General features: G+C 39.5%; 12 protein-coding genes and 4 long non-coding RNA genes across 37 annotated transcripts; 7 read left to right on the plus strand and 9 right to left on the minus strand.

Moving 5' to 3' along the window:
* Window positions 1–9322: 9322 nt before the first annotated feature.
* LOC149270348 (uncharacterized) lies at window positions 9323–13394 on the minus strand. Its single transcript, XR_016270808.1, has 2 exons — window positions 10648–13394; window positions 9323–10309 (listed from the first exon to the last, which is right to left on the minus strand). It is a non-coding gene; the product is annotated as an uncharacterized LOC149270348 (long non-coding RNA).
* A 1764-nt stretch (window positions 13395–15158) lies between these two features.
* On the plus strand, window positions 15159–16083 carry mtSSB (mitochondrial single stranded DNA-binding protein). Its single transcript, XM_089463242.1, has 4 exons — window positions 15159–15317; window positions 15388–15475; window positions 15547–15655; window positions 15727–16083. The coding sequence occupies exons 1-4, from the start codon at window positions 15294–15296 to the stop codon at window positions 15944–15946; spliced, it is 441 nt and encodes a 146-aa protein (XP_089319368.1). The 5' UTR covers window positions 15159–15293; the 3' UTR covers window positions 15947–16083.
* Window positions 15974–16972, minus strand: LOC149270350 (uncharacterized). 2 transcript variants are annotated; one of them, XM_089463239.1, is made up of 3 exons: window positions 16671–16972; window positions 16314–16577; window positions 15974–16259 (listed from the first exon to the last, which is right to left on the minus strand). In XM_089463239.1, exons 1-3 carry the CDS (start codon window positions 16827–16829, stop codon window positions 16071–16073), a joined length of 612 nt encoding a protein of 203 aa, XP_089319365.1. In that variant the 5' UTR covers window positions 16830–16972; the 3' UTR covers window positions 15974–16070. The 2 variants fall into 2 exon arrangements, with proteins under 2 accessions (XP_089319365.1, XP_089319364.1); XM_089463238.1 differs by having other exon boundaries at window positions 16314–16613; window positions 16671–16969.
* Window positions 16973–17947: 975 nt separating this feature from the next.
* On the plus strand, window positions 17948–24238 carry LOC108620768 (organic cation transporter protein). Its single transcript, XM_089463235.1, has 3 exons — window positions 17948–18088; window positions 22120–22751; window positions 23044–24238. The coding sequence occupies exons 1-3, from the start codon at window positions 18046–18048 to the stop codon at window positions 24034–24036; spliced, it is 1668 nt and encodes a 555-aa protein (XP_089319361.1). The 5' UTR covers window positions 17948–18045; the 3' UTR covers window positions 24037–24238.
* A 644-nt stretch (window positions 24239–24882) lies between these two features.
* sra (RRM_RCAN_like domain containing protein Sra) lies at window positions 24883–37271 on the minus strand. 2 transcript variants are annotated; one of them, XM_089463237.1, is made up of 3 exons: window positions 36975–37271; window positions 34441–34511; window positions 24883–26516 (listed from the first exon to the last, which is right to left on the minus strand). In XM_089463237.1, the coding sequence occupies exon 3, from the start codon at window positions 26507–26509 to the stop codon at window positions 25661–25663; it is 849 nt and encodes a 282-aa protein (XP_089319363.1). In that variant the 5' UTR covers window positions 26510–26516; window positions 34441–34511; window positions 36975–37271; the 3' UTR covers window positions 24883–25660. The 2 variants fall into 2 exon arrangements, with proteins under 2 accessions (XP_089319363.1, XP_089319362.1); XM_089463236.1 differs by lacking the exon at window positions 34441–34511.
* Window positions 37272–37359: 88 nt separating this feature from the next.
* On the plus strand, window positions 37360–38309 carry Bin1 (histone deacetylase complex subunit SAP18). 3 transcript variants are annotated; one of them, XM_089463241.1, is made up of 3 exons: window positions 37360–37505; window positions 37667–37747; window positions 37828–38309. In XM_089463241.1, exons 2-3 carry the CDS (start codon window positions 37682–37684, stop codon window positions 38209–38211), a joined length of 450 nt encoding a protein of 149 aa, XP_089319367.1. In that variant the 5' UTR covers window positions 37360–37505; window positions 37667–37681; the 3' UTR covers window positions 38212–38309. The 3 variants fall into 3 exon arrangements, with proteins under 3 accessions (XP_089319367.1, XP_089319366.1, XP_017855635.1); XM_089463240.1 differs by having other exon boundaries at window positions 37388–37604; XM_018000146.2 differs by lacking the exon at window positions 37360–37505 and having other exon boundaries at window positions 37548–37747.
* On the minus strand, window positions 38221–43221 carry LOC108608661 (uncharacterized). Its single transcript, XM_018000143.2, has 3 exons — window positions 43054–43221; window positions 38654–39495; window positions 38221–38597 (listed from the first exon to the last, which is right to left on the minus strand). Exons 1-3 carry the CDS (start codon window positions 43072–43074, stop codon window positions 38372–38374), a joined length of 1089 nt encoding a protein of 362 aa, XP_017855632.1. The 5' UTR covers window positions 43075–43221; the 3' UTR covers window positions 38221–38371.
* A 575-nt stretch (window positions 43222–43796) lies between these two features.
* LOC108609208 (organic cation transporter protein) lies at window positions 43797–56025 on the minus strand. 2 transcript variants are annotated; one of them, XM_018000942.2, is made up of 6 exons: window positions 55445–56025; window positions 49192–49591; window positions 48589–48856; window positions 44697–45259; window positions 44479–44624; window positions 43797–44412 (listed from the first exon to the last, which is right to left on the minus strand). In XM_018000942.2, exons 1-6 carry the CDS (start codon window positions 55799–55801, stop codon window positions 44320–44322), a joined length of 1827 nt encoding a protein of 608 aa, XP_017856431.2. In that variant the 5' UTR covers window positions 55802–56025; the 3' UTR covers window positions 43797–44319. The 2 variants fall into 2 exon arrangements, with proteins under 2 accessions (XP_017856431.2, XP_017856432.2); XM_018000943.2 differs by lacking the exon at window positions 55445–56025 and adding an exon at window positions 52966–55411.
* Window positions 56026–56925: 900 nt separating this feature from the next.
* LOC108620776 (organic cation transporter protein) lies at window positions 56926–76206 on the minus strand. Of its 7 annotated transcripts, none has more exons than XM_089462073.1 (8): window positions 72476–72793; window positions 71293–71761; window positions 62497–62888; window positions 62151–62412; window positions 60330–60597; window positions 59703–59994; window positions 58258–58584; window positions 56926–58193 (listed from the first exon to the last, which is right to left on the minus strand). In XM_089462073.1, exons 3-8 carry the CDS (start codon window positions 62872–62874, stop codon window positions 58047–58049), a joined length of 1674 nt encoding a protein of 557 aa, XP_089318199.1. In that variant the 5' UTR covers window positions 62875–62888; window positions 71293–71761; window positions 72476–72793; the 3' UTR covers window positions 56926–58046. The 7 variants fall into 7 exon arrangements, with proteins under 7 accessions (XP_089318199.1, XP_089318192.1, XP_089318195.1 ...); XM_089462066.1 differs by having other exon boundaries at window positions 72446–72793; XM_089462069.1 differs by having other exon boundaries at window positions 71293–71796; window positions 72446–72793.
* LOC149270351 (uncharacterized) lies at window positions 59039–60679 on the plus strand. Its single transcript, XR_016268554.1, has 2 exons — window positions 59039–59322; window positions 60287–60679. It is a non-coding gene; the product is annotated as an uncharacterized LOC149270351 (long non-coding RNA).
* Window positions 76207–79521: 3315 nt separating the features above from the next.
* On the minus strand, window positions 79522–80347 carry LOC149270352 (uncharacterized). Its single transcript, XR_016268870.1, has 2 exons — window positions 80206–80347; window positions 79522–80078 (listed from the first exon to the last, which is right to left on the minus strand). It is a non-coding gene; the product is annotated as an uncharacterized LOC149270352 (long non-coding RNA).
* On the plus strand, window positions 79929–81864 carry Fer2 (basic helix-loop-helix domain-containing Fer2). Of its 3 annotated transcripts, none has more exons than XM_089463326.1 (4): window positions 79929–80070; window positions 80198–80370; window positions 80874–81171; window positions 81303–81864. In XM_089463326.1, exons 1-4 carry the CDS (start codon window positions 80024–80026, stop codon window positions 81640–81642), a joined length of 858 nt encoding a protein of 285 aa, XP_089319452.1. In that variant the 5' UTR covers window positions 79929–80023; the 3' UTR covers window positions 81643–81864. The 3 variants fall into 3 exon arrangements, with proteins under 3 accessions (XP_089319452.1, XP_089319458.1, XP_089319467.1); XM_089463332.1 differs by having other exon boundaries at window positions 80874–81159; XM_089463341.1 differs by having other exon boundaries at window positions 80874–81144.
* Window positions 81865–81938: 74 nt separating this feature from the next.
* On the minus strand, window positions 81939–84931 carry LOC108609192 (growth hormone-regulated TBC protein 1-A). 4 transcript variants are annotated; one of them, XM_089463318.1, is made up of 6 exons: window positions 84759–84931; window positions 84377–84654; window positions 84039–84301; window positions 83325–83956; window positions 83141–83253; window positions 81939–83084 (listed from the first exon to the last, which is right to left on the minus strand). In XM_089463318.1, the coding sequence occupies exons 3-6, from the start codon at window positions 84065–84067 to the stop codon at window positions 82866–82868; spliced, it is 993 nt and encodes a 330-aa protein (XP_089319444.1). In that variant the 5' UTR covers window positions 84068–84301; window positions 84377–84654; window positions 84759–84931; the 3' UTR covers window positions 81939–82865. The 4 variants fall into 4 exon arrangements, with proteins under 4 accessions (XP_089319444.1, XP_089319440.1, XP_089319437.1 ...); XM_089463314.1 differs by having other exon boundaries at window positions 84377–84657; XM_089463311.1 differs by having other exon boundaries at window positions 84377–84660.
* Window positions 84932–85131: 200 nt separating this feature from the next.
* On the plus strand, window positions 85132–86302 carry Mic26-27 (MICOS complex subunit 26/27). Its single transcript, XM_018000971.2, has 3 exons — window positions 85132–85274; window positions 85339–85513; window positions 85577–86302. Exons 2-3 carry the CDS (start codon window positions 85383–85385, stop codon window positions 86115–86117), a joined length of 672 nt encoding a protein of 223 aa, XP_017856460.1. The 5' UTR covers window positions 85132–85274; window positions 85339–85382; the 3' UTR covers window positions 86118–86302.
* On the minus strand, window positions 85971–115527 carry Sb (serine proteinase stubble). Of its 6 annotated transcripts, none has more exons than XM_089463281.1 (11): window positions 115215–115527; window positions 99037–99758; window positions 92303–92365; window positions 90947–91531; window positions 90129–90283; window positions 89715–90034; window positions 88511–88889; window positions 88218–88407; window positions 87803–88100; window positions 87598–87747; window positions 85971–87529 (listed from the first exon to the last, which is right to left on the minus strand). In XM_089463281.1, exons 3-11 carry the CDS (start codon window positions 92341–92343, stop codon window positions 87395–87397), a joined length of 2253 nt encoding a protein of 750 aa, XP_089319407.1. In that variant the 5' UTR covers window positions 92344–92365; window positions 99037–99758; window positions 115215–115527; the 3' UTR covers window positions 85971–87394. The 6 variants fall into 6 exon arrangements, with proteins under 6 accessions (XP_089319407.1, XP_017856479.2, XP_017856478.2 ...); XM_018000990.2 differs by lacking the exon at window positions 115215–115527 and adding an exon at window positions 102628–102854 and having other exon boundaries at window positions 90947–91528; XM_018000989.2 differs by lacking the exon at window positions 115215–115527 and adding an exon at window positions 102628–102854.
* LOC149270353 (uncharacterized) lies at window positions 95074–97248 on the plus strand. The gene is made up of 3 exons (XR_016268872.1): window positions 95074–95301; window positions 96597–96832; window positions 96937–97248. It is a non-coding gene; the product is annotated as an uncharacterized LOC149270353 (long non-coding RNA).
* Window positions 115528–126689: the final 11162 nt, after the last annotated feature.

The raw sequence follows: 126689 nt of genomic DNA on the forward strand, positions 1-126689 counted from the left end.
ATGCCATGTGTTGTGTAGTTTATCCACTGGTCAACAGTGAAAGGGGGCAAGTGCAGCAGGATTTCGTTGCTAGTTGGGGCCAGTTAGTGCGAGGCGTGCGGGATGAGCGGGCTGCAGGGTTAAGTCCAAACGAATGGGGGACAACAATCGTTGTGGCGTCTCTCGATGAAACTAAATAGTTGCATGTTACGTATACGTAGCGTAGTACTACGATGGCTAGCACTAACGTGTGTTGACGCAAATGCAAATACATATGCCCGCACACACACACATGGCCACTCACTCACACACACCGACTCCCATAAACAGATCTAGCTATAAACAGGCGCATGTACATGTGCATATGAAATATTGACCGCTGCATGGCGTTGCATTGGAGAATTCGGAGCCCAGTTTGTGGTGTCGGTCTCAACTAAGCTGACTTTGGGGGACTTACGCATATAACTAGATATGGTTAGATGGCTGTCAATCTTTCAGTGGTCTGAGAGCAAGGCATGTAACTGCAAAGCCACCAAGCTTAGTCTACAACAAAGTGAATATTTGCTTGAATGTTTCTGAATGCTGTGGCAACTGACGAAAATATATAATATTTGTTTCTGATTGACATGTACATACATGTTGTTAATAATAATACAAAATTATTTATATTAATAAAATAAATTTAAAATTACGAAAGGATATTTAGCTAATCTATATTCACTTTTTTTTTGTTCATTCACTATTGTAATATTGTAAGGAATAAAATAAATGAAATAAAAGTAAAATGAAAAGCGATAAAAATCTAGAAGCCTTTACACATTCTAAGCTAATACATTTTACATTTGGTAAGAGTAGGTCAATAAAATTTATTTTAACTATATTTATAAATAATTATTGAGCCTAGCATGGAATAAATTAAAATTTGTATACTATTTTCCTTGTTATATGAAGACTGCTGATTGGTCATTTCTGTAACAGAAGACAGTTCTAAAAATATAATTTTGGCGAATGCATATAAGCTTAGATCCAATTACAGTATTCCAATTACGTTTACATTATTTTCTTCTGTTTTAAGTGTATACATAATACAAATTTAAATATACGACTTAATATAGATGCAATAATATCAGTTAACAATTTTAAATTTATTATTATATCATAAAGCGATGGTTTTGCACATATAAGTAAATAGTTGTAAGTAGATTTAAATTGTGTTGGCTTTAAATATTTATTATTCATTCAAAATTTTCGTTTGCTCATTTTGAATAAATGAAAGCATTAAAATATGCCTTTTTGATTTACGAATAAGTTAGAGCATTGAATATTATTTATAACAAACTTTAAACATGATAAGAAAGTACATTTTTAAAATAATAACATAATGTATAAAAAATAATAATGGTAAAAAATAACATAATACATTCAATCGATAAAAATGGTAATAGTAATGATAATGATAGCACGATGTACAACATTCTGAAAGCCTCATATATTGAGATGCTGCATCCAATTAGGTGAGTGTACCAGCTTACAATCCCAATACCAAGGCACAGCAAATTTAGCGAAGGACGTCGCCACTCACAACTGTCGACTAACCGTTGACAGTCGGGCTTAAGATACGCTCTCGAAGCAGCACTCATTCAACAAGTTGCTGGCTATAAAGCTGTCCGCGATGTTGCTGCTCCTGCTCGTGCTCCCGCTCCTGCTCCCGGTGATTTAGTCTTTCGTTTCTCCAGCACATTAAACTGACCTTCGCTGTCCTCTCACTCATTAGCGTATCTACTCATAACTTCATTCAGTTTCATTCACATATACACACACACACGCACACGCGCACACCTACAACAATCACTTGGGGCGGCAGCAACGTTCATTGAGAGTTTTTCACGCCTAATTAAAAGAACAGCCCAACAACGGCAATAAAAACGACAGTTCCCAAACAGCTGTGAGCTGATTTTTTTCTTTCCTCCTTTTTCTTTTCATTTTGCTTTTGTTGGCATTGTTGTAATGTATAAACAGATTAACCGCAAGCCAATGGGCATAGGGTTGGGTAATGAGGTTGCGGCGGTAGGGGAGTCAGGATCGGGCTTTCCAAAAAGAGGGAGAACCACTTGTTACCAAGCGGCGACTCTTTTGGGATAGCGCCAACGCCAAAACGACGTCGCGACGGGAGCATTGAACGTAACACTTTCGCTGGCGACTGCGGGCGACGACGACGGCGACGCCAACGACGACGTCGATGACGAGGAGGAGGAGAGTAGCATTGACTAATGATAGATGGATTGCTGTATTGGTGTATTGGTGTGCGGCTGACTGACTGCCTTTCGGTGGATGCTTCATGTTGTTGATGGCTTTGAATGGCAGGTTGCCGGCGCTCTGCCTGTCCGTCTGTCTGCCTGCCTGGCATGCATATATTACAAGGGTCCACAAGCGCCACTGCCAGCACCAACAGCAAAATACCATAAATAAATAAAAAGCAGTTAACAACAACAGCAACAGCAACAACAACGGCAAAGGCAACAACAATAAATTGTTCAAGGTCGCCGCTTGTCTGCTGCCTTTGCTGGCAGCATGAAAAATGCAAAACAAACGTCGACTGTGACTGCGACGGCGACGGCGACGTCTGCGTGAGCGTCAGCGTCAGCGTCAGCATTCGCGGTTGCTGTGGCCCCAACAAAGTTCTGTCATAATTCACATGCGATGCGAATTCACAGCGCACAGATGCGAGCCGGGAGCTGTGTGTGTGGGGGGCGTCTAGTCGGGGGCGCAGCTGTGGAAATTTAAGTTTAGCAGCTGGCGAAAATGTATTAAAAGCAAACGCACGAAGCAACAGACGACGCAACAGCAGCAGCAACAGCCGCAGTAGCAGCAACAGCCACCAGACATCTAGTCACTCAGCCAGCACAGGCTTTCAACCCCTCCCACGCCTGACTGCCACCCCTGTGCAGCTGCATGCTCCGCATCCCTCTAAACACAATCCACAACGGGGTGCATTGGCATTGGGCTCTGTCTACGACTCCTGCTATGACTATGCGGCACCGGCTCTGGCTCTGGCTCCGGCTCCGGCTCCGGCTCCTGCTCCATGTGTGTGCCACGTCTCTTGCTCTGTGCATACAAAACCATAAATTGAAAATACGAAGCCGATGCCAACGACGACGCTAACGCTGACAGTGAACGCGACGTCAGCGTCGACGTTGCGCCACTGCCGACGTTGACAGCGATGCCATCAGCGCTGTTTGCGTCGCAGTCGAAGGGGTTGCAAAGTTTTTCACTTTTCACGGAGAGCAAAAAAAAAAACCTCGCACACACACACACACAGAACATAAAATCAAATTTGCTGGCAAAGAAAAACTTTCGCTGCGCGGCAACAACGCTCCGACGTCCTGAAGGATTCACGCCTTGCTGCCCAGTTGCCTTTGCGCTTATTAAGCGTCCCCACCAGCAGTTGCCACACACACACACGCACCCATAGTCTGTGTGTTGCATTGCTGAGTGCGGTTTCATTGTCAGACGCGACACCCCAGACAACAATAGCAACAGCAGCACAGGCAGCACTGGCAGCAACAGCAACAATAACAAGAACACCTATCCTGTTGCCCACGCCTGTTAGTTCTCCGACAGCTCTCACATTTGCATAACTCCTGCACGCACTTTGACATGTGGCTGTTGATATTTGGAGCCGAGTGTTTTGGTTTGTCTGAATGAACAGAGCCATTCGATGTGTGTGTGTATTTGGGTCACACACGCACTCGCTTTGCGCCAGACTCCGACATCTACAAGTCCCGCATCTCCAACTTCATCTCAATCTCCACCTCCATCTCCAACTGCGATTTCACATCCTCATAGCGGTCGTTCACCAAAATTGGCGCACACGGCCTGCGGTTAGCCGAGCTGACCTTACACAGCGGGCAGCGCCCATGGGGCATGGCGCTGCATGGGCTCGGCTTATAAGGCTGAGGTGTCGCCCCGTCGCTGTGCAATGCATAACCAATTAGTGGGTCATGTTACGTACTCCAGCAAGAATGCGCAAGGCAGGCATTGATAACGAGCATTGCGAATGGGCGGGAAGGACACTCATTAGAGTAGGGCTTATCCTCAAAAATTGGCTATTGCATTACACATTTATTTTTGATTAGTGTATAATGATGATGGCAAACGATGCTCAGGTTATTCACTAATATACACTTGAAAATAAAACGTTAAATATAATTAGCCCTTATATTAATATCCATGCTAAAATCCATAAAATGTATCTCTAAGGACCAAGCATTAAATTTAATTTTAAATTAAAGCTTCATAGTCAAAGACTATCCAGACTTGGGGAAATCATATTAATGTTTATACTGATGAAATGATTCATTATTTTATGATTAATAAATGTTTAGACTATGTGATATTCATTAAACAATATCAATAGAATGTGTAATATATAAATTAATTACACTAAATCATGTTTTACTTATGTAATGATGGTATTAAATATTCCTACAATTCACAGATCGAGTTTTAAATTGTTAATGTTAAATAATGTCTGCACAACCAGCTTGCGCCAACCTGATTGCTATTTATTCTTTTCGAACTCAATCGTGTATGAATGTGTTTTATTATTGTAGAATATTTTCATAAATTCCATTGAAACAACTTCTAATCAGACGACAAGTTATGGATCTACCTAGCTATCAAGCAACTGATGCAAATGCATTTCAGTCGAACACAATAGCCCGACCATGCTTGGGCCATAACGAATTTTCTTTGTTTTAATTGCAGCTCAAAGATTACAAGACATGATTTAAATTTGAGCTAGCTCAAAAGACATTAGCCTGCCAGGCGTTTTGTCATAACAGTTCGAAGGCATTCAATAATTAATGCCGAAGCATCTTTAATTGTGAAACATCTTTCAGTTGGAATCCTTTGTTTTTGGTCTAGTCGATTTCTAATTTGAGCTCAACACATCACAAGGCTTAAATGCAAGAAATTTAATAAACATTTCTAGTGGAATATATTTTCGGGTTCTTTGGTTCTGCGTTAGCCCGCAATTCGCCCTCCCAATTCCATTCAGTCTAATGTCGCACCGAAGCCAACCCAGTCCGGCCCACATCCACAAGCCGAGCCAATGCTCAAGCAGACCTTTCAGCTACTCGTGCACAGAGACTTGACTAGGAGCCGCTGATGCTGATGCTGCTCTGCTGTTCTGGTGGTCCTTCATTGCTGTTTGTAGAAAAACAAGGCGGAGAGGCGGCGCTTGGTAGGGCGAATCACATTACAACAGCAAGAGCAACAGCAATAGCAAGAGGAAGAGCAAGAGCTAAAGCAAGAGCAAAAGCAATGGCAACAACAATAGCAACGGCAGTGGCAATAGCAACAAGAACAACGTTGTACATTCTTGGCGTGTTAGACTTTTTACAACAACAAGAACAATAATAATAACAACAACAATTGCAACAACAACGCCAACAACAAAAACATGGCATTTTCATATGGAAAGGAACGAAGCAAGCAAACGCTTTTTGCTCGATTCGCATTCGCCTGTTTGGATAGCTCTAGCTGCCTGACTTCAGCTTCTATCTGCGCATCTCTGTAATCATCATCAACACCACGAGTCAGCCAGGCAGCCATCCTGTCCTCGTGCGCAATATCCTTGTCGGAGACGGTCCTTTCAGCCCCAAACAGCATACTGCCTTCGTCCCTGCTGCTGATGCTGCCTGTCCCGCCTGTTATCCTGCCCATCCACAGCCAAACACATTTTCCATTTTCGTTTTCATTTTGGCTCAGAGACCGAGCCAGAGCCAGAGCCAGAGCCAAGCTAAAGCCAAAGCCAAGTCGACTGGCTGCCTGGCTGCCTGCCTGCCAAGGCTTGCCAGCTTTCCTGGCTGCCTTGCTCGACTCGAGTCGAGTAGAGTCCTTGCTGCTTCATTATTTCAGCATGCTGCTCGATGCCTTTTCTATCTGATGGATACGTATACGTACCGTGTGCTCCGTTGTCGTTGTTGTTTTTGTTATATCTGTTGTTGCCGTCGCTCTTGTCGTTGTTGTTGTTTTTATTGTTGTTGCCGTGAATTTGCAGCATTTTATCCTTCGCTCGAGCATGGAGGCAACATTGAGCGTGTGTGTGTACGTGTGCGTGTGTCTGTTTGTGCTGACAATAAAAGTTTCCTACATACACACAAACACATGCGCATGAAAGCTTAATGCTTTCAGTGTATATATATGTATGTGTATGTATGTATATAGATATACCTATATATGTATGTATATGCATATGGTTGAATGTGTGTTTGTGTGTATTATAGCTGTATGTATAGTCCATCGTATTTCAGAGCAAGTTTTAATACCCTATAACAATGAAACGAGTAAAACAGCCATAAACGAATTATCAATTCGTTTGCTGCGTTTGGCATGAAATACAAATTGAATAGTAATAATAATAGAAAAGTAAATTAGTGAATTCTGTTTATGGTAAAATGTAATATATAACGAATTTCTTCAATTACGAATAAATTGTTTAATAAAAAATATATCTAAGGCAGACCATATAATCAATTATTTCACATATTATTTATTTCTTAAAAATGTAATGTACTGTATACACATTTATATTTAAATAAATAATCTGCTATATATGTATATGTCGGGTCTTCGTTATCATGTTCGTAGTTAACTATTTCTTCTTAACGCTGGAGCTACGTGAATTCCGTGGACGTGTGTTCATATCTTCAAAATACAAGTCATCTGCCCCGAGTCGTCTCTTAACAATCTGGCCATACTATATGTTGGTTTAGTAATCCTGATTGCCACTCACAGCATATAGCTATCCATATTACCAATCGATATCTACAGTCATTCTCCGACATATATATATATATTTTTTTAAATATATAGATCCTCAGTATATAAGAGTCCTTTAAAAATCAAGCAGCAGTTTTAAGGATATTTGTTCATTAATTTTTTATCATCGGAAAATTTGATTTACTTAATTATTGTGTTGTCGTTCACTGAAAAATTCTCCCATTCACATTAAATAATTCATAATTATTTACAGCGATTGATTTTCAACTCAAATATTTCTTATTTTTGTCATTACAGAAAAGCAAGAAATAATGTGGGATGGGACCTAATCATACAGGTATATCAGAAAATTAATTTTGATTTAATGGTAAAAAGTGAAGTTTTAGCTGTAAGCTTATTCTCAATAGATTTTAGAGTATCCGTATGTCTGCTGTTTTCTACTGCAGCAGTCTGTTTTTTGCTGTGTTTGGTTGTCGCTGTGCCGATGCGGACAACGTTGCTGGCTGACTGGTTGGCTGGTTGGCAGGCAGATCGTGTGGTGGGTGGCTGGGTGGTTGGCAGACATTTGGGTTCCACGTTGAGCTGGGGCGGTGGTGTCTGTGGGTCGCATAACGGTTACTGTGAAACTTTTGCCCTATTGTGACAAACAAACGACAACGACAACGCCAGCGACGCCGAGGACGAGGACGAACGACTGGGTGGGTGGATGGGTGGATGGGTTGCTGCCCGAGTGGGTGGTTGCTGGCTGACAGGCAAACGGGCAAACGAGCGGGCGGGTGGTCGTCCGTACAAGCGGTTGGGAGTGCGGCATTCACCCTAAACGAATGTAACCCGCGCCAGCGTTCGCGCCGTGCTTCACGTTGGGCTCGTTGAATAGCAAAGTGAGCGACCGTCCGACCAAGGGACCGGCTGACAGGCGAGCACGGCCTGAAATGTGTGCCTTTATAGAGGGTGTTCCGTTGCAGCGCCAGCATGGTGGACAGCTCCAAGCTGACTGGGACACCCTTTATGCGGCTGTCGCTTCCCTTGGATTTTTATGCATTGGGCCATGAGTTGAGGCTGCCTAACAGCCAGGACAGCCGGTAAAGAGCTCCCCCCAACTCTTGAAACAAACTATTGTTGCTGTCGCTCTGCGAAAACTAAATGAATGAGGTTTTTAGCATGTGTGGGTGTGCGCCGGTGTGTGTGTGTGTGTGTGAGTGCGACCGTGTGTGCAATCCTCTGCGTCGTATTGCCAAACCTAGCTGCAGGCGCGAATGGCTAGAAATCATGCCCAGCTGTTCGCTCTGACTCTAGCTGAAGGATAGCTGCGGCGCATGGGTTCTGCTAGAGTTCGCCAGGCGAGACGTAAATAGCTAACCCGTTACGAACGGTATCCTTGAAATGTGGCGGTGCTTTCAAAACGAGCTGCTGGCAGCGTTGCTTTGAGCGCCATCGATAACTTTTTGCCCACGCCATTATTCGCAAAAAAAAAAAAACAAAAAAAAAAACAACAAACATAAATGCAAAACACAATCAGCACAAGTTCAGTTTTTGGGGGCGCATGACGCATTCGGTTTTCAGGTTTTATCAGTTGTTTCTTACTCGCCGCTGCTGCTTGTTTTGATGACACACAGCGAATAAAGCTGAGGCTAAAGTCGCTGGAAGGTCCCAAATTGCTGTGCGCCATTGACTTGGCATTATTTCAACAGAAATCGAGAGAGCCCCATTTAACCCAACTGCTTAATGGGACGCACGTACGCCTGAAGAGTTTTCAAAACTGTGGGAATCAAATTGACTAGAAGCGGAATTAAATTTCCAAAGGCAATATGGTTAAATAGTTAGATCTATCAAATACAGCAGGAATCTCTACTTGATATGGGCTTGATCAGTTGGTGTCTTTTGTTAACTCTATACTAATTTTGAATGACTTTTTTATACGCATATTTTCATTAGGGCGAAGTCCTCGGCTTTACTCTGTAAGCCGGGCTTAATTTGAAGTAAATATGTTTTTATGACAATCGATAATTTTAAAACTTACCATGTCAAAATATTGCACGAATGGCAAACGTTAATTTGATTTAAGTTAAGATTTCCTTATATTTTTATGATAGGTCACTATCTACCAGAATTTTAGGCCACATAGCAAATTCTAAGAATTTACGAAAACCAGAGCTAAGGGAGGATGCTCTTATAGGACACGTGCAGAATCTGAATTATATAACACATGATTAAAAAAAACAGGTAAAACATATTTTCTTTTAAATCAAAGTCTTTTTATTTAGTTTAACAAAATTATTTTCTACATGGTTTTGTTTTATTAGTTAATGCTATGGCTAAATTAAGTTGTCCTTTATCTGATCAACCGCTAACTATATTATTTATAGCTAATACATTCGTCTGAACTTCCAATAATATAATATATTTGTACTTATACCCTTCATGTGCTCTAGATATACATATATATTTACCCCAAATATGCTAATTATTACCACCTACCCATATAAGAGTAAGGCTCCCTCTATTTTTATACACATACATCGATCGATGTTGCTGTTGGGTTTTCTTTTCTTTTCGATTTTTATTATTCTTTTTTTTTTTTTTTTTTTTTGCGTTGCGCAAGTGGCAACTGGTCGTCGCCGTCGTCGTCGTCAACGTCGCTTTTGTTGCTGTTAGCCATGTGCTTGCTTGAGAACCAGAACCTACAAACCAGCCAGCAGCAGACGGCACTGGTCGTAGCTCGACTGCTCGAGCCAAAGACAGAGTCAGAGTCAGAACTAAAGTCCCAAGCCCTACGTTTCAGAGCTGACGCTGTAAATGGGAATAAGGCAGAGGCAACGGCAACGGCAACGGCAGCGGCAACAAAATTCAAGCAGTAGAGCCAGAGCCCAGAGTCGTTGGCGGTGACGGTGCCGGCGGTGCTGATGTAGCCTGTGCTGGAGCCAGTGTTGGCTCGGCACTAAAGCACATGAAGCAGCAATCGTATAAGAGCGGACCGACATTCGACATTGTTGTTGTTGTTGCTGTTGTCGACTGCAGGTTCTGACTCAGGGCTCGAGCAGAGTGCGCTCCGCTCTGTGGTATGCGGCCATGTGCGTCGCTTAGAACGAAAACAACAACTACAACGACAACGACAACGACAGCGGCAGCGGCAGCGACAACCAAGGCGACGACGTCGATGAGGACCGAGCACCGAGCACCGAGGACGACTATTCAGGCTACGGTATGCCCTGGCTTTGGGGGCCAGCTCTAGCAAATGTATTGTCACAGTGGTGTGGCATTTCCTTTATCGTACTGAAATGTGGTGTGAGGCGCTCTGGGGAAAGCTGGCGGGAATATTTTAGGCCTCGCACTCAGCTCTTGGTAGCCAAAACCAGCACTAGCGTTCCAACGCTTGGGCTGCCGCCCACTCCTTGGTGTTTTCATCGTCGCCGCCGTCGTCGTCGTCGTCATTGTTGTTGTTGTTGCCGACAGAACTGCGTTCGTTGGGTTCGCTCGTTCGTCTTGACATTTGCGTTTTGCCCTGCCGCTTGGTAAGGTTGAATGATTGGAGTGAACAGTGGATCTACGTGATTAGAATGGAGCAAATGATAGAAATATATATGTATAATAAAATTATATTAGGAATAGCAACAATATACCCTCTAAACTTTTGGCATAAGCCAACTCTGTACTATAGTACTTTCATATTAAAATATTAATTTATATTAAGTCTCATTATTTTGGAAAACAAAACTTAGAAGAAATTTCCTTAAATTTATCTAAGTGTAATATGAGGTAGATAACTAATTCTAAACTCATTTTCTACATTGCTCAGCATGCAACATTAATTTTGCAAAAAAAAAAACCTATCGTAATATTTCTTGTATAATCTATAATTTTTAAAAACAAAAATGCTCGTACAGTTAATAATTTATGACTGAATCGAAAGTGTTAAGGTGTTAAGTGTTCTAGTCATTCGTTAATCCAGATCTTTCTTTGCAATTGTACTTTGCACCAATGTGCAGAGCTTAAGCGAATATTCGTTTATTCTGATTACAAAAGGCGGGCATGGGAGGCTATGGCAGAACGGGGGGCCCAGGCACAAATTCCAACTTTACTTCAACTTTAATGTTCGGTCACTGTCGGTGCTCTGTTCTCAGCTCAGCTCAGCTCAGAGCCCGCAGTGACGAAGACGGCGACGACGAAGACGACGATGAATTCGAGAACGAACACGACGACTTTAACTCTAACGATGTTCGCTCTTTCATTTGGTATACTCTTGTGGCAGAGTCGATTCAATAGATCAATTAAGATGACTTCAAGACAGTAACTAGTATTTAAAACTTACATAAAACAATAAATCATTTGCTTCATAATATTTTAATGTCTAAAAGTATCTCAACCTAAAAATTTATAAGTAGTAGATTGAAAATAAGATCTCGAGATATCAGCTATATAGAGTACAAAACGAACGAAATAATCTAGAATTTAAATTCAAGAGAAAGCAATCAATGAAATGCTTATAAACGATAAATGTTTGCAATATTTGGAATCTTTTAATAATAATTTAATTAATTAATTTTTAATAATAAATTATTATTCATTTAAATAAATTCTTGTTTCTCTAGCTCTAATTTAGGTTTTATCAGATCAAGCTCAATTAAATACATATTTAAATAATGATGTTTACGGAATTTCTATAAACTTCTTTAACTAAGATGCAGGGTATATCTCTCTTCTCTTCTCGTTTCTTTGGAGAGGCAGCTAAAGCTGTGCTGCTCGTTGGATAGTTGACGGGCTGGTTGGCCTGGCACTGTTCAGAGTTGCAAGCAACGCCATCGTTGTTGCCTTCAACGTTTGCCGCTGTCGTTGTCGTTGTTGTTGCTGTTGTTGTTGCTGCTGCTGCTGCTTTTATTATAAATTTTTGCTGGCACTGTTGGTTCGTTCGGTGCTGGGTTTTTTCATCGCTGTCGTCGTTTTCGCCTCAGTCTTGCTTGACGTTATAGCAGCCAACGCCATCGCATGCTTCACCTTCGCCCCACCGCACACACACACACACACATACACATACTCACACACAGAGGCACTCAAACAGTCACACACTTTGTGCGGCTGCTTTCCCCTGTCCCACTCTTCCCGCTTCTACATCCCTACCTAGTTCTCACTGTCTCTCTCTCGCTCTCTCTGCCATGTGGACGCCCTGCTCCCCACATTCGTTGCTGCTGCGACGAAGTTTCTTGTTTTCTTTCAACGTTGCTGCCGCTGCCCTCGCTGCTGCCGTCACTGCTGCCTCTTTGCTTGTCGTAATTTTACTTGATTTTTTCTCTTTTTTTTTTTTTTTTATTATTGTTGTTGCTGTGTGCTGCTTTCTGTGCGCTCGTTCGTTGTTCGTTGGCGTTTTTCATTTGCGTTGCTGTTGGGGCTTTTTTTGCTGCCACTGCTGCTGCTGGCTCTGTTGCCGTTGCTGTTGCTGTTGCTGCTGCTGTTGCCAGTGAGTTGGTTTCGAAATAAACTTTAATGCGAACATTCGTTTGGTTAAGTTTCAGTTTCTGTTTCTGTTGCTCTGTTAAATTTTGGTAAAATTGTGCGCAGTCAGCTTCAGATGCAAATGCAGACACAAGTGTTTATGATTTTAAATGGAATATATGGAATATAAATGAAAAAGTATATAGAATATAGACTCTAAGGCTCCATATTAGTAGATTAGGACTAGGAAGTATGGATAGGTGAAGAGGGTATTTCTCATTCGCAACTAAATTACTTCTTAAGTTCTATTATATTGAGAGTTTAGCAGGCGAGCAAATACTGATTTGCTTTAAATGGGTTCCTGAGGCTAATGTTACCCAATTGCTGTAACAGCTGCGCGCGTTTTTCAAAAACCTTCGCGCAGGCGAAGGCAGCCAACCAACGAACAAACCAAGCCGTAACAGCAACAACATTTAAGCTGCCAGTTGGAATGTTGCTGCGGCTGCTGCTGCTGCTGCTACTGCTGTACATTAAGCTTAAGCTGCGTTGAGTTGAGTTTCACTATAAAATGAATATGAGTTTTCGTTGCTTTTGCACGCAAACGCACAAACGAACCATCAGACGAAACGAAACGCTACGAAACGATACGAAATGAACGAACGGACGTCCTCGAGAAGCCCAGCCAACAGCAACCACTTCAGCAACAGCAACAGCAACCAGCCGGCTCCCTCCTCAAGCGTCGTACCATGCCATTCGCTATACAAACTGAAAATATACAAAAAGCAACAACAGCAACAGCAAAAGCAACGGCAACGGCAACGGCAACGTCGACATTTGGGACGTTCGTTCGTTAGTATCGCAACAGCGAACAGCCGGAGTCACAGCCATAGCCTCATATACACAGCAGATACAGATACAGATACACAGCCCACACACACACAGATACACACACATATATGTATACACACATTCACACATATGCCCAGCTACACGCGCGCTGGAAACAACGCCAGCAGACGATAGCGAAGAGAGACGAAACGAAATATAGCGAAGAGATGAGTGGAGAGGTGAGGCGAAGCGACCGACCGACCGACGACGACGACGATGGCAGCACTCGAAAACGACAGCATGAATAATGCCTTAGATTGGGGCTACACTGGGGATAGCTATGCGCTACAATATATAGGAAGAAGTGGAAAAAACTTTTCTTATATAATGAAAAATATAATTTTAAATGAATATAAAAGTCGGTTCTATAAACTAAATATTGGCTAAAGATCATTCAGTTAGTTGTATTAAAAAACTGATAAGTTTATTAACTATACACGATGGATATAGTTAAGTTATTCAAGGGGCTTTACTACATTGAATTAAATATCTATTGAAAATATTTTATACTTAATTTATCTTTAGCTATACTGATACATATATTTATATTTAATGATGAATATGGAATCATTTTACGGTTTTCTATATTTATATAATTGCAAATAATTCTATTTAAAAGATGATCATATTTTAATTTTTAATCATAATTTTACTTGAAGAATAGAATTCGAAGCATTTCCAACACTGAAACCCATCTGGGACGGACTATCTACAGCTGTCGTAGTACCCTACGAAGCGGCTGTTCTGACGCACAAATCAAATAACGCCAAGACTCATGCTGCGGCTTGGCTTGGCAATATTCTTTGGGCAGCAGCCCGGCACCAAACCCAAGAGTAACGCCGACGCCGACGCCGATATCGACATCGACATCAACTTTGCCGCCTGCCCATCTGCACGCCCGCCCGACCGTTCGTCTTTGTCGGTTGGCTGTCGTCATCGCCTGAATTTGAATGCAAAGTCGAAGAGTTGTTGGTTTTGTTGTTGTCGCTTAGGTTGTTGTTATTGCCATTGCTCTTGCTGCGAATAGCAGGCTGAAGCTGCAGCAGCAGACAACAAACAAACGAAACGAAAATATATGAAATAGCGAATTCGCTCTTCCGTTTTGTTTCACATTCACCTCAGCTGGATGCAATGCCTTGAATTGCTCAGTGGAAATCAATGACGGCCTCCCGTGGGCCTTGGCTGCTAATCGGCTGTTCCAAAAACAAAATGGATCCACAAAATGGCGACTCGTAAATGACGCTTCGGCAGTAAAACGAAGACAATCGGCGATCGCACATCCTGTTCAGCAATGCTTCGCTACGATTTTATGCATGTCTATAAATGGACGCAAGAAATTCCATTTTTATACTTATTTTTTAACCTATAATATGCACTATGCTTTAAGCAAAAAATATGTTTTTGTATATTAACATATTTATTATATTCCTCTATTATTGATTGTTTGTGCTATATGTACATACATACATATGTACAAAAAATAGATAACATACTTGCTAAGTAGTAAGTAGTAAGTTTAAATTTAAAGGCAGGCTATCATAGCTATGCACTTTAGCTTAAGCGCTCATGTCAAGTGTTAAAAAAAGATCTATTTGCCTCTGGTGTCTATTATTTGAGGCAGAAAGCCCAATACCTAATCAAGTTTGTAAAAAATATAATAATTAGGGCGCCACTGTCGGCTGTTTTTTGTACTATAGCTAGTTTCAAAAAATTGTCCAACAGAGCGCGCCTTAGTATCGTTTACTGGGTGTTGGAGCAATGAGCTATATACAGCGAGCATGTAGTGGTGCCCATAATAACCGATAGAGTGAACCTATGATCCAATCAGTATAAAAAATTAGCCAATTAGAATACTGGCGGCAAAAATGTTTGGATATGCTAAAAAATTAACGAAAAACATTGTCGTTTTTAACTAGAGTAGGTTTATTTATTGCATACTATCACTTGAGATGATATTCTTTATTCATAAGTTTCACTATAATAATTTTTCAGTTAACATTTTTATACCAACATTTAAATTATATTTAAAGCTCGAAAGATATTGCGCCCATTCCTTGGTTCTTTAAAACACTTTTCGACTTCGATATGTTGCAGAAATTTCCAACAGAGTGCGCCACAAGCGGTAACAATTTGAGTTAAGTTGGCTGCGTCTGTGTTAAACAGCTGTTTGCAAAAATTAAAACGCATTGCCGGTTAATAAAGCACGCATAAAAATGATGCAACAAGCTAGACACATTGTAAGTTAAATGTTTTACTACTTTGAACAATGATATGTGAATATAATGGCACGTATTTCTGAATTTACAGCTTAAGCCAGTGCTAAATGGATTTTGGACTCTGCCGGCACGAGGTGCCGCAAGCACGACGGCCACAGCGCCCGCCAAAATTGAAAAAAGTGTGTGGAAAATCATTTCTAGATCTATATTAATCTGTTAACAAGTCCTATTATAAATTTCAAATATATAGCTGTCAACACGGTAACTATATTGGGGCGTGTGGGTGCGGATCCACAACTCCGAGGTTCGGTGGAGCATCCGGTGGTCACCTTCTCAGTAGCTACGCACACCAATTACAAGTGAGTAGAAACATAACATCCATATATACATACATATAATGTAACTGTAACACAAATATTTCTCTCGCCAGATATGAGAATGGGGATTGGGCGCAGCGCACCGATTGGCATCGAGTCGTAGTCTTCAAGCCCAATTTGCGTGAAACTGTGCTGGAGTACCTTAAGAAAGGGCAACGCACCATGGTGCAGGGCAAGATAACATACGGCGAGATAACCGACCAACAGGGCAACCAAAAGACAAGCACCAGCATTATAGCCGACGATGTGCTCTTCTTCCGGGAGTCGAATTAAGGACTAACAATTAACAAGCCAAATATCTTCGTAATGTTAAGAACAAAGTTGAACTTGAATGCATTTAATTGCCTACTTATTCATACATATGTATCATATAAACCGTTATACTGAATATAAATTTTCAAAATTTATAACGAGCTGTAGTTGGGCGGGGTTTCTTGTGGCGTTTGTCTTTCCTTATCTTGCCTGTTACTTTTCTGCATATTTTATTATAGCTTATAATAACCTTGTTGGCCAATTTGTGTAGCTTATCCAGTTTCTTTTCCAGTCCAGTTATTGCTGATAAATGATAGTCCATTATCCTAGTCACCTATGGAAATACCTTAAACCATGTGTCGTAGATATGGTTTTTCTATATTCTCACCAAATTTGGGGACTCTAAACGCTTGATGGCTTCTTCGTTATAAGCATTAAGTTCCTCTTTCAGATTGTTGCATTGTGCAGTCGATTGGTCCGCCGATATTAGTAGCTTCAGGAACGTGCGATAGCTGCTAGGTCTTAGGGGTATCCACTCTGGGCCCTTTGAGAAATCTATGTAGTTGGCTTGATATCGTGAAAGAAGCTTATCGATTTCATCCAACTGAACTTCGTTCTCCTGTAATTCAAGCTCCGTTTGAAAGATACACTCCTGCATTTTGTTAATAAGCATATCCACGGTAATAAGCTAAAGACGATCGAATAGTGGCGAAAATCTGAACATTACTTCGATTCAATATCTTACTTGTTTCCCATTCTCCAAGCAATTGCTTTCCTGTTCACGTATGAAATTCATTTTAAGATCGAATTCTTTTGCCGCCTCTTCAGCTTCTTCTAATAAAACTCTGGATAGCATGTCCAAATATAAAAAGGACATTGGGTCCGATATCGATGGGTCACTCATTGCTAAAATTTAACACTTAAAAAAATTTTAAAAACAAAGATTAAATTTAGTAAGGCTATAAAAAGATATAATACATATGTATGTTTGAAAATAAATAGAGATGTAGCTTGCTGGGAATTGTTATAAAAAGGTTACTGAGAAAGAAATAAGAAGTATGCTTAAACAAAAATGTTATTTGAACAAAATAAAAAATATATGACTTAAAATTAGATTCCATGCTAAGGAGCTTCATGAGGTTCTTTGCAATAGGATTTTTTAATATTAATAAAAATAATGGGTGTGTGAAAACAGTTTAAATAAAACCTAAGATTAAATATATTCTTTACGATTCAAATACGTTTCTTTTTATTTTGTAAATATATATTATATTTATTGGAATTTATTCTGACAGAGCAAAAAATAGGAAATGAAATTATATAATTTTTTTTATTTTTTATTTTTTTTTTTTTTACTATTTTCTCCGTCAGAATGAATACCTGTAAAACAGTTGCGTGAAATGATAATCAATGTAACTTAATCCATATCTAATACTCATTTAGACGAGCCTTCAAGCTTTAATAATGTAAAATTTGGCTCTGAGCGACTTGGCAACTAGCAATTACATCTAATCTTGCGATCCACACGCTGCTTGGAAACACATGATGCTGATTTATAACACACACACACGCACACACTGTCCCTCTCTTTCTGTTGATTTGTAAGCTTATCGATCTAGAATTATGTCACAGAATTGAAAAGCAACAACAATGAGGGCCACAACAAATTTAGCAAACACAAACACCGCGATCCACTCTCAATCGTGGAGCTCTTCCACACATATCGGCGGGAGCGTTTCGTTATCTGTGTGAGTGCGAGTATTTGTTGGGTTTATATGATATGTTCATGTATATGTATGTGAGTGTTATTCAGTCACGACTCGAAACTCATTTCGCGTACTCAAAGCCCATTCAGTTCGCATTTAGCTTTTTGCCAGCACGGCGGCGCTTGCCAATCTCCAGCGCACGTTACAAACGGCTTGGGGTCTCAGTCCCGCCTCTCGTGGCTCTGATAATCCAAATCCCAACTTATTTACATCAAGTGTATTGCGATCAAGTATAAGCCATCAGAAGATGCAAATTGTTAACACTTGATTTATTGAGTTGAATCAAGAGGGAAGGTATTTCTCACCTGGAACAATATTTTTTGTTGAACAATTACGCTATTTATCTAAGTGAAAATGGCTGTGGATTACGTTTTAGAGGACTTAATGGGCAAACTGGGTAAGTAGATAGGTCAATCACTCCGCTAACGTTACAAAGTGTGTGGCTGTCCTTATCACTGTCGCATATCAGCAATGCGTTCGCTTATCATGTGCCCGGCATGGCGACTGCGTTGTTTCCGTTTATCCAAGTCGAAAATGCATTAACTACATGTTAGATTCAGTTATCCGGCTGTCACTTTTAATTATCAGATGCGAGATATTGTTATCTCTTTGATATATGTCCGCATTTTGCTCGTCCCTTTGATTTCGTATATGTATGCGCTTGTGTACATACATATACATATAATCTTTCATATTTTTTATTATCATCGTCGGCCAGTCAAGTTTAATACAATTTTAATTGCCCCTGTTTGCTAATTTAATAATCATCTCAAGGTTAAGAGTCGTGTATGACTGACTGACATTTAGCTACGATTTCCTATATAGAGGAAGCAATTCAGTCAAAATCGTCGATCGTCAGCCATCGATCGTTTCCAGTCGGACATATATGAGGTTAACTTTTACAAATGTATCTTTGAGAATGTACTCAGACCGCATTGTCACGCGGTTGCAGATGAGCTGCTTATTAAGTTTTAGAATGGGATTGCGGTTTACTCAGGTAATTCACACGTTTATAGCTAAATGCGAGCAGTTGAAAAACCTATATAAAAATTGCATTGTGAGCTAATGCAAATTTATAATTTTTTTTTATAAATACGCGCGAACTACGCTCTAAATTTACGTTAAACTTACATAACCTTTAATTAACATTGTGTAAGCCTTAAAACCATAAATGGCAACGCTTATCAACGACAGAATTCAATCAGTTTTATTTTGTTATTGATGAATTTATTGGTTAATTGGATAGCAAGAGTTCGTAAACTGCATTTGGCAAACTCTTCAAATCGAAACATATGAATTTTGAGGCGGCCCACGCCGGTCTGTAGAAAACAAGTTTTTGTCATTCGATGCCAACCAGTAAGAGACTAATGACCGCATTAGCCACTTTTTCCTCGCGTCAGAGTATATGTTAATATCTTGTATCTACATACATATATCGCAAGTACATATGAAGGCAAAAGATTTGAAAGTCCAAAAACAGGTTATACAATTTATGTTCTTCTAATATTTATACTTTTCATTGTTTACTTATTGTTTTATTTATTTTGTTTTGCTCTGCTCTTTTTCTTAGTGAAGGTGAGATCTGAATTGTTTCAATATTCCGTGACTTTCTAGTTCTTTTAGCGCTGTCATTCAAAACATGACTCAAGCATAGTGAAATGTATATACAACAATTATATTTACCAAATGTGTTGGGCAATTCTGAAAGACCTTCACTTTTACTACAAAAAAAAAAAAAAAAAAAAAAAAAAAAACTATTATATATAAATAAACATACTTGTGCTGATAAGAGCTCTGTTGGACTCTGAGGGGCAAAGGTCTCAATGTTCTGTATAGAATTTATTTATATTTAACCTATATGCCCATATATACATATTTTAAGAAAGCGTGCTGTATCAGTTATAAAGGTGTGTAAATTATATTTATATGAGTGTTAGTCGAACTATTCTATAATCAAAATGAATAGTAAAGGGTTTTGTTATGATAATGCAGTGCAACCTGTGGCGATTTACATGTTCCTCATGTCCAAATAGAATCAGGGCGTAGTCTAGGTCAAGTTTACATACATTGGCTCCATATGTATTGAATTTTTGTATATATAGAATATTCCTTTGTTTACATTTACATTTATTTTGAATCGCTTGCTCGATAATGTGGCTACTGACCTATAGCAAATATGTACAACAACACACAGATTATACCAATTACTTGCTGTAACACACTCGCAATTATTAAACAAACTTTTAAATATGCATATGATTGAGGAAGAATCTATCAGCAAACTAAAAACCATATATACAATCCATACAACCGCACAATGTAGTGGGGCCAACCACAGTGGATGCACTCGATTCGTTTGTGCAACATTTGGCATTGTTCATTTTGTGGCTCACAGTTGTGCAATGGCTTAGTTATATAGCGTGTGTAATTAAAAGCAAACATAAGTTCTAAATCAATGTCAAAAAATTGGAAATGTTAACGAAGAGAACGGAGAACGAAATCAAAATGAAATTTAAATTCAAAGGGGGATTTTAATTATTTGTTTTTTATTTAAATAATACGAGCGAGCACTAGGAATATAATTGATCTTTAAATGATACATAATAGAATATTACTACAAACTTTTATAGTAAGATATAATTTTTTCACACAGCATAGCTCGCATCAATGTAGAGCCGTGTAAAGTATTAATACGCCAATCACTTTATGATTGATGGGTGTTCGTATTTGATAAGCTTTTAATTCGTTTAATCTGTTGATTGTTTTTGTTTGTTTTTTCATTGAGAGTCAAAGAGCAAAATAATATTGCTCTTTTATCTATTCAATAATAACAATTTCCGTGCTGTACATACAATATGCTGCATTTATGATGACAGTATATTTCAAATACATGGCTTATGTCATGTTTGATTACCAAAATAAACAATTCGTGTTCGTTATTGTGCTTAAGGGCTGTGTTCCACTAAACTGGGCCAAATACCCCACAATGCGGCCATAAACTGATGAAGTACTCTATGGACTGATTTTCTGATAATCCGATATGATTTCGCATTCGTCCGTTTGATTTCATATTCATTTTCAATATCATTACGTATCGATCGGTCGGTCGGCTGTATTTCTGATTATGCAATTGAATTTAATTAAAGATCGCCGAGTGTGGAATTGGTATTAATTAAAAACTACATTTTTGTGCCCGAGATCTGTGACATAATTTCACACTTATGGTGCGATCAGTTGAGCAGTTTTACAAATTCTTAGACAATGGTATCACGTCTGGGAATTGTCTGTAACTTTTCTGGCATTCGTTCGTTGTTTCTCTTTTTGTCCACTCAACTGGTTGAACACATCAATATTGATATTGCTAGAGTAGTTGGTACCGCAAATCAATTGTAATTGTCGATTGAACATTGGACCGATCAAGTGACAAATATCTAGGCTACGTCCAAAGAAATTTACAAAGTGCCTGACCTCGAGAAGCCAGATCACAGCACAGCACAGCACAGCACAGTACAGTACAGTACATGCAAAAAATATATCAACGCCAATAGTTCCCATAAAACATAAAAGAGAAGAGTAAACAGAGAAAAGCAAAACCAACTGTTGGCAAACAGTTTACCGCGCATTTGTATGCCATTCAATTGAAATCGAATTGAATAAATTCCACTTGATTTAATTGCAAAGTCTGCCGAGTGACGACAATTCTATCGGCGCCGTTAAACGCGTTGAGTTACGCCCAACGAAAAATATCTGATAAACCAATTTGACAACAAACAGAACTCTGTTGTCATAGCCGATTATATCATATCATGCACGACATGTGAAAGTGGATAATCCAATCACTTTAAAAGCATTAATCTGAAAAAATATATGGCATGCCAATTATATATTCATTTGCAATTGTAATCCATGTTCAATCAGCGTTCAATAAAACAAATACTTACCAAATACCCAAGTAGCATGCGCTTTCCTTGCTTATCTTAGCTCATTCATTTCGTATTTATTTGCAATATTGTTGAAGTCTGTTTAATTAAATAAAGCAAGCACAAGTGCTTTCTATTATGAGTCTAACAGACAGTAGCCAATATAAATATGTAGATATTCGAAATATTCAATATTAAGATCCTCCGAGTTTTATAAAAGAAGTTAGAAAGTATTGACTGATTCTTGGCTACTTTTTCCTAGTATCTTTGGTTTCATTATTATCATACGATAAGAAACGAATTCCATGGTGGCCAAATCAGTACGTCGATAATCTAGTTTAAGTCCCAACAATTCGCTCAAATCTATTTATTTTTCCTCTGATAAATAAAATTCTGATAAGCCATTCGGAAGAATGGTATCGCATTATCAACTTCCGTCCTAGACAGCATTTAATATTTTATTTAATTAAGATTTGCATATTGATTGATTAAATTTTTGTTCTTTAAGGTGAATTCGGCAAATACCAATTCGCCCAATTTTTCCTGCAAGTGTTGTCCGCATTGACAGCGGGCATGCACATGCTGTCCCTGGTGACTGTTGCATCAGTGCCCGAGCATCGCTGTTTTATAGCCGGCGTGGATAACAGCAGCCTGTCCCAGCTGCCATGGAACTCCAGCGCCATCCTAGAAGCCATTCCATTAAAGCCTTCCGGCGAGCTGGACTCCTGCCATATGTACAATGCGAGCGCTGGGGATCAGAGCCAGATACCCTGTGAGAAGTATGTGTACGATACAACGTACTATAAGACATCCCGCACCATCGACTGGGACTTTGTTTGCGATCGTCGTTGGATGGGTGCCATCATTCAAACGGTCTTCATGTTGGGTACATTCACGGGCGCTGTAACATTAGGTGGCTTGGCAGATAAGGTCGGCCGCAAGACCGTCTTCTGCTGGTCGGCGCTACTGCAGCTATTTGTCGGCGTAGGCGTGGCTTTCATTCCGGAATACTTTTCGGTCATGGTGGCGCGTTTTATCCTAGGTATAGTGGGCTCGGCTGGTGCCTATATATGCGGCTTTGTACTGACAATGGAGCTGGTGGGCGCCACCAAACGGACAGTATGCGGCATTACCTTCCAGGTGAGCACAAAATTTTGATTATCACATTGTAAAACAGAGATTTTGCCATATCAATCTTCAATAGATAGATATTCTGAATCTAAAAACCCATTTGCTCAATCAATTCACAGCTTTGAGAAAATATAGGTCAAGGCTTTAAAATTTATAGATAAGAAAAAAACAACAATTAATACGTTCCGAAAACTTCTAATTAAATTAAAGCTTAGATCATGAAATTTACCCACAACGCCAATTGAATAGATTCGGACTCTATAGAGAAGATATTTTTCAAATTATTTCTTTCTTTTTGCAGGCTGTCTTTGCTGGGGGCATAATGCTCGTTGCCGGCTGGGGTGCCATTATCAAGGATCGTCAAATGCTGCAAGTGGTGTATGGCTTGCACGGTTGCCTGTTTCTGGCCCATTGGTGGCTGATGGATGAGTCGCCGCGCTGGCTCTGGATGCAGGGACGCGCCGCCGAGGCAGTGGACATTGTGGCAAAGGGACTACGCATCAATGGCTCTGGCATACCCATAGACAAGGACTACTATGTGCAGAAGGCCAAGCAACAGGCTGCTGTTGAGGAGAAGTCGAGTGCTGGTCTCGGCGATCTCTTCCGCACGCCCAACTTGCGGATGAAGACCCTGAACGTGTGCCTCTGTTGGTTCGCTAACTCAATTGTCTACTATGGCCTATCGCTGAGTGCTGGCAAGCTTTATGGTAATCCCTATCTGATACTGTTCCTTATGGGTCTGGTGGAGTTCCCCAGCTATATAACCATTGTTTTTGTCCTGGATCGCCTGGGACGTCGCTCCATAACCTCCACTCTGATGCTTGGTGGCGGCCTCTGTTGCATTGTGGCTGCCTTCATAGCTCAGGGTACCACATTATCCACGAGTATTGTGATGCTGGGCAAGCTGCTCATCGCTGGATCCTTTGCTGTCATCTACAACTACTCGGCGGAGCTGTTTCCCACTGTGGTGCGCAACTCAGCCATGGGATTGGGCTCAATGTGTGCCCGTCTCTCTGGCGCACTGACACCCCTGATTACTCTGCTTGGTGATTCATTTGATCCCAAGATTCCGGCTGTGTTGTTCGGTGTGGTTGCCTTAGTGTCCGGCTTCTGGGTTATGTTCCTGCCGGAAACAATGAACAAGCCCATGCCAGAGTCCATTGAGGATGGCGAGAACTTTGGCAAGGGTGACACCTGGTTCAGCCAATGTGCTGGCCGGAAGCCACGCCAGGATAGTATTTATCCCGACGATCCTGAGCAAATGGTGCCGCTCAAGACCATCGAAAGTAAATAAGATATGCCAAAGTTTTGTTTTTTGTTTTGTTTTGTTAAGTCTAAGATACATCTATACCGACACATTTCCACACACACACATAGATACACACTACCAGCTGCTTTTGCGGTGTTTAGTTAGCTTTCATCATGTTAATAAATTACATAAAGTACATATTTTTGGAGCTATGGACCAAAGACATGGAATCAAATGATGTACTGAAGTCGTCGTGTCTCACTGTTATTTCAAATATGTGCTTTAGCTGATTTCATTTTACATTTTAAGCGAAACGTAGCACTAAAGAAGCTTGTAAGAATGTCACATGGAGCATATATTCGATGAGAGCTATAGTTCTGAGAAATGGAGTTGATCCAAAATATCTGGTTAGCAAATTCATTAACCACTACGACAAGCTTAAAAGTATGCTGTTGCATATTTCTCTATTTATATTTCGGGCCGATATTTATTTGTCTCTATGTTAAATTTACTAATAATTAGAATTATATCTGAGAGTGATTAAATCATTTGGTTATCGTCGTCTTCAGAAGCAGTTCGGGACAAAGGTCCGTTAACAACAAATAATTTGATTCGAGCAGTAACAGGTGGACTTTAAGTCAAATTCTATTTTGGTTTCTGTAACAAATTAAATGTAATTGAGCTGAATTTATATTTAGTAACAGCCTTGTTGAAAATGCACAATAAGTATATGAGAGCCTGGGATGGGATTCACAAATCACTGCAAAACTGGCAAACATATGGCAACCACATTGCAAGCAATTCACATTTTCTCACGTCAATTAAAGGACTTTGTATTGTTTTTTGTTTAAAATGGTTTTTGATTTTGGTTTTTAGGTACAATTGAGAACATTCATTTTGAATTTGAATATAATTTCATTTTTCATTTACTTGTTTTTGAATTGTAGCTAATGTGTATACATATATACGTATTTCAATATCAGATATAGATATCCGAATTCTCTCTGGCTTACAATTAGATTAACATTTACATATACACATATATATATAAGTGAACATATACATAGATTTATATCTGGATTTCCGTTTGCGATTTCTTCGTCATCTTGTGTGCAAAAATTCGTTTTTTGCAGCTACTTGCAAACATATTTTGTTATATTTCTTTTTAGCATGAAGGTACATTTAGATATTGTGGATAGCCACATCGATTCAAATAGAAACAGACACCAAGAGAGAGACAACGCGATTTCGTATGCAAACAACAAACACATCTAGAATCAATTGTGGTTAACAGCTCCACTTGGCGTACATTAAGATAAGCTAATGTTTGTAAATGCTCGACGGCAACGCTCGCAGCAAATCATAAGGAGACGGGAAACCGAAACTTGAAACGCTCCAAACGTGAGAGTACAAGTACTTAATATAAAACATAGCTACGTGTAAATTAATCACAATCGAATTTTGTTTTTTAAGAAATTATTTACAAAAAATTCTCTCAACCGCCAGGCTGCCCACAGTGCTGCCCATTCACCATGGCCAAATGTCCAGTCATCTGGCTTGCCATAGCTCTCATTCGTTCTCTATAGATGCTCAGTATTGGTTGTGGTACGCTGGCGCCGGCTGTTGCATATGCCGCCAAACATTCCGTGTTAAGCTCTTAGTTTGGCGCTTATGCGCGCTCCGGACATTTGGTTTGTACAATTGGTGCTTTGGGCTGGAGTGCAGTGCCTACGCTCCCGGCCTCGGGCAGCACAGCGGTGTGCACAATAATCGCTGGCTGATCCTCGCTCTGTGGGTGCAGCTCGTGGGATTCGCCGGGCGTCAAGCTGGCCAATGCAGCAAGCAGATCGTGGTTTACCAACGGCTCACCTTCCTCGCGCGGCTCCCAGCCGGCTGGTGGTGAGGCGGGCGGAGAGATAAGGAACTGTTTGACCGGCGCCGGTGGCTGTAGATTCTTGTTGTTAACAGGTGTCACCGGCTGAGCAAAGTAGCAGGTGATCACCGTCTTTTTGTTAAACTCGTATTGGTGCAGTTTAATGCGCGCGTTGGCCGCTGCAACGGCATTGTCATAGTTCACCCGCAGCCGGCGAAAGCTGCGCAGCCACTGGAAAGTGGCAGATTCGCTGAAGGTACGGAACAGCTCCTCCATGTCGTGTTTAAGCTCGGGATTAGCAAACACCTCCGAATGTATGTTGGTCACTATGATCGATGTGGGCAGATCGTCAAACGAATCGGGATCCACCTCCGGCTCCGTATCGGTGTCCACGTCAGCTTCAGGCGGCAGCGTCGGGTGCTGACTGGGCAGACCGTCGGCTGCGTTTATATAAATATCCTGATCCGGTGACAGTTTGTCTATGCTTCCGCCGCCGCTGCTGTTCTGCGTTGACTTTAATTTGCTGCTGTTATTGTTATTATGGTTGCTGCGTGGTAGTGTCGTCGTTGGTGTGACATTGCCGGCATCCCCATCTGCGCTCGCCGCGCTGGCTGCGTTGTTATTCGACTTGGACGTGTCGGACATGGCTGGGCTGTAACAGAGACCGAGAAAGAACTTTAAGTCAGTGTGAGTATTTCAACTATCTACAAAGCTTGTCCGCATACGAGTTGTAAAGTGAGGAGCAAGATGTTTCGACAAACTATTTCCAACTATGTGTGCGAAGAGAAAGGCATCTCCGTTGCTCAAGGTCAGAGTAAAGCGGAAGTCTGTATGTTAAGGCAAGTTGAAAAATCTATAGCTCACTCCACACTACGCTGCTCACTTGTGGAAGGAAGCTCTGCCTTTTGCTAAAACAATTATATATATTCTGCTTTCAAAGGAAAATAGACAAGTTAACCAAGAAACGAACCTGACTTTTTTTTTCAGCCTGACAGTCAAATTAAGGACTGCAATCATCCTTTCATTATTGTCTAACCAAAATAAAGGTTTCTGTGGGCTATGGCCAACAGAGATCATTAGCACCTTTATTTTATAATTGCAAATTAATGTTAATTTATCTAATGATACTCTTTCGTTAAGCGTGGCCACACAGAAAAAATGCGCTTAAAGAAATGAAACAAATCCTTTAAACCAACGTGTTAATAGCCACATTTGCCTAATTGCTAACTACTAAACCTCATTGATGTAACACCGTTGGAGCAAGTGCTCCAAAATATTTACGACCAAAAAACTACAGACGTGTCTTCAGATATTTAGAATACAAGAAAAGTAGTAAAAAAGGAAAAAAAAAAGAAAAACTAAAAGACGAGAAATGTGGATTGGGGTGGTGAAGTAAACTTAAGTATCGCCACGTGAAGGCAATCAATAGCGACTGCTGTGAGCTCGCTTTGGTGACGCACTGTTGATTCACAACTGCTCTTGATTTTATTGTTATATATATATATATATCCTATATATGCTATATACCCTAAATATAGGTTAAATGAGGGGCTGGGTGATTAATAGCATTGGCGAATTTTTGTGAATGAATGAAAATGAGCGAAGTTGGCGCGACAAAGCTACGGCATGGGGACAATGACGTCCTCGTTGTCGTCGCCTTTGACGTCGTCCCTGCCATAGGCGCTGATGTTATTAGGTTCGTTGTTGTTCTTTACGGCAGCACCTGTGACTGGGTTCAATTTGCCGACACGAAGCCAAGAAACTTTTACCCACTTTTATTATGATTATTACTATTTTGGGCCAAGCATAGTTTTAGATTAGCGCTCAATTGTATGCTATAAAATGCTTACTTCCTTGCAGACTGAGCGCCCGTCTATTTATATAGCGTCTAGCAACAGTGAACAAATATCCAGGCGTCTACACAGTGGCTTGATTAAATATTTGGTTAATATTAGCTTACAACAGATGACTGCTATTTTATTGTTTTCTTCACAGCTAGGTAGTCAATGTGGTTTCCCATATTGTGATATTCAGTAATAATTATTATTAAACGGCACAATAAAATTCTCATATAGATTTTTACAAAACCATTAAAACCATTTTTCCCATTTTTAATGGGCTCAGGGTTTGAAAATGATACAATATCAGTCAGGACAAAATATAGTCTTACTTGAATTTAAAAAGAAATGGGGTAACAACTTCTATTGCTTTACATTTTTATTTTATTTAATTGCAATTATGAAGGAAAACCTCTTCACTTTCAGACACACTTCAAACAATTTAAAATTTAAAGGTTAACAAAAATAAAATATCGAATCGCAAGCCAGCATCTACTATGGCTCATCGCCTAACTTTAGTTACATAAATATGTATAACTGTATAACTCGCTCGTTTGTGCGTCATCAATCAATCACTCGGGAAACACAAAACGAAAAGAAAAGAATTATACCTGCATTCGCTGATAATTGGATTTCAATCACTGTTTTTTTTTTTTTTTTTATAAATAATTTCAACTTTTATTTCTACTGAGCCAAATGTAGTATAGGAATCGCGTAATTTTTTAAGGCTCCCATTAACATATCTAAGCTGCCATTAACTCATTCTCTGCAATTGCAAATGGATAATTTAATTGAAAATGTGCTGGCGATTGGCACTTTTGTGGTTTGTTTTTCATTAAATTTAAATGCAATTACGAACATGGGCAATGTGCTATCTAGCTATTGACAGGGCTATTATGCCAAATTGACACATTCCCGTGGTTGAGGGCGAAGGCAACTGTCAAGCGCAGACTTTAAAGTGCGCGACTCGGGGCTCTAGGACGCTCAGCGGACTAATATCCTTGTCACTGGACAAGACACGGTGACCGCCCGTAGTGAAAAGCTTTGGTTGTTGTTTTCGCGTTTTGTTTTGTTTTGTATTGTTTTTTTTTTTTTTTATTGTTGCCACGTTTCGTTGGCTTAGCGTGGCGCACAGATGCAAAGTACGAGCGCGATAGGAAGTACAATAAAAACAATGGCTAAATTCAAACAGTAGCCCCAAATGACGACAGCGACGCAGCAGACCTGAACGTGTCCACAAGAACGAGGACAACGTCGATGGCACTGGCGACTACGACGAGTTGATCTATTTCTGGATGATTGATTTGCTTAAAAAACATATACAAACACACATTGAAACATATACACACACATACACCCATAAAGTTCTTGCTCGTGCGGAAGTTAAGCTCTCTCTGTGTTCGCATGACGTATGCATTATTATGCTGAGTTTCGTTCAGTGAGCCTTTTACTGAATGGGTCTGCTGGAAATACGTTTCAATTGTAGTCTGAAGGTGAGCGTACTGCTAGGTAAATGGAAACCAAAAAATGCAAGTAACTGAGGGAGGTGATGGGCGGACTCTCTAGTAAACGAGCGGCTTGCATGCAAATTGTGTGGCTGCCTGGAGGACGTCATCATTTGTTTGCATGCCAAAATAATAGCAAATTTCTCTTAGGAAAGGCGCCATAGCTATAAAAAGCAAATGCGGGAAGCCTGGCTTAAAATATATAAACGAATAAAGACAAAACAACGTCCAGCGCGGCTCAACATGATGATGAATTGGCCGACGCTCGTTATCCTGCGACCTTCACTCATTCATAATTGCTGTCATTATTATATCAAGTGGGTCCCTAGCAAATTATAAGAAGCCTCCGCCTAGTTTGCATAGTGGGCGTCAACCTGGCAGAGCTTGGTATGCTAAAATGTTGGCACACAAGTACGGAGAATTTCTGTAAAATAAAAAAAATAAAAGTATTCTGATTGCCATAAATAGATCAAACGTGGTAGTGCAGACAATGCAACAGCCGGTGAGAGTTGAAGCAGCTCGGTCAAGCTTGACCTTTGAATTTTACCAAAGCTAAACACATTCATTTCAACGTTTGAAGCATAACTTTATTGCTATTTTTGTCTTTGGCTTATAAGTTCTTGTAACTATGGCAAATTCATAGAGCTTTAAATAAGACTTAGAACTAACTTAATTGGATTCCACTTGAAAATACAATCAAGTCCTGATGAGAGCGTGTCTGCTAATAGTTAATCAGAGAGAGTGCAATTGCAACTGAAAGTTCACTGTAGTCTGTCATTTCCGTCGCCCTTCGCCTGACCTTCAGGAGAAAAACAGAACATGTTTCATTGCCAATGCGTGGGATAATCTAATTTGATTTCAACCAACCAATTCGAAACTGAACCTGCACACGGTATTCATATGTGCCACGTATGCTCGTATGCTTGCCACGCACATTTATTCGATACATGATTCATGTGTGGGCTTGTTTTTGCAATTGAAGCATGCACAGTTCAATATTTAATTAAAAGTTTCTGAATGTTGATTAGGTCGCATTCAATGCGTCTGACCCATGTTCCGATTTCCATCTGTCCAACCCAATGCAAAAAATTTACGAATTACGCAGTTCTTAGTTTTACTTATTTTATTTATTTTAGACTCAAAATTGTTGCAGTTTTATGCTTTTAAATAAAATGCGATTTACTCCTTCTATACTGTAATGTATCAAGACAGCAGATTATTTTTATTAACAGCATTCCCTTTCTACGGTTGCATGAATAATGTAAAGCCTTAAGCTTTTCAAGAAACAGCAAAAGCAAAAGCGAAAGCGAGCAACACCCACAGCTCGAGCTATTTATGTATCTAGTATGCGAAACGCCCACCTAAAAGTCTGCAATGCTTTTTATAACACTCTATATATAATTTAATTGAGCATCATATGACGCGTGCAGCTTGCCAGGCTGCCACCCAGCTGGTTGCAAGTGTCGGCGGCAGCCGGTTCGGTAATTGTTTATAAAGGTGAACCGAACACTGTGTCATAATGCACCAATACATGTAACCACACAATACATGTAAGTGGATATGTGCCTGCACATAGTCATGCGTGTGTACACACTGCGTATGCACAATTTTCTGTATGTACTAAGGAGCTTCAATAGGGTGGAAGGCTTCCGCTTGTGTGTGATTGGCGTGTGGGCATGTCACATGCTACAAATGCCACGGATTTCTTATCAATGGAAGGCTTTCACTGCATTCAAACATTCAGCTGAATTTGCAAACACAGTTTTAACCCTATCCTGTTGTCAATTCATTGAAGTATATTATTGTTGTTGTTGCTTTTTTTTTTTTAACACTTTTTCGCATTTGGTTGACTAATTAAAGGTAATCCCTTAATCCATTTGACAGTTGCCTCCCGCATCGTCAGTTATCGCGGGTTCGGCCCCACGCTGCCCACTCATCACGAAGTGCACACACACACATAATTCACCAAGTATCAATATATATATGTTCATATATTACACGTATGTAACGTTAACAGTCATCCCTACGAAACTATATTTGTATCTATGCCCGATGCCCGCATGCGATTAAATCGAGCGTGTGTGGTTGGCTGGGTGGCTCTGGGTGTACTAGAATAGCCTCCGCAGCATGGATTGTTGCGGCATTGTGACCTTTAACATTGATGGCGTATTGCTGCTAGCCTGTCGCTGGCTGCTTCAAAGCTGCCTCAGAATCGCACAGCTTCAATTTCTGCTGGCTCAATGCTTTCGCCCGTCATGACAATGGCAGCTTTTGTAATTACCCGACACATTCAGGCACAAGCTGTTAATAAAATCGTTTACACGCCGATAAGCAGGCAATCCAACAAAATTGCTGCATTCCATGTATTCAAATAGATGAACAATATTGAAATTAATTACCTAATAATAGAAGCTCAGTGTGTAATTACGATTCCACAATCATAAGATCAACTATTGTTAGTTACAGGCAAAAACATGATGTTTTAAAATTTTTTAGTTTTCGCATTGAAGTCTTTATAAATTTATAATTTGATATATGGGAATTTTTAATTTGATGTATGGGGATTTTATATAAATTTGATTAAATCGATTGGATTCATATAATTTGATTTGTTATATGATCAATTTTTTTGCTGGCAAGAATATGTTAGCGCACAGCTTTAATAGACACAACCTGTGGGGTTAAAGCGCCAAGCAACCTTTCAGTTGAGTATGTGACATTTGACAGTTATGAGAGCTTACTCTGGTGCTCTCAGCAGCAGTCCGGGTTTCAGATTGTTGGTAAATAGAAGGCAACTACGTTACACACATTTTTAGCATCTGAGCGGTGGCATATAGGAGAATAATTAATTGAAAATTGCGGCATATCAAAAGCAGCAACTGCTGGCGGCCATAAATGACGTATGGTTAAAGAATTCTTATAAACATATTTATTCAATTTGAAAGTAAGTCTTAAATGAGCTCAAAAACATCAGTTCGTTTAAAATTATAAAGCACCGATCAAACCGCAACACATTTAAATGCATATTCAGAGTTGGCTTTGCGCTTTTTATTTAAATTTTGTTAAAAGCCCAACGTAGATTTTCTTTGGGTAACAAGAGAAGTTTCAATTCTCGAATGTAAAGCGTAAGCCATATACAGTTACTCCGAAAGTCCTTTTAAGGTTGATTTCGGGAAATGAATAATTAAATAGATTAATTCTGAAGAAGCTTTAACAATTTATTAATAGCTTGTAAATACGTCATTTCTTCATTCAACATCTTTAACATGAAACTCCTGACATTGAGCGCTGGCTTCGGGGGAATATTTCGGGACCCACACAAATGACAGCCACCCATCACCCCATCTAACAACTAGATATGCTCACAACTTTCGATGGTTATCGAGCATAGCCTTGGGTTTCTGACACATTTTTGCAGACAGGCCCTTTTGTTGCTGGCTGTCAGTAACAACTGATGGCATGCCAAAGCTGCCGCTAAAATAGTTTCATCAACTTATGCAAAATGTAGCCGAATGCGACATGTGTTGCCAAATCCGAATAGGGAGTTAGCTGCTAAATGAATTATAAATATGGAGTAGAAGGAATTTAATATAAAATAATCCTGCGTACAAAGCACGATAGCAAAAATGTAATTAATCATCAGCCCCTTTAAATAATAATTTTAATACATAGTGAATGAATTAATATATATCAAATGATAATAATAACCCGAAAATCAAAAATTATTTAAAATATGAAAACATAAATCATAGATGATTATGGATGGTATACATAAACTGATACTTTAGGTAGAGTGTAGGCTCCTACTTAAGTCGCTGTTTTCATAATTTGAGGTTCACATTGTCATACAGTCTTTCATTCAATTTTCAGACGATTGCTATAATTGATATAATAGAAATTTTGAGTATGGTTGACTTTCGTAAACTTGATTTAGCATATATGTGGAAATTGCCTTAAGTTCAATATATAGACTTAAATATCCTCTAATAACTATTTGTATATCAATTTTGTATTTATAGGTGCCTATTATTATTGAAAAGCATAATTTTAGCCATCTGCAAGGGTATTAGTGCAGGGGTTAATTTGGGGATAGCTTGTTAAGCACGTTCTGTTCAGCTAAATCGTAATTCATTGCCGTGGTGGTCGTCATTGCCCGGCGCTTATCATTGATAGCCCGGCGTTGACGCACCAAATGAACCCGGTTGCAGCTGATGTCGACAAGTTGTCCCCAGTTACCGACTAAACTGATAACAATTAACAGTTGTTATTATCGTTAATTGAGACGTACACACATAAAGAGGCATTGTGTTGCCAGTATTTATGCCCCAACTAGGTATGCTTCAACTCAAGTCAAGGCGTCGACAATGCCAATCAGCACACTGATTCCATTGTGCTCAGCGAGCTATTCCACTCGCGCGCTCTGACGTCTGTTCAATTGCAACGCAGTCACCCAGTCTTAGTCTCGAAACTAACCGATTGACGAAAGAGCAGGCCCATGTTCAATTCGTCAAGTGCCAAGAGCAGTGTATGGCGAAAGACTCGAGTTGTGAGTGAGTGACTGCTAGATACTCTGTATGGATCATTCAAAATGTTAATTAAACTGGGATAAATGTATCTAACATATTTTTGTAGAATTCACTTTAAATTTTCCATAGAGTTAGCTGCCTAATAATAATGTATTATAATTTAATCAACTATACCTCTATCTCTAAAAGTTAATATTTACAGGGTATGCATAAATAGCGAAAGAGAAAAGTGAACGCAATTTAAAAATAGCCAAAGACGCGTTCAAATGGCCAACTGATATGAAAACAAGAACAATGAGTTGATTTATTTTAAAACTCTTCATATTTTTTGCGTCAGCATCGACGCAAACTATGAAAATACTACGTATACTCTGTGTACCCACATATGTACGAATACATATGCAGACATAGAGACACGCCCATTGGCCGCCTTTATCAAAATACCAAAGACTTTCGATTTCCCCTTATGTTATCGAAATGGTATTACAAAAAGAAAAAAAAAAGAAAGATATTATCTGTGTCATTCGGATCGAATCGTGGCCAATTTAATGACAAAATATATATATGTAAGTAAATCGTAGCGAGTGGAAAATTAAGTCTATAATAAATATAAATAGCATTTGAAAAAAAAAAACTCTGAATCTGCATTTGTTAAGCTAAATTGCAAATCAAACGCCAGTGTAAGCTGTTAATGTACTTAAACTAACCTCTTTCTTTAAGTTTTCAGCTGCGCTCAAATACTATTGCACGGGTTTTTCATCCTACTTAACATTAAGTCCTAAAAGTTGAAAATGAAATTATGACGTGATTAAAATATTTGTATAATTTTGATAGCAAATGAGTTAATAAATGAAGGAAGGCGTAATTGCAAAGATTTTAGCAAATACCAATAACTGGATTTAAAGTAATTAAGTAAAAGTATTTACGTAAGGGCTGTTTGGCCAGAGCATTCTTTTTATATTTAGCTAATTTTTATGATAGCCAAGACAAGTTGTTAAGGCGATGTCTGGGAGCCAAATTGGTGACAGTCAAAGGCTTCCAAGCGGCCACTGTCCCGTGGCCAGACAAAGGTCGCTATAGAAACCAAGGTCGAGCTTGGCAAGATGCGCTGTTACAGTGCGTGTGTGATATAGGTGTGTGTGTGTGTGTCTGCTTGGAGGCAATGTCTACGGCAACGCCCATAGCAATCGCGAAGGAGACTAAGAGAGAGACACAGAAAGAGAGAAAGGCAACAAAATATATAAAAATATTTGCACAAGAGCCGATTTTTATTTGCATTTGAGAATTTATTGCTTTTGCCTTCTCTGCTTTCACTCGGTTTCGACTCAGCAATTTTCATTTTCTGATTCTTGTGCTGCTAAGGGAATTTGTTACAGCGAGGACGGAACGGCAATGGACGCTGTATGCGCTGCCCAAAGCAATTAAAATTTTCAAGCAACCAGTAGCAGTAGCACCAACTGCTAGAACAACAACTACAACTATAGCTGAACCACATCTCCAGACAAGGACGCCTTTGTGTGTAGAATTCACGAGGCAGCACAGAGGGCGGCAATTGTGATAGGTGTTTGGGGTTACAGGCTGCCAGTCACGGTCATGGCTGAAGGAACCCCTTCCTCAACATAAAGATGCGATATGCAAGATGGACACGCCAGCTGATGGCCAACAGACATGGGCAGGAAATTCAATAAAGCAAACAAATTTACATATGGGCACAAACAACTAGCAAAAAATTTACAGTGCTTTGATCTAAACTACAAAATACCCTATTATGAATTATAATAATATTTTTATATGTAAAATACATTAAAAATATTTATACAATTTTTACTGATTTATATAGTTTAATCATGAGATGGAATTCGACGGAAATAAATAATATCGGAGCTCGCTTGATTAGGATTACAAAATATTATGTTGCTAGAATTCTAAGGCGCATCGCCGTTGTGCGTCGCTGCAAATTAATGACTATAGAGACATAATACCTCTCAATACTGTTATGTGTAGGGTATTAATGTATTCGCACCCACGCAAATAAGAGTGTCATGGAAAAGGCAGATTTGGAGTGTGAAATGTCGAACTTCCCATACACTTTTTATAATAACAACAATTATACAGAAATATGTAAATAAAAGCGAATGGGCAATCTTAAATATATATTTTCAATGTATTATTATACGTATTGTAGTCAAATGACGTACAAGCTATAATATAGGATGTAAATATAATGTTTATTCCTGAATTATATATATAGATATATATATTTAACAAAATATATTATCAGGCAATACGAGTAATCTCATAATACAGATGGCTAAATCAAATGAATAATAATATAGTTGCAAATCAGTATGGTTACTATCACTACTACGAGATTCCCTGCACTTGTTGAAGAACTGATATTTCAATAATTTTTCGTTTATTTTCTGCACATAGAAGAAGCAACACACTCATACTCATACACACATTCGCACGCGCTCCGCTAACTGCGCAGTTTAGGCAGCGATTGCGCTTGGACTGCAATTTAGGACATCTTATAGAATTCATTGTAGATGGACTGTCCGGATCCGACATTTAGAATGTGGTGAAAACATTCGAGTATCTGTACTTGTCAAACCAGAACTCTTTAGTACTTTAAACCCTTGGGACCGGCACCAAAAATATAACAAATATCAAAGTTGTATAAGTCGGGCTAAATCGACCCATTCCATCCTCTGATCATATATGCCTGTTACATACATTTTACCAAAACCATTATACCTTGATATCACAATTTAAATGGTTTCAGGGTATAAACGCGCAATTTATCAGAAGCGTCACAACAAATTTCCTCTGCCCTTCGAAATGTGCCAGTTTTAATAGGGGCGAGAATTTGTGGCAAGTGGCATATAGCGAAAATGTGGCAAAGGGGAAGGCTGCTCCGGTTTTAATTACGTTGCAGTGAAAATGCTACGCGTATGCTGTAATACGAATAAATTGAATTTGCAGCAGTGCGGCAATGGCCGACAGTTTCAATGTTTATAAACAAAACGTGAGCAAACAAAAGCGAAAGCAAAACATTTTTATACAAACACATACACTTATACGTATACACATTTATGCACACCCATACATATCCGAACATAAAAAACTTGCATCTATAGACGCCGCCTTGGTATATGCATTACATAAGCAAATTGGAATTGCGATTCTCACGAATTGTGTTCGTCAGCATTAAAAATAAATAAATAATCCACTTACTTACCGTTTGTAAACTACTTCAGAAAACTGACGCCAAAAACGCCGACAAATTTTGTTTATGTTGTTATCTATTCAGCGAAATTTGAGAACGATCCGAAACAGTCAATGGTGTGTTTTAATGTTAATTCTGGCGGATATCGTGGCCGAGATTATTTAGTGTATAATGCAAAAGCAAATCAGTTTTGCTTTTAGGCATCTGCTTAACACAATTTGACTTTCCGACAGTCAGAACGCGACACAACCGCTCCCCACAATTTTCGCTTCAATAATATTTGTGTTAATTCCAGTGTAGCCAGAAGGTCGGCTTCTTCAAATATACTAATAATGCACTTCAAATACGGTATTACTTTTCAAAAATACCAAATTGGTTTAACAGCTGACACAGTGCAGCCAACTTCATTGCATAGCGTATGCTACTTGATTAATTGCTGAAAGATATACATAATTCATAAAATCTACTTAAATTATTTACTAGATTTTAATTTAATTTTAAAATTGTTACCTATGCGAAAGTTGAAATTCGTGCATAAATCAGGTATAAATATTTATTTGGAGTATTTAGTGATGTGTCACGTAACCGTTACTTGCTAGCAGTTACATAGAGTGCCCCACCACTAGTTGTTATTATTTGGTGGTGCGTTTAATTCATATTTGTTTTCAACAGTAGCGTTTATAAATAATTCAATTAAAAAATAGATACAATACAACAACATGGCCAATGTTGAATCAATGATTGTGGAGGAAAAGACGCAGGTCAAGCAAATCGATCGCGAGAAGGTTTGTCACAACTACCATATGGCGAACGCGAATGCCGGCTATTTCGGTTAATATGCTTCCTCTTCTTGCTGTCATTGCAGACCTGCCCGCTGCTGCTGCGGGTATTCTGTTCCACGGGCCGGCATCATTCTGTCTCGGAGTACATGTACGGCAACGTTCCCACCAACGAGCTGCAAATCTACACCTGGCAGGATGCGACGCTGCATGAGCTCACCTCGCTTGTGCGAGACGTGAATCCAGATACGCGGAAAAAGGGCACCTACTTTGACTTTGCTATTGTGTTTCCCAATTATCGCAATAATCACTTTCAAATGCGCGAAATTGGTGTAACCTGTACAGGCCAGAAGGGCATCGATGACAACAAGACGCTTGCTCAGGCAAAGTTCAGCATTGGTGATTTCCTGGATATATCCATAACGCCTCCAAATCGCATGCCGCCAACGCGACGTCAGCGCCCGTATTAAGTTGACGAATTTTACAGGCTATTCATATAATTTCTCACTTTAAACTTTACACACGATAATAATAAAGTACAGACGTAATTACAGATTAGTACAATTAAGGCGACGACTTAAGAGCTCATTGACTTAAACAGCTAATTGGAGTTTGGAATCGTGCGTGCGCTTAGTTCCTGTAGATACTGTTGGGACGCTTGGACTTCTTCTTTCCTAGCTGTGACATATCGATTTCCAAGCCGTTGGGCAACACAGCGCGATTTTCTTCGTAATTGATGAAGCCGTTCTCCTGTAGATCCTCCTCATTATTGCGCGCATTGGGATCGCATTTGATTCCCGTCTCATAGTTGTACTCCCGTTTGTTGCCATCGGGATCAATGTAGCCATAGGTACCCCTGCATAGACATATTGATATATATTTGATTTCATTAATTTCTGATTCACCACTCACTTGGTTATGCAGTCGGTGCCAATGAGTTCCTCCTTAAAGGAGCCGTCGTCGTTCTCATAGCCCCATGTGATGGACCCATCCTCGTTCTCATCGCGCCACTTGCGTATGGTTTGGGCGACGGGACGTTGGCGACGCTGCTGTTGCGCGTTCTGTTCATCCTGTAGCTGATTCTGATCGATAAGAGGGCGTGGCTGAATAGGCTTTGGTCTTGGACGCTGTACAGAGACAGGTGCTGGCTCGGGACGCACTGCAGCCGCAGGTCTCGTGCGTATGACTGCGACACGTTGGGGTGGAGGTGGTGCCGCCGTAGCAGTGGGTGTTGGACGCGACAAATCGAAGCGCTGAGAGTTTTCGAAGCGTCCAATGCCAAAGTCATTGAAAGATGGCCGGTTGATGGGCGTGGCTGCAGCAGGACGTTCCGAAAAGCGTGGCGCTGGCAATATTGCAGTCGGCTGCGTGTCCTCATGCTGGAGCAGCTGCTGCACAGGAGTGGATGTCTCCACGGGTTGCTGGCCACTCAGAAAGGCTGCGGCAGCCTGCTGGAACTGCGATTGCTGTGCCTGGGCTAGCTGCTGTTCGCGCAGCAGATTGGGCAGGAATGCGTCCGGCTGCTCATCCTCAGCGGGCTCTGTAACGGGTCGCTCCTCCAGTAGAATGCGCTGCGTAACAGCGGGCAAGTGCTGTTGCTGCTGCTGTTGTTGACGCAGCGTCACGCCAGGTCGACGCACTCGCAGCACTTGTTGGCGCTGAGGTATTGGCGCTGGCACGGGGATTGCGCCCGGAATGCTCAGCCGTGGTGGATAGTTTTGGGCTTGTGCCAAGACAACGACGCTGCACAACAGCTGCAAATCGTAAGAGTTTATTAGTGGAATTGAGGCAGGGCTATAAAAGGCGTGGTCTGTTGAAACTGTTGCGGTTGCTTCAACTTTTGATTTCTTTTGGCCACGCTTCTAATTAGCTGTGCGTACTTAATCAGCAACGGGTATTTTTACGAAACGTATGCTCCACATATGCTCCACATACGTTCCACAAATGTACGAGGCATAACGTTTGACTTTGTGCTTGTCGTGCACTTCTTAAGCCGCTGTCGCCATAAACAAACTGGTTTACATTTATATGCCGCTTAAGTGTTACAACAACAATTTGTAATTGTAACGCTGTGACGGCAACAACAACAACAACAGGAGTAAGTAACTGCAATAGCAACAAATGTGGAACATAAAGCAAATCGCAGAAATTGCTCGCCCGCCTCGCTGGTTCGATCGATCATAACAACAACCACCATCGCCAGTACCACCAACCACCGTCACCTACAACAACAACAACAGAAAATATTGGTTGCCGCTGTTGTTGTTATCGGCGTCTCTGGCCGGATTGCGTAATTTGCATGCCTCAGCAGTTGGCGGCAGCCTAAAGTGGCACAAACTGGCAAAAGAAAAAACTCCACAGAGTTAGTTATGCGAATTTTTCCGTGGCATGTGGAAACCATTTGAGCTCAAGCACGCCGAGTTTCCGGTACACAGACAAATAAAAAGAAGTCAGTGTCTAGGACAAGTGGCCGCCAAATCAATGGAAGTCGTCCATTGCGAACTCGAATACTTTCCAAAATACCAGTCGTTGAGTCAATGTTTTGAGTTAATTTTTAATTAGGTGCCGCTTTAATTGCGATCGAGATCAGTGACACGGGTTATGGTCCGCGCGCTAGGTTAACAAAGCCCACAGCAGCTACACCACTTTTGCTTTCGATTGGAATTTTTGTGCCACATTTCACATGGGTAGACACAACGTTAAATAGATCTATCAAGCGACTGAAAGATTCGATTTTATACGAACTGTGCTTTAAGAACATTTCGCTGTATATAGTACAAAATCGTTATGAACTAAAAATTTTTAATATATTTTTATGTATTTGACTTTGAATAAAATCTGTAACACGGCCTTTGAAAACTGGTTTAGTTTAGGCTTGTTATCAAATCAAAATGCGTTAGACCAATTACATTGATTATTTGCCTTTGGATATATGAAGTAATATTTTATGAAATATATACATATCCTTGATATCACTACAAACTAATAGTTTAGTATTATCTACATTGGTACATTTGTTTGTTGTAGATGGCTAACTTGGGTTACAGGTTGTCGTAAATAAATTCGACTAATATTTAAGTATTTTTATAACATCAGATCAATTTAGTTTGAATTTGATTTGCTGTTCTCAATTTAGTATTTTCCCTATTATCCATTTGTATTAGTAGTTTATACAAATTGTAAACTATGTTCATTCATATATAGGTATAGTTATTGTACTTTACGCTTTGCTACTTAATTAAAGGCATAGTGACTTCAGCTTATGCAAATTTGTATTATGCATTCAGTCTACAAATATTGTTGTATAAATAAGTGAGTAGTTATTTTTTGTTGGTTTTGATTTTGGTTTTCTTAGCTCGATTTGCTTAGCTTTCTTGGCCAGCGGGGTGCTGCTTGGCGTTGTTTTGTGGGCATTCAAGCTAAACATTCCAATGACCAACTGCAGCTTGGCTGGCTGCCCAACTCTACCTGGTCAAGTGAACTATTTGGCAAGCCGTTATAATATGAACAAAAGTAAATGAGAGTGAGGGAGAGAAATAGAAAATCGAGCTCGCTTTACACGCTTTTGCAAATACTTGCAACTATGCGAGTATTTTTTGCTGCTTGGGAACTTGATTTAATTTAATTAGTTTTTATGGCTGCACCTTAACGAGGTGGTTCAAGGAAACCGAAAACAAAATATTTCTTGATTTTCTTCTTATTTTTTAATTTTGAGCCAAACCCTAGCTAAAGTCATGTGGGCGTAGTCTGCGCTCTCATTCGAGTGCGATGACAGAGGAAGACGATGTTGATTGGATGATGGCTCATTAGCAATAATAAGCAGGTAAAGGACTCTTGGCCTTGGTTACAACTGAGCGGGTTATTGACCGAAAGGGAACGAAAACACCGAAAAACTTTACTGCATTCAACAGAGATTTCTTGAACGTATCTCTCACTCGACTGGAAATAGTTGTCAGTGCACTTTCAGAGCTCAGATATATAACGCTTTATTTATGCTTATACATATATACTTGTATACAAATATATGCTTATACATATATAAATATATGTATGCAGCTATGAGTGTGCAGCGTACTCGTGTATTACGTAACACACTACGCCCAATTGTGTTATGGAGCAGACTATCCGAAAAGCATTTCAAGTTGTGTTGGAGTAGCTGCATCTACAAAATGTGTGTGTGTATGCGTATGGGTGTATGCGTGCCAAAAATTTGCATTAAATGTGTGCAACTTGCGACTTGAGTGCGTTGAGCTGAATCTCAAATAACTTGGTCAGTGGCTCGCGGACTATGCCAATGCAAGTGAGCCGGGCCAAAGCGACCTTGAGATACATAATCCAAGCCACCGTAAAATATGCCGTGATCAATTTTCTGTTGAATCATATAAAACTGCTCTTAAAATGCCCAAACAATTTGCCGAAAACTATTGCTCTGATTTTTACTGTTATTAAGTTGTTTTTATATTTGAAAACTCATTAGTCCAAGCTATGGCCAAATTTTTTGACAAGCCCCACAAGTCAAGCAATCAATCAGTAACATTAAAATCCTATTAGAAATGGTTATTTAAGGCTTTAAAAAAGTTTCGCAATCTATGATAATTGGTAATATTTGTATATATCTGATTTGGTATTTGTATGTTAATATATCTCAAAATCTCACTAATTTTTTGTTACTTTCCCCAACAGGATTCATGGTAATATTTATAAATAAACCAATAAATATTTATTACTAAGCACTTTATCTATGCAGACTCTGAGGCAAATTGCAAAGATAATGCTGACTGCGCTTATAGCCACTGAACATTATTGGGTTGCTTTAAAAAATGTTGGCACACTGCCGTCATTCAATGGGGCGGAGACAAAGCCGAAAAAAACTCGTTTAATCTGTGACCTGAGGGCTTGGTTAACCAATTTTTTCAATTGAAATTCTTCGGTACCCATAAAAATAGACAATTGTTAATGATTGAATCGCATATTTATGATATCGGGGATTTGTGTTGCGTTTGCTGTTTGACTTTTTATGATCGGCGAACGAAATGCCAATTGGTCATATTTAATTGCGAACTGCATTGCATTGAGCTACAAGTACACTCATAGACTTTCTATTAAATGCAAATAAAAACGCCAATGTCTCAATCGGTGCTCAGAGATGGAGATCGAGATCTTAAGCCTCAAACCAAACGACCTTGGGTGTTCCCCTGCACACATGCAACCGGACTATTGCAGTTTTGAGTAAGTGAGTGAGTTTTCCAAAGTGAACACTTGTATTTAATCCTGCACTCAATGTGTTTTATGTTGATATTTTTCGAACTTACCGCGACTAGTTGCAGTTTCATTTTGTGGCCGTTTGTATAACACTTCCGCAATGCTCCGACTCTACTTCTGATATAGAAAAACTTAAACAGTTTTATTTATTTTGAGACCGTCGTCGCTTAGGTAGATACTTTTGGCCAGCCGATAAACGTTAAAATGCTGGGCGCCCGAGTTGCCGAGTCGGTTTTATAGCCCCGTCGCAGCTTTTCGTCTCTCATGTCCAGCACACACACCTGGAAATTTATGTGAGGCGTGTTGTGGCTACCATGTGAACGTTTAAGCAGTTAAAGCCGTTAACGCATCTTGAAATGAAAGTGAACGCAATAATTTTTTCAAATCTGCGATGGTTTTCGGATACATATTGCTTGTGTTGAGAATTGTATGTGTGCTCTTGGAACGTGCTTCAATTTTTAAACTATTTTTACCGCGACTCTCAGCCAAAAATAAATACATGTGGCAACGCTGTACGTTCAGCTTTTCCAGCTTTTGAAAGCGTTGCGCTTTTAAAATACAAAGCCCAATTTGTGCTTGAACCACTACAGGGCGTATGTGTGATTTTACAGTGGGACGCACTGGGTTGTAGTATTGGCTAAGTAGCTACGAATATGTTGCAGTAGCCTCACACATTTAATTCAACTGATAAATGAAAGATATTGGGGAACTATGTTATGATTTCATATAGCTTTCGATTAATAAAGTAATTGAGGAAATGTATTCATATTAAATAAAATGAATTTATGCTCGATCAGTTTTAATATTATTATTTATTCTGTTTTATATTATTCTTTTAAATCAAAGAACTTAATTTAAGACAAACACTACTCGCAAATTCGATTTAGTGTAATGCTTATTTATTAAATGATTATACAATCTTAAGCAAAAGCCAAGAGGAGCATGAGCAACATGTAGGTAGACAGACAAAGGCATATGTGTCAATAATTAGCTATGTAGATGATAATGATTAAGACATTTTCTCTTAATTGATAAATATAACTTTAACTAACTTAGTATCACGAACGAAGTACGTCCGGTTAATGTCAATAAATCTAAAATATCAGAGTCTACAGAAATATTAACAATTTAAAAAAACTTTTAGAAAACTTTTAAAATTTAAATGATTTATAAATATATGTACGTGTACTAAAAAAGCATAAAATGATAGACAAACGCTGAGAAAAATGATTTTGTGAAGGCCCATTGGCCGATATTGCCAATATATCACAGTTAGAAATGTACATAAAATAAATACAAATACGAAGAGATAAAAACTATTCGACGTCCTTCATCAACATGATGGCAACAGCGCCAATCAAACCGCAAACTCCCATTATATTCAGAGGAAGCAAAGCATCATAATGCTCCTAGAAGTTTGAGAAAAATAAATTATTCATTGGAAGGGTAACAATAGTTGGACCTCAGTAACTTACCAGCTGCCACAAGGAGGGGACCAGAATGAGAGCTATGCCTGATGCCAAGTTACCCATGCCGACGCCAAAGTTGCGAACAATAGTGGGATACTGCATAGCCGTGTAGGTGGGTATAATGGCATTATTGGCGCCTATTAAACACTTGGCTGGAAGACAAAATTCAGGTTACATACAAGTACAAATACAAATATGTATATTAGTTTCTATCGGACACTCACCTATAGTGGCGAGAGCAATGACGCCTGACTGGTTGTGTTCGTTTTGGGGCACCAGGTTGGTGGCCAGACAGCAGAGGCCAGGCAGCAACATGTAGCCCAGCAGGCTGCGCCTGATACCGGCTTTGATGACTACGAAGATGCTGATGCATATCGAAATGGACTCCACACTGCCGGCTACTGCGCTATTTACGTAGACGTTGCCACCCAAGTTGCTCAAGTGCAGCGTCAGGCCAAAGTAGATTATAATTAGGGTGAACCAAATAATCAGAGTGAGCAGAGTGGTACGCCAGTATTTGCTGCCAAAGACCACAAACAGCGGATTTACATGCACATTCAAGTGAGGTACATCAGATGGTATCTTGTTCTCCTCAACGACTGTGGTGACAGCTTCCGTCTGGGAGGTGTCCTGCCGCAATTCAATGGGTACGGCGGCTTCCAGCATCTTTTGGTAGTTGTTGGGCAGCACGGTGCCGTTCATCTTGGCGGCGCCCTCAATTAGACGATTCAGCTCCTCGAGGCGTCCCTGTGCCAGAAGCCACCGTGGAGATTCCGGCAGCCAGTACCTGTTGAAGCAAATAGAGAATCAATGTCATCTCTTTGTATTTATTGCCTGACCAATGACACTTTGGAATTTTTCATTTTCTTTCGATTTCGAGCAAGTCAAACAATGCCAATGCATAGCTACTGCAAAGGCGGCTAATCTGAGCGAATCGCCACGAGCAACTGGGATAAATATTGAGGAATGTGTGGAACGTTGCCTTTGTCCGTTCGAAATCTAATTGATCCCACGCAACAAATGCTGTCAATCCTTGGTCAGTGGCTGTCAGGAATTTGTTACACATTTCGTTTTCACTTTGAAGTTAAAAGCGAACGTGAAAATAACAATGAAATGGTTACCTAAACTTTTTGCTTCTATTTTTTTTATTTGACGCACTAAATGCGGTTTCAAGTCACATACTCGTAAACAATTCTGAAAGCTCGAACTTAAAACGATAAATTCAACAAATACAGACTTAAGCACAAAAGCAAGATGCAGAAGTCTAGTCGGAAGTAGACGACTAGGAGATATCCGGCAGCATTATAGTTGCCCAATTTACATATTCAAATAATTCAAATAACTATTTGCAAAATTTACCTACATTATTTTGAATTAAGTTCTAAATGCTGCCCATTTTTAATACAAATTTCGAATTCGGATTTATTTCTATCTGTTACATATTCTACAGAAAGCTTTGGAAGCTCATTTACAATATATTTTTTGTACACGTGCTACACGTAGCTACAAAATACGTTAATTTAATAGGTTGCTAGTAGTTCGTGTCACTCGTAGCAATAGCCCATAGATAATTTGGATATTTATGTATTTAACATTACTTTAATATAGGCACATGACTAAGTGACAAGTTAATCCAGAGAACTCATAGCCATATATGTAGATTTATATACATATATATATATATATATATATATATATATTGGGTAGTCTAAAAAGTCTTTTCGTATTTGTAATGAAACTTCAAATCATATTTTTAAATATTTATAATAAACTTTATTAAATCAAATATGCACCATTTTGGTCGACCACCTTTTGCCATTTTTCCACTAGAGACATAATTCCATTCGTGTAAAACTTTCGTGGTTTCTCTTTGAAAAACTGCTTCAAGTGATTTTCACAGGCTTCTCTTGAAGCCAACTTTACTCCGTTAAGGGAGTTCTGCATTGACCGAAATAAATGGTAGTCCGAAGTTGCAAGGTCAGGGCTATATGGTGGATGCATTAAAACTTCCCAGCCAAGCTCTCTCAGTGTTTGCCGGGTCATCAAAGATGTGTGTGGTCTGGCGTTGTCCTGATGGAATACGATGCCCTTTCTGTTGATCAGTTCTGGCCGTTTTTTTTCGATTGCTTGCTTCAATCTCATCAGTTGTCCACAGTAAAGTGTCGAATCAATCGTTTGACCAGGCTGAAGCAGCTCATAGTGGATTATTCCTTTCCAATCCCACCAAACACACAGCATTACCTTTCGAGCCGTCAATCCTGGCTTTGCGACCATTTGTTGAGCTTCACCACTCTTGCACCATGATCTTTTTCGCACATTATTGTCGTATTTGATCCATTTTTCGTCTCCTGTTACCATTCTCTTCAGAAATGGTTCGATTTCATTTCGTTTCAGCAAAGAATCGCAAATGTTAATTCTGTCCAATAAATTTTTCACAGACAATTCATGTGGTATCCATACATCGAGCTTTTTTTTGTAGCCAGCCTTTTCTAAATGGTTCAGAACCGTTTGATGATGAATGTTTAGTTCATTTGCGATGTCATGGCTGCTTATGTGACGGTCTTGGTCAATCCTTTCCATAATTTCATCGACTTTTTCAAAGATTGGTCGACCAGAGCGAGGTGCATCTTTCACATCGAAATTTCCTGAACGGAAGCGTGCGAACCATTGTTGTGCTACACGAACTGATAGAGCATCGTCACCGTAAACATCACAAATTTCATTAGTGGCTTGCGTGGCATTCTTCCCTTTTTTATACAAAAATTTCAAAATATAGCGAATTTCTTCTTTATTTTCACTCATTTTTGAACAGCTGTAACTTTTTTCAAATTCTTTGAATTACATTTTTTTTTTTTGGCAATCGAAGCTTAAAGTGCTACCAATCGAACACCACAATGTGTACACAATGTGATTGGTAGCACTGGAGATATACGACGCCAACGACATCTATTGGCAAAATACGAAAAGACTTTTTAGACTACCCAATATATATATATATATATATATATATATATATATATATATATATATATATATATATATATATATATATATATATATATATATATATATGCATTTTTTGTAGTTGTCATATTAATAACTAGAAAACTTTTATATTTTATGTTTATATTAACACTAATTTGAATTAAATGGCAAAGTTCGTTTAATAATAATAATAATAATTATATATACAGTGGTAAGTACAAAAGAAAGAAATATTTAATATTTAACGATATGACTTATCTAACACTTTTTTAAGAATTGCTTGAAATGAAAATAAATAAAATAATATATTTTAAATAGATCGTAGATAGTAAAAAGTAGTCAAGTACACATGAAACATCAATATCACTTGAAACCGGAAAGATTTTTCAGCTGATTGAATTCTTATGAAATTGCGCTATAGAGTTAATTGCGTTGTGTTAAGGATTTATTAATAGACTAACAGCTCAAAGCAGAAGCGAAAATTTGTTTAGCTCTGACATTCGAAATGAACATGAATAAACCTTAAAATGAATTTGCTTGACTGAGAAATCCTGTTACGTGTACTTTAAAAGAATTATAAACAAATATTTCATTCGGAATCAAAAATGATATTATCTTCGCATACAAATGTATAATTTAATCGTTATCATAAATAACGCAAGTTGTAAACACAGCTTTGAATCGAGATTAGAACGTTTAAGATTTTAGCAAGATTTACTAATTACTCATTTAATAATTAGTCAAAACAGCAAACAATGTAATTAACACAATACTGAAATCAAATGATTTATGTAATTTTGTATGAAAACAGTTGTATTGTGTTTAAGTAATTGAGTTTTAGACATTACGCGTGTGCAAATATACAGTGGTATACAAAATATATGTACATTATATATATTAATATATTCGATGAGACAGAAAACTTTAATATAATTTGTCGCTCCTTCAATGTTGGATAACTATAAAATACCTTGCTTAAATTTTTTAATGATAAAGAAATACATAAATTTAGCACTCATTGGATGCTGGATGAATCTGAATCTTATTAAAATTAGTAAACTTTCTGGATTCTTTAACTTAATAGATCTATGGAAAATTTTAATATTTAAAAAAATCATTATAGTTACTTACCAAATCGATAACATGACTAGCCATGGCCAGGATATGACCAGCTGCAGTGTGCGCCAGTCCCGGATCAGATAGGCAATGCCAGAGGACAGGACATAGGAGACGGCCACTGGCAAAATGTTTAATATGCCGATTATTGTGCGCCATTTGCCGGATACCAGCTCGACGACTAGCACGAAGCTAACAACAGTCACGGTCATTGATGCGAATCCAATTATAACACGTAGCGACATGAACATGGCCACCGATGTCGAGAAGGCCAAAATACCACCTGTGCACCAGTGTGATAGAAAGAGAGCAAAAACACGTGAAGCAGACAGTGAGAGAGGGCATGAGAGTGTCAGGCGGGAATGCCAGGTGCAAGGCCAGGCACGTAAATAAGAATGTAAACTCAATTAAAATCTGTACTGCGGACAAATGCAAATGCATGTGCTGCGAGCCCATACCGCACACTACAGACACCCACACCCACACCAAGACCCATACCGACACGTGGTCTGAAAAGTTTAATTTAAATGACATTTAGAAGATAGACGCCATGGCTGGACTGGACCAGCACATGCAATTTGCTCAGTGATTGCCCTATAAACTATTTAATGGACTCACCGAAAACGGTTTGTATAAGCACAAAGCTCATCAATGTGTGTCGCCGACCAAAACGGTCTGAGATCCAGCCGGACAGCACTGCTCCAGCTGCTGCGCCTATCAGAAAACACATTTCCACATAGTTTGTAATGTTGTTGCCACAAACTAAGCCGAAATCTTGCACCAGGGTCTTGGCATCGCCATCGACATCGGAGAACTCAAATTGCTGACACTTTCTGTAGCCCACTGCAGAGGTATTGCTCGGCCAATTGATTAGTTGTCCATTGTCTAAAATAACCTGACTATAGTCAATGTCTAGCAGTTGGCAGCCATTAGGGGTTTGACTGAGATTCCGCCATTCCGTGATGCTCAGGTTCTGAAGGTTTGCTGGCCTGGCACACCAAAAATCCTTTGGCGCGGTCTAGAATGTAGAATTAAATGAAATAAAATAAATGGTACTATGAATAACAAAATTAATTGATTATAAAAATGTTAGGTTTTAAATAAACTCTAAACGGGTTTAATTTGGTTTGATTTTATTTATTTCGATTTCTGTTAGGTATCATCGAGATTGGTTTTTGGATAATTAAGTAGATTATGCATTCAAAAACAAACAAAAGATTATTTATTTATTTTCATTTAATGATTTCATTCTAATGTTGATTAAATGAATGAATTTGACTAGAAGAAGTTCTTAACTTTATATATAATTTGCTTAAAATTAGTATTTCGAATAATGATTAGAGATATTCGACAATAAGCTTCTGTGTATCAGTAGACTCAAGTGAAACGATTCATACCCAATTATATTGTTTCACTCTCCCTTATACTATATTATTTAATGATTAATTAAAATTATACATGTTTTATATGTATGTATTTATATATGTATATTTTTATTCATTTAACAACTATTTTTAATGATTTTACTTTCACCTGAATTTTTTCTCTTTAGAACTTCATTCCATTAGTAAAATCGCTTTAGTGCAGTTGAATTCGTTGATTCCGGTAACACTTTTTTTTTTTTACTATTAATTAATCTTGATAGTTATAGTCGTTAAAGCATTTAAAATTTTACAATTTTCTCAAATTGGCTTTAGCTGTCTATTTTCATTTTCAAACAATTGACTTTCCTAGTGCAAAGCATTTCGAATGTGTGAGCTATGTAACAAGGTATTTAAGTAGTACTTAGAAAGCACATGGATTTAGTTTCATTGAATTAGGTGGAAGTAATTATAAAAAATTAATTTAAGAAACTATTGCAACCAAAACTATTCTAAATTGCAATAAAGTTGAATTGCCTGAGTAAAGCGTGCTTTTTATTATTTATACGTATATCAGAGTATATATGTTTGATTTGTATTCAATCGATAAGTCGATGTTAGGCTATACAATTAACTAATGGCAACTGGCGCTTACGATGGCACTTGGAAATTGATTAATTAACGCTGCATGCATTTGTATTTCGCTTTGGTCAATGGCGAAGTTTATGTAGATGTTGGCTGTAAAAAAACGATTGCATGTAAAAATAATAAAATGCAGGCCAATGACTTCTCATGAGTATTGAACATGGCTGTTACAGCAGGCGGGAAATTGGAAAACATACGCCTGCCTGGTTGGTTGGGATTGCCAGCGAGGCTGTTTGATGTTGATGTGGTGACTTTAATATGGAACAGACAGTCATCAATATCATGACATAGGAGAGTGGAGAAACAGGGGTAGATGGGAGGTCATTCACCGGACATGAGTACTCGGGCTTGAGCTACGGCGCATGGAGCGTATACGCTATGCAATTGTTCAACAGGTTGATTCGATTCCGCTTCGTACGTGCTTCCATTAGGAGTTGGTGTTGTTGTTATTGTGAGTGAGCAAATGGTTTCAAGTTCAAGTTGAAGTTCGTACTAAAACAACACAAAAACATTAACAACAGCAACGACACCAATGTCGACGCACGTGGAAAGTAAATTAGTCGATTTAATGAGAGCACAAGTAAAAGCTAATGCTCTGCGAAACTGCCGGCTGGTCTCGTTCCTTGATTAACGAGTTATATATGTGGACATATAACATTGCTGTTATCTATCCGTCTATGCCGTGCTCTCACGCCATAAACTGTGAGTCCGTGTAGCCGTTGTTTGTGGTTTCAACTGTTGCGGCGCATACTTGTCACGTTTCAGGCATTTGCATACAAAACCAACATAGAATTTTATAGCGTGGGCTCAGCCGCATGATCCCCACCAGGCTGCAACCATCAAGCCACACCACCCCACTGCACCACCGCTTATAAGTTGTGTCGTTTTGATGAATGAGTTTGCAGATACATTTGCACGAGCTCGAGCCGATTGTTGTCAGCGAGTATGTGTGTGCTTTTGTCTTATTTAATATTTGTTTTCTATTTTTATTTTTTCCACCTGATTGCAATTTAATATAATGACGACATCGGGCACACTGGTCAGCAGTCAGGCAATGTTGGATTGAAGATTACTTAACTGTTTAGAGCCTTTCTTAGAAATAAACAATTAATTGATTCCAATTAGGCTTGAAACTCAAGCCGACAATGCCTCTTTATATGAATAGCAAAGTGAAAAGTGTGGAGAGCCTTGTTATGTATTTAAAGTTTCCAACTCTTATTTATGTGCTGATCATATCTAAGGTAATTTTAAAATGAAAGTAATTATTTATATTATTTTATGTAATCCATACACAATTTGTTATTAGAATATGACGGTTTTGATGTAGACATATAAATACATTTTTAAGGGCGAATACTGAAAGATGACTGATTACAAATACCCCAGCAACACACAATAGATCTTGCAAACCTGTTGCCTTTTGCATTTGATAGCCTATTATTAATTGTGCTTGTGTGGGGTCATTGTATGATTACTAACCTACTGCAGTGGTATATACTTATAGATCAAATATATTCTGATATATTGGAGAACGCTTGGCATTTATATAAGTGTAAATTTCCAAAGAGAAGTGTAACCAGTGTACCTCTCTCGCAGGCAAACAAACTGGCCCAGCAATATTTGCGTATTTTTATTATTCTTAGTTAATTGATATATTTAGACACATTTAGCGGTCGCCATTGGCTCGGGGCGCCGGAGTAACCTTTCAAAGTTAACCTTGGTTAGCGCAACCTCTGGCCAGCACCTGATATAGATCAGTGGGTGTGGAAATTAATTGAAAACTTTTGCAGTCGCAACAACTCACATCCAAGTTTAAGGTGCTCGAAAATCGAGCATTTCAGGTAAGGTGAGTTAGTTATCAATATATGTTATATATCAGGCATTTAAGAACTCTGTCAGTTCACCGGAGTTCGATTGAGCCAGCTGGTCTAACCAGAATTGAATAAAATTGCTGAGATTTGTGAAGTATTTAAACAAACGCGTTTCTTAATAAAAGATGAATAACAAATTAAATAATTATATCTCTATTTAAAAGCGCTTTAGATTATATTTAGAAAATTACTCATTATGATCAGTTATGCTGTTTTAAACAACATTTCGTTTACTACATTCACACAATTCTTATCTACGACTTCTTATTCTACGACTACTTATTATCACAAAACACGGGCAATTCAAACAGAATGCTATGTGATTTGTGTGTGTTTTTATGTGATTGCTCGCAGAACATCAAAGCAGGTTACAAGTTGTTGGGGCTTGTTCGTGTCGCTATTGAGGCGTTGAAGTGCAACGACGCTCGCAGCGACTGCGATTGCGACTGCGAGTGTAACTGCAGTTAAGTAACTTATATGGCCAGGGTAAGGTCTTGGTTCTGGGGATCACTCACCTGAAACACATAGACGAATATGTGGAACGTACAAATGGCCTGGTGGATCGATAGCAGAGCGCACCACATGCGCTGCCAGCGGCTCACGGAGCCCAAAAGTCGTTGCAACGTCTTCATTTGGAGAAGTTCCAACTGCTCGGTGCCGACCATGGGCGTGGCTAGCAACATGGGCGACGACTCGCCAGCTGTATTTATTTCGACCGTTTGCATATTTTGAGCGCCCGATTTGAATCGAATTAGAGAGCAAAGTCAACCGACTACCACTTGCGACACAATTAAACTGATTTAGAATGTTTGCGAATTTATATATTTTCAGTTAAGAAACGCACTCAAAGCAGCAGCAAATGAGTGGACAATGAGCATATAGGCATATGCAAAGTTCGATTTTTATGCGTAACTAATGATTTCGTGTGTGACTGCTGAGAGCCTCGGCCATATAGTGGACCACAAGCGTGCTCTTTACTCTTACAACTGAGTTGTTAGACGGGCAGGTGTTGAAATCGAAGTGGAAGTCACTGTTGCACAGGTGCGCCATCATACAAGATTTTTAAAGGGGTATTCAGATAAAATTGAACAAAGCCGAAATGACGCTCAAAAGAGCTGCGCTTAACTGATGAACCGAGCTTTAGCATAAATTAACCCAGTTGAGCGTTGAATTTAGTTAAGCTCAAGCCATAAATCTCAGAGCCTCTTTACAAAAAAAAATAGGGATTGGAGCAAAAGAGTGAAGCCATTTGACCGCTTTCTGAGTGTTTCCAGACTGACATTTCTAATTTTAATTTATTTTTTTTTTTAAATATTTATTTATATGAGAATAATAATATATGTTTTTAAATTCTTAGACAACATTTATTTTTATTTGTATAAAATAATTAGAATATTTGTAAGATTTTAACATTTAATTTTAACATTCACGTGTGAGCAGTGTCAGCTCAGCTTTGCACATGCCTAAAATATTGCGATTTTTCATATTTTATCTCAGTTAAATTTTAAAGCTCAGTAGCATTTTCAGTGGGTAGGGTTAGGTAACTGAATCAGAATGAACAATATCAAAAATTATGCCGATCCCAAAATTGTGTTAACATACAAAGTCGGACATTTGCGTAAGCTAGTGGCTAAATGGACATAACAATTGTACTAATATGCAAATATATCAAATATATTTAAAAGCCTAAATTTTGTAACCCGCTTTTAATTATACGCCCTATGTACCATTACATAAAAATTGCATTATAGTAATACGTATATGGAGTTTCATATGATTGCAATTTTTATAATATTACATCATATGCAACCGATCAATTAGTTAAGCTTAGGTAATATTAGCTGCTCGTTAGTTAGCCAATTTTATTTCCGTGCATATAAGATTGGCCCCTTGATTGGGGGTTATGAACATGAAATTATTGACTGGTTAGTAGTCGTACTAAGGTACATATATCTTAAGTTCTTGACTTCTTGATGCTGCAATATTCTTTCGTATTTAGTAAGCTCTATTGTACACCGTACATGTCAAGGTACACTGTGGTTTGTTTCTTTTTTCTATATATTTGTTTTGGTTTACCTTTTCAAATGCACATTAGCACGCTAGTCGATTATCGTTATTATCGTGCCCCGAATCAAACAATCGAAGTGCCTAAATCGGTGTTCGCAATTGACTTGCACGCAAATTTATCTAAGTTTCTGACAGATATTCGCTGTGACAAACGATGGCAGATTGCAAACTTGAGAAGCCCATTGGGTGCGTATAAAATAAGTATGAACGCTGGCAATGCAAATTTCTCGAAGGTCAATCATGAGCGGATTTCATGGCACACGCGACATCGACAATGCCTTAAAGGCATGAAATTTTAACAAATTTCAGATAATTTATGTATGTATGTAGATTATACCACATATGTATTGCAAATAGGTATTATTATTCGCACTCCCATAGCCATTTATTAATTTCGTCGTATTGCTGTGTAAGAACCAGAACATTATCAAGTGGTGGCGGGCCGCATACTTATGATGCCCGGGGCTTTTATGTTATCACACGTTTTCTATTTCAGCAAGATAACAGACTACCAGCGAGTGTCGAATGTGAGATTTGATATTACTTATTTTTCTTTTTGCACTTACTCATTAAAAAACTACTGAAGTGTCCACTGCTGAGGATCAATACGGTTGTAGTATTTTAATTGAACCCATTTACGTCTTACGAAGTAAGCTTTTGGCACACATTTCTTGGTATATTTTGATAATGGAAGGGATCAAACGAAATTCAACCAATCAATCGATTGATCAGCTCAAGTATAACTTTCTCTTCCCATCACCGAACCAAATCAATTATTAAAACCGTTGCAATGCATAATTGCCTTCGATATGTCTTACCACACAAAACACTAAACAACAAAACACCGCAGGCAATTTATAATTTGGCTATGAGTGAGCGACGCAATCAACTGTGCAAATATTTGTCAGTCCACAAACAGAAACTTACCTGAAATACAAACATAAACAAATGAAATGTGGTGGGCAACTGGAAGAGGCAGAGCAGAAAGGTCCACATAAAGCTCCATTTGCGATAATGGCCCAGAAAATTGGATAGAACATCGCTATCAACATCCTGGCTAAGGTCCTTGACAGGGCTAGCGACTGGCACGCCGACAGCCATGAGGCCGACCTTCTTTAGGTCATCGGAGTGGCGACGAAAATCCATTGCAATTACTTTTATTTCCGGTGTGCCTGGAGCTGGCTTTGTCTCTCGGTAGCCGCCATAAAGGTTGGAATCAAGGCTGCCCCGTGAGCTGCCAACGCAATCAAAATTCAGGGAACCGCGACGCAAGACACCACTCATAGCGCAATCGAGGAAATACAAAATGTTGAATAGTCTAAGTGTAACACTTCTTCAAATTATTTCCGCTTCTGTACATATATTATTGCTTTTCTTTGCTGATCAATTGTACTGTTCGAAGTCGCGCCGTCGATTGTTTGCTTTGCATTTCGCGACGATCTAAATCCGTTAAAAGTTCAGTCAAGCTATTATAAATGATGAAAAGCTCAAAAGCTCTAAATGGCGGCATTGCCAGCTGCGTCAAATCTAATTGCAAAACTTCGCCTAAGTCAACGACTCGAAAGTTGTCGTAGGTTGAAAGCTTTCCGCCTAGAGCCATATGTTGCTTGCAGTAAACGTTTCCACATATGTATTACATATACATGTATTTATTTATTTATTTATTTTTTGTATTATTTTAAGCATATTTGTTTTGACACTAATTCATTTACGTTGCTGTGGTAATTTTGATTTACAACAAATTCATATATGTGTATGTCATAATTAACATTTTTATTTTGTTCTTTTCTAAAATCCAGTTGAGCATTGAGCATAGAACATCAGCTTTAAAGACGATTTAAGATGTAATATCGAAAAGTTAACATAGATTCTTACATTCTTTTCATTAACATTGAAAAACGTAACTTGATAGCTCTCGCATTATCCATACTTTAACATTACAAATTCATCTGTCATATATATTTTGTTTTTGCTTTTTTTTTTTAATCTTAAACTTACATGTGATTTTTTACTTGTATTATTATTTTTAAATATAAATTTTGCATTTTTAGATAAGCAGAATATGCTATAAATAAGCATAATATAAGGTTCTACTTAGCTCGTAAGTACAATTCAAAATAATTCATAAGCAAACAAAAAAGCCTACAGATAAGAACAATAATATTATAATATCTTTTGTAAGTACAACAAGCATTTTGACGGTTTCATATAGCAACAAATTTATAATTCTTAATATTTCTAGCCAATTGCTTACGCGATTAATTTATTATATTATATTCAACTACATACATTCATAAATTTAAATGCATTATTGTGGGAAATTTGTAAATTATTGTTGATGATATTCCGTTAGAAAGAAATTTGCAATATGAGGTGTGCGAACAATCAACAAGCAGCATTACCTGCTCTCCATATGCATGTACGTGTCTATATACAAATACATATACGTCTAAATATATTTATAAATATGTATACATAATTAATATTTATGTAATATGCATAATTGACCGATATTTAGTAAGCGAATAATTGACTACATTTACCAGAGATAACACTTCTCACTTCAATTAATTAATTACTTTAATTTGTTTTGCATGTTCTATATATGTATATTAATTTGGTAATAGGCGAGCACATCGAAGACGGCAACAACAACGAGATTATGTATACGTTGACATATTGACAAGACATATTGACAAGAATTTTTTGACTTAAATATATTGTGGCTGTTGATTCCGTTGCTGATAGAGTAAATAATTGAGCAATACTTTTCAAATATATTCTTTTTTAGTTATTCGGACACCCGACGATAATCTCACCAAAATATGAACAGGATACGAGTCAAAGAATTTAAATACATTTTTGTTAAACTATTTTTATAAGATCCTTAAAAACTTGAATAGAGAGAGCGGAAATAGACAAAATCTTAAATACAATTTTTTATTAAATAAAAGGTCCTAAAAATTAAAAAAAAAAAAATTAAATTTAAGAATTTATAAATCAGGAAAATAATTATTGCAATAATTTATTCATTAAAGTTCCTGTTGTATTATATTTATGTGAAATTTGTACATCTTCGATGATACCGAAGAGATTGACCTACTCCGAATTGTGACATCGTTAACAAGATTTATTTATTTACTCTTAGACTATTATAAGCTAAAAGCCATTATTACATTACGAATAACATTTTTGTTTTAATATATTATTTCAATTTTAAATACTCACTACTTGCTACGCAAATAAGGTCCTGCCTGACTTTTAGACTTATGGCATTCCGTGGACATTCGATTAATTGCGCTATTTTATTTACTTGAGTTCTTGGTTAGTAGAAGGTGGCGGTGGCTGAGGCGGTGGATATGTCAAATCGGGGCTGGGCAGCGATTCAAGTGGGTACTGCTTGATATTAAGTAGTTCTCTGGTAGCCTGTGTGCTCATTTACATACTTTGGACCAGCCAAAATATTTCTTAGGTGACAGGAGTATTGGGAGTACGGTGTGACGTATTAGAGCAACGTCTCTATAATTTATTACACCTGCTTAGCTGCATTCTGGCGATTTGTTGCGGACGGTGCATTTTTTCGCACCGCTGTCTCCGGCAGAAAGAGCACCACAAAGCCGCCAAAAATGCTCCAAGCGGTGAGCAGCGTCATTAGCAGGTGGCCTTCGATTTTGTTCTGTGCAAAAGAGAATACAAATTTAATATATGTTGGTCATTTAGTGTCCAATTTTATTTCATACCAGTAGCGATAAGTAGGGCGTTAATATGAGCGCCAATCCAGCAGCAATGTTGCAAGCGCCCACTCCCACATTGCGTATGGGCGTGGGATACAGTTCAGCGGTGTAAACCGGCATGATGGTATTGCCAGCGCTGATCGTAAACTTGCCCATCATCAGGAATGTGATCTTCAGCCAGAGCATGTCCTCGCGTCCCTCAGTGATCGCAGCACAGCAACAAGCGACGCCGGCACAGAACAGGGTGGCACAAAAGAGCCATTTTTTGCCCACCTTGGTGATAATGTACATGGCCACCGCAATGGCAGGTATTTCGACTAGGCCAGCTAGCGCCTGCAAAAAAAATCGCGGGCAGACAGAAAGACAGAGACATCAGATCAGTAAAACAGATCTACTCGAATGTCGGCGGACCACACTAAATCAAAGCAGCATCAAAGGTGCGCTATGCCATGTCAAAATAAATTATCTAATAAATTTTCTACGGAAAAAATACTTTGGATATTATGTTGTAGCAAGTGCTGCTCACTTAGCGTGATATTAGCTAGATTATATGTTTCTTCAAAATTACAGTTATTCTAGTATTCCACTCTTGTCAGGCAAACTGTTTAACATTTTGTAATTTTAAAATCTTGGTTTTTGCTTTAGAAATTCGATAATCATATTTTTAACGCATACAAAATATATCATAGTTTATAGAGCTGTCAACAAGATTCAGTTATAAAAGTTGGAATGTTTAGAATTTAGTAATAATATCATTTAATGTTTTTTTTTTTTTTTTTTTTTTTTTTTCATTTGGTATAAAATAATGATTTTGAAATATTTAAATTTATTACATTTTATAGAATATTCGAAATTATAATTTATTAAATTCACAAACAGCAGACAGCTTAAAAAGTTTTGTTTAAGTTTTTCAAAAATCTTTTTCATGCAACATTTGCCTTTGGCACCTCGCCAAATTCCGCACATGATTCTTAAAAGTTTGAATGAGAGGATAGAGGGGGTGATTTGGGCAGACGCGGCAGCAGCAGCAGCAGCAGCAACACCCCAAACCATCATTTATTGGAAGCTCTTGTAAGCAACATCATAATTTGATAGTAAACACATTTGCCTGTCCTTTTGACCGACTGTCTGCCTTGGACGTGGCACGCTGACACGACATTCAAATACGCACATACACACATAGCCATAGTAAATAGACTGACAGATCCAATTAGCGGACCGATCTGGACTGGCCGGGCACTTAGCACTTGTTAGATGTTAAATGTGTTCGCAACGCACTTGTCACTAGAAAATTGAGACTTGATGTTTGATGGAAACAATTTGAATTAAGTTACATAGGAAATTTCGGGCCTGGAACAGAATTTCTTAATGCGCTTAAATCAAGTGAAATCAAGCGATGCCTCGATGCCCTAAATGTTACTTAGCGTTCATGTAAAATGTTGACAACTTACCGAATTCAAGTAGACATTGCCTCCGAACGAGCTCATATTCAAGATAATGCCGTAGTAGACCAGGTTCATGGTGAACCAAATGCACAGAAAACAAATGGAGATGCGCCTCAAGTAGCTGGACCGGAACAGATACGTGACGTCTTGTGAGCTGCTCTCCTGCGTAGGTGGCGTCAGCTGATAGTCCGGGGGCAGCTGGCGTCCATTGAAAACGGCCGCAGCTTCAATGATGCGTTTCACTTCCTCAATGCGACCCTTGACCAGCAGCCAACGCGGTGATTCCGGCACCACAAACCTGCCAAAGAGAACCACACCCGACATAGTTTCAGTCTCACACTCATAAATTAGACACCTCCTCGTCTGGTCAGAGAAGCCTCGACTGTATAAATGTGTGTGCATGTTTATAATTGGGACACCCACGCGCAGTTTTTTCTTTATTTGCCATTTATTGCTCAGCCGACTCAATGATCAATGCGGTACACATACATAGGCAGGCATAATAGTTTACTTATTGTTTATGTGTACACGATATTTTATTGGCAATTTACACCTTTCACGCGCCATGTTTTGTTTATCTTTGCGAACAGCTTTTGCTTCAGCTGGAAATATGATGAAATTAATCGACCTTACCAGAGAAAACAGAGGAAAATGCCTGGGAGACCAATGCACAGCTGCAAACGTTGATAGTCTTGCGTCAAATAGGCCAATCCAGATATTATCATATACGATATTGGCAGTGGGAATAGGTTGTACATGCCGGCTATTGTCCGCCACTTGCCATCCACATATTCGATTGCCAGAATGAGGCCCGAATAGGTCACAGAGACGGAGACAAGCCCCAACAGGGCACGCAGCGTCAAATATAGCTCAAAGGAACTGCAAAAGTACAGCCAAAGACCTAAAGGGATGAAAAAGGCAAAATATTAATAATAATATGATTGAATTTTAATTTACATACATATGTGCATTGAAAATGAGAATCAGGGTGTGTTAAATGTATGTGATAGGCAGAAGGAGGCGTGGTAATGTCTGTCTCTCTGTCCGTAAGCAGAAAAAGGTAGGTATTACGTATTTCCTCTAATGATTTCCTCCAAGTATTTTTTATAAGTGCTTCTTATTCGTGTTTTCTCTAAGAATTTCTCTTCGAAGTGGTTTCTCTTAGTATTTCCTCTAAGTATTTCTTCGAAGTATTTCCTCTAAGTCTTTAATGCTTAGCTGCACGATCACACACTTCGCTTCACTTGGCCTGGGCGACTGAAGAAATGCTGCAACTGCTGCCCTATATATAGGGCGACTCTCACTCAAACTCTAAGTCGCACTCAAATGTTGAGCCCGAAGCCAGGTAGGTTTCGTTGCAGTCGAGCTTCAAATGACCAATGGAAACACCCTCTGCTACGTCAGGCATTCTAGCTTCGTTAGTTTCGTAGGGATCGTTGCAGTCGAGCTTTAACTAACCAATGGGAGTGCTCTCTGCTACGCCAGGCATTCTAGCTTCGTTAGCTTGTGACCTCTCTCTGCTGAAGGTACTCTCTAGCTGCATTTTACTTAAATATAAGTACCAAATGAATACTGCTGCATACATATAGACAACTTAATTGATCTTCTGTAGTTTTTCTTCGTTCCTTGCTTTTGTTAGACAGACAGAGGCACAGACGGAGAGACAGATTGTGAGACAGACAGTGAGGCAGGCAGAGAGACAAATGTATATACAGGCAGACATACAAACAGATATGTAGGCAAACATACACTCATAGTTAGAACGGATTACCTCGTTACATATATGATTGATAAGACTAAATGTTGATATGCCAAATATGTACAATATATACATTATTATTAATAATAATTATTATTAGATGACATAGAGAGTACTTTCTTCTGTTCTATAGCTCTCTTTACGGCGAGGACTTCTACATAGTCTGCCTCAATATCTGGCTATTCGGTTTAGCACTGCCCGTCTGTCTTTGTGACCGTATGTGCTTATTGCCCTAACTAAACCAATTTTCAATAAATTTAAGGCATGTACCTCATAAATGGATAGCTAAAGTACACACAATACATTGTAAGACTGCACGCTGTTGGCCAATTCATGCCTATAGCTTATTAGGAATGTCCTTTTGTATGCAAATTCCAATTACATTGAACGTGATTTAATCAACAAGGTCGACACAAGCAGGCAAATGCCGCAGATGCTGCAGTTGCAGCTGTAGTAACCACCTAACGTTGACCCCGTCGCCAATGCCAAGTTCAAAGTCAAAAGGGGACACTGGCGGCATTTGCCAATGTCACTTCCGTGTGTATGTCTCTGAGTGAGTGTAGGTGTATTGAGAGCTGGCAGTAAAGGTCACTGCGGCAGGATAATTATGTGTCAGCCAATGATGATAATGATGATGATGATGATGATGGTGGTGATGATAGTATAGGGTTGTGGATGTTATTTGGCCCACTTACCGAATATGGTCTGCAGCACGGCCGATATGAAGAGCATTGTTTTGCGACCAAACTTGTCGGAGAGGTAGCCGGAAATAATGCCACCTGTTGCAACGCCCAGCAGAAAGAACATCTCGGCCACATTTTTCAAATGCTCCTTGTCGCACACCAGATCCCACTGCGAGGTCCAAGTGTTACCGACATTGTCGTTTGTCGCATACTCCCAGCTGTTGCAGGCAATCAGCTTCCCGTCGTTGGCAGTCGTAGCCGCTGCTGCTTGTTGCTGCAAGCGGCGATAAACACGTTAGTTACCCGTGGCTGGTTGTGGATTTAAATGGGATTTCATGCATGAACACCCGTTACTTACCTCCATTTGTGAGGGCAGCGTTTCATTGCTCAGCTGGCTCCAATCGATGCCAGCGCGCATATGACAATTGTCCTGTGAGCTGCTCAGATTTCGCCAAGCATCCACGGGCAATTGCTGCAGATGTGGTGGACGCTGGCACCAGAAGTCCTTGTTGGCCGCCTGGTAGACGGATGAGGATATGTGAAACGTGTTTGGCACCTGGAAAAGCGACAGCAGCACTGTCATCAGCAGCTGCCATTTGCCGTAGTGACCCATTAGATCGCCAATCACATCGGTCTCATCCTCATCCTCAGCTGGCCCAGTTCCGGGCTCCGTCGCTGCCATCGGCGACTGTGTGGGCGTGGTTATGGGGGACGGTTTGCCGGCTGTGTCGTGCATGACGCACAAAGGAACTGCAAGGTTGGCAAAAGAGAAAATATTGACTTGAGCTGGATGTGCACATAATTTTTATATATCGCTGGGAGCTCTTTTAACTAAATCTTAAACTCCCATCAGGCCAAAATTATGATATACTAAATATACTTGTTAGTATACTGTAAATCTGCTAAGCCGAAATATTTTCTATAATTTATGTATTAAATTTGCACTCCAGATGGGACAATTTTGTTCAGTTATTCGCGTTCGGGCATTTTTTGTTATTTTAATTACTAAACTAAAACATTTTTCTATAATCTTCTACTACTTCATTCACTCATTAAGATGTTTGATCTCTGTTAGATCATAAATATTCATGATTTTGATGTTTACCTTAGGGCTTGGCAAGCTGCACGCATATTTCGATTATGCTTAATGGAAAAGAGCATTCATATTAATTTTATGGCGCGTGTCAGGAGCACACAAAGACGCAATTAGTTAAGTGGCCAGTGACCAGTGGCCAGTGGCCGGTGACTAGCAATGGCTATAAACCAAGTCAGCCTCTCAGAAACAGGCAAGCGGGCAGGCTGAAGCCGAATGCAGCCAAGTCAAGCAGCAAAGAAGACTCTATTTCATTTATTACGCGAGCCCGAAGCCGTCTCCCCCCGGTTGGCCGCAGCTGCCACCCCTTGCCCGCTGCTCGTAACCTGCGTTCGATGGAATTCAATCACATCGTGGGCGATTAACCACAGCCGGGCAAAGCCCGATCTGAGCCACCAGCAAAAGTTGTGTGGGCACACACAAATACAAAGTAAAAGAACAAGAATAATAGCTAAGATTTAATGTAATTGCATTGGATGGGGTTCGAAGGGCTGGCCGGTCGTCATGTTCGTGTCCTTTTCTCAGTTGGCTAGTTCAACAATGTTTTTTTTTTTTTCTGTTAGTGGCTCTTTCTTTCAATGCGGTCAGCGCAATGGCTTTGTTAGGGATTTGCCAGCTCAGCCAGTGACTGACTAGCAGTATAAAGTTAGAGGTAACAATATCCATGCCAACAACTAACTAATTCAATACAAAGAAATAAAGTTTGACTTAAATCCCATTGAGCCGCCCTCTCTTAGCCACACTAATCCTTTGCAAACTTCTCATGGAGCCTGTCTGCCTCCCTGACTGCCCTATTGCGTGGCTGTTAATTAAACACTTTGCTACACGTCAAATGAAGTCAATTTCACATTTCCTCAATATCATTAAGTATTTACTACGCCCATGCGTGGATATTGAAATAGGAAATAGGAGAGCAAAGTAACCAAATGCTTGCACAGGCATATTCAATCTTATGGATATGTTAATGAAAGCAATTAGAGCAGTAGCAATTAGATTAGGTCAATAATCTCTGATTTAGATTTCTGCTTGGTGTAGCTAAATAGTCACATATTACGATTGAAGTTTGCTTACTAATGGGGATCCAGACACAAAGTAATGTTTGTGATTGTATAATTATCTTAGCTGAAGGTCAAAGTAAGTTAACAAACATCAAATCAAGTCTCATATATACCCAATGTACAGAGTGCGCGGCAAAATGTTGTATCCATACATTATATTATAGCTCATTTATATATTTATGAGAACATCAGCTTTAAAATTACAATCAAAATTAAATTAACTATCCAGATGCTCATTTCTGAAATGATTCTCTACATATTACCGCATAATTCAAGCGAAAATGCACATTCCTTTTCCTGCTGCATTCAACACGGCTTAAATTAGCATTTTGCAAATGTATGCCCCAGCTTTGTGGGTGTTTATCTCTCTCTCTCTCGCTCTCACTCTTTCGCTCTCTCAGTCTCTGTCTCTGTTTTTCCATATGTGGCCAGTGGCCATATGCCGCATACCACATGCCGCATGCCGCACGTGATAGGCAGTAAAGCGCAAATTTTCACGCACTTGTAAACACAATAAGCGAAGCGTATACGCGAAAAGCCGCAAGCCAGGGCTGCCTGGTAGGGATTGAGGTTGGTCCGGCGACTGGATAGGGCTGCAAAAACAAGGCACAATGGGAAGAAGCAGGCTGGCCGGATAATTAATTATCAATTTCATAAACGCCATGCGCTGCAGCTGTGACTTACACATGCACACAAATATGTCATAGCTGTCTGTGTCTGCAGTGCGCTGCCTTTTCGGTCAGTGGAGTCGCGTGGGGAAGAAGAGGACCTGCAGCATACCTACAGCAAGTAGTAAATGTTTGTTGGCTGGCATAGCCGTTGACAACATAGTTAGCACCCATGGACAGGCACTGCCTGAAGGTCGTCTCACGCAGCAGGCTATCTGGGATGATGATAGAGGGCTGCTGAACGGGGTGCGGAAGGGGGCTGCAGAGCCAATGTGTGTCGGCGACTCAGTCTCAATGCTATAAACTACGTCGTCGCCATTACAATTTCACCTTCAACTCATTCGCATCAGGCGGGCACACATGGCGTATACACAATCTTACGCCACGCTGAAAATAACACTAATTGCATTTTGCACCTGTCGCTCGACTAACTAGCCAAGCCACCTAATATATCAGCCCACCCAGTGCCAGGCCCGCCTCCATTTTTATCAACACAATACCCATGTTTATGCAAAATAAAATCTACAGGTTGCGCTTAATACTTCGCATATTCCAATAAATATATTATGGCAAAAAATTCAATGGACTGAAGTGCATCATTGCAGCTGAAATACTCTATGTAAATATTCTATAAAATATTTATATATATAACCGTATTGGATCAGCTAGATGTACTTTTCAATTGCATTATTTCAATCAATTTCAATTGCCATTAGCAAACGGTCTAAGGCATTACATTAACATATCTCAGAAATTTTACAAGACTGTTTGCTAAACATGGAATAGAATGGATTCCGGTTGTGTGCTGCTATTATTCTATTATTCACAGACCAATTGTAGATTTACTGTTGCCATTCACCGTTTATAAATATTTGCAGCATTTATTTATTCGAAAGTCATAAGTATTTGAAATATTCAATGAACTTTTAGTGAATAGCAAACTATATTTAGCGTTGGCGCTCTGACGTAGTTTGCATTAATCGGACGATCTGGTTTTTGTTGCCAATTTGTTAGCCGATCCTAAAGATTTTGTATACAAACTGGGCATAAATTTTCGTGTACAAGTCGCAGCATACGCCACTCTATGCAAATGCGGCTGCAATGGACCATGTCAGTTTTCTAATTACTATCACATAGTAAAACTAATCTATGCATATTTCGATCGTACAATATATACATATTTATTGAAAGCATTGAGAGTCAGTTCACTCGCTGGCTGGCTCACTGATAGGTTTATGATATCTGATACGGATGCATTTGAGTGCGATCTTTTGACACGCTCCAGCAGCTAGCTTTGGCTGACTTTGCTCATCGCTCATCGCTCGGTCAATTGAAAAAGATATATACGATGCTCAAATAATGATTTGTTTCAATTGAAAAGTCAATGCCAGCACTCGAAGCCCTGGTCCAAGCGGATCCACCAACGGCGCCGTCCCCAACAACAACATCATCGTCTAGGTTTATTCATATGTATAATTAATTAAAAGCTGAAACAACGCCCGTCTCTAATTAATTGGGCGCTGAGAAAGCTCTCACAGTAAATAATATTCAAAACTCTGCTCAAATTTACATAGTTCAATTTTGAATTATCTTTGAGCATACATTGCGAAATGCGCAATTCCGTAATTAAACATATCTTTCGATTTATTATATATTTTTTAAAGCTCATTACTAATGACAATCAGCTTAGTAGTTAAATTGTTTAATTATATTTATTAGTAATTAATAAAATAAAATAAATAAATAAATCACTCATTAAAATATTAGACACTTTCCTAAAAATTCACCAAATGTGCACCAATTTTACCTAAATTAAGCGATTTAATGCTAACCCAAATTTGCATAGCTCTTTTCCAAACAGCCGCAATTAGCTGCAATTATATGCACTGCCGCAACCAAAAGTGACACAAACAGCGAGTGTAAATTATAAAAAAAAAAAAAATAATAATAGAGATTATAAGCGCCACAAAACGCGAGAAATGTGCTAAATAATTTTATACAAAAGAAATCGTTTAGCTCTGGGGAAACGCGGCGATAATCGCAGCAGGGGAGGCTGCCTGAAAGACTGAGAGATAGACAAGCTGTCGCTGTAATTAGCAGCCATGCATATAAAAGTGCATTCACTTTCATCCTATGACTATGAGATGTTGATGATAATGATAATGGCTATGTTAATGATGACGTTGACAATGTGCAATGCTGACGATGCTGATGATGATGACGTTAAAGAGAGGACGCTTATGACGTGCCAGGCAATTTTCACATTTAAAGGATTTATTTATTATGCATTGCCATTGCAGAAGCCCCCAGCGTGCATGCCAGGCACTTGCATTTGGATTATAGAATACTGCCAAGTGGGTAATACTATATAGTAGAAATCATTATCTGTCCACACACGTGCATATGCGACTATATGTTAGTCGTATAACAAGCTCTTCAGCGTGAGCAGCTTCCGCTGCGTCCATGGCACGAATAAGATGCCGACATTTAGCCGGATGACAGCTCATCTCTGGGCAGTGGTCGATCTGTCGTCTGGGCTGTCTGGCTCGTCACTTCGCTGCCAAATTGCAGCAACAACGAAATCCGCAAGTGTCGCGACGTGACAGGTCGGATAAAAAAATGAATCTTTGCGGCTTATGAGTAATATACGGGTATTCATTCAACAAATGCGCTGCACGGTGCTGGCTCCGGTATTGGCATCGTCTCGTTGGACGCATTTGCAAATGCTATAAATTCATTTGCAATTCTTTTTCATATTATTTGCATAATTTACGGTCTTTGCCAAATGCATTTATATAGGCTAATGCCTTTATGCGCTATAAATTAAAACAATTAACCTTTTATCCAAGCGATGTACGTGCTGGATTTAAAATTTCACGCCTTGCAATTATCGTTATTGATTTTGGCATGTGGACACACAATCACACATACATAAAAACTCACAAATAAAACGAACATACCATACCCCCAACATACAGTAGCTGTGATGTGCTATATGGGCTTCCTATAAATCACCAAAGATTTATGGCAAACTATTGCGACTAATCGTTCAGTAAACCTAGCTGTGAATGATTCAGTTTTACATAGCGCAGAAAATAAACTGTGAGCCTTTTGCTTTTAATGAATGTGTATATAAATTCACGCAGTTCAAAAGAGAAATAGAACAAAGAGAAATTTAATTACTCGCAGAAATTCCGATCAGAGAAAGAATATTCAAAGTTTGTTTTGTTTGGCGTGATATACAAAAATTCAACAAGTTTAATATACCATTTGCAAGCAATTAATAAAAATACCCAAACTTACACCAACTCTGCATCAACTATAATTAAATAAAAAAATGTAATTTGTAAAAAAATATTTAATCATAATAACCAATTTATGAACAGATTCATAGGTAACGTATAAAATAGATTTCTAAGAATTTATTCGATTGAGGCTTACATTTTCACAATTTCACCCATGTTTCTTAGAAAATTGTATGTAATTTGGTATATCCTCCTTGTATGCATAGTTCGCACGCATACTTAATGTAGAGAAAACGCAAATATCAAATTTCCAGCGGCCCATTTGCAATTGAGATGTAACTGATTTTATGGGCCACACATTTAATGGAGGGACTCAGTTCCGTCTTTGATAGCCACAAATTGAAATCGGCTTAACAATTTCGTCAACAACTCTCATAAAATAAGTACGAGAGATATTTACAATGCCAAATGATTGAATAGAAAGGCACACACACCCACACACACACACGCACACACTCGAAAATCAAATGGAATCAAATCAATTGCGAGGCATTTACCAAGATTTACATTTTCGCAGAATTAATGAGGTGGGCGTATTTGTGTTTGTGTGTGTAACCTTTTGGCAGTAAACTGCAAAATATGTTGATATATTATGCAAATGTTTCCATTGTGTATCTTTACCTGCTGGCAATGTTTGCAAAAAAAAAAAAAAAAAAAAAAAAAAAAAAAAAAAATCATATACATTTGCCACAATAGCAACAAAAAGGAAAATGTATCTCCGTGTACATTGCAATATTGGCAGATCCGTTTTGGCCGCAGCTCGGACTAGTTCGCTGCCATTGTCAGGCCGCATTGAAGAGTCCTTACAGACTGCCTTCCATCGTCTGCTAGCTGGCCAGCTGCCTGGCGGACTGGCTTCATGATATTCGCATTTGTTGTAAACAGACCAACAGATACACCGGTCCCTAAAGGCTGGCATGAATTTATACATATTCTATTTTATTTTAGCTGCGCTAACAAAATGTAGGTCATCAGTACCGTGGCTATCCATGAGCATCCACCAACATCCTTATTTTCGTATTTTTATTCTTTTTTTTTTTTTTTTTTTTTTTTAATATATGTATGAACGTCCATTGTTATGAACATGAATTCGCAAATCTATTTCCATTTCGATTTATTTGGGTGGTTGTTAATGCCTCTATGGAGCTACAGAAATGCCCTTGCAGCCGTTCTCTTCTTAATCGAATAGCAAATCGTTTAGCCATTTCAAATTTAGCCAACTAAGCAGCGATAGTCCACCAACATACAAGCACAGATATCCCCATGTCCCCATTACTTTGCCTTTGCCTTTTGCCCCTGGGCTTGCCCCTGCCCGTGCCCCTTGTCTTTCCCCTGCCACACTGTGAGCGCCTTTTGATTACAATTTCAATTTCAAAGTGCGCACTGATTTGCTACTTTCATGTGCTTCCAATCAGTCGTTGTCGAGGCACAGCTTCCGCCATTAGCATAACCCAACATCGATGACTGAATGACTGGATGGATGGATGACTCGTGGAGGCGGCGGCAACCGGCGCCAGGTGATTGCCAGCAATGTTTGTATCTCTGTTTGATTCATTTTTCTATTTTCCTTTTCGTTTTTTTTTTCTTGCATGCATTGTTAAGATTCGGATTCCAATTCCAATTGGCTGCATGCACATGAGAGGACTTCGGCATGTATTCAGTTGCCCTTGGCGCTTTGTGGCTGGCAAGTAAGCCTTTAATATTTGCTGACTAGTAGATAAAATTTTATGACATGTTGGTTACTCTAGAGTATATTAGGAGTAACTTTTACTAGTAGGAGACATAAACTAGCTAAATCTCCTAACACTAGCTGTTAATAGCAGATTTTCTTGTATATATCCATTAAGGATTTTTTTTGCTTCACAAAAAGACTAAAAGATATTAGATATTGATGTTAGGTTTGTATTTGAATTCCCAAAAAATTTTTATTGTTACGTGCTGAATCAAATGTGTTTTCCAAGAAGCATTAAAAACATATTTTCTTTCGAAAGGTTCATTTATGTTGCAAAGCCTTTGAAGAAGGTACTTCTATTCTAAAAAACATAAGTAACTTGGCCCTTTAATCGTTATTATAGCATAAATGGTTGTGCCAAACTAAAGTAAAATAACATATGTAAAATAATTAAAGTGTAATAAATATTCCCTCTACATTATTTTTGAACTGTTTACTTAACGAAATTCTTATTTTAAAAAGTTCACCTTGGAGCAATTGCTTGAAAAAGTTGACAGCAACTATGGCTGCGAAGTTTATATATTATAATTTTTATGATTTTTTTATGCAAAGGCATTAACAAAAAATATTTCAGATTTTTAACAATTATATCTTTAAACAATGGGATGTGCAGACATATTTTTGGAAGAGATCTCATACAAAATAATAAAAAGATGACTCTGTGTTAACGACACGACATAATTTTTTTTTTAATTCTTTTATATGTACCTGCCATTGTAACAACAAAGGTTAATAAGCCAAATAGTTCTATAAGTCGTATACAAGCATATTTAAGAGCAAGCACTGAGTTGAAAAACTTGCTATTGCAAGTAACCGAAGCATTTTTTTATATTTATATGCCATTCAAAGGGTATATATGATATGTCCGGAAAATACATAATACATACATAACATAAATGTTCGTATACACGTGGACACAAAGTTCAGGCAGCTGCTCTGCAATCTGTCAAGATAAAGTCATTGTTGTTGTTTGTAGTCGTTGTTATCCTTATTGTTGTTCCTGTTGTTATTTTTGCTGGCGCTATTTGCTCTAATGCACACACAACACACCCACACACACACACACGCCATCTCGCACATACACACAAAGACACCAAATAAAATAGAAAAACAGACGGACAGACAAACAGGCAAATAAATAAACAAAAGCAAAGCAAACACCGCTGGCGGCATATCCGCGAGCCATGCAAGCATCAGGAGCTGCTCTAAGCATAAGGACAGCCGGGACACAATGTGTATGCTGTTGCTGTTGCTGCTGTCAACATGGCGATGTTGGCAGTGCCTCGTAATGAGCTTACCTTATTGCTCTTGCTGTTGCTGTTGCTGTCGCTGCTGCTGCTGCTGCTGCTAGACTCGGGCTAATCCAGAAACGCGTTCTGCTGCACAATTGGCAGCAAAGCGATGCTGTGCTACTGCTGTTGCCTGCCTGCCTGCCTGACTTCCTTACCCCACTTTCGGGTGCTGTTGTTTCGATGCCTTGGCGCGGAAATCCGTTACCCGCCTTGTCGCGTTTCACTGCTCGTTGCGTTGATCAATTTTTAAAAGCGCACCAAACGGAAGCAGACACATAGAACCAACTGTCCCGTATCTTTGTTGCTTCTCTCGTATGATGAACCTTTGACGAGTTAAGCGTTTTGCATTGTTTATGACATTACGCATACGAGGCGTAAGCCAAGACAAAATTGTTTTTAATTTATTTATTATTGTCTACTATGTTTGCGGCGAGCTGCGTGTTGCACTCGCAGTGCTCTCGAATCGTAAATGCAACTGTAATTTGCAATTGCGGATTTCGTTAATGAATGCTAGTGAGCGGGCGCGAGAGAATCAATTTCGCATTTGTTACTCATACGCCGCGTGGTGAGACAAACGAAATATTTTCGCGCGCTTCGCTTAAACGACAGCGAATTGCAGTTTGGAAAACAAATGCAAGCGAGAAAACAATATAATAAAACTATCAACAACTACAACTACAAGCAATTTTAGACGAAAACAATTTGTTTTAGCTAATAGTCAAGTTAATGGGGGAAACTAAGCATATATATATAAAAAAAATTATTAGCTTATGGCTCTTGACCAAAAACCAAGTGATGCAAGAAATCTTCGCTTCTATTATTATTTTTGTTGTTGTTGTATATGTATGTGTGTGTGTCTATGTGTGGATGTCTACTATGCTCTATTTAACAGCAAATCTCGTCATAGTTGTCCAAACATTACCGGGTCGCCTTCAGTCTATTACTTATAACAAAAACAACTATAAGTATAAGTATTTCTATAATGGCACATATTTGTATGTATATATGTATGTATATATATTTATGTGCTTGTATGTGTATATGGATATAATAATATTGTTGCCGAGCTCGCATTTGTTGTTGTTGTTATTGTCACTACTGCTGCTGCCGCTGTTGTTTAATTTATTTATTTAATTTTATACTATGCGCACTCACGCACCCACAAAACGTTTTGTCTTTGGCTGCTCACACGAAAAAACTCTTCCTGCTGTTGCTTCTTATGATTCTGATTCTCTATGCGATGTCGATGTCGATGGCGACAACGATGGCGACAATGTCGTCTCTGTCCGCTGATGTTGTTCTTGTCGTTGTCGTTGCTGTTGCTGCTGTTGCTGCTGTTGCTGCTGCTGATGATGCTGCGGCACAAGTTCACACAACCACAACGAATGACCGAGAGCAACTGAGCGCTCGTGCGAATTGCGAAGAACTTTTATAACTTTTGCTCCTGCACGCAACGACCAAGTACTGTGGTTTCTCGGCCAATTCTCGCAGATGAAATCGAATTTCCCTTTTTGCTTGAGTCAGTCAAACCCATTTAATGTTATAATTTTAGCTCAGAATATTTGACAAAAAAACAAAATGTTTACAGCACTTAATGGATTTTACGTGAAAACTCATATTTTATCCATAATTACTTTTATTAATAATTTATGGGTAAGAAAATGTGTACATTTTAACACAATACGTCTTAACCATAATATAAAAATATTAATCAATATATTTACTAAGCAAACTGTATTATGCCATTAGCTTTTTAGCCTATGCAACTTTAGTAGTGCAAATATGAATCTGACCCACTGTGCAACGCTAGCAGCGCTGGTGGCTACGTTAACGCCGTCGATAGCGAAAGCGGCAATTGCTGTGGGGGCTGCTGTGGGGTCGCTGATGCTGCGCTAAGACCATTCTTTGGCAGTCGACGTCGACGTCGACGTTCTAACTAACAGCTGCTGCTGCTGCTGTTACTGCACCAGCTGCGCGCTCTCTCTTCGCATTTCGTGCTCTTCGAGTGTGCTCTCTCTTAGTTCGCCTCGCTTGGCGCGAAAAACTGTTGCTGTTGTTACTTAATCGCCGGCATTGTTTTACTCAACAAACCGATACACTACAATTGTCTCACAGCTTGTGAGCTATTCCACTTAATTTGATGAATCAAAATATTGAACTTATTTTTGTTTTATAAAAAGAATATGTAGGCATTATTATTCTGTCAACTATTCGTTAACTATTCAGAATTTGGGAAGGACATAGTTACTAGCGAGTATGATTTATTTCATTTATTATTGTTGGTTGTAGTTTGGTCTTCAACAAAAAGAGTATGTGCTCTTCTGTCAAAAACAATTGCTGTCGTGTGATATATTATGCACTAAAAATAAATCAATATGCATATGAGAAATGCGTTTCGCGTCAAAGTTACATTTAGTGCTTAGCGGCTATTCCAGCGGCTCTACAACAGATGTAGCCCCAGATGTACATATATAGTTCAATTCTACAATAGTCAATGTTCTCTCTCTCTCTCTCTCTCTCTCTCTCTCTCTCGCTCCCCCTCTCTCTCTATAATTATAGTAACAGTCTATTTGGCATTAGCCGGCACGTGGCCAGCACCGATCGTTGGGCGATGACACTCAGTGACAATTTGCTTGATAAAGATCATAAAAAAAAATGCTGATAATTTGTTGACATTTTTGTATAGTTATTTGTTTCGGGGTATTCTGTATTTTTCTGTTTTCTTTTTTTATTGTTGTGGTGAGTGATCTTGTTGATGAGTATGACGATTGTTTAATGGAAATATTCATTTACTATGATAAAACTGTGACAAAAGGCGGAAACGCCGATATATAAATGTGATTAAACATATGAAATTGTATTACATTGAGCTGAGTAATAGGCCCATTGTTTATATATGTTATTTAGCATTTTACTCGCACAAAGTAGAAAATCTTAAAAATAAAATTATTATAAAATATGTTGACAATAAATTTGCATTTAACAAAATATACCATTAATGATACAAAATAATGATATGATATCATATAATCATTTTCTAAGTGCAGAAGCAGCGTTTGTTTCATATAGCCTGTATTTTATTGATTGCAACTTCTGAACTAATATTTACACGAAAACAACTTTATAAGAAGGGCTATTATTTATTTATCATTTTCACACAATCCATGAACAAAGGGCTAACACTGTTTAACTGCTTTAGGTGTCGCTAATTGAGTAAAACATCTCCGAAGCGAATATTCTATTGTGATAATAAACAGGTTTTAAAAGCTAATAGTATTTATTGGCCATACTCTAAGTGATTATCTATATAGATGTACCACATACTTGTAAATTCACAATAAATTCTATTATTTGTGAACTTCCAAAAAAGGCATAGTACGCTGATAGGTAAACAATTGTTAGTCATAGAACATCCTGTTGTTCGCACGGAAATTATTTATTAAGATACCAAAAATATATACTTTTCTGGGCGAATGAATCAATAAATATATTTTTTAATCAATGAGTAAACTTAAAAAAATTAGCCTAATATTGGTATCATTCATATTGGTTCCTAGGCTTATCCAAAATATTTCTCGCATGCGATAAAAGTTGCATGCGATAAAATTTGCCTTTTCACTTTTTGCTTTTAGTGCGTTTTTATAAAAATGTATAATAAACTTTGATATTGTTTTTGCAGATCAAATGAGAAGCGCATTTTGCTTATTAATGATTAACACTTAAATAAATAACAATTCGTTTGTTGATTTTATATGTTGTTGTTTTTATTCAATGAAAAGAATGCGCAGCTGGAGATGAGGCATTGATTAAGATTCTGCACGGCGCGATATCAGTTCTGCTATATGTATATATGGACGTGTGAGTATGTATTAGTGTGCTTGTGCATATTCTAATTAGATTTCTGGCCGCTACTCGATTTTCATAAATTAAGTGACAAATATTTCGTATTCGCATCTGATTAGAACAAAAAGCGAGCCGCCTGCAGCGCAGTAAAGCTTCATAAACGGGCAGCACTTGCAGTGTGCAAATGTCACTGATTTATGGCTAAGACCGGTGTATGTGTGTGTGTGTGTGTGTGTTTGTATGTATTTGGGTGTGTGCCAGTTGGTTTTGTTTGACCAACTTAACTGGTTTAATAGCCCGGTGCCTAGGTAATGGCGCGTGTGTGGTACTCACTTTTGGCCTGCTCCTTCGACGACAGCAGCGGCCGCTGCAGCTCCAGTTCCAATTCTAGTTCAAGTTCCCGTTCCATACCAGCTGCGATGTCATGGGCCAAGCAAGCGTCGCTCTGACGTCTTGGCATTTTGTGTGGGCTTTGTTATTGCTTTTGGTCGGTGCGTTGTTTATAAATCATGTATATGATCAGTAACTAATTATTATTATTTATATTATGGTCAGAATGCTTAGTTTGAGCTTTGATTTCAGTTTATTTTTACGACTTGGCGCCCCCGTCTTATCAGCAACGTGTGCGCTTATCACCGGCACTTGACCATGCGACCAGCTTGCTACTGGCAAGTAGGCGACTAGTGAATTGCTCTATATCTGAGGCCCTCCACTTATGCATACGTCACGATACTTAATCGGAAGCACTTTGCTAAAAGTTACCGTAGTTAGGATTGCGCACTTGTCCCACATATATCACGTTTCAATAGCCCGCACTGCATATTCCAAATTGGGCAAACGTGTTGGCATTTGTTGGGATTTACTTTATTAGCTTTTGCAAAAATGAATCGATTGGGGCGTTGCTTGTATTGTAACTATTTTTTGTATTATTTTTTGGTCTGCCACTGCTTGAATATTTTTAGCCATTTATTTACGAGAATTGTCGCCGTTTTTGTTTATACATGTATGTACGTATATTTTTTTTTTGCGCAACGTGCGAACTGTGCAACGGACAGCGGCCAACTGACTTACTAAACGCTGCTCTGACCAGCCTTAAAGTCGCTTCACTTCTCTTCACCTCCGTTCAGTTCCGTCTCTGGCCATTGAGCCGCACAGTTGAATCGAGTAGCCCAAAAAGAGAAAAAAGTCGCTAAAAAAAATATAATGATAAATTCGCTGTGTTGCTGCCGGTTTTTGTTGTGTTTGTTTTGGTCTGATATTATAATTGCGAGTGGGTAGCGGTAAGAGCTCTTCGATTCGAAATCGGATGGAATCGAAATGGGATTGACTGGGATGGGAGCTGCTGTTGTGGGATTGGCGCATTAAAATGTATTTACACGTTCATTGAATATATTTAAAGCGACTCACATTTGTTTATCACAAAAAATCAAAACAAAGCACTTGCTATGAAACACGGTCACGAATTTAATTGACAGCTGAATGACATCGCCAGACGTCGCGGTGAACTGAAATAACCCCGAGGTTATGGATGGCATAATATACTACTTGCAAATGTTTAGTACGTAGGAGCTAACCCTTATTCAAATAAGTGATGAGTTGTTTGCGAATATCAAACAAAAGATGACCAATGTTTGAGATGAAGTAATTTTTTACGCAATTAATTTTACGTAATATTGAGATAAAGTAATTTTTACGTTTAATTTTACTATTAATATGTTAGCTCTTAAATAAAAATAAAATAAAAATAAAAAAAATAAAAAAAATTTTACGCAGTAAAGTAAAGTAAAGTAAAATAAAATTTTACGTAAAATTAAATAATATTATTTACGAAACAATTTTAAGTTCAACTTAAGTTCAACTACTCTTTAAATAAGAAAATTAATAATTTAATTAAATTTAAAGAGAACAAATTAATTATTAGTGTCTACTTTCATCATATATGTAGATTAGACTGATTTCAAGAAAAACCAATACAAAGATAAAACGATGTCATGATGTTCATTGTCAGCTTGTTGTCCATTGAATATATCAGCCGATATCAACATTATTAAATACGATATACGTGTGTTTGTAGTTGGTGTGTATATTTTTGAAAAACTGGAGATTAGATTTCAAATAAGCTCTTAAAGTTCTGCTGCGCCAAACTTTACCCCAAGCGAAAGTTAGATGGGTTTCAAACCGAAAAGCACGAATGTGAAAGCTTTCATAATATCCTCGTTGGAATTCACCTCGCATCGACGCTGTTTACTTTTCCCAGGATGTTGCTCGACCATAGCCGCATATTAGGGCAGAGATTTAGCACGCATTAAACAACATCAAAATAAACAAACAATTTCGCAGACAATTGCTTCAAGCAGTTCAAGCAGCCACAACGAATTGCGGTCGACGGTTGAGGGAGGGGTTAGTCCTTAGTCCTTAGTACTGGAGGTGGGGTGGGATTATCCTGTGGAAAAGTATTCGCGCTTTGCTGGTCGTGTGTCAGCGTACAAATTCACAGACAAATTTTCCCTGGCCTTGTTCTGGTATGGATGCAGTGCACTAATCGATATGTTCCAGACGCAAGTCCTTCATCCACATAGTCAGTCGAAGGCCAGGATAACAGTTAGGGATGCTATGGAGTGTGTGCGAATGAGAGTGCGTTTGATGGCTGCTGCTCCAGTTGAGTACACCATAAAAACGTTTGACACTATCAATCTGTTTTTTGTTGTTGTTATTTTTAGTTGGCTACGAGTCAACCCTTGAATTGAATTATGCGAACATGACTTGAAGCAATTGGATTGAATAACAGTTATAAAGTGCCTTAGGAATAAAAAACATTTATTTTATTTATCACGGGAAAATAAGGGGAAATAGAAAGGAAAATGAGTTAAAGAAATATTTCTTTAGTGAGGGAAATTCACAAAAAGGTGATTTCAAAATCCATATCTATATAATCATTGTAAAATATTTAAAATAAAAATGTATTACTCTAACATCAGCCGATTAATTTTATATTTAATTATTTTTTTTAACATAAATTTAAATATTATGTTTATTGGAACTCTACTTTTACTCGAACTTGGCCGAATGAAATAGAAATCCTCTTTTAATCCTTTTCTAAATAAATAAATATCTGTATATGGCCAATTATTTGGTGTGACAGGCGACAAGTACGATAATATGCAAATCAAATGAGAGTACATTTTATTTCCGTTCTTTCCCACAGTCGGATCAAGTCCAAGTGGATGTGTGCATTGGCGATAATCGCGTCGCTCGGGCGCACTCGTTTGAAATGCGATAATTTAATTGTGGTCCAATGACATATCCGCCGCATGGAAACAACAACAACAACACTGCTTCCACTACAACAACAACCACAATGGAAACAACAACAATAATAGTAGGTGAACGATATTCAGACGAGGGTAGCTAGAGCAATTGCCAAAGTTAAATTAACAATCGTGTTTACATTGGTTTGTAACAAGATTTCACTTAAGGATGTCAGCTTTGGGCCTGTACCGGTATCCTGGACACTTACCCTGCATCAAAACTGATTACTGTCATCAGGTCTTTGTGACGCGGAGTGTGCGCCGGCGCGTGTGTGCCAAACCAATTTGACTGGTAATGAAAAGGTTTGCGCATCCGCATCCGCCCTGACATATTGTTTGTTCATTGTTCGACTTTGCCTCGAGCTGGTTTTTCGCGCCTCGGGGTTAACGCACGTGACCTGGTCGCCCGCCGGGGCGGGGCGAGAGCTCTGACGTAGCTAATTTGTGCGTAAACCAAAACATCAAATAAACATAATTCAATTTCAACAATTGCTTTGACTGTCTGCGGTTTCAAGTGGTGCTCTGTCCGATACAGATACAGATAGATACATGAATGGATATGTCTCCCTATATATATACTGAGATAGTGCGGCATTCGTTTAATGAGCTGTAAACTGTAACGGTTTGCTCTCCGATGTGATCTAATTGTTGTAAGCTCTCACACAATTTGTCATCTCGTGGGAATCTCACTGTTTCGAGTAACCCTCCTACTCGACGCCTGAAATGTCAACAGGTTGCGCTCCGATCAACTTTCAAAACGAGGCGCCATCATGTTGATCTCACATTACTAACAGCCCAGCAAAGAGCTTTACCTCGCATATGGCAGCAAGTCCATATTGTTGCTGGGGTAAATTTAGAGAGAGAGATACCTCCATCGACGGCTGTCTACTTTTTGGGGTTCACCTCCCACTCTGTTTTCAGAAAAACATGGCGGCTGCCTGCTGTGAGCAATATAATGGCAAAATGTCAAAAACAGGTGAGGTATACAAAGAAGAAGAAATAACAACTTATGATAAGGGTGCTTCCGGTTATGAAGACCGGAATGCGCACTACATAAAACAGGAACAAAATTTGCATATTCTAGTTTAGTTAATAGCACATATTGTTAAAATACAATTTTATGGATATTCAGTTTACATAGTCTTATTTTGCTTAAATATCAATATAAATTTAGCAATTACATAATATATAATCTTCAATGAGCTCTGAAAATATCAAATTTAGTCAGTCATAGCTTTTATTGAACAAATAGGCCTTATTATTTTCTCACAGCTTCCGACAAGCATTTGCCTTGTGCGAAAACACCCTGTAGTACTTGACAAGCTCCGCCCCTCAGAACGCACGGCGAATAGTTGCAAGGACATTTAGGGGTTGATAAGTACACACATGCAAACAGGCACACAGAGCTGCGGCATTTCCAATTGGATCGACGATGCTATAAAAGGCTCTGAATTCCCTGGAGATGCTCTCATTACACATTTAAACTTATTGGACATCGGCCGCGCGAATATTAGGTTTAAGTTTAAGGTGTAACAAATTAATTAGATTTTACAAAATCATCAAATTGAATAAAGAAGTTAACCAAAATGTCACGGAATCAATTACCAGATTCATCCTCATCGCCACCCATAAGGTGAGAAGCTGTCAAAACATAAAAAGTGAAAGAATAATATTGTTATTGATTATTGCAATGTGTAATGAAAAATGTGTTTCCCGACGGCGCTTGAAACTGATTTTAAAATCATAAATTTTACCAACAGCCATTTACCATATCACAATTTTGACGATGATTTAATCAATGAGCTGCCATCCTGCATATATGCGGGTCAACATCAAAGTGGGGTCGGTGCAGCTAGCGGCGGAAGCTCCGGTTTGCGTCTTAATTCCAGCAATTTGAGACATATTCAACAGCATTATTTGCATCAGGGCAATGGTATGTAAAATTAAATATTTTATATAATTATTTATATAGTTTTTTGAGGCCACTAAAAACCTAAACCTAAAAAACGCAGCAAATACGCTATACAATTTTTAATCATATTATATATTCGAAAAAAACGAACCTTTTTCTTGTTGAAAAAATGAAGTAATTTGAAAAGGATATTTTTAATTGATATCGAATATAGAACAAGATTTCTCAAGTCGGGATGAAATAATAGAAAGTATATTAAGAGAAGAAAATACAATTATGGCTTATTATTATAAGTCTGAATTCAAGTAGTGGAAGCTCTTCCTAAGACATGGTTAAAGTTGCATATTGATTCACATGGCTCATTAATTATAAGTTTAGAATATTTTATACATGTAATTTCTTTCACACTGAATATGAACAGATAAATCCTTTCGGAATCAAATCCGTAGATATTTATGGCATACTTGTTCTTGCATAGTTTAGTCAACAACATAGTGTAATAATTCATTATTATTTCATTTCAGAAAACATGCTCGATTCTTCTACAAATTCTAATAATCTGGTGTCTCTGAACTCAAATAATGCCACACCAATGATGTGCAATAGTCCAGCGGCGACCAGTAGCGGCGGCGGAGGTGGTGGAGGCGCAAGCGGTGGCGGTGGCGGAGGCGGAGGTGGTCCAGGACCTAGCACAGCAGGAGGAGCCTCGAGTGGAAGCTATGGTGCAGCCGCTGCATCCAGTTACAAAATCCAACGGCAACAAGCAAATGTGCGGGAAAGGAAACGCATCCAGAGGTCCGCACCAACTGGGTACACTAAATGGTCTTTTCCATTGCACACTTAGCTATGCCCTGCACTGCCTACAACAAGAGCTAATGAGCATTTCTTTCTCTCTCTCCCTCTCTTTCTCTTCCTCTTTCCTTCTTTATTTATTTTTTTTTTGCGCTCTGCAGTAGTATAAATTCCGCATTTGATGAGTTAAGGGTCCATGTGCCCACATTTCCCTATGAGAAGCGTCTGAGCAAAATCGATACCTTGCGCTTGGCCATTGCCTACATATCACTACTACGTGAGGTGCTCCAAACTGATTACGATCCACTGACCTATGTGGAGAAATGTCTACGCGGTGAAATCAAAGCCGACCGAGCCAATTGGAATACAAGTGATCTAACGGCACGTCTCTCCTGGATCAATTGGGAGAATCTGGGCGTCCATCCAGGACGACGCACTCTCCTCACATCGTTAGCATTGTCTTCGGAGCCAATGTGTGGTGCACATTGCGGTATGCCATAAGCTTATTGCGATTCGTTAAAATAAGCAATTTGTTTTATGCCAACAAATGTTTGTTATTCAAGGAATATTGAAAATATTCCAATTGGATCACGAACAGAAAGTTAGTGATTCTTGACTTACTTAAAAATATAAGCAAAAAAATAATTTTCCAATATTTCCGGCATAAAATTCCAATGAGACTTTATACCTGGATACTTAACTCCGAAAAGTATGCTATTCATATTGTAGTAGTATTGCGTAGTAAATTATGTATCAAAAATATGTCTTCCCTGAAATACTAATAAAAGACGATCTCATTATCTAACAAATAGCAGTAATATTTATTTAAAAAGCATATTAGTTGCACTAATCAAACGACACTTTATATCATTTAGAGTTTACATTTGTTCGCTGGTTCGTAGAGTTCGGCCTAAAAGGCATGTGTTAACAAATCAATTCCTCAAATTATATTTCAGGATATACATATAAATATATATATATGTATAGTATCAGTGTAGACTGTGAGTATTGCAACGTGCTCATTGGCAAACTATAAATACAAACGTCATAGTAAATAGCTATAGTGAGGTCTTCGTATTTGTCTGTTTGTACATAGCAATCAACTAACAGGCTTTCGCAAGTATTTAATAATTGAAAAGCTTTTTATAAAATAGATTCATATATAATCTAGAAATTTTCTACAAAACACAGCATCATGTAAAGTATACTTTAATATATACTACAAAATAAATATTTGTTTTCTAAACAATTAAAATAACAGCACACCAAAGAAACTAAATGTTTTAAATTTACAGACATACATAATAAATACTTGTATGTGGCGTATATAGGCGATTGATATACATTATATCTACATATGTATGTATGTTTTCTGCTTACATTTTGGCAACAACTACAACTACTTTTAACGCACAACCACATATGTACACATTCATATCGATATTGTACATATGAGTCTATCTAATTAAATTTGCTTCTTTATCGAATTGGAATTTAACTTTGGTATCATATTTAGTTTTGTTTCGAATAATACTCAAAATACATTGGCTACTATGAGGCTATACACAAATACACACGTAAAATATTACATATATATATATATGGATTGGACACATAAGCTACATCTCTAATAATTGAATTTTACGATTGCTTTCTTTTGTTTCCATATTATTTTGATGAGGGTCTTTTCTCTTGTTACTTTTTGTTCTATTTTGATTAACTGCTTAGTTTCCATTTAGCACAGCTATTTTGCGCAAGCTCTCAACCTCATTGCGTTTCAAACGCAAGGAAAACATGGCTTCTACAAAGCTATGGCAGTCGGTGACTATATTATCCTGTATCATATGGTCGCGAAACATGGTGGCTAGTGCCGCAATATCGTCACAGCGCAATATATCATTCTTATGTGTAATGAACATGGCCAAAGCTGCACGAAATACAATCTGCAAATACATATGCAATAATTATACATTGTTAAAGCTCATATTCCATGACTTGCCTTATAACCTTCAGCGAATACACAATCCCATATTCGCAGCACAGTTTCCACGGGCAAAACTTCGGCAAATATGCAAATGAACCATTTGCTGGCTATCACCGCATAGGGTAAATCTGTTTAATATAAAAACAATTTCAAAAGGTTAATATGATATTATGCTTACTTAGCGATATCCTTTACTTACTCATGTCTTCCACGTGTCGGTTAACAGCCGGCACACGTCTTATGACCAGCTCCCTGAACACAGCCAAGTCTCGCAACAGATTGGCCATATTATGTGAGTGATACTGCGGCACTATATTCTCAACGATATGCTTCAGCAGCCAGAAGGACTTTTCCTCGTCATCGGTGACAATCAGCAGCAGGCCGGCTATATAGTTGAGACCCTGGCAGTAGCCAACATCTCGATTATGATGCGCATAAGCGCAGAGTATGTTAAAGAGGCGCTCCTTCTTGGCATCGAAGTGGATATTGTCGGGAAACGTTCGAGGTAGATCGATTGATATGGAATCGCAGATTTCTTTGTTGAAATGCTCGATATTTAATAAACTATGATAAAGGTTAGGATTTCGTTGCTTTGCCTCATCGGCACCACTAATTTTCATCCAAACATCCGCGCGATATGGACCTGGTATGCCCTTGCGTATATATCGCTTTAATTTCGGACTTATCATCCTGAAATCCGGATTCTGCTGAAGTAAATTCTCCCATTTAATTCGCCGGCGCGTCAATATCTTTAAATAACCATCCATAAACTTCCCATAGAACTTGTAATCGAACTTATCGCCACGCTTAAATCCGTACTCGTCCACATCGCTAAAATATGTTGAAATGCCTTTCATTACTAAGCACTAAACTATAATCATGAGAATATGTGGTCATTTTTGATAGTACTGACCTGAACTTGGAACTTGCGGTCGCTTCCATATGAATTATGACTAGTTTTTATTGCTCAGTTGGTAAAATTAAATATTAATTTTTTCTATTTTTCTTTGTTTTTAAACGGATTTTTGTCCGTTAGTCAGTTGTGCTTGTTGTTGCTGCTGCTGTTTGTCAGTTGTTCTTTTTGGTTCATGGCCCCCATTAATTGCTTTTTGGAATTGTGTGCACGTTCGACGCTTCCGCAGGCCGTTGCTGCCACTGCCACTGCTGCAACTTCAACTGCATAAATAATAGACAAAATTAAAATGAATAAGTAATCTTATTTATTTACAGTCTTTTTCCACTACTATTTACATCGAATGTCCTTCAGAATTTCCTAAGCAGTCGCTGTTGCTTCAATTGTTGTTTTTGTAGGCGTTTTTTAGCGCGCCTCGAGCACTGATAACATTACAAATAGCAGCAGCAGTGGGTGGTCGGTAGGTAAGGAAATTTTTATCACACGCCTAACGTTTCGACTTTCACTCTGATTGCAGTGCAGTATTGAGGTTGGGATTATAGTACTTTGGTAACAATAGCTGACAATTGCTAATTGTTTGCTGCTTATCAATTCCAAGGGTTTATTTATCTTTTTTCTACTTCTTTCCGAGCGTTTTTCATTTTTCGATCAAACACAAGTGTAAGGCGTTATGTTAAGAAATGTCAACGAAAAGTTAATGAATATGATTGTAACACTCACTTGCTGGCGTCACATTAAGTGCATCCTGGACTTTGGTGATGGAATTTTAAGTTATCATGTACAAATTATTTCATCTTATCTCAATTTTTCTTTTCTCGCAAATCGCGAGACCAGGTAGCAGCACAACAATGTCTGCTTCTTCCATCGTTTGATGGTCACCCTAATGATAACAGCAATGTAAAAACAACTGCATAACATTCGCTGTTCCTAACAGTGAGCAAATTATACCAGCTGTAGTAGTAACAGATTTGTGTATTACGAGTGACCTGAATGATTTTAATACCCAAATATAGTACTATATGTATTTATTGTAAGGTATGTGTTATCTTTGAGAGCTAGAAACAGTTAATTAGGCACACATGCATATAATTCCATTTATTTGAATAAAACAGTTTTTCTACAGCGTTGCCAGATGCAGCTAAATGACAAACAGCTGTGTGTTCGCCGACATGCTGTTCTTGTCAAGCAATCGCAACGTGCCGGTGACACATTACGCAATGTATGAAACAATCTAAGGTAAAAGGCAAACAAATTTTTGACAAGCTATAAATTCATGTTACAAATAACGTTAAATTTGCAGACGCTTCACCAAGATAACACTCAGGCTAACAAGAAAAAAAAACAATGCTGCGCAAAGCGTCGATGTTAGCTGCAGCCGTGGCCGTAGCTCCCACCGGTGGAAATCCACCACCGAAAGATTCGCTTGTGTGTAAACCAAGTGAATTGCCGATCTACGGTTCCTTGCATGCGTCAGAGTAAGTGCATTTACTTTGTTCTGATATACATATATTTATGTTTTCAATTCCATCAACATGCAGGCCACAGAAACCTCCGGAGCACAAGCCGACAATTTCCCCGTTGCAGAATACTCTGGAAGACGGTGTACGTTATGTTCGGCAAGAAGTGGGAAAGGGCTGCAAAGTATTAGGCGAACAGACTGCCATCGTTAGCGACTATTATAATACGGCGAAAGATCACACGCAACGTTCCATTGATTTTCTGAACGAGCCACAGAACTCGATGCACCGCAGTGGAGCGATTGTGATGGGTGGTCTGGCTGGTTTTATATTTGCTGCTCGCGGCGGTTTCTTTAAGAAAGTGCTTTACACCACAATTGGCGCTGGCACTGTTGCGTCACTCTGCTATCCACGCCAGGCGGAGGAGAATGTGCGCATTGTATTGTACGAGGGGCGCAAGATTTTTGCTGTTGCCTACAACTTCATCAAAGGCGTGAAGCCCGGCGAGGAGGTCTCCATCGAGCCAATTCAGAAGTTCCCCACAACTCTGAAGGATCTCAAGTTTCTGGCAATAGATCTAATCGACGAGGCTAAGGAAACAATCTTCCCCAAGAAGAAGTAAACATAAGCAACACGCAAGCAATACGATCCAACTGAACTTTGCTAAGATTTTAGTCAAATTTTATTATATCAGTCGAATCACGATTTCCGATCATTCATATATTTATGTGTGTAGCAGCTTACTTACTTTCTGTTGACTCTGTTGGCCCACTGTGCCATCAGCAATAAACTCAAGTTGAGCATAAATTTTGTTTTTTTCAGTTGACCACGGACAGATTTTCGCTTATATTGTTTGGCCATTGATTGAATATTCAAACTGGTGTCAAAAGTCGTCGGCTAAAAAGTGAAATTTTGCTGTACTGTGAGCTGGCGAAGTCTTCAATCGAACTCGTACTCATACCCCATTGCGATTCTGCCAATCATTCCCACTCGATCACTGAGAAGTTAATGAATGGATCGAAATTGAGGCTGCCGTTAGCTGCAATTGTTGTTCATCATTTACGCACTTGACCATTGCGGGAAACTGAAGCCGAAGCATCTCAATTGAAGATTGTAATAATGATAATGCATAATTGCTGTATGCTATATACTATGTGTTCATGTAATTGTCGCAGCGAGGGTAGATTGATCAGTAATGGGTCCAGTCTAGACACATTTAATTTGCTGTGGATAATGATAATAATAATGTGGTTTTATAGAGCACATCATTAAATTATTCGGAAGGAAATGCAAGTTGTTACCATTTATAAAAGATTGATTTTTTTTTTCAATTTATTTCACCTTTAAGGAATATACATACATATATTTAGACACTTTCAGTTATTTGTTGAATTAATTATTTTTCTGCTTCACAAATGTACAATATATTGTCAATAGATTTATTTGAGCTCATCTTTATAAATAAACTTGTTCTTTGGGCAAGATACAACATAATGATGTTTGTATGCGATTTGTTTCATAAGTTAAATAGATTTAATTTATTATTAATGTCTAGACTAATATACCAACAACTTTACAACGAAAATGACTTTTTGTTTTGCTTCTTTTTTTTGTTTTGTTTTGTTTTTTGTTTTTTTTTGTTTTTCTGTTTTATATATATACACATATTGATACAATTATATGATTTATATATATCCATATGTTAGACAACTTAAAGGCAATTTTCGCTAGACTAACTTAGTGGGCCTGACTAAGTGTGTGCGGTCAATGCAAATTGTTAAATTGAAGCTAACTAAGCTTAAGATTCGTTTAAATTAAAATCACACAATCTTAAAACATACATTTAATAATTTAAAACAATAACAAGAGCTGAGCATATCGACGATACAGATGCAGCTATCATCTCACATGCTCCAGTATCCAGGGCACGAATTTGGAGATGCGCGTGCAAACGCCCGGCAAATTGGCCTCGGCACAGCCAATGCCCCAGGATATGATGCCGGCTAGAAAGAAACGTCCGTCCTGTGACTTGGCCTGCAGAAAGCGGGAATTTCAGTTGAGCATAATATTGTGATTAATTAAGATAGGTGGACTAGGCTTACCTGCAGTGGACCACCTGAGTCGCCTTGGCACGAGTCCTGACCGCCCGTTTCGTAGCCAGCGCATAAGAAGATGTCTGGAATGAATTCCTGGCGGCCGGCGCGCAGAAACATGGACTTGCAATTGTCGTTGCTCACGATGGGCACAGAGACCTGCATTGAGTGGGAGTGAGAAAATATGACAGCGATTTGTTGCCTGCTTGCTTACCTCCTGCAGCACCGAGGGCAGTGTGCCGCCCTCGCTGAGTCGACCCCAGCCAGTGACCGTGGCATTCATGCCAATCAGCAGACTCTCCGTTTCGGGCAAACAAATGGGACTGACATGCGGCGCAAATTCTAGAGGCTGCTCCAGCTTAACCAGTGCCAGATCGTATTCGTATGTGAAGAAGTTGTATTTGGGGTGCACCACCTTCTTCGATACGGCGCGCTCAATGTATGGCAGCTGCTCCTGCACATGAGAGAAGTCATACTCGCCCACGCGTATGCGAATCTGTGAGATGAGCAGACTGCAAATGAGTAGACAGAGGAAGAGAGAAAGAGAGGGACAGTGTGTTAGATAATAATAATGTTGCATGTGTGTGAGTGTGTGTGCTTGTGTGATGCAGTTGGTACTTGGTACTCACTCGTCTACACAGTGCCCCGCCGTGGCTATCCAGTTCTCGTTGATCAAAGCGCCACCGCAGCGATGTGTGCTAGAGAAGCCAAAGAACGAGGTGCGTCGCACAGACACCTGCCAGGGCCAACGACCGAATGCTGCGCTCTTGCCGCCCACAATCCGAGTCTCTGGACGCGTCAGCATCGGCACTCCACATTCTGAACACATACATACATACATACACATATATGAACATATCTATATATTTATGCGCAATTGGATTGTGTCAAATACATTAGGCGTGGCTGTACTTGGACTTACCGCTGCGTGCCGCCGAAATGGTCTTCACATGGCCAAGCATGCCGGCCTCGTCTGTGGAGGAGTCCGTTATCTCATTGGATTCAATGCCAGCCGTGGGCTGCTGAGATGTTGGACTCGGACGTGGTCTGTAGGTTGATACAGCAGCCGCTGCTCCCGCCGTTGTGGATGTGGATGTGGATGAGGATGTGGAAGCTGCTGTCGTGCTTGTTGTGGTGGGCCGCTGGTAGGGCTTGGTGGGTTTCCTAGTGGTTGTTGTTGTGGTGCTGGTTGTTGCTTTCGATGTTGTTGTTGTCGTTGTGCCCTTTGTCGTTGTTGAGGTTGTTGTTGTTGCGGCTGATGTTGATGAGGAGGACGCGACTAATGATGTGCCCGGCAACAGCTGGAAGGTAGCCAAAAGTGGTAAACATTATGCTAATAGTTACCCAAGGAACTCAACATATTTCACATGCAAAGAATCAATTTTTCATTCCACTGCTAAATCTCTGCGGAGGCCAAATGAAATGGCTTTGCTCAAGTCAACGTCTGTATACCCTTACCTTATCTACTAATAACCGAACTGAGGATTATGAAAAACCTCTCTGTATTGTCTTGGAAAATACTAAAATTTAACAACATATTAAATATTGAACTATGCAAATATTTGTGTATTTTATAAAATAATATAAATATACACGTATATTTTGTATATTCAGAAATACGAATGTATATCGTTATATACCAAAACATAATCAAAAATATATATAAAATTCTATATAATCTCTATACTTTCTACATGTTATTAATTTGATCAAATATCTGGAAATCTACTTTCCGTTAATACACAAATATTTTATAACAATGCTTAAACAATTATTCAATTGAAATACTTTACTTAAACACTTTTTTGATACCCTAACGCTTGCCAGCAAGTGCAGAACAACACACCCCAGAGACGAACAGCTTGACTACTTCAGCATCAGCACAAGACAAATCTTACATCAGCTTAGGCTCTGGCTTTGTGCAAACAATAAAATGTCCCCCAAGGCTGTGGCCTCAGTCAGAGCATAAGAGCAGCAGAGAATCCCAGCTTGATCGAGGAGTAAATGACCTCGTCGCTCGTTTGTTTCGCTTTCGACATCAATGCATCACACACACACAGAGCGTGTGGCACAGGATGAGGAATTGTGGCAAGCAGACAGAGAGATGAAGACGCGTATTTACATACCTGAGGCCTGGTCGGTATGGGTTTGGGTTTGGGCTTCGGTCGCGTCTGCATCATTGTCGTAGTCGTCGTCGTCGTCGTCGACGTCGTTGTCGTTGGCAGCGGCGTTGGAGGCCGCTCGTAGACAATCGGTTTCTTTGTGGGCTTAGCCGGCTTGGAGGGACGCATGGTTGCTGGCAAATTGACTATGCCGGGCTTGGTCCAGCCGGTGGGTCGCGGCCTGGTAATAAAGCTTGGCTCGGTGGTCATGTGCCAGTGGTGGTGCTGTGGCTGCTGCTGCGGCGGCGGCGACTGCTGGTGCGTTGATGTATGCCAAATACTATCTGTTGGTGTAATTGTTAGTTGTTTGTTTGTTGTTTGTGAGTCCATAACTCTGCCTTCCATAACAATGCAACAGGCGCCACGCTCTATACTCACTCGAACTGCTCGTCGCCTGGCTGGCTGCACTCTGCAAATCGGGCGGCGTCGTTGGCTTCGGATGTGGCCTGGATAAAGTGCCCTGATGCACCGGACCAGAAGGACGAATGACCAATGTACCAGCGCCATGTGGACGTTCAATAGTTGTCATACCGCTGCAAAAAATCAAAGAAAAAAATATTCGATAATACTTACAGGAAACTATGCAAAATATTTATTTTTAATGTTACGGAAAGTAGCTTTGGTCATAGTTCATCTATTTGGAAATATTAATTTGTAATTAAATAATTTAACTAAAGGAAACGCAAGTACTCAAACACAGTCCTGCATTAATCATAAAAAAGGCTCATCTTTTTTGTTTAAATATGTTAAGCAGACTTTTTGACCTGGAATAAAAAATACAAAAACAAAATATATAAATATATAAATATTTATGCCAACTATTTTCTGACCCGCAAAGCTAAAATAATGTTTACTTATTTTTGTTTAATGAGAACTCAAATTAATTTTATTGTTAACTTCTTCTTGTCGCAATTCGTTAATCACTTATTACATTTGAAAAAGAAATATATTTATATTAAAGCTTGTATCTAACCAAAGGTATACTTAAATATGTAAGTCAAATGAAAATCAAAAATGGTCTATAATTTGTAGAATTAATTGGGCTTACTAAGCTCGCGCTACTTTCAGCAGTTAAACAAAAAAAAAAAAAAAAAAAATTGTTTGTGTTCGAGGAAATTAGTTTGGAAATTTCTTGTACTATCAATGGTATATAAATTTCAAAGGAAATTGGGTTAGAGCCGCCTTTATTTACCCACCTGATTAGCGGCTTGTGTGGCTGTGGTGGCGGCCGGGGCCTCATCGACAGGGGCTTGGTGGGTCTCGTGTATGAGAAGCCCGTGTGGGGCAGCACAATATTCTCGGTGTAGTTGTGGGCACAGCATGAGCCAAACATGAACGAGTCAACGCACATGCCCACGTGCTGGCCCTCGGACTTGATGCACTCCCAAACGAACATGCAGGTGCCCTCGATGCGGCCAAAGGAGCACGGCTTGGGGCTTATCTTAAAGTTTTGGCTGCGCTGCAGATCCGCAGGCGTATAGTAGCCATCCAGGCGATGTGGACTGCGATAGAAACTGGGCAAGGATGTGCTGTCGTCATCCTCATTTGTGGAATCGTAATCAAAGCTGTTGGTGTTGCTGCCACTGCTGCTGCTGCTGCTACCGCTCCCGCTGCCCGTGTGCTGTGGTGTGATAAGCGCCGCCGTCGCCGCGGCTAGGCAATTGACTAAGATAAAGGCTACTAATACTGCTACTATTTGGTGTCTGCTGCTCTCTGGTATCGCTGCAGTTGCTCTGTTGACTAGCCAACGCTGTTTGGGCCACATCTTCTTGTCTGTGCTGCTGCCAAAAAAAAAAAATGAAGAAAACAAAAACGAAAGATAAATAAAAAAAAGTGTGCTGGGGGCAATTTAGCATTAGACTTGTTACCTGCCGGAACACTGGTCATGTTCCAGATGCCCCCATTCCCTGCGCTTCGCTTTACCTTCTGATCCCTACTAATTAAGTGCACTTGTCGCATGTTGGGTACTCTAAGCAACTGCAACAACAACAGCAACATTAGCGTTAGCTAAAAAACGGGCATGTCGCTTCAGCGATTTCTACTCTTTATGATTGCCAGCTGTTTGCAGCGGCTGCCGTTGCTTGTTGTCGTTGTTATTGCTGCAGTCACAGTTGTTGCAGTTTTTTGCAAGACTGCGAGCAGTCAGTGACTGGTTTAATTACAACTTTTCACTTTTGCCTCATAATCAGTTTTTTGTTTTGGCGCACTATAATAGAAAAAATTTATTGTGATCGCACGAATATGTTTTACAACAGACGACACATGCTACAAATAATAATATTGTCTTGTGGCAAGAAGAAAGAGAGACCCAAGTCAGATATCTTGGTCGGGCCAGGCCGGGCCGGGCCAAGAGCTCATCAAAGCGGAATCATTTTGAAGTTTAATTAAAAGTTTACTCAATTCCAACGCAGAGCACACGCCATCAAAGTGGATGTTCGCGTTTCAGCTGATGCCACACAATGCAACCACCCACAAGCACGAGTACAGTAATCATATTAGCCCCTACAAGCCAAATGGGCCGCCCCTACCCCTGCCCCTGGTTGACAACTCACCTGTGTCTGTGTCTGTGTCTGATTAAAGTTGCTTGCTTCATCGGTAACGTGCCGGGCGCATGTCTGCAGTTATGGAGTAGAAGAAGCGAAAGGTTTGTTATTAGTTGTTGTTTCGTTATTTCTGCTCGAGAATGGAATGTAGCAGAGCTATAATTAGTGGATAACTATAAGTATACACTTCTATATGATTGGTCATGCATGCGGTGCAAGCGCTATATACGCCCACCCACCAATAAGAGCCCTACCATAGTGGTCCAGCCAATTGCATGTCTTTATCGTATATAGACTGAGGCAATATTGCCGATTATAATCGTTGGAGAATACAAGTGGAACTACTTTTCGTTGTGCTCCTTATACACATGGAATGGGAATATCTTTCATATATTATGTAATTAAAGAATTCCATAAAAAAAAAAATATATTTTTTTAAGTGTATTAATATATAAAAACTTAAAAAAAAAATCCACGCAATTGCTTTTTTCACTACCGAAACAGGGTAATAATAAAAACATGTAAGAGCACAATAATGAGAAAAATACAATGATCAATAAAAGTCGTGTTCGCTAATTTATGAAGAATATTGTGACATTGAGAGAAAAGGTAAAAAAGCCAGCGAAAGGGAAAGTATCAAATGAATATAAACCTCGTATATAATGGTGATTCGCACTTAAATACATTATTATAACCATTTACTTTAATAGACCTTTAAAAATGGCAAAAAACAAAATAATAATAATAATAATAATAATAATAATAATACTGTAAAAAAAAAATGGAAAAATGTATAAAATATACTTTTTGTTTCATTTCATATGCACTACAAATATATTTTAACACTTGAAGGTTTTTAACTTGACCTAGGTTAATATAGACTTTTATTCCTCGGATATGTTATATGAGTCGAGCCCTGTATTGATAACATTTAACGTAAATTATTGACACATTTGAAAATGCTTGAATTAATGGGAACGTTTATCGTAAATATTCTCAAGCTCCGTTTATCACTCTCATCTCCCCAATTTAATGGGCGTCATTTACACTGATGGTAATTTCAAATCATTCAAACTGGAACCGAAATATTTCTGCACGTCATGAGCCAGCAGCTGATGATTGAAACTGAAAATGAGATCGAATGACTTTAATTTCAGTATTTGATCTCTCCACGTCTATTTATCGAGCGTTTCCGACCTCTACGACAACAGCGCAATGTACAACTGTTGACGCCAAACGTAATTTTCACTCTAATAACTTTATTTCAGTTTGAAATGAAGACAGGCACCAGGTCGATCCGCCAATCGGCCGATTGCTCGATGGGAACTGGGAGCTGCCACACGCCATTTATGAGCCAATGAGCGCCTGAACCGTTGCAAATTAATTTCGTTACGTTTTCATTTCCTCAACAAAACGATCAGTTTAGCTGCTATTGCTGTGGCTCGTAGCTTCTTTTATTTTTGTATTAACTAAGAGACCCGAAAGGTAATTACCCCACCTAAGCGCCCAGCAAGCAGAAGCAGCACCCGTACCAAAAGTAATCTTTTGTGCTAATGACTATCTTTTAGAGAGCCCTCGACTAACAAAAAACCAAAAGAAAAAATAAAAAAAAATAAAAAAAGACAAGTAGCCAGAGACTGACAAACGATTAGACAGAACCAGACCCGAAACACCGGCGCTGGCCATGCCAAAGGCCAAATAATATTGTAGCAAAATCTTTACTGCTCAACAAAGTATTAGAAAAATGCTGCAGTTGAGAGAGAAACTGACAAACGCGGAACAGGGCAACAACTGAGGTATACTGCTGCTACGTGTGGATCACAGACCAAGCGGCAACCGATGCCACAACAGGCAGCTAGTTACACAGTAATTGTAATAAGAATTGCGCAATTTGCGTCAGTCACTTAACTCCAAAGGCGAAGGCGAAGGCAAGGGCGAAAGCGAGGGCTACCGACACCAGCTACCAGTTACCAGGTTTCGGTTGCAGTTGCAGGTTCGATCTGCTGTAAAGTGTGGAAAAGTCACAGCCTGCCTGGTAAATGGTGGGCTGGCAGGCGAACCTGCCCGGTAGGCGTTTTGTCAATCGACAGACTATCGACAGGCGACGGCATAGATGACAGGCCGCCCAGGCTAATGAAAAAGATAAACAACTGGATCACACGACCACAGACCAGACACGCAGCTGGGCCGCTGCTAAAGTCCGGCTTCTATCTCATACGTTAGATAGCACATGTCCATCTACAGCTCGACGTCGACGTCTACGTCGACATCGGCATCTTTTGAGCCGCTCTCTTGTTATAATCACAGCGCGTAACGTAAACACAATTTTTGAGTGGCTTCTCCATGTGAAACACACATTGCCTGGGGTACGATACGACGACGACAACGACCACGATGATCAGAACAGTGAGAATTAAAAGTCATTGTACCTATAAATCAATATCGCTTTTTCTTGCTAACGTTATAAATATTGTCTACGCAAATAATACCTGAGTAAACTCTTGAAGCAGCACACAAAAAGCTTGCTTCTATACGTTTTAAGCAATTATGAAAAGAGATTTGATATAAAGCAGATTATTATATTATTATAAGTATTATGTATTTATTTAAGCTAAGATCGATTGCCCAAAACTTTATAGATAGACCCAGCAATACCATTCTTTAAATATCAATTCCTATTTCATCTTCTAAAGTAAAATATATCCTAAATATGTATATTTAATGGAAAATAAAAGTAAGGCTCATCTGAATTCAAATGAAATCATTTTTATGATATTCCAACTAACCTAAGTAATCTAAGCAATATATCGCTTGAGCTATAAAATTGTAGTTAAAGATGTTTGCCGGCTTTAAGTGAAGTTTAATTTTCTATTTATTTAGCTGTCCATTAACTGACGACTATCACTGTCTGGCTATCACCTGGCGCCTATTTGTTGAGCCGCAACTTTTAACGCTGCACATTAATCAATTATGTGCGTCAACATCAACAGCCATCACACATACGCAAGGTGAGCCCATCAAGGAACAGAGCGAGCTCGACTCTGCATCGTTTGCATGCACTTTCCATGCAGCAGAGAGTACTGAAATAAAAGCAACACGCGGCCGAGCTGTTAGGTGTCATAGACTGGGCCACAAACATAAATCACTCGGCTGGCGAGTGTCTCTGGTTTATTAACCTGCCGCAGCTAATGGCCGGCCCCGTGCTATGCAACCTGACGGCTTAGCTGCACTTGAACCTTTGACTGCACCACTCTTAAGCCTCTCAGACCCAGTGGCCAATGCCCAGAGCACAGTTATTGTGGTTGTGGTTGCCGTTGCTGTTGTTGTTGTTGGTTCTTCTTTTGTTTGTCTGTCTGTTTGTTTATGTTTGGTTTTCAGCGTTTTTCCTCATTTAGAGCGACCCCGGCGGAACCTTTTGCCTTGTTCCCATTGTCCAAATATTTACTTTTTTCTATGCCCTGTGCAGAGCAGCATGACGCTGCTGGTTTTAAGGTCGAGTTCTGCGGCTTCTTATAATTTCATTTTACCCTCGAGCCGAAAGCAACATAATTAATATGGATTTAGTTGTCTAGTTGGTTTGTTCTTGGACTTGCAGCGCTTTTCCCAGCTTGATTGGCCCAACCAAGCTGTTTATTCATGGCAATCCATTCTAAATAAGTTACTTTATTTTCAATATCATAACGGTCGCACCTGTTTCAATGGAGTGAAAATTAAAGACCCTTAAATGAAAGGGCTCCATTACAATGAGAAATATAAATCCAACTCAATATCAATCATGATCGTGGGCTACGGAAGTGAGCATCACCAACACGTGCGCCCAAGTCATTCACAAACCAACCACAAAAATATATGTGCACACATATACATATCTATATTTATACGCAGCAACCAGCTCCATCGTCATCGTAACTGTTTTCAAGATCTGACATGCCGGCCACTTGGCAGTTGAAAACGTTAAAAGTTAAGTAAAATAAAATCGTGCGGCAATCACTTTTGATTATTGAATGCTCCACAAAGAGATCGAACAATGAGGCTCGAGTCTCTGTTCGTGAGTGTGACAATTTGACAGATTGAAAGTGAAAATCTTCAAAATAAACGTCTTTAAATGTCTGTAATGAACACAGACCCGGCCAGGGCAGCCATACCCAGCCAGGGAGAGGTAATTTGCATGAAATGCACGTTGCTGCCGTGCCCACAGCCAATGCTCGAGCACGCCCCGAGCATTCGGTTGCCCATTACCCATTATCCACTACCCAGCTCCAGACTCAGTGGGTCAATCAGCATTCACTTGTCTCATTTTCAGACTGTAAATTGAACAGGGCCCAGGGCGAAGACAGCCAATTTAAGTGAATAGCCAGCTAAGTTGACCAGATATTGGATTATTCATGCACATTATTGCAACGAGCTGAAACAATATGATTTCCATGTATTCCCAACGATCCCGACTGCGAATGGGTATTGAGACTATGTCAAGCGATTTCGTTCAGGCGTCATAATAAACAGCTCGTCAATTGAATGCAAATAATTATTGGTTTACTGGTAAGTGTTAGCCATTGATAATCACGATTAGACAGACAGACAGATACTCGCTTGTAAATAAACGAGTAGACCGCATTCATTCATACATTCATTCAACAAAACAGGTAATTGTCGGTTTGCTGTGCGGTCATATTAATTATAGTTTGTAGTTTATATGGCCGAGTGCGAGTGCGAGTGCGGGTACAACTGTGATGTCATTGCATGTCAATGGCCTAGCCTCTGTGATGACACAGCACCAACAACAACAACAGCGACAACAAATGAAAACAATAACAACAACAAAAGAAAGTTGATATTAATGCTTATAATTCTCACAGAGCTACACACTCCTTGAATTGCTTTCTATATTACTGATTATGTGACTGACCTGTCTAAAATGCATGAAATTGAATACAAATGAAATGAGTATGAAGTGAGTATGCCAAGTTTTTATCTTAATGCCCTCTACACACCTACAGATCGTCGTTGACAATATCTTTTATTGATGTAAAATGCCCCTGAAAGGCTTTATCAAAGGTTTATCATATAGGTAAAGCACGTAAACTATATATTTGATAAAGAATTTTTTTTTTTTTTTTTTAATATTATTGTCCGATTTTTAGACATATTTTTATATCATCAGGTTTATATATTGGATTTGTTTATCATTTGAATTATATTGCATGTTTGCTTGTTGTTTAGAGCTATTATATATATACTCTTTTTTATTCAAATTCATACAAAAACTTCAAAAGCCAGAAAAAAGTAATAATATAAGTATGTATATATATAACTGCACCTATGAATTATCTTTCTTTCATTTTCCTATGCTATCTTTACGTTAGCAGTTTTATTACGGTCAGCCAAGAATAATTAATGGATATTCAGACGCAGATGCATTCGTTTGCATATTTTAATATAGTGGGATTTTGCTATCAGATTGGTCTACACTCATTCTTAGAAGCTCATGCCTGTTAACGGTGGCAGCACATCTCTATGATATAACTGTGCATGTTTATAGCCAAGGCTGTTTGCGGCTGAGGCAAAAGTAATTTCATAATTTTCTCGAGGAAAATGTTAACGCATTTAGCCAATTTTGGGACCGAGGTATGGCAAACAAATTTTGACAAATGGAATAATGAGTTCAAAAATTATATAATAATCCGAAGACGGTCACAGTTGTTGGCTGAGCTGCAATAAGATTCGCCAAAAGCAAACAACACTCACATGGAGTTATACACAAATACACACACGCACCCATACACAACCACACACACGCACGCACACTCGAATTTGCCGTCTGAAGAAGAGAAAAAAAAAATTTCGTTTTACGCGCAAGTGAATTGGAATTGTGTTTTACGAGCGCGCGCCTTGATTGTAATCGTCGTGGGGGAGCACGGTAATCGTAATGGCAAGGGGCAGAGTTTCGGGAGCCGCATTGCAACAATTATTCTGCTCGATGACTTTCGCTAATAAAACGACATACGGCCACGCAGCGGATGACAGAGCCTGCCAGCAACTAGTAACTGGCACTGACTCAATGCGAAAGATGGCTTCAGGTTTTATTATCGTAATGCCGAGATAATCGCCGCATATGCCAGACTCTTTCATTGCGCACATACATGCGCTTATGCTGGTGTATGCGCAATAGTTTATAAACAATTTTATTGCAAAACATCGATCTGCTAGTAATTCGTTAGCTCACACAAAGTCATTTGCAAATTAGAATGTCACATTACGTATACGAAACTTTATCCAACTTTATGACGACGCGGTGAAGCAATCAAATTAAATTTAAGCAGCAATTTTCGTTTAGAATGTGAAAACATTTAAAACAAATGAGCGAGTAGCAATTTAAAACACGTTTATGTTCATATCTGTTATACAAGAAGAGAAGAAAGAGGCGCAGTGGGACTCAGGCCTAGCGCTTTCAAATGATTGTCAAACAAATTGGAATTAAAACTTAATCAACTTATCATTGGAATTCGTTAGGCTCATAGCTAAGAGAAACTTATAGTGGCTGTCGACAGAAAAAATAGTAATAATCAAGAGCTGACTGATAATAAAAATGATATTTTACAACAAATCTCTCAAATTGAAATATCACACTTTTCAATTTGAAAACTTCAATTATAAATAAAAATGGAAATACCAGCTACTTAATTTGAATTTTAATGAGGAGAAATACAATAAAATTGTAAATTAGATTTTTATTTTTTACTTACTAGACTTTTCAATTAAGTATTAAGCTTCCAGACATGAATGGCTGTATTTGGATCGTTGCACAGAAATAATTGTTGAACGTCTTTGAAGACTTTTGGGCTACTTAAATGCGAACTGATTTTCACTAGTCGTAAAGAACAATGACCTGGTGCTGTAGCTTATCAAATTTGATTTTCACTGGCTGCCATTTTGGCCACTGGGATTTTGATTCGGTTTACACGCACTCGCACTTTTCTGTGCCGCTCTCCACAGATTTCGTTAATTATTTTGTTGGACCGGCACACTTTCCAACGTTTTCATGGTTAGTGGAACAGCAAGTCGGCCGATAACTGCGTGTATGATCCAGTAATGGTAATCAAATATTTTGTTTAATTGATTTTCACTCTTTTCTTTTTTCGAATGCAATAAACTTTAGTAAATATTTGTGGGCGAGTTTATGGGGCAATAACTTCACAATCACGCCAACACTTCCAATCAAAACTAATTCACCACAACTTCTTTTCGACTTGGTCTTAATTAAATTCGTTTTAAGACCTTAGGTTTATTCTTTTTTCTTTTTCGTTTCCTTTTTTATTACGATTATCTGTAAATGCGATATTTGCTTTTATTTTATTGCACAATTTTGATTTACGATTTTAGTTTTCCTTTTATTTTTGTTTGATTGCTTCTCACTTTTCCAGCAAGGGTCGGCTTGTGAGTTGATTCGCCTTTCTCTGTCCAATTTCTACAAAATAAAACATAATTATATACGTTATAAGCAACTCAGCGAGCAAAATCAAATAAAACGCTTGGGAATTTATGCAAAAAATATGTCGATAAACTTTGAGATAAGGTGCAGCTCGAAAACACATTCGGTGACCCTATTTGGGCCTGTCGTATTTGCATTTGATGTGCCACGAAATGCTAAATGGAATAGCCAAAAAAATACACACACACAAACAAACGGCCACTAAAATTCAAATAAACAAACGAACTAGTTAGTGCAGGTAGCTGGAACGCTTGGATAGATCAGGTGGGCAGAACTGGATGCTAATCTTTTTATGTGAAACACCTATGGGCATTGGAAATTAAATACGAATCTACCGTTTGGCCGATTTCGTCTTTCAGTGACAGCATATTTAAAGCCTTTTATATAATTATAATAAAACTTGTTTTAAAATACAAAATGAATGAATGCAATATACACATAGTTTCATCTGGCAGCTAATCTGTCAACTGTAACTGTAAGATCGCAATTTGGATTGTTTTTTATGCCACCTGAATTTGTTTTCTCTGAGACACTAATTCGACGTTGAGTTTTCTCCTATCTGCGCAAGTTGCCAGCCAAGCAAATCATTCCCTTGCACTTAATATCACAACCAGCAACAGCAGCAGAGTCTCAGCCACCAGCTTCCCATCTCAGTTGCAATTGCAACCACAAACACCACAGATACCACAGTTGCTGCTCATTAAACGTACATTTGCACTTCTTTTCGTTTTGCAGACAACGAGAACTTGTCAACAATTAACAATTAACTGGCTCAAATGCCGCTACTGCTCTCTGGCTGTTGCTGTTGCCATGGCTGCTGCTGCTGCAATGTCTGTTATAGCAGCAAGTTCGTTTCCTAAGTCTTTTGTTTGTCGTATGTGCCAAAGTGCTGCCAATTTTTATTGCCAACTTATCGCTTCATCCTGTCTGCAGCTCTCAGCATCTGTCGCGGCCCCACCGTGGTGTCGTGTGTGGTGGTTGTTCCCACTAAAAGTGCTGCTATTCAAATGCTGTCGCCGTTGTACTTCACTTAATGAGAACCGTTAGCCAGGCCCCAAGTTGATTTTCGCAACGCATTCGAAGAACAAACATCAAACTGTTAGTGGCTGCAACTACTATTTTTCTTCTTCTTCTTCTATTTTTTATTTTCTAGTAGCCTAGCGCCTTAGCGTTAACTTAAGTCACAGTTTTAGCTGTTGCCTTTGTTTTGCTTTTTGGTATCAAAACTAATTTATATGCAAATGCAGTTCAAGTAGCAGCAACAAAAGACTTCGTCGTCGAGTGCAACGCGAAAACTCACAGTAACTATTCAATAAACAGACTCAAAGAGAGATTGCAACTGAGAACAACTCGGGACGTTGCACGGGCCAGCTACTAAGTGGCATTCTTATTCTCTGTCTTGCGAAATCTCTCAAACGGTACGACTTCTGCTTCTGGCAGAGGCAACAGCAGCAGCAGCAGCAGCACTAACACCAATGTGGCATGATTTACCGTAGAGAACAACAAAGAAATTAATTAACTGCACCTGTATGGGTGTGAGCAGGGTGTGCGTGTGTATGTGTGAGAGTGTGTATTAGTTCATGTCTTTGTGAGTGCATTAGCTTTGCAGTTAAATGCTTTACGAGTAACTCGCCAGCATCTGACCGCAACAGTAACAGCAACAGCAACAGCAACAGCAGCAACACCAACACCAATGCCCAGTGCAAGCCAGCGTTTTCATTTGACAGTCAGGAGCAGGCCTACTGGCCAGCACAACTTGCAGCACAGCTGAAAAACTGGCTGACTGGCTGACTGGCCAGCTAGCTGGATGGCTGGCTAGCTGGCTAGCAGCAGCGGGCACCACAATACGAGTATTAACTCACTTTTGCCTGCGTTTTTGTTATTTTACTTATTTATTTTTTCTTCTATTTATTATACAGCTGCTGCTGCAGACGACGTCGCCCAATGTTAACAAGTGCCAAGTGGAGTGCTGTATGTGCATCTGTATGCCACAAATGTGAACTAATTAGTGTGCATGTCGCTGACAGAGTTATCGGCATGCAAAATGCAACAAAACCTGTGCACAGGTCATTCGCCTGGCCAACCAGCCAGCCATCCAGTCAGCCTGACAGGCACTTGCTTTGCTGTTATCCTTTTTGTCAGCTTTCACGCACAACGCGTCGACTGATAAATTTTATTTCTTAATTAGCAGTTGCTCCAGTTGCGCCAGTTGCCAGGCCAATACAGCATCGGGGCATTGAGTGTTAATTTCAAAATTTCAACGCGTGCCGCTGTTGGGGCTGCAGCGCCTGCTGTGGCTGCTGGAGCTACAACGTACCATGTTGCAATGCGTTGACAGCGAATGCAATTTGAACTTGATGGCCGGCAACGTGACACGCATATTAAGCAGCCGAAGAGGCAGACGGGGCCAGATACCAGAGCTGGGCTCCGGTTTTGTAATATAGGCGGCACTTTAAATACGCATAAAGCGGCCGCGCATGCGCAATTAGTCGTGATTGAGTCGCAAGTTTATTTAACCGACGAAAAGCAAAAGGTAAAATAAAAAAAAAAAAGAAGGCAACAGATAACAGCAAAATTACCTAAAAAGCGTGGAAAACTCTCACTTTTAACTGACTAATTTCGACGAGTGTGTGTATTTCTTTTTTTTTTTCTCTCTATTTTTTGATGTACACCAATTTTGGTTATGTTCAATCGATGATCGCGAATGGCATTAACTTTTGTCGATCGATTTCATTTCAGAAATTTTTCAAAAATTTATGCGTCTATTTGATTGATTGCGTCTTGTGACTTTGGCTAGGTCTGTAGCCGCAGGCAAGTTTTGATAAGTGTTATAAAGTTGAGGCACCTTTTAGAAATCAATAACCAGAAAGCCGGTGGCAATCAAATTGCCTTCCAATGCGACACTGAACAGCTGCGGCTGCTGCTACTTCGGTAGAATTGGCAACGCGTCGACAGTTCAAAATTTGCAGGCTCGCAAGCGCAACGGTAATCAAAATCAAGTCCGTAACCGTATCCGAACCCGATCCGCACTCGTGCGCTGTGTAAACCAAACTGCGGCCGGCAAAGCAGCAGCCAGCGCATAAAACTGCGCAACTTGCGCCGCTAACCGTCTTGCCAGATGCCCAAAGAGAGTTGGAGTCACAGCGCGGCTAGCCAGAGAGAAGCAAAATGAGAAAGAAAGAGAGACCAAGAGCGAGAGACGAGAGCGAACGTGCGAGTGCGATTGTCCAAAGAGAGATTTATGACGGACAAGTTTGTGCCTTAAGTCTTTTGTCGAACAGCTGATTGGAAGCCCCCAAGCCAGCAGCAGTAGAAACAACAACATCGAAACTCTTAACTTGCATATTGATAAGTGAACGACGAGTGGTGCGAGAGTACCAGTGTACGAGTGTATATAAATGTTTACGGTTTGGCGACCTCGACCCCCCAGGCGTGTGATATCTATGTATATAAATTTTAACAACTTTTCTTTTGGTTTGGCCGCAATCCCAGTGCTGTTGTCACTGTTGGTCACTTGCCAGTTATTTTGCAAGCCCGCCCGCCCGTGTGGGTGATTCATGATTCAGAGACTGACGCTGAGTCTGAGTCTGAGCCTGAGCCTGATGCTGATGCTGATGCTGAGACTGTGTCTACGTCTGCGTCTAAAGACTGAGACATAAATTGAAGCCCGAGTCGTACGATTATTTAATCTCCATATTAACGCAAGCCGTATTTGGTCTGTGTGCGGTTTCTTTATTGACTCACTATATTTTGAAAGTGGGTCAGTGTTAAAGATTTTTTATGTGATTTTTTTCGGGGCTTTCTTATGAGCTATCAGTGTAACGGTTATATAATATTGGTTTGTGCTGAGTGCAGGCTATTGTGCTTCAATGAATCACAAATTGGTGATTGACACCCACGGATTATGAGGGCACAATGTGCATTGTAATATGGGGAAATATTATGTGATGGAGTCGCATTTCTCTCAGTGTACAATAAGCTTAGCGTTCTAAATAATACGAAAGTGATCGCACCTCCTACAGCTCTCAACTCTTTTGATAAACGATCACTGATCTCTGACAATTGATAGTTCGAACAGTTAATGTGACATGAGTAAAGTTAGCCGCTGCGATCAAATGACGATCTCAATCGCCAAATCGATTTGTCAATATGGAGAGTCTCATGTTAACCATTCTAACTTTTATAAAATGAATAGACGAACACTTGTAAATCATTCAACGATAGTTGCAGTTCAATGAACTGAACTGAAGAGCTGCGCTTCGACACTAACACAAGCACAGCTGGTGACAATTATTGTGAGACTGGTAAGGTAAGATATTAATTCATGGCTGACTGCTCCGGCTAAAAGATGGCATTCCAGATCAGATCTGGCTGAGCAATTTAGTGACAGAATACTTAACACCGATTGCTGATAACTTCTGTGCTACTCTGGCATCAGCTCTGCTCCAGTATAAGCCAATCATTAATCAGACTGAATTCAATTTAAATTAAGTGGAATGTCCATATGCAAAACGGAATGAATTTACGATACAGAAATACAAATATATTTAAAATATGCTACAGCTTGATGATAGTCATATATAAAATGATATGTACCTAATTAAAAATTTGAGTAAATGAAATTTTCATATCAACAGCTGAATATTTGGCTATCTATGTATGTATAATAAGACAAATATACAGATTCCAAATGTTAAATCCCTAAGAATCATATTCGTTTGCGATGTAAAACCCAAAAATGACCAAAATTAGTGGGCAAAGCTGAAAGCATGAACGTTCACTTATTGACTGGAGGGCACGTGCACGAATTTTGCATTTCAACTGTCCATATTATTTCGAGGGGTGTTTAGCTTGTCAAGTGTTTGAAGCTGTTAGCAAACTATCGCCAATGAAAAGAAAATGAAAGTGACTGTAAGACTTTGGGCAAACGTTGATTTTGTGTCTTTTTGCTTTTCGTCAAGTACTTTATCTTTTCATTTATTCCCAATTATAACAGTTTGGCATATGTTTACGAACTGAATAGAGAAACATTATTAATTATTTAGGTTTAGCCTGAACAAACATTTCAATACAATAAATCATTGAGATTTTCGTTTCTATGCATTAATTGACTAAGCCAAACAACAAGGCTTGAGTACATGTTGTTATAAACTTTATTAATACAATATTAAGCTATTAAGATTTATAAAACCCCATAAATACATTTATTTAACGCTCTGCATGAGATTTGTTTTTATATTCGCACCAATCAATTTGGCATAAAATCCAAAACAGAAATTAAGCGGCTGTCTTATGCCCGAAAAATACCACCTTACTGACCCATATAGCCTCGGCACAAAGCTCCGGGCTGAAACAAACGCAGCGCGCCCGGCCCCAAAGCTAGAGAAAAGTCCAAGCCAGGGGCCAGCTGAGTCGGACCAGCCCAAGTCTGAGTGGCAATCGTTGCTAGAGACTTGATTAATCGTTTACACGTGAATGAAATCGAAGAAAAAATCGTTTATTCAAATGGCCAGCATACATTAGAAAAAGTCTAAGATGCTGTTGCTGATGCTGCTGCTGCTCACGTTGCTGCTGATGCCAATATATATATTGGCAATTATTCTGCGGCTGATTAGACATGGCCCATGGCATTAACTGGGCTCGATCCTGCTGTCAATGTCAACTGTACGCAGCTGATTGACATTTGCATAATATAGTGGAGGGGCCGCGTCAGGGCTTAGAAGATGTGCGGGCCTGGCCAAAGTGAAAGTCCATGGGAGATTAATAGGTCGCAATTTGTCATGCGGCTCTACAGAGATGTCTTCTTGGCCTGGTCTGCTCACTTGGCGTGCACATCATGTCATTTTCATTCATTGTAATCGTATGCTGTCAGCAGTGCCACAAAAGCGCGTCAAATGACATGTGCGAACTCAATCGATTACCATTTGAGTAGGAAGTGTGCGAACTTGTGATGGGTGAAAATCGAGTTTGTGTCTTAAGTCGTTCGTATTTGGTTCCGCACTTGGCGCACACAAGCGGAAATCTGACAGCCAGCACACGCAGACAGCTATAATCACGTATAGACCATCGCACACACACACACAAAAACACACATGCACATCCAGATACATATATGGACACACAAGTTAGCAGAAAAATAGCTAAAGCCTTTGGAATGTGGTAATTAATTAAGCCAGGGAAAAGCGCAGAAAAGTGGCTGCAACAGTCAACAGCAGCTGTCGAAGAATTTTTTCATTTGTTCCATGTTAACTTGAAGGTTACCGCACACAGTAGCAGCCGAAGCTAGAAAAGCCTTAGCTCTATGTAGTTCTAGCTGTCGGGTTGTGGTGGAGGCGGAGGCGGGGACGGGTGCGGTGGTGAGCGGTGGCCAGGGCGATGGTGAGATTCACTGGAATCCGAACATTGCATGCATGAAATGAGCGTAATTATTAAGTACCAAGCGAAGATACTAAGCTGGGCCACAGGCCACAGCCTGCGATGGGCCAAGGCATTGCCATGTCTTTATTTAATAGTTGTGTAAGTATTTTTCACAGCAATATTGAATTTTCCACACACATATGACATGGGTCAGTAACCTAGAAATGAAAATAACACCTTGCCGCTGCCAACTGCCATAAATGCGGACGGAATGGAGCAAACGATGAGCCATGCCAAGCCAGAAACTAACCCGACCAAACGACCAAGCGACCAGGCGACCAACCAACCGTCGACCATCGGCCAACCAACCGACCCCCCTGTGTTTGCTAACGTTCCAAGTCCATATCTATATCTAAGCATGTGTATGAGTCGACGTCAACATCAACAAGGCGAGAGAACCTGTATGAAAGACAAGACTTTGCAGAGATCACTAGAAAATTTGTTAAACCGCAAAGGAAAATGTTGAAAACACGAAGCCCAAACCGCAAAATGTGGCGAAAAATGAGCGCGCACTGGAACGCAGTCCAGAATGTAAATTAAAACAACACTTAAATAACTAAATAACCTCCTAACATCTCTTAATGGGCGAGCCCCAGTCCGAGTTTCAAGTTTGGGTTTGAGTTTGAGTTCCAAAAATGAGCCAACACAATGAGAGGGGCATCGACACCCGGCCCAATTGCTATTGTCTGGCCGCAAGACCGTCACAGTCACTTAGCAGCTGGCATTATGATATAATAAACAATGCTGCCGAAAAGTCACAGTAGAACTGAGCCAGGGCACCAGAGACCTGACCAGACAACCAGCCAGCCAGGCAGAAGATCAAATGCGGTCAGAAGCCTTGGCCTGGCATGCGTGTTACGAAATGGCGAGCGATGATCTTTAAAAAATCGCCCAACGCCAGCGTTCAAGTCGTTCGTAGATTAATTTCGAGTGACAAATTATACATGGAACATAACGGCAGTCCAATATTTATGTGAAGATTCCCACTAGCTGAGCCACAGACGCAACCGCCGCACCATCAGACACATGCGTGGTGATCAGTTTAGGACTGGCTCTTCGCACGAGGCCGTTGTCTTAGCCAAAGCTCCCCATCGGTGTGGTGCAGTTGACAGCTAAAATTGAGATTAATTGTGCTAAATTAAGTGAGTGAGAAATTACAAAATTATTGCAACGTTGCAGTTAGAAACTGCAATCAGTTGCATCAGCCGCTGCCGCAAACGCAACCTCAACAGTTCCTTCCTGGATCTGAGCTGTCGTTGTCTAAACTTGAAGGTTCCAACAAATTGTGCTGGGCTGTTTTGGCAACTAATGCTCGTTTTGTTGCCAGCGAAAATTACAGGTGTATGTGACTGAAGGCAGCAAAAAGATGCATAGGTGTGATACCATTGCCATAGCACATAAATTGCTGAAGGCTGTTGATTTGCTAAAGTGCACTTACCCCACCACACACAATCAGGCACTCAGATAGGCTGCTAAAGTTCCACACTTTTTCCTATGAGAGTTTCTGTGTGTGTGTGTGAGTGAGTCATTAATTAATATATTTTCATGAGAAAGTTGCACGTTTCTATGGAAAAGAAGCTAAGAATAATGCTTGCTACGCGTGACAAAATGTTAAGGCTGGCTTAGAGCGACACTTGGAATTACATAAAGCGATTTATTTATCTTTGAAATGAAAATGGAAATTAAATGTTAACTAATATGTTATATTAAATAAGACTATTATTAGTATCCGTCGATTCTAAGCATAAAGTTTGTCTACATTAATTAAATAGTGTAATTAACCTTTGCAATCATATTTAGGCAATCCCAATTTCATTTAAATTTTTCTAGCCAAAACTTTATTTAACAGTCATTAGCGCCACAGCAAAAATAACAAATTTAACAGATATATGGCTTGTTAAACAAACCTTGACCCCAAATTAAAACATATTTACACAAATTTCTCCAAGTTAAAAGCCATACTAACTAATTGAACAACAAATCTGGCACCAGAATTCGTCAGCAGAAACTTTTAGCCTCCGTAATGGCTTTTAGGCTCAATCATGATATATTTAACCTCTGCTACGACTTGCTCCGTTGCTTCGGCCACAGTTTGAAGAGCATACACCCACATGCCCAGAGGTGACACATCAAAACGGAGCCACATACCAGCAGCAAGTCCCTTTGAGTCAAGCTGTGAAAAGGCGTTGCCCAATTGCAAGTGCCACTGACTGTGGCAACTTTGGCCAGAGGCCGCACGCCAGTGAACTATAGGAACGTCAAAAGCTGTTACAAATTGTGCAATTGGTTTGGGCTAATACTAATACAGCACAGCACAAAACGTTTCTCTCCCTCTCTCTCTCTCTCTCTCTCTCTCTCTCTCTATATCTGTCTTGCTATTTAAGTTTCTATGCCTCTAACAGTGTGAAACTGTGATTGTATATATGTATGTGTATATGAGTGTGCTCGGGTATTTGTGTGCTCATCAAGCCGCCACCGGCATCGCAGATGTGCCGAAGAGGAAGCACAACAAACTAAAATGGTATACGACCACTGCAACCTGTTTAAGCCAAGGCAACAACGTTGCCCAGCCCCATCCCCAGCCGCGACTCTAGCCGCAGCTCTAGCATCAGCTCCAGCCACACTTTACAGTTTGATTTCTCACGAGGCAGCCGCAGTCGCAGCAGCCGCAGGACCGTTACTTACTTACATCTGGTTCCGCACTTCAAGTTCAAGTCAGACATGTGGCTTGCCCGGGCAAGGAATGGCACCAGACCCAGTTGCAGTGCCTGTGCCAGTGCCAGTGCCAGTGGTAGAGCCACTGCCAGTTCAGCTTACAAATTTGAATAGGGATTTTGTTTTCACTTCTGTCTGGGTCGCCTTCAAGTGGCACAAGGTCAGTGGTGTCACGGAGTGGGCCACTGATTAAGCCGTGCTGTGTCCAGCTGTGCACTTGGCCTCTGAGAGCGAGTTATGTAATAAAATCTAACAAGTATACTGTTTAAGCAGTTGTAATTCGAAACCAGGTATTCATAAGTAGACGTAATCGTATCTTGAGTTAAGATTTCCTCATTTCGCTGCTTTGAACGGTTTAGTTTATTGGCAGCAGGAAAAGCGCTGCCAACCAGTTTTCAGAGAAGACACAATATTCTGCAGTGAAAAATGCGGCATATCAAAATATTTGTAAATAATTCACTAATGCGAAACTCAAGGTAGACGATAATAATAATGATAATGATGATGATAATGATGACACAATAATGAGTTCTAGTTCTAGCCAAAGTCGGCAGATATCGCAACGCATGTAATTGTCGGCATTGCATTTGTCAAACGCTTTTTTCCGTCCTGAATAGCTGAATAGCTGACGCAGTGCAGCAATTAAAAAGAGAGTCTCGTGTCCAGGGCCACGCACCGGACTTGAACTGGGAATACAGCTTGGGGGACTGGGATTGATGCTGTGATTGAACTGCACTTTGCGACCAGTCAGCCAACCGAGAACCGAGTGGCCAAGCGACCGACCGCAGTGCGTGGAACCTGTTTAGTTGTCTATATTAGATATGAAGCAACGATAAGTGGAGCGCTCTGATGCCTTTAGAGAGCTGTGCGAAGATTTGCAGCGGCATCACTACCGGCAGCATCAACAGCATCAACAGCAGCAGCAGCAGCAGCAGCAACAGCTTCCAGCTTTCAGCTACAGCAGCTGAGATCGTCAATACAAACATGGCAAAGATATCAGCGACAAGCTGACATTCTCTAATAATTGGCAAGTGACATTCCTTCGCGCTTTGAATTTACAGAATTTATGGTCAAAGGCACTCCACTGAGTGTACACCACACTCCATACGAGCCATGGCTCACCCAATTCTGGGCAAGCGATCGTGGCTTGATGCACATCCGCCAGCACATTGACTGAGCTCCTTCAAGTCCATTACTCCAAATTATGCGGCCGGCTGTATGCAAGTTTACAGCTTCGTCGGTCATTAGCTACCAACTCCCAGGCCTTCAAATCCCCCCAGAGCGAGACAGCTCAAATCTGTGTGTGTGTGTGTGTGTGTGTGTGTGTGTGTGTGTGTGTGTGTGTGTGCGTGTGCGTGTGTGTGTGTGTGTGCGTGTGCGTTTTATGTGGCGCCGCCAGCATGAACATCTATATAAAATATATAACCATGTTAGTCTCATCGGCAGCAATTAGCCGAGTGAAATTCAACACTAGCTCGTGAGTCCATTGTCCAAATGGAGCACTCGACGGCGGCATCGTAAATGTCCAATTGGTCAATTGCTGAATATCTATAGAAAAAGTTTATATCCACTTCTGTACGCTCTCCAAGGAGCATCTCTAGATCATTATTAAAGATCGTCTGTTAATTGCATACCAATTTAGGTGTGCAAATTGAAGAAAAACGTTTCACATTCAACAACTCATCTCAACAGCTTTCCAATATAACTTTGTATTTATTTATTAAATTTTGTACTTAACTCGATCAAGGGCAATTTATTTGCAAGAAGTTGCTTATATAGTACTTTTTAAATAGATGAGCAACCATATATGGTATAAAACTAAAGTCCATTGCCATAGGGGCTATAAATTATTAAGAATCATAGAATGAATTTAAATGAACAATAAAAGTAGTGATTTTATTCATATACATTATTTATGTTATTTGAATGAATAATTTTCCTTTTTAGGTTTTAACTATCTTCAAAAGCTTAAACCGAATATTTAGAATACTTCAAGAAGCTAGAGTACTTGCAGCAGCAGAGAGTGCTCCCATCGGTCCCTTAAAGATCGACTACAACGACCCCTATGAAGATAACGAAGTTAGAATGCTTGACGCAGCAGAGAGCACTCCCATTGGTCCCTTATAAATTGACTCCTACCTGGTGTTGAGCTCAGCATTTGAGTGCGACTTAGGGTTTGAGTGAAAGTCGCCCTATATATAGGGCAGCAGCTAAAGCATTTCTTCAGTCGCCCAGGTCCGGTGGGGGTATGTGGTCATCCAGTTAAGCATTAAAGACTTAGACTAATAGACTAAATACTCAGACGATATACAATCTTTGAAGAAATGAGAGGAATAGAAGAAACACTTAGTGGAAATACATAGAGCTCTCATATCTTCTGTGATCGACGCGCTCATACACGTTCGCAAACTGGACACAGGGTAGCCTTTAGTCGAATAGAATTACCCGACTTTCCTGGCAACTTTTTGATCACGTATAACGAAAAAAAAGCAATTTTCGGAATCTCATCAAAATGTACAAAAAAATTATTTTCTTTATTGTTTCGTGAAATGCGTAGAGAGCAAACAAACGGATAATATTAAATATAATTTGCTTAACACGTTCGCATAGCAGAAACCGAAGTAGCAGCAGAATCAGCTTAAATGCTTAGTCTCGCAATTAAAGTTGAAAGCTTTTCACTTGCAGCCTCATCTATTTCTATTAAAAGAGCCGTTTGCCCAAGGGCAATGCAAAGCAAAGCAAAGCCAAAAAAAATACCAACAACAAAATCATAGAACTGAATGAACACCGCGGTTCATGTACGATGTGGTATGAAGAGCAGGTATTTCATATCTGTCTATCTGCTATTTGCTTGGTAACAATCTTAACAAGCACCTGTCTTGGCAGCCGCCTGGCAACGACCGTCAGCGAACACCTTTATTTAAATAAGCCGCGGCTTTAGGATCTGTCTGGTGCGTGGTCCCATTTTGCGCGCTCCAAATCTAACAACTTCAGTTGACCCAATGCTAAGCAGCTATAAGTTGGACAATGGCCCAAAGCAGTTTAACGGACGTATAGTCCACGCTCACGTGCTATTGCTGTTGCTGTTGTTGTTGCTGTTGCTGTCGCGTTGTCGTCTTTGCTGAGCTAGAAAAAAAAGGGTGGAACAAGTCTTGAGACATGTTACTCCATACTCAATACTCCATACTATGCCAGGCAGTCAGCAATGAAATGAGGCAAAATGTGCTATGTCCAAGTCCGAGCTCGAGCTGGAGTTGGAGTTAAAGCTGGAGTCCAGCACCTGAACTTGTTCCACGAAACGTGTTTGGTATTTGCCTCCGAAAATACAGAAGAAGCAAAAATAACAAAAACAAACGCGAACAACAATTTTTGCCATGCCTTGCGACTGGTTGCGACCAGGTGAACAGGCGACCTGACAGAAGCGGCAGCGGTTCTCCATGTACTTGCCAAACGTTGGCGAATATGATTACCGGAGACACAGATACGGGCCGGCACGTTGGCCCAGAGCCAACAATCGAGTGCCATAACCAGCCCCCAAGTGTGGCCACAAATCGAATTGCAGTTAATTAATAACATTGAAAACGACTTTGTCTCGTCTCGGGCATGCAACAGGTGCGCCTAATTTGGGTGGCGCCCCACGTTCACGCCCTTTTTCGCAGCTGTAAACGAATCCTTCGCATTGCACCTGTCCGGACCAGAGCTCAAAGTGCAGTTAGAGGCACAGAAGAAGATATATGTTTGGAGAAGAGCTCTCTCGTTTTACTCTCTGTGGCAGCCAGTTTCTGCAGATCTTTGCATAATTTTAATTTGTGGCATAACTTGTTTGGTAATTGAGAATTACATTAATTTTCGTGGCAAGTGCGTGCGTGCGTGCAGAACTAGTTCGACGCCAGCACAGCACAGCACAGTCATCGTATGGGTATTGAGTCATTTGGGGAAAAGCGGCAATAAATTGGCCAAGATAAGCGAACGTATGCCAATATTTATACCACTTCGTGCTCGCATCGACCGTTGAATGCTGCCGCCGTCGTCGTCTGCCGCCTGTCGAATATTTCTCTAATGATCAACCGTTGATAGCTACCCGCAAACATATCTATCTTTTATTGCACGCAATTTCCTTCCAGCGCAATTCGTTCTGCAAATCATTTCGCATTGCGCATAGACAAACAGTTTTAGTGGATGCTGGCGGCGCAGTCGCCACGCTCTTGAAGATAATCAGTGGGTAGTCAGTTGGCCAGCAGCTGCAATGGCTGCACCAGTAGCAATAGCAGTAGCAGCCACAGCAGTGGCCACCACAATTGCAAAATTTAGACGCGCCACTTGGCAAAGCCAAAGCGTCCACCTCTATCTCTGCCGGCATTAGCATAAGTAATCAGAGTTTGTAAATTGCATCTAATTATTGTGATCGAAGCTGGCATTGCATAGCATCAAAATCAGACGTATCTTTAGCCGACTGTCCATCTCTGACATCAACAAGGCAGTTATATTCCAATCAATTTCTAAACAGCTGATTGATTGCCCTCAGCCTTACAAAAAATATATGAACCATGATTAAGTGAATCGCATTTCCTTAAATCTTCTTCAATTATATTTCCAAATAGTTTTCAGTAACGAGCGAAACCTTAGCTTTTTTGGGTTGACTTGGGCATTTCACTTTCTAACAAATGCAAAGTGCTGAGAGAATGTTATTTGATTAAAATATATGATGCAGTTATTCAACTCAAATGCAATAAAAACCCTCAACTCTTTCTGACAGATTAACTTTGATCACTTAATACCGAATAGGAACCAATGCAGCATCAAGTCATCTCGTTGGCCATATAAATATACGTATTGAAGTCAAGCTGATTAGTTGGAAAAACACAGAGATCTTAACTTGTTGAACTTCCTGTTAAGTGTGTGGTTACTGCGAAAAGCCCCACACACACACACATGCAGACACTCACACAAACAATACTCATCTACACCTATTTCGATATGGGCCAATTGATTTCATTGCTAATGATTGTTAACGGTTTCTCAGACACTTGCAGCATCAGCTACGGAAATCAGTGGTTACCAGGCAACGCCCGATTCTCTAACTGCCACAGCTGCAGCACCACAGAAATTGCGAGCTCTATCATACCTCAACCAACTCTATTTAGTAGACGCACCGAGCTGAGCATGCCGACTGCCTGAATGGGTGAGTGGCTGACTGGCCGGCTAGCTGGCTAGCTGGCTAGCTGACTGGCTAGTGGATTGGATGACCGGTTAGATCCATGTGGTTGGTTGGGTTGGTTTATCTGGGCAACGATTTGGCGCACGTTTTTGTGTGTGGCTCTCGTACGATGGTTGTCTTCTGATTGATTGTGCATTTCGTTTATTGTCAGTGGCTGGCTTATCACATCAATTGCAATTTGTTAGCCACATGCTTCGGGCCATACGCGCCGGCTAACTTGTGTACTTATAATGCCCATGCTTATGCCTATGTAGTTTTTCCGGTCTGGCTTGGACCGGCAATTTCACATCCCGCGTGCCTTAATTAAGCCTTAAAGTAAAGCACTTTGATTGATTTACATACACGCCACATGATGCATTCGCCTCAGGTTTTATGTGCATTCTGCAATTAAGAGGTGCATGCCAAAGTTGAGGACCAGGCAAGGGACAGCGATCCGGTGACGATTCCCGACTACTGCATAATTACCCTATAAGACTCAATTAACTGTAAATTAAAGAAAATGCTCGATTACATTATGGCTGCACTTAATGTCGCGTGTGATAATGGACCGAGCCCACAGAGCTCCAACTGCGACAGACTGAGACCGAGACTGTGACTGAGTCTGAGACGCCCAGGCAGAGGCAGTCAACCAGAGACTGCAAAGGCAGACGAAGTCGAAGTGGAAGTCGAAGTTGGTTGGAGACGAACACGACAAGATCAGCACTGGGGTAAAAGCATCTTATTTTTTCCTTGAACAGCAAGTCGAATTAGAGCGGGAAAATGTACGAAAAAGATAAAAGCAGAGAATTAAATAACAAGGCACTTAACGTTTACACTTAACAAGGCGACGCTGTCGAGATGGCCATAAACTGGGAACTGGCAACTGGGAACTGAGCTGGAGTTGGAGACTTGCAGCTAAAATGCCATTAAGTGTCATTGCTCATTCCTGCGAAAGATTGATATCAAACTTTAAATATGCGTACCAGCGAATGGGGCAACAAATAACACAGAGAAAAAAAACCAAATAGCAAAAGCAAATACAACAGACAGACCGAGTCCCGAATCCCGAAACTTGAATCCCGATCAGCGCCTTGTGTACATACCACAAACTGATGATGTTCGTGAACATGGAGTGGCGACTCAATGCTGCAATCGGTGCAGGTGCCGCCGAGTGGTAATGCGGTCAGTTTGTTAGTTAATCACATTACGAGGAGCACACACTTCCGTTACCGTAACCGTTACCGTTACACTCGACACTCTACTCTATATTGGTATTGCACTAGAAAAGGGGGCTCACAGAATCCAGCTGGATCCTTTTGGATGCTCGAGCGATGTTCTGTTATTCAATTGTTGTTCTCAGATCTGCCACTGGCCGGTCGCACTTGGCCTAGACGAGATCTTGACAAAACTAACTCGATCAGCATTGATCAACACACATTTCAACTGAAAATCAGCCGACGCCATCGGAGCAGCAGCAGCAGCAGCAGCGGCGATCCGCATTGCATCCACAACTCACTTACTCACAATCTTCAAATGTGAGCAGTGTGCAAAAAATTTATGGCCCAGTTGCCTGCATTGCGCTATACGCTACGAGATGGACTACGGCGTTACACTGCGATCTACTAATGAATAGAAAGCCACAGTTTGACTCCCAAATCGACTGATAACAAATGGACTAAGTGCTTTTGGCCACAGATCAATCAGTAATGGCAAAAGAAAGTCACGCCAGTTTGGCACCCACAGCTCAAGACTCTCGACTGAAAATGAACGTGGGAAAATATTACGTGATACTGCGTACTCGAAGTAAACTTTACAATTTTTACTGAATGGTGTCTAATGACAAGCTAAAAAAAAATAATAATAATAAATAAAACAAATGTTCAAAGTAAGTTATACAAAATTTTAAATTTATATTCTTGTCTAAATGAATGATCAATAAAAATAAAATCAATATTTAAATGCTGAATTCTCATAATTAACTTAACCTAAAATTAATTAATCAAAATGCTCAAGTGCTGTAATTATAAATCGATCAGATCGATAAAAATTAGTAGTTTATTAGTAATATGCTCTGGCATTTCTGTATAACAAATTTAATTCGCTGTCTTCTATAGCCTATATATTAATCAAGTAGCGCATTTGAAATGTGAAAAATCTTTGTACAGCAGCGACGTCAATGCAGGCATCGACGCCGACGTCGACGTTCGGCTCGTTTTGCTGCTTCTCATTTTGTGCTTGGCTGGAGCAACAGTACAATCAAGTTTCCACCAATGTGAATTAAATAGTTATCCAAAAGAGAGGCGACAGAGACCTGGCTAAAGCTGCAGCCGCAGCCGCAGTCGCAGTCGGAGCCGCAGCAGCAGCAGCAGAACGCAGAACGCAAGAAATCCCAGACGTGGACCACAAAGTAATGGAAATATTGAGAATTCCTTGGCAGCTGAGGCACTCGCTCTTTAGACTGCCACTGTGACTGGGATTGGGATTGGGTCTGGGCATTGGCGCACTTACTCAAAACGACCATTAGAAACAAACATTAGCAGCAAGAGCAGCAGCAACAGCGACGCCAATAAAGAACGACAACTAAGAGTTTTCCAGTTTGACGTGTGCGGTTTACGAATACCCTTTATAAGATAACACATGCTTATGTTGAGCATTCAAATATAGAACAGATTTGAGGCAGTTTAATAAAATTTGATTATAGTATATTTATCTTTAAAATAATTTTATTCATATTTATTAGTATTATATTTATTAATGTTTTCTGTTTGTCATAAATATATGCTATAAATATATTATTAAATTTATAGACTTGCACACTAAGTTGACATAGCATATTAATATATTATAATATAATATAGAATATTAATTAGCATGAGGTCGTATAAGTTTTCATTTGCCTGTTACATAAGCTTGCCCATAGCCATAGTACCCATTCTCACTTGTTCTCTATGGGTTCGAGGAATAAAAAAAACTAACGAACCTTGACAATTAAGTTTACGCCACACTGCCAAACCCAATTGGAATTCAATGTGCATGCAATGCCAGCAGCAGCCGCAAATGACGTTTGATGATGATGATGCTACCCTTGCTCCAGCCCCCAGCCCACAGGCTACGGCTCCACTGCTCACTCTCATCATTAGTTAGCAAAACGAATAATGAAGTTGGTTAAGATATTGCTATATACACAGACTCGCAGACAAACATCATTTTGTGTTTGAGACTCGTCTCTAGCTGCTGTCGCTTGCTAATTCTCCAACAAATGTTTGTTTATTGTTGTAGCTGCTGTTGTTGTTGTTGCGGTTGTAGCTGCTGTTGCTGTTGAAGCTGCAACATCTACATGTGTTGGTACAAATCGATGTGACGCCAACATTGACTTGCAACTCGCTGCCTGCGCGCAGCACGCTCAAGAGTCGCGTGTTGATGCGCCAAGTGGAAAAATCTCGTTAAAGGTCGTGTCACAAATTCAACCGCAGCAGCACCAAAGCCTCAATATGCCGAAGAAAAAGGCTCAGCAAAGCAAGTAAGAGTGAAGTAGTCGAAAGAACTAGGACTAGGATATACCCTGAGCTCCACATTTCGTTACTTTTGAGAATATTTGATTATCGAGCTATTCAGACCGATGGATAGAGAGATTGACTAGCCTGTTTATTCCGATTACGTTTGGGATCGGCTATGCATTCTCTGCCTCCTTCATAGATTTGCACAAAAACGTTATACCCTGAAGACCCATACTCCATGAGTCTAGGGTATGAAACAAAAAGCCAACTCGTGCCAACGCTAACACACAATAAATTTTCTATATCTGGCCGCAATGGCTACAATCTGACTATAGACTTTAGCCCAGAGCCAACCAACGGAGCTGCGTAGTTGGGTGGCCACAAGTGGCTGCACTTGCAGCTTTGTTGCACCCAAGTGGTTGCTGCTGCAATCAAAATACATTTGTCGCACGCTGTATTCACCGTATTGCGATTAGGTTTACAGATCCACAAGATTTATGGACTAGCCAGTTTTGATGGAGGTGAAAGGCGGAGCTCTGCTTCTTCCAGTGACTGCCCAGCGGAACAAATCAAGCTATTAACTGCAAGAGGAGTCGCTAACATTGTAGCATGTTTGCATTCGTGTACTTAACACCTTTTCTGTAGCACCTATCAATAATTAATATTATATACTAATAAGAACATAATATTCGAACTTTATTTTATTTTATTTTTGTTCCGTAGATGCGATTTTGATATTATATTTACTCTCTAGTAGTTGCTTCTCAGATGAAAGCTACAAAATTTTTCTTTTTATATGTAAGCCACTAATTATGTGAAATCAAATTGCTCCTGCGTCTTGTCGCATTTGTTATCTCGCTCATTGTCAAGTTTCCGCCCATCAGCCGGCGGCCTTTCGACACGCCGGCATGCGTGACCCCAATTTGGGAGAGGAATATGGAGAAAAGTAGCACAGGTTATGAAAAGGGCAAAATGCGAGGAATGAGGATTTGTGGGCTGCGATAAGCGATCTCAAAATGAGGGATAACTGGTCAGTTAATGGATGGGTTCGCAATAATTGGTGCCACATTAAATTGAGCAAATGCAGCGGCCAGAAAGAAAGTGCAGAAGGGACGGCAGCGAATGAAGATGATGCTGATGCTGATGCTGATGCAGATGGTCATGCAACTACAGCTACAGTTGCCGATGCAGTTGCTGTTGCTGTTGGTGATACTCAAATCTGAAGTGATATTTCACATCAACCTTTCTCCCGAGCCTTAAAAGCGGACCCGCCAGCCACACCAAAGGCGGTATGTACATACATACATACATACATACATATGTGCATTAAATTCCAATGCGAACGTGGCTGCAGCTACGGCCTTTTAATCAAGCACATTTCGAGCAAGTGATTTTATTTCATTTGTTTGTTGTTGTTGTTGTTGTAGTTGCTGCTGCTGCCTTTTGTGCATTTTTGCTCACTGACCAATTTAACCGCTTGAGCACAAAATTTCACCGCAAGATCATCGCACTTTGCACGCAACCCAAACAGTCAAAAAACACACACACACACAAAATTAACTTAAAGCCAAAACTATAAAAAAAAAAAAAAAAACAAAAAACAGTAAATGCCAAAACAAAAGATGTTCCTGAGCTACGTCCCAAAGTTGGACATGGTGCATGTTTATGTTTATGTATGAGTTTGCTCACATTTTGGGGCAAAAACTAAAAGAAGAGAAAAAAATCAAAATAAACAAGAAGAGAACAAACAGTTAGCTAACAGGAAGGCGGGCTTGCAGCATGCATCATGCAGCATACAGCATGGTGCAGTGTGCATTTAGAAATTGGTGCAACGCTGCGGTGCACCTCTGAGTGGCACTCGCATGCTCCAATTATTTGGGCAGTCCTGTCATTGGTTATATCACTGGCCGAGCTGGGTTGAATGCACCCCAGAGCGTTGCATTTGGAAAAGCGCTTTTCATTAGCCTCTGACTTTGACGCTGATAAATTCGTAAAACGTAGAAATCGACTGAAACACACACACGCACACATACACACATATTAAAATGATTGAACGATTGCATGAGCATAAGGCACACTCCAAATGAATCAACAGCCAAATGAATGTACATACGTCCACATTCACATCGACAGCCATGCACCTGAGCATTCATTTGCTGCATGAATTTGCGCAAAAGCCTTAAAAATTAATTAAAAACAATTATTTTAAAATAAAATTTAATTAATAGCAATGTTGCATGAGTAGACACCTCAGCGATTGCTGTTGCTGCAGTTGTTTTGGCTGCTGTTATTGTAACGGTGGCAGTGGCCTCTTCACGGGGCATCCACACTTCTGCTTCGCCTGCAACTCACGGGTGGTAAAACTCCATCGTATGCATATTTTCTGTCCATTGTCTCAATGTCCGATTATATTGCTGCTGCTGATGCTGCTGCTGCTGCTGCTGCTGCTGCTGCTGCTGCTGTTATTGTTGGCTTTGAAATTCAATACGAGGTGGCCTATATACAGGTGCATGGGAATGTGGAATCATTGATGGCCATGGGATGTGCTCGTGGCATGCTTCGTTGCCACATGCGGCATGCCTGCAGCTCGTTGCAAGTGTTTTTTATTAATGTTGGATTAGTGCCTTATTAACAAATTAAATTAACTGTGCGCTATGAGCTGCTAGTTTATCTTTCTAATTTGATTTTAAACCATCAACTACAAGTATGAATATTATATGTAAAATGTTTCTTATCATTATATGTGTATATGGAAATATTAGTTTTATTATTTATTATTTAATACGTGAGTTTTAATTAAATAAATCAATTCATATACATAAAAAGTGAGAAATACCGCAGAATCACTGGATGTTGGGGGAATACTTTAAATACATTCAATTTTTATAAATAGGTAAAATAAAACAAATTCCATTAAAGTATAAATATACACTTTTTAATTGGTTAAAAAAAAAATTTATATATAATGGGCTAAAAAAAAAAAAAGTACATTTTACCCCCCAAAAAAAAACTAAAAGAATGCAGTGCCCTCTTAAAAATAAATTAAAAATTTACATATATCTGTCCAGCGTGTTGGCAATGAAGAAATTAACATGTTGCCGCAAACTGCAGTTATGTTTGCCCCAAAAGCAGCAACAAGCGGGCGAACAGGTAAAAGAGCAGAGAAAAAAGTCGGTGGGCAAGACACATTTAAGAAATGCGCCCAAAATATGCCGAGAACAAGGAAATGTTTACTTTGGGCAGTTAAAATGCCGGGTCCGAGTGACCGGGCCCAATAATTGCGGCCAAAGAGAAGGTCCAGTTGGCAGTTGCCAGTTGGCAGTTGGCTGTACGCATAAATTTAGGCTTAATTGGCTTTAATATTATGTTGTCAGTAAAAAGGAAATCAGCAAACGCCAATCAAAAGCAACAACGCCAGCAACAACAAGAACAACGTCGCCGACGACGAGGACAATCAGGATGGGCATCTGAGGCTGTGCAAAGGGCCACGGACAGGGAGAGGCTTAGCAAGTTGCCAAATGTGGCACGTTTTTTTGAATGTTGCGGTGTTGGGCTTAATCAGCGGCTTCCACGCAATTACCAAAAAAAAAAAAAAAAAAAATTCACACACACACACAAAAGAATGCCAGAAACCAAAAGAAATAAAAGTCAAACACAGGGCAGAAAATATGTGAAAGCAAAGAATTGGCCCTTCCATATTAAGCCAAGGCATGGTCACTCAGCAAAGTCCAGCAACCAAGTCAATGCGCCGAGCCCAGCTTTTGGGGCTTTTTGGCGCATTAACGGCTAGGGCGAGGGCCGCGAACCGGTGCGGTTCAATGCCACCCAAAGCGAGGTGCAATAAAAACAAACTACCAAATTTACAACAACAGCAAGCGAAAAACAAAAATAAAGAAAACGTTTATAAAGCAATTACCAACACTGCTCGTGTTTCAAACCATATGCAAGCTACCTATGTGTGTGTGTGTGTGTTTGTGTGTGAATTTATAGCAAGCTAGAGATGTTTACGTGATATTTCATTAATAAATAAATCATGCTTGCAAGAAATGAAATTTTGTATATCCATAACAGTCAAGTTTAATGTTTTTTTGAAAGCTGAATTTTTATCTCAAGAATAAATAGTAGAGTTATTAATACTCCAATTATAAATTGAAAGGAATAATTAAATATTTTATCAAAATAATGTTACAATAATTTGAATTGATTTATCTGTCATTTTGTATAAAAATAAAAAGTACATTTGAGGATCTAATATTTGATATTTTTTAATTATTTACAGATAATTTATTTATATTATATAAATAAAATTATGCTCAGAGTATCATTATTAAAAATAATATTAAGACTATTCCGATAGGAATACAGCTATTACAAAATGCAAATGGAATAAATCTTTCTGTTAACTGTTTGTTTTGCTCACGCACGAAGCGCTCATCTCTAATGGAGCTTGTGCGGCTTGGCCTATTGCTGTTGTTATTGCTGCTGCTCACAAATGAGCTATATGTATGACCATGACTGTGGATAGGCCTAGTCTGAGCATGTGGCTGTAACAGCATCAAAAGTTCATTATACGCGCCCGCGAATCGTGACATTGCATAATGGACCGCTGCAAGTGGCCGAGCGGACATGCAAGGCGCCGCCTCCGTCGCCGGGCCCCTGCTTTGGTGGCAGTCAAAGGTGGTGTATGTATGCACACGTTGTTGTGGTTGTATGTATGTATGTACGTATGTATGTGTTACGGCAGTGCCACACCTACGTGGACAGCGGGCATAATGTGGACAAGGTAAGCTACAGGAAAATTGATTCTTTAGCTAACGGAGCGCTGTCTGGTACAACTCATCAGCGTCGTCAGCAAACAGTCCGGCTACTACAGCTACCTCATTTATTGGCCATGGTCACGGTCACATATGCCTTCCAGTTGCCCAAATCCGTCACAGACGGCTTCATGTCTTAACGCTGTCCAGTCTGCAATTAGAAACCTGGCAAATGTTTTACCTCTGCCTCCTCCTTGACATTTTTAAGGTGTGTTCACCGTTTCTTTGTGGCAAAGCCTCAACCAACCCATTCTATTCCATTATACAGCACTACAGCGCCTTGTCTGCCAAATGTTTTAGTTAGAAAAAAAAAAAAAGAAAATTAGATGAGGAAGAGAAAAAAATGTGTTGGAGCATTTTTCTTTTTTAGGTTATCGCATGGGGCATGGACTCGTATTGCTGCATATAACTCCTACATGCTTCTCTTTTTGTCATACTTATAATAAAGGCGTTCCGTTCTGCACTCACAAAATGTCCAGCGTCTCTATTTGGCTAGTTATTGCATTTGCTGATGTTGTTGTCGTTGTTGTTGTTGCTGCTGGCGCATTGTGCTGCAAGTTGGTCAGCAGTGTCGGCCCAAATGTGAGCAGAACTACGAGCTGTTGCAATGTTGACCCGTTTTCCGAACTGGACCACCGTCCCATGGGACACATGGAGCAGGGTACAGGGAGCAGGGGGGCAATCGGTGTCTCCAGTCGCAAGTGGCGTTGACATGTGCATCCGAGCTTATCCGCCAGTTGTTAACCACATTCATATCCCCAACAACATATTCACTTTTGTGGTCAAAGTTGAAAATGTTCGCCCAGGCAAAGTGAATGCTTTAGATAATCAAATGCTGCTACCGAACAAGAAATGCATAAACTTTATTATAATAAAGAAATCAATTGGCTACGATCAGCAGCTCGAAAGTGCTATAAAATGTAATAGAAAGCTGAAATGGGTTAGTTGGATAAGATATGACAAAGCGAATAAAGAGCACAGGCAACTGAATATGTACATACTGCAGCTACAAAAATCTGATATTATGTAAAAATAATAAAAGCAAACCAACAAACTTTTTTAAAAATTTTATTTTTGAGGATGGAAGACAAATGCAGATCTCAGTGAATAAAGCTAGAAAAGATAATGTTATATAAAAATTAAAAAAAAAAAAAAGAAATATATTAATATATAATTATTTATATCTTTTTAGGAGAAGATATATATACAATATACGAGTCATCAGCGAATAAGTTGAATTGAATGCAAAAATAATACTTCTAAAAAAAGAATGCAGTAAACTTAAATATGAAGAAGACTCCAATCCTAACCACAAAATGCACTCCGCCTTGGAGTTCATTTATATTATATCGGTACTATCATATTTAAAATAAAAATGATTTAATTTTTTGACTTACTATGATCAATATGAGCAACTCAACGTGAATACCTCCATAGAGACAGTCAAGAGGTGTATACAGGATAGCACGCATTTTGCCAATCGAAACGCACGACTTTCCCCAGCGGCCCATGGAAACCGTTTCGAGCACGTTTGTCTTTGAAGTTCCCATTCATTGGCAATTGGCGGCGCCGAACAGCTCAATCAACATCATGTTTCAACCTTAAAAGCCATAAACAAAATTGCAGCGAAATCTGCCAACAACTAAATACCTCGGAAAACAAATAATAATTGTCTGATCCAAGTCAACAAATCTCTGTACACCGAAAAGGAGTAACGCAGCAATCACAGACAACAATGCAACAACGTTTAGACGATGACGATCCACAAAGCAGCAACAGCAACAGCAGAAGCAGCACAACCAGCACCACCAGCACCACCACAACCACCAGCAATAGCAGCCAAAGCAGCAGGGTACGCAGCGATCAATCAATCAATCATTTTCACTCAAATGCCGCTGTCGATGTCTTGCCCTATAGATTTCATTATGGTCATAACCATAACCCATAAACACTGAGACTCCAGCCAAAGACTGAGAGACATATCTTAGGCATCAGCTGCTCGACGCATGCACTGAGAAAAACTACGAAGTAAAAAAGTTGAATAAGAATATCATCAACATCATCATCATCATGATATCCATAATAAAATAAAAATGTTGATTTTAAATTTAGAAATATATTTTTAATATTTATATACATATAATTTTTTGTGATTGTAAAGCTATTCAAAATTTTATTATTAATATTTTTTGTTCTTTAATTAGTAGAAAATCTCAGCTGATTAGCACTACAATCAATAGCAAGTATAACTCATTTTTTCCAAGTGTAGTCATGGACTCTCCCTCTCTGTCTGGCTGCTGTGCAATTAAATAAACGAAAGTTTTCATTAATTTCGATTGCAGCGACTGCAAGAGACGACACTAAGGCCAAAGCTGCGGCTGGAGGATGGAGCTGTTGCTGGAGCTGCCCCTCGCCGCGCTCTTTAAACAATTCCAATTCATTAGCGACGCTTTTGGGCCTGGTTGTCAAACATGCCTCATGCGCTCCCAAGCCCGTTGCTGGGTATCTAGTCGCGGCCAGAGTCAGCCGCAGCAGTTCAGCTCAGACTGGCTCTGAGCTCGAGTCTGGGGCGTGCTCTCGTGCTGCTCATAATGTCTGATGGATGTGACGTGCTTTGATGTATTTCACTTTTTAGTCAGCCAACGTTTTGGTAGGCAGGAGCGGCCGCTCGAGCTGTTAACTGTCAGCACAGCACAACGCAGCACAAGTTTCTACTGCCCAGTCACAGTTCCAGAGCTGCAGCAGATGATGCTGCGGCTGCTGCTGCTGTGCTGACCATTTTCTAGTTTGAAGACATTTTCACAACGCTATAAAGTAAACAGCTTGTGCAAGAGGTGAAAACAGTAAAATCGCTTCGCAAATGAAAAGCGCGAAAAACGCATTACAAACACAGAAAACGAGATGCGGTTACCTATGTCCCCCTTCGATCCCCACCTGACCGAACCTTAAATCTTTGCTAGCATACACTTGACGAAGGGTACCCTAACTACCATAACTGTCTCTCCAGAGAAGCTCAGCGAAAACTATACTCGTCATAAATAATATTTTAAAATTTGTGCACTACCCTAAAAAATAGAAATATTTAAAATTTTAGTTAAATCATTATCCATATAAGAAAATAAAACAAAAATAAAAATAAAATATAAAAATAAATTAAAATAAAATAATTTTAAAAAAATATTAAATATATATTAAATTAATTTATAAAATAATAATAATAATAACAAATCTGAAGAATTAAAAATTAAATTTTTCATTTCCAACAGCAAACAAATTTACATTTACAAATTGCATAAGAGTATTAATTTATTGGCTTGATGTTGCATCGTTTGTCTAAGCCGTTTCATTTGCAGTCATCCGTCACCAACGCTGCTGCATCAAAAGGGAAAGCACTAATCGCGCTTTTCCAAATACGCCTTTCAAAGGGCCTGGCCCGGCCTGGTCTGATCTGGCCCGACCTGGGCTGGGCTGGGCCTGCCAGCTGAAGGATGTACTGCGGCCGGCTAAAACCCCAAGCCCCACTTCAATTAACGTTAATTTCGAATATTTTGCAACACTCGAACTGTAAACATTGATTTACTTTCGCTTTCATAATGCGCAATTTTTATTTTATTTTATTTTTATTTGAATTTTTTTTTTTTTTTTTTTTTGTTATTCTGTTAGCAAGTGCTAAAAATTAATAGCTTCATGTCACAGATAATATATCCGCCTGCCATTCCGACACACATTCTGTCTCTGTCGACACACACATTTGCAAATGTCGATGTGTGCGTTTGTGTGTGTGTATGTGTATGTACCGCAGTTTGCTCGTTTGGGGAAAGCGACGGCGGCGGCTCTGTGGCCTCCAAGATTGTGTTGCAATTAATCATCAGACAAAACGCATTGTTCGCGGGCGCACACACATCGTATAAGGCGCTTTACGCACCCACCCGCCCCACCGCCCCCTTTGAGCGTGCTCCCGAATATTTAAGTCGGTCAAGTCGTTGCATTTGCTGGGATCGGACAGCGCATGCAACACACTCGTAGTTCACTCGACCCAATTTGCAATATAGCCTCATGCAGTCTCGAGGCAATCTTTTGCATGTCTCCCATTAACTGGATAGGTGTGGCGATTAATTTATGTAGTCGATCAGGCTGCGGCAAGTTACTTACAATTATTTATACCATTTGATATTGTTATACAGCATTAAATTGGTAGGATATTCTTGTCCACATATAAAATTTCAAGATTTTTATCTGAATTTAGTTTCTATAGCATAATTATAAT

This window comes from Drosophila arizonae, chromosome 2, assembly GCF_054131065.1.
Source record: "Drosophila arizonae isolate 15081-1271.41 chromosome 2, UAZ_ARI_1.0, whole genome shotgun sequence".
Classification (NCBI taxonomy): domain Eukaryota; kingdom Metazoa; phylum Arthropoda; class Insecta; order Diptera; family Drosophilidae; genus Drosophila; species Drosophila arizonae.

Bases quoted from the DNA above. Each gene is read 5' to 3' on its own strand.
- mtSSB (XM_089463242.1), top strand. From the start codon at position 15,294: ATGATGCAACAAGCTAGACACATT. The intron at 15,476-15,546 runs GTGTGTGGAAAA...TCAAATATATAG, and splicing joins GCCCGCCAAAATTGAAAAAA to CTGTCAACACGGTAACTATA. The intron at 15,656-15,726 runs GTGAGTAGAAAC...TTCTCTCGCCAG, and splicing joins GCTACGCACACCAATTACAA to ATATGAGAATGGGGATTGGG.
- LOC149270350 (XM_089463238.1), bottom strand. From the start codon at position 16,829: ATGAGTGACCCATCGATATCGGACCCAATGTCCTTTTTATATTTGGAC. The intron at 16,614-16,670 runs GTAAGATATTGA...GATCGTCTTTAG, and splicing joins GCTTGGAGAATGGGAAACAA to CTTATTACCGTGGATATGCT. The intron at 16,260-16,313 runs GTGAGAATATAG...GTATTTCCATAG, and splicing joins GTTTAGAGTCCCCAAATTTG to GTGACTAGGATAATGGACTA.
- LOC108620768 (XM_089463235.1), top strand. From the start codon at position 18,046: ATGGCTGTGGATTACGTTTTAGAGGACTTAATGGGCAAACTGG. The intron at 18,089-22,119 runs GTAAGTAGATAG...TTGTTCTTTAAG, and splicing joins GGACTTAATGGGCAAACTGG to GTGAATTCGGCAAATACCAA. The intron at 22,752-23,043 runs GTGAGCACAAAA...TTCTTTTTGCAG, and splicing joins TATGCGGCATTACCTTCCAG to GCTGTCTTTGCTGGGGGCAT.
- sra (XM_089463236.1), bottom strand. From the start codon at position 26,509: ATGTCCGACACGTCCAAGTCGAATAACAACGCAGCCAGCGCGGCGAGC.
- Bin1 (XM_089463241.1), top strand. From the start codon at position 37,682: ATGGCCAATGTTGAATCAATGATTGTGGAGGAAAAGACGCAGGTCAAG. The intron at 37,748-37,827 runs GTTTGTCACAAC...CTGTCATTGCAG, and splicing joins AGCAAATCGATCGCGAGAAG to ACCTGCCCGCTGCTGCTGCG.
- LOC108608661 (XM_018000143.2), bottom strand. From the start codon at position 43,074: ATGAAACTGCAACTAGTCGCG. The intron at 39,496-43,053 runs GTAAGTTCGAAA...TACGATTTGCAG, and splicing joins TGAAACTGCAACTAGTCGCG to CTGTTGTGCAGCGTCGTTGT. The intron at 38,598-38,653 runs GTGAGTGGTGAA...ATGTCTATGCAG, and splicing joins GGCACCGACTGCATAACCAA to GGGTACCTATGGCTACATTG.
- LOC108609208 (XM_018000942.2), bottom strand. From the start codon at position 55,801: ATGAGTGGTGTCTTGCGTCGCGGTTCCCTGAATTTTGATTGCGTTGGC. The intron at 45,260-48,588 runs GTAAGTAACTAT...TTGCTTCAACAG, and splicing joins CTAGTCATGTTATCGATTTG to GTACTGGCTGCCGGAATCTC. The intron at 44,625-44,696 runs GTGAGTGTCCGA...TTTGTCTTCCAG, and splicing joins CATTGCTCTCGCCACTATAG to CCAAGTGTTTAATAGGCGCC.
- LOC108620776 (XM_089462065.1), bottom strand. From the start codon at position 75,589: ATGCCAAGACGTCAGAGCGACGCTTGCTTGGCCCATGACATCGCAGCT. The intron at 58,585-59,702 runs GTAAGTTGTCAA...TTTTTTTTGCAG, and splicing joins GCAATGTCTACTTGAATTCG to GCGCTAGCTGGCCTAGTCGA. The intron at 58,194-58,257 runs GTATGAAATAAA...TCTTTTGCACAG, and splicing joins CGCCCTACTTATCGCTACTG to AACAAAATCGAAGGCCACCT.
- Fer2 (XM_089463326.1), top strand. From the start codon at position 80,024: ATGTCACGGAATCAATTACCAGATTCATCCTCATCGCCACCCATAAG. The intron at 80,071-80,197 runs GTGAGAAGCTGT...TTTTACCAACAG, and splicing joins TCCTCATCGCCACCCATAAG to CCATTTACCATATCACAATT. The intron at 80,371-80,873 runs GTATGTAAAATT...ATTTCATTTCAG, and splicing joins TTATTTGCATCAGGGCAATG to AAAACATGCTCGATTCTTCT.
- LOC108609192 (XM_018000921.2), bottom strand. From the start codon at position 84,067: ATGGAAGCGACCGCAAGTTCCAAGTTCAG. The intron at 83,957-84,038 runs GTCAGTACTATC...AACATATTTTAG, and splicing joins ACCGCAAGTTCCAAGTTCAG to CGATGTGGACGAGTACGGAT. The intron at 83,085-83,140 runs GCAAGTCATGGA...ATGTATTTGCAG, and splicing joins TATTCGCTGAAGGTTATAAG to ATTGTATTTCGTGCAGCTTT.
- Mic26-27 (XM_018000971.2), top strand. From the start codon at position 85,383: ATGCTGCGCAAAGCGTCGATGTTAGCTGCAGCCGTGGCCGTAGCTCCC. The intron at 85,514-85,576 runs GTAAGTGCATTT...ATCAACATGCAG, and splicing joins GGTTCCTTGCATGCGTCAGA to GCCACAGAAACCTCCGGAGC.
- Sb (XM_089463281.1), bottom strand. From the start codon at position 92,343: ATGAAGCAAGCAACTTTAATCAGACACAGACACAGACACAG. The intron at 90,035-90,128 runs GTGAGTATAGAG...TTACACCAACAG, and splicing joins CCAGGCGACGAGCAGTTCGA to ATAGTATTTGGCATACATCA. The intron at 88,101-88,217 runs GTGAGTACCAAG...ACTCATTTGCAG, and splicing joins GCGGGGCACTGTGTAGACGA to TCTGCTCATCTCACAGATTC.